This window comes from Zootoca vivipara, chromosome 7 (genome assembly GCF_963506605.1).
Source record: "Zootoca vivipara chromosome 7, rZooViv1.1, whole genome shotgun sequence".
Lineage (NCBI taxonomy): Eukaryota > Metazoa > Chordata > Lepidosauria > Squamata > Lacertidae > Zootoca > Zootoca vivipara.
The window spans coordinates 57,138,228-57,250,867 of NC_083282.1; the positions used below are offsets into that span (position 1 = coordinate 57,138,228).

Here is a 112,640-nt window from a genome sequence, read left to right on the forward strand (position 1 = left end):
TCTGCCTGTTTTCTCCGAAAGCTACTACAGCACCACCTCACTAATTTTGGGAGTGTGCCACCATTCACCTGCCCACCAGAAATGCCCTAAAATCCTCTAATAAACTGAAACACCCAATTAACTTCTTTGTATTTCTATCTGACTTAGCTGTTTAAATTATCTTCCACACTGTTTATTTTGTTTATTATACTGTTCGGTTGCAACCTGGAAGTACAGCCCATTGAATTTAATGGGCCCTACTTCTGAGTATGTGGATATAGGATTCCACTGGTGGTCCCCCCCCCCCAACTATTGTGAACTGCCTTGCATGGAAAGACCAGGATATGTAAATTATAGTGATAAGGTCTTCTGCTTGCACAACAGGGCTTTCCCCCATGCCCCTGAAATTGGCTCAAGGGAGAGAGGGTCACCAGAATTCCCAGAACAGCTTGTGGGGAGAGGGGAGGGGTCTTGTTTCATCTGCAATATGAATGGACTTGGACCCTGCAGTCACCATCTGAGACCCTTCTTCACGTGCCCTCTCCACGAGAGGTCCAGAGGGTGGCAGCATGAGATTATTTTATTATTATGCTATGTATTAATATGATGTTTTTATTATTATGCTGTATGTTCTTAATGTTGTACACCACCCTGGGATATTTGGATAAAGGGTGGTATGTAAACTGGAAGAAGAAGAAGAAGAAGAAGAAGAAGAAGAAGAAGAAGAAGAAGAAGAAGAAGAAGAAGAAGAAGAAGAAGAAGCAGCCGCCATGCAGACACTCCGAGTTCTCAATCCCCCAGAAGTCCCCCCTTTCTTTGAGAGGTGAGTACTGTACTCATATGTATATACAGATATATGCAGATACCTGCTTTATTACACACCTTTTTAATCTATCTACTGTATAGGACACATGAATGGACCTGCTATCCTCAGAGGCAGATTTAGGTGAACGCAACTGGTTCATTCTTACTGGGCACGGAGCCTCAGGCACAACTATGATGTAGTAGAATGGAAGGTGAGAGGTGGAGGGCACCAAATTTTGGCATCACACAAAACACCATTGAAATTTAGGAGTCCAAGGTTTGCCACTGCCTCAAACAACGTGTGCAGAATTATTAAAACTAGTCATTGTGTGAATGTGCAAATACCGTACGCCTTATTCTGGGGAGCAGCTTTCTCATTCATCATTGTTTAAAACAAAAACAAAAAACCTTCCGCTTCTACCAGGTTTCCAATTGGTTATGTAATTTTATTTGAATTATGACATTAACATGACTATGGATCGGTTGTTCCCTTTTGCCTAACCAATACTTTGTGGCAGCCTGACGTTTGAATGAACAAATCTGAATCTAATCTGAATCGGGCCCTAACAGATGCCAGGTTTCAGAGTAATAAATTGGCTCTGAGTGATTGTCCCTTATCTTTGAAGTCCAGTTCTGGGGATCGTTGGTTTCTTTATTGGATTCAGAGCGAGTTAATTTGCCACTGCTGGGATGTGCTTTGTTCTTTGCAAAACTCATTCTCACCTCTTGGCCTTTCTTTGACACTCATCCTCCCTGCTCTGTTATTCATGTCCCTTCTCTTCATGGGAATTGATTATAGATAAACACTCCTCAGGAAAGAGGAGGCTTTGGCCAACGCAATGATTAACTCACTTATGTTTTTATTTGCGGAATTAGAGATGTCTAATAAATACAAAGTGACTAAAATGGAGTGAGGTTTGTTAACTGAAATCACCCTTGGGAGAAGATTTCTTCTTTGCATAGAGGTTTTGCTTGCATGTTTTGTTTTGGACAGCACAATAGCAAAACCTATGCCACTGTTAGCCTGAATAATAATAATAATAATAATAATAATAATAATAATGATAATAATTTATTTTTTGTATGCCACGCATCCGACTGGGTTACCCCCACCACTTCCAACAATAGATATCTCTTCCTTACCTACAAATAAGAATCGCTGCCACTGTGTTTTAGAATGGAAGCAGACTTGGACCATGGCATGGGGGGTAGCAAATTAAAATTGCCTCCAGAAGCAACTATTTGACCTGGAAGGGAAGATGCTATTTTTACCTGATGTGGCTTTCCTGATACTGGTGTGATTTGGTGTTTGTGCATGATTGATTTTAAATTTAAAAATTGTGCACGGTATCACATTTCTCAAAGCAAACCAAACGGTTCCTCTGTTCCATTTCCAGTTGAGAATATGAAGTTATCAACTAAATTGCCAATGATCTAAGCATAAGTAACAAGGGTTAAACCTCCATGCCACGCTCTTGCTTTGGATCAGTGGCTCTCACGGATTATATATTTCCATTGTTAAATATATATGAAGGTGATCACGTATTTAAATGTACACATAGTGAAAGGCTGAATCTGTGCTCAGAGAATAAAAGTCAAGCCTTCCATCCTCAGCCGCATTCCTGACATCCCGGACTCTACGTTCTTCCGGGCTTCCACAGTTGTTGTCTCTTAAATGATGACATATGGGAAAGCCCTCAAAGCTTTCCTAACCTATCACAGTTTGGGAATTACTGCTATAAAGGCTTCTGCCAAGCCTGGAGCAAAAGCATGGGTTTTGGAAAGCAACAGTAACATGATAAACCAGCCTCTTGTGTTGAAAATTCCCTTAGTTTCAGAAGTATTCTCATGGCTTGGTAAAATGCAGCAGGTTCTAAAAGCAGATTTTTCCAACTGCACACATTCCCCATCAGACTTAAAAAATAAATAGAAGCTGAACGAACACAAAGTGTGCTTTGATCCTTGCTCATACCCTGTATCAGTGGTGGTGTTTTTCCATAGGAGTCAGTAATTCTTATCTACTATACAGTGAGAATCCGTGTATGAACCTGCCTTAGTTCAGTAACGAACGGATGCGAAACCAGGAGTTATTTAAGGGTGTTTACAAGGATGCAATGACCTGCTGAAAGAGGAAGGCAAAAAAGAGGAGGCTCTGAGGAGAAAGAGGAATATGGTTTGGGAAGTTTAAGTATGGGGAAATGACCGTGTACATGCTGTCATTTAACTGCTTAATATGCTTAACTGCTTAATATGCTTAATAAACGTCTCTAATACCTCCCCCCAAATATTTCCAACAGCTTCTTATTAGCTTTCCAACTACCCCACTTTTTGTGCCCAACTGCACACTAACAAAAGCCTTAGTTTCTGAGCACAATTCAAAGTGTTGGTGCTGACCTTTAAAGCCCTAAATGCCCTCGGTCCAGTATACCTGAAGGAGGGTCTCCACCCCCATCGTTCTGCTCGGACACTGAGGTCCAGTACCGAGGGCCTTCTGGCAGTTCCCTCATTGCGAGAAGCCAAGTTGCAGGGAACAAGGCAGAGGGCCTTCTCGGTAGTGGCACCCGCCCTGTGGATCAGATGTCAAAGAGAAAAACAGCAAGCAGATTTTTAGAAGACATCTGAAGGCAGCCCTGTTTAGGGAGGCTTTTAATGTTTAATCGATTATTTTATTTTATTTTTCTGTTGGAAGCTGCCCAGAGTGGCTGGCGAAACCCAGCCAGATGGGCGGGGTATAAATAATAAATTATTATTATTATTATTATTATTATTATTATTATTATCATCATCATCATTTATTATTATTAACAACATGAGCTTTGCTAGATTAGACCTTCGGCCCATCTCATCCAGAAACAGCGGCCAACTAGATGCTCATGGGAAGCCCACAAGCAGGACAGGAGGGAGATAGTTCTCCCCTGCTTTCCAATGCTGCCTCCGATTCTGGAGAGAGTAGCCATTATGACTGGTAGCCACCCTGTATGAATCTGTCTAATCCCATCTTTTTAGAGATTGCAAAAAGCCAAAGATCCACGTAACTGTTGATGTGTAGGATGCATACTATATTCTGTACAACAGTGATTTCCATGTAGAAATTTTGCCTTCAAAATCTTTGAAATGCCCCTTAGTATCACAGAATCATGGGATTATAGAGTTGGAAGGGACCCGATCATATTATTATTATTGACCTCATTGGCTTGTCAATAAATAAATAAAAGCTTCAAAATATTACTAGGCCATCTCTCAAGCAGACACTCTTTCACATTTGAATTTGGTCAACTTGATTTGTGCAGCCACACAGCCCAGTGCAGGGCCAGCCCAGTTTGACCTAGTCCATGTTTATGGTACTTAAACTTTAGGTCTTTTTGGACTGGACACAGAATCCTGAAGGAACCAACACTAAATTTCTGTAGGCACAATGCAGACTCTTATATAGTGATGAGGCCAGATGTTTGCATGATATGGCTTAGGGGGTCACATTTTGCCCACTCAGCTCTCATGATACATACTAGCCATACTCCAAAGGACATTTGGAGACCTGTGGGTGTAGGGTGGTATATAAATAATAATAATTATTATTATTATTTTCCTGCTTCTAGCTCCCCATGCAGAATAAGAGAGCATCTTCCACCCTGGTGGTGTGCTCTTTTGCATGCCTGTCGGCAGCAAACTGAAAAGTATCCTTCATGATGGCTGGGGTCATCCCAACCTCCCTATGAAGAACAAGAGAAATGTGTGCTGTTTTATTTCACCCTTCATTCTAACTTACGTCAGAAGCGAAATTGGCCTTTCAGAAATGCCAAAGGCTGGCCTGACATAGCCTTTAATATTTGCCTTCTGTTTGCTTTGTGGGAACAGAAGGGAAGCATCTACTCATTGTTGGCATTTTCTGCACCAAATATCTGTGTTTTCTTAATCAACGCACTTCAAGTTTGGAACATTTCCATAATTTGTATTGACTCAGCCGTCTCTGTCCATTCTGCTTCCTTTATGCTTGCAAACTGAGCACATTCACGTACCCTGGGTGAACAGAAGGCAAATCTCAAAGGGATCTTTTAAAAGCTTTGACATATTATAGACCAACATTATAAAGTATTGCACAACCCACAGCTGCTTATAGGATTGGGTGACTATATTATGGTACAGTAGCAAGCTATGGCACAGTTGCATTGGTATCCTATGCAATGGTGATTACATGAGTGTTTTTAACAGAAAAAGTATTTACCGTATGTTGCTAGTGGGTGCAGTAAAGGGTAAAGGGACTCCTGACTATTAGGTCCAGTTGTGACTGACTCTGGGGTTGCGCGCTCATCTCACATTATTGGCCGAGGGAGCCGGCGTACAGCTTCCAGGTCATGTGGCCAGCATGACAAAGCCGCTTCTGGCAAACCAGAGCAGCACATGGAAACGCCGTTTTACCTTCCCGCTGTAGCGGTTCCTATTTATCTACTTGCATTTTGACGTGCTTTCGAACTGCTAGGTTGGCAGGAGCTGGGACCAAGCAACGGGAGCTCACCCCGTCACAGGGATTCGAACCGCCGACCTTCTGATCAGCAAGCCCTAGGCTCAGTGGTTTAACCACAAGATATTGGCTCGTTTCAACCCAGTGATTTTTTACACAACTGTATACTGAATATTTTGTTCTTTCCTGACTTTTCTCATGCAAATCCCCATACATTCATTTCCGTTCTCAAGAGGATGATTTTCCTTACTTCAAAAACCTTTAAAGAATCTCTACATCTCTCAACTATTGTTTCTGGCCCAGAAGATCCCAGCCATAAGACCACTTCCTTTCTGATATGTGAATCCTGGTAAGCCTATCTGTTAGGGAAGGGCCATAGCTCAGTGGTAGAGGGTCAGCATTACATGCAGGAGGTCTCGGGTTTATTCCCTGGAATCTCTGCATACAGCTGGGAGAGATCCTTGCCTGAGACCCTCTGCCAGTCAGAGATGGATGGATCAATGCTCTGAGTCAGTGTATAAGGCAGTTTCTCAAGTTCCTTTGTTCCTGTCTGCACTGGGGCAAATGTGTATCTATTTTTAATTTGTTGTTGTAAGCCACCCAGAGAACACTGTTGTGGCGAGTCTTACATTGTATTGTAAATAAATAAAGTCACTGTAAGTACCTTTAAAAAAAATTATTTAGCCCAAAGCTATAAGTCTTCTGAGACGTCACAGCTTCTTCACACACTTTCATTTCCATTAATAAGAAAGGGAAAGTAAAGGTAAAGGTAAAGGGACCCCTGACCATTAGGTCCAGTCGTGACCGACTCTGGGGTTGCGCGCTCATCTCGCATTATTGGCCGAGGGAGCCGGTGTATAGCTTCCAGGTCATGTGGCCAGCATGACAAAGCCGCTTCTGGCAAACCAGAGCAGCACATGGAAACACCGTTTACCTTCCCGCTGTAGCAGTTCCTATTTATCTACTTGCATTTTGACGTGCTTTCGAACTGCTAGGTTGGCAGGAGCTGGGACCAAGCAACGGGAGCTCACCCCGTCACAGGGATTCGAACCGCTGACCTTCTGATCAGCAAGCCCTAGGCTCAGTGGTTTAACCACAGCGCAGTAAGTCTTTGCTATGATACCAGAGAGTTGAGCCATCAAACACCTGCTTGGAATTGATGTTGTTTGATGGCCAGGAAGAGATCAGCTGCAATAACTACATACAGTACTTGAATTTGTACTCTTTCTGGGGGACCCTACTGAAAAATCTGTTCGTAAATTCTTGGGTCTCCCAAGCTTTTTAACCATGTAAGAGTACCATACAAATACAACAAGGCTGTTAGTGGAGATTCAACGGAGCTTTCAGCAGCCACAGAACGGATATATTGCACAGCATGATATGCACCTTTTAAAGTGGCAACGTGTATACTTTCTAATGCCTTTGCATTTAGTAGAGTGGAGGTGCATAAGGGTTGTTGTTGTTTTAAGTGAACTGAAACCGACACCAGCAGTCCTTTAAAATTTTCCTGAAAATAAAGGAATTATTTACTGAAACTATATAAATGCCAGGTGCTGCTTACTGTTGGGCGCCTTCAATACAGGAGACTGACTGCTTCTGCCCAGCGTGAATCCACACACCTTGGTCACCATGCGAGGCCCTCATTTAACTGGGGACCCGCCAAGTGTTTAAAACGCTTTCCCGGCCGCACAGAGCTCTTCTTCAGGCCTGGTGTCCACAGGAAAGGAACAGCTGCTCTGCCAGGCTCACTTTCCCCCCAGCAAAGCCTGCAAACCAGGAACGACTCTGGGGGAGAGAGAGAGGAGTCGCCTAAGCCTTCCAGCCATAGCTGCCAAGTTATCCCCTTTTTTAAGGGATTTTCCCTTATGCTGAATAGGCTTCCTCGCGAGAAAAGGGAAAACTTGGCAGCTATGCTTCCAGCAGTTCATCCAAAAGTGTGGCAACTTTCCCTCAGCCGCGCCGCCTCTCCTTCTCTGTCTCACACACAAACCCCAGGCCCCGCCTCCCTGGACAGTCCCCGCCTCCGGCTCCTCCCACCCCTCGTGGCGCAGCCAGTCAACGCGAGGCTGTGACATCAGCGCAGGGAAGCCGACCGGGGAAAGGAGCGAGGTGGATACATTGTAGCGATTCCTTTTCCTGTCTCGGCGCTCGAGAGCCGTTCCGCGAGCAGCCGGGCGCTGGGGCCAAGCTGGGGCGGGAGGGGAGCCGCGAGAGAAGGGGGGGCGGCCGCTTCTTCCGCCCGGGAGCTCCGGCGGGCGCGGGTCGCAACAAAGGAGGGATCGCGCCTTTCGCCGGCGCCGAGGAGGATCGGGAAGTCCTCTGAATTTCCGACCCGGCTGCCGCGCGCAAAACTTCATACTGTTGGGGGAGAGGGAGGAGGACGAGAAGGAGGGGCGAGGCGAGGCGGCCCGGGAGGGAAGCGCTGCTGGTGGCCTCGGCTCCCCCGACGGCACGATGCTGTCCAACTCCCAGAACCAGAACCCCCAAATACTTTTCCCCAACCCGCCGCCGCCGCCCCCGCCGCCGATCCAGCCGCCCCAACAGCAGCAGCAGCAACTGGCCCAGCAACAATTCCCCCAGTTCCACATCAAGTCCGCCCTCCCGATCAAGAAAAACGCCATCACGGATGATTACAAGGTCACCACGCAAGTCCTAGGGCTGGGGATTAATGGGAAAGTTTTGGAAATCTTCAACAAGAAAACTGGAGACAAATTCGCTCTGAAGGTAAGGCGGGTGCGGGCGGTGGGAGCGGAGCGAATCGAGTCGAGGTCCCGGGAGGCCAATTCTGATCTTTTTCTTGATTTAAAAGTTTTCCCTGCCTCTGTTAGAAGTTTTCAATTCCTGTGGGGCTGTCATCCCCATGAAAGCAACCGCCGAAATGAATAGTGGATTTGCTTCCGAGTAAATACCATTAGGATCGGGATCTTGCAGCCCCTGCCTGTGGCAGAAGATCGATCCGTAGCGGCTTAGAACAATAAAACTTGCTCCATTTTGATGCGTGACGTGTGTCTATCGGGGGCGGCTGATCGGGGGTGGGGGTGGCGGGTATTGTGTCTAGTTTAAACCCGCAGGCTGGCGAAGTTGCAATGGAGGCGCCGCGCTTTACGGCCTAGGCAGGAGTTCCGCACTTACTCACCAGTGGAAAGTTCTGCCCCCTTTTTTTATTAAGGGATGGGGGCAGCTGATGATGTCATCACGTGGCGGGGTTTGTTTGGTTTACTCTTACTTCTACTCCTCCTTACCAACGCCGCATTTTTCAATCGGATCCCGGTTTGAATGAACTGCGAGGAGTTCCCCGAGGGGAGAATGCCGGGGTGGGGGATCCCCAGCGGCTCAAGAGCGCGGGGTGGCTGTAATCCTAGCCCCACTTACCCGGGTGCGTGTAAACCCCACTGAACTCATGGGGGGGGCGCTTGCTTCTGAGTAGGCACGGGAAAGCTCACGCTGTCCAGCCTTGGAGCCAACTCCTAGGGTCCGAGGGGTCTTCGGCCCCTACCAATAAAATATTTGAAGGGGCTGCCCCCCCCAATTGATGGGTATTGCCATTCAAATACTGTGCGTGCACCGTGTCATGTGGTCGATTATTCGGGGCGGGGCTTTCCTGGGACCCCGGTTATTTTATTCAAGTTGGCACTCCTGTGCCCAGTGTTGTCAGTATAGGCTTGGCACTTGACCCTTCTCTCTCTCTGCCCCACCCTCTGCAGGGGGTTGTAATGTGTTTTGTGACCGGTCGTGTCCTAGGACTGGGAGAAGGGCTTAGCTCGTGTCTCCGCCTAGCGGGGGGTGGGTGGAGTGGGGTGGCACAAACGAGAATCGAAAGCGTGGCGTGGACAGCTGCTGCATCTCACGTGGGGCCGCCGCAGCCCACGGGGTAGAAGTGTAAACGAGGCGGGGGGGGGGGACTCCGTAACGACTCTGAGGTGGACACGCCACCCGCACTCACGGTCCTGTGGGGGGGTTCCCTTCTTTCCCACCTCCTTCCCCCGCTTTTATTTAAAGTCCCGCTTCTGTAAAAGCCTCCCCAAGTGGTTCAGGAGGAGGCAGTTCCTGGTCTTTAGGGAAACGGTTAGTTTCGCCATCGCCGGTCCCTCCCCCCTTTCCCCGCAGGTCTGAGTAAGAGGAGGAGGAGGAGGGACGAGGCGAAATGGACCCTCCGCCGATCTCTGCTCGGCAGTGAAAGGAAGGCGATCACGTCGGGGAGGAGGGGCTTCCGTGGGGAGTCTTCTCCTCAGGCTGGTCATCTAGTCACGACAAGGCTTTTAAAAAAGAAAAAAAAATATGCGCCGCCCGCCATGAGCAGCGGACCTCTTGGTGAGGAAAATGGAGATTCGCCAGTGGTCATCTTTACATGTATGTTGACAGCTCACGTGTTCCCTCAGCTTTGACAATGTAAAGAGAGCACAGGGCGGTTGGATTTCCTTGGCTGCCCCCTGAGTGTTTTTTTGGGGGGGCTTTTCTGGTAAATGCTCTGGAAGTCATTTTCAGGCACTAAGGCCACAGTCCTAACCCCCACTTTAGTTCAGTGGGGTTTACTTAAACGCGGTTGGGCTTCTGCACCCCAGATACACACCACTTTGAGCCTCTCCTGAGTTATTTCTAAGGACATGTCAATTTGTGTAGGGGTAAAACACAGAAGATCAAGAAAACCCAGTGTACATGTGTGAGACCATATGCACTACAATTGAAGTGCCCTTTGTATTTCCTATAAAGTCAGGGCCGGCTCTAGGGGTAGGCTGGGTAGCGCCAGGGCGCTGGGCCGGCAGGGGGGCGCCATGCTGCGCCTACCCGGCAGGGCGGGAGCGCCGGAGCGATCTCCGCGCCAAGGCGCCCGACATGCTTGTGACGGCCCTGTATAAAGTGAATGTAAAAAATCTAGCTTTGTTAGAATGTGTGCCCTGTGTAAAAAAGGGGTGAAGCCCCCTTGTTCTTTCTGTCCTGCATTCTCAACATTCAGATTTCCACTTATATAGCAGGTGAGAGGCTAACAGATATTTACAGTGTTATGTGTAAAAATCCTTTTGTATTATATTAGTTACAGAGAACAGCGTCATTTGTGAAAGCATGCTACGGTTGTGGGCATTCCTAATACAGTTTATGTCCGAACTTTTTATTGGGAATATCTCATTTTGAGTTTAAACGTGAGTTCCTTTTACAGGTGGGAACTGAGGCTGTGTGTGTGTGAGTGACTTAACTACCTAGATGGGAGAAGCATGACTACCTAGATCCTGGACCTGGGACTCCCTGTTCCACATCCACCCATTCATCTATGACATCAGGCTGGCAGTGGCTGTTCTGGGAGGTCCACATGGTATAGAGTGTCAGACTTAGACTTGGGAGACCTACATTTAAATCTCTACTAAGCCATGAAGTTGACTGGTTGGCCTTGAGGCTGTCTGTCTCAGCCTAACCTTAATACCAATTAATAATAAAGAATACTGGATGGTAACAGCCAAAATAGCTTTGCAACTAAGACTACAGAAGTTATTAGCCCACAATTATTAGGACCCAGGTGGCGCTGTGGTTAAACCACTGAGCCTAGGGCTTGCTGACCAGAAGGTCAGTGGTTCGAATCCCTGTGATGGGGTGAGCTCCCGTTGCTTGGTCCCAGCTCCTGCCAACCTAGCAGTTCGAAAGCACGTCAAAATGCAAGTAGATAAATAGGAACCGCTACAGCGGGAAGGTAAACGGCGTTTCCATGTGCTGCTCTGGTTTGCCAGAAGCGGCTTTGTCATGCTGGCCACATGACCTGGAAGCTGTATGCCGGCTCCCTCGGCCAATAATGCGAGATGAGCGCGCAACCGCAGAGTCGGTCACGACTGGACCTAATGGTCAGGGGTCCCTTTACCTTTATCCAGGAGAGTGTTTTTTGTTTTTTTTAACCAGCTTGAGCTAAGAGACAAAAATTTCAGATAGTGGCTGAATTCTGATTTATTGTGAGTGTGTGGTCATTGTGTCTCTGGTTTTTGTGAACTGAAGCCTGGGAGAATAAGGTGAGAATCATAGAATCATAGAGTTGGAAGAGACCAAAAGGGCCATCCAGTCCAACCCCCTGCCAAGCAGGAAACATCATCAAAGCATTCTTGACATATGCCTGTCAAGCCTCTGCTTAAAGACCTCCAAAGAAGGGGACTCCACCACACTCCTTGGTAGCAAATTCCACTGTCGAACAGCTCTTATTGTCAGGAAAGTCTTCCTAATGTTTAGGTGGAATCTTCTTTCTTGTAGTTTGAATCCATTGCTCTGTGTCTGCTTCTCTGGAGCAGCAGAAAACAACCTTTCTCCCTCCTCTATATGACATCCTTTTATATATTTGAAATGACTATCATATCACCCCTTAACCTTCTCTTCTCCAGGCTAAACATACCCAGAAAGAGCAATAGAATCCTGAAGTGGTAGAATCTACTACCCCGAAGTGGTCAAATGACCTTGGGCAGCAACATCTGTTCTGAATCTTCCCTTAAGTGAAAAAAGAAAGATGCAGAAGTGAGCTGGAATATATATTGTTTTTCTCATAGTCTCCCCCCCCCGAAACTTACAAAGGTTGTATTTTGCCTGCAATGAGTTTCAGCAGGTGGATCCATCAAAACCTCCATTTCCCCCCTGCACATAAAATCGTACAACCTCAGGGTTCTTCTGCTTCATTCTGTTGCATATAAAGACCAGCCCTCACTGGAATGCCAAGGGAGACTGCTGTTTTTCCATGCATGGAATGGAAATAATACAAACCTACCTTGCAGGTGTGTTGTAAGGGCACAAGAAAGGAATGTAAAGCAGTGTATTAAGTGTGGTGACTAGTATTCATCTTCTTGACCTCCCTCCTGACATTAGTTTGAATAATTTACATTCTGTGTGACTGGCTGACCTCCTCCAATGGAAACTTTTTAGAAGTAAAACTCTTCAATGGGTCTGAATGATCTCATAATACTTTGCATACAGTCAATGTTTGTTTTGTTCTTTGTTTCAAAATGTACCTTCTCATCACTAGTATTTGTGTAATATTCATGCGTCAGCTGTCACTGCCTTCTCACTTCAGAAATATTTGGGTGCATGGCTATGCCATTTACAGCACAACTGCTGAAGGTGCTGGCTTGTGTGGCTGTTGCACATAACCAGGGTGAGCCTTTATAAATCTCCTTTATGATGAACACAAATCTAATCTGAACCAACCATGAACAAAAGGCTTAACAAGACTCAAACCCACAGCCTTGTGAGATAAAGTTTAAAGAATGGAGTGGGTGATTCCATAGAAAATGGGACCAACATTCATTGATATTCCTTCAGGTGGTTCATCATATAATAACAGTTATCTGAAAGTTAACCTGTAGAATGCTAATTACCTTGACCATTCTCATTTCTAGAGACCCCTTGGGCTTAATTCAATAAGGCTGATTCAATAATTATGTTAGACAGCATTGTGGTGTATTGTTCATTGTGACATAAATTTGCTCCCACACATTAGCTGTTCAGAAATGCTATACATTATCTTGTTAGTTGTAAAGATGGAAAAACAAGAAGTCTCCTTCTGTTGCAATTAAATCTTATTTCCCCTTTTTTTTGAAACATCCGTTTTACAAGCAACTTGGGGGGGAGGGAACCTGGGCAATTCTCATGCAAAGCAAATGTCTCTGTGTAGCCATAAATGCTGAGCTTAAAAAGAGCCTGTGGAAAATGCTCTTTTACCTAATCAGCTGAATGGCAGATTCCTGCATTTTGCCAGAGAACATGCACATTTATCACTATTATTATGTCTGAGACACGCTAATTCTCCCCCCCCCCCCGCCATCTAAGCTGTAAATGAATAGGCTCAGCTTCTATTTTGACAGAACACTCTTAATCAATTCAGCAGTTGCCACAACCACTCTAAATTGTAAGTTTCTAACACTCCCCTGTGCGAAGCAGGAGGAACGAGGGTTGGGGCGGAAGAGAAGGCGTACACGCCAGTATCTCCATGACCACTCTGCGTTGAAAACATGGGTTGAGATAAGGCATGCAGGTCTCTAAGCGCCATTTATCTTGCTGACAGCAAAGCACAATGCCACAGTCATGCGCTGTATCTCACTTTGACTTTTTTAATAAACTGGAACCAATTAAAGTGAAGTTTATAGGCTGGGAGTAATACGACAGTGGTGAATAATACGTCACACAATATTAAACTTTGTTCTTCGAACCTAGGTCTTTTGTTATTTATCAGTATGAGACCTGTACAGATGGAATGTATGTGGGCAAATGTGATATTGCCAGCGTCGACCAGTGTGTTAGACAACCAGACCAGAGATTTGGGGTATGTGTGTGTGTCTGCCTGTGTGAATCTATCTCTAGTATTGGCCTTCTGCAGATCAGTTCACCTCATGTCTGTTTCCTTCTTTTCTTTCCATTGGACAAAAATAAATAATGGCATCTATCTTTGAGGGTTCCAAGAGATTCACTTGTGTTATTTTGGTAATCCAGTTTACATAGGAAGCTGCCATATACTCAGACCAGTGGTACATCAATATTGACTACATCAACTAGCAGTGACTTTTCAGGCTTTCAGGCAGGGGTCTCTCCCAGTCCAACCTGGAGATGCCAGGGATTGAACCTGGGACCTTATTCAGGCTTATGTTGTGCCACTGAGTTAGATGGTCTTTTCCTAACTGGTGAGGTCATGGCAGGGATGAGATTAAATTGGGGGGCTTGGGTAGACACATGTCACTCATACTAGCCAGAGTGATCTGCTGTTGCTAGGACTAATTAGGGTTAAAACAAACACACTTGTACCCTAGCACAATGAAGCCCTGATCTACGGAAGCTGGGGCAAATGTTTTCTAAAATCCTGGCTTTCCCTGTTTGTAGACATTACATTCTGTTTGCCCTTCTCTCTAGGGGGGAACTCTTACTCCCCCCCCCTTGTGAATGAGCTTAAACCATTTATCAAATGCGTCAATTTCAGTGCAAAGTACAGGGTCTGTAACCCTTTCCAGTTTCATTTGAACTGTTGAATTAATTGTTTGAGAGTTTGAGCAGGTAGAGCTACCTGATTGTTTACTGATGCCTGGAGTTTTCTTCCAAACTCATCATTTGCCTAACAGGGGCTGAAGTGGGGCATATATACAGTACATTAGAAATATATTGCTTTTGTTTGGTTGTTATCCATATCTGTATATAAACTGAAGGCGACTAGCAACATCAACACACACAAAAAACAGTAACTGAACAAACCAGATATCTGGAAAGAATTGCAACAGAGCTTGTCTTGCTTCCGGTAAGGTTACACAGGATTGGACTGAGTTGTTGCCAGGAGCTAAAGCTGAAACTTTCCCTGCAATTCTGCCCATTTGACTCTTCCCATTGGTGCTTCTTGTTTCCAGCGGTCATGGGGCATTAATGCAAACTTGGCTGAAAGGGGAAGACAATTGTAAACCTCATGAATATTAGAGTACTGCTTCTAGTTATGCTTGGTCCTGTTGGGAATTCCCTTGAAAGGGCCTGTTGCTAAATCTGCCCTCATTTTAGGCGCTCTTACATTATGATTTGATGATTACTTATCTCCATGATATGAACCGGGGGAAATAGCTTCATTTATTTAAGAGCATGGGTTACAACAGATATATCATATAACATTAAAACCCAATTAAGCAATTCAAAGCAAATTGAAGGGTGTACATCAAACAATAGAGGTGGTTTCACAAAATCCACACAAATCTTAACTGTCAAAGTTAAGCACATGATAAAGGTAAAGGGACCCCTGACCATTAGGTCCAGTCGTGACAAACTCTGGGGTTGCGGCGCTCATCTCGCATTATTGGCTGAGGGAGCCAGCGTACAGCTTCCGGGTCATGTGGCCAGCATGACAAAGCTGCTTCTGGTGAACCAGAGCAGCACACGGAAACACAGTTTACCTTCCCGCTGTAGCGGCACCTATTTATCTACTTGCAATTTGACATGCTTTTGAACTGCTAGGTTGGCAGGAGCTGGGACCCAGCAACAGGAGCTCACCCCATCGCGGGGATTTGAACCGCAGACCTTCTGATCGGCAAGCCCTAGGCTCTGTGATTTAGACCACAGCACGACCCAAGTCCACACGAATCTTAACTGTCAAAGGTGAAAGGTACATCTTTAGCACATGATAGAAACTACATAATGAGGCTGCTTGACCCCCCCCCCAAAAAGCCAGGAACTCCATGTTTTGGAAATTGTATTAAGTCCATGTATGTTTAAGCTTAATAAATCTAAGTTTCCCAGGAAAGTGTTTCAAGTAGCCATGGTATATAGGACAATCTTTTTTTTTTTTAATAATATTTTTTATTGAACATTTTTTCAACAAACATACAACAAACATACAAAATACAAAATACAAAAACATATCAAAAACATCAAAATACAAAATACAAAAATATAACAGAAAAATATATCATTTCTCATCCATTATAATACTCATTGTCTTCAGGCTTCCCCAATTCCCTACTATCTGTTTTCCATTTTTTTAAACTTCTATAGCAGTTTCTAAATCATCTTCTTTCCCATCATGCAATCCCTTTAAAACTTCTAAGTTAATTCATCTTCATATCATTTACCCTAATTTCAAACTTTAAATCTTCTATTGTTTCCCTAATGCCTTAACCTCTTTACTTTCCTGGATTTTCAAACTCTAATTATTGAATACATTCCCTATATACATTTTAAATTTCTTCCAGTCCTTTGAAACTTTGTCATTTGTCTGGTCCCGGAGTCTTCCTGTCAATTCTGCCAATTCCATATAGTCCATCATTTTCATTTGCCATTCCTGCTTCGAAGGCAATTCTTCTTTTTTCCAATATTTTGCTAATAAAATCCTAGCGGCTGTGGTGGCATACATAAACAGATTAACATCATCCTTGGGGATTTCTTCCCCAATTATTCCCAGCAAAAAGGCTTCCGGTTTTTTCGAAAATGTGTTCTTAAACATCTTTTTCAATTCATTGTAAATCATTTCCCAGAAGCCTTTTATCTTAGGGCATGTCCACCACATATGGTAGAATGAGCCAACATCCTGTTTACATTTCCAACATTTATTGTCGCTTTTGTGGTACATTTTAGCTAGCTTGACCGGCGTCAGATACCATCTATACATCATTTTCATCAAATTTTCCTTCAACACCGTACAAGCCGTAAATTTCATACCTTTCTTCCACAATTTTTCCCACAATCTTGTCTATGAAATATATTTACAGCACAAAACAATGCAGGTCTACTTAGAAGTAAGGTCTATGAAGTTAAATTGGGCTCACTCCCAAGTAAGTGTGAAGAGGATTGCACCAGCCATTCATTAAAGAACTACGTAAAACTAAGCAGTATGATAAAATCTTGCAGGTGAGTTCCTTTAAAAGATGTTGGCTGGTCACTGATTTCTGCTATACAAAATGAAATTGGAAAAGCACTCAGTAGTAATTGAACTCTGGCAGGTTGAAAATAGTAAGTTGTCTCTGGATCTGTTCAGACCCGGACACTTTTCCCTCTAGAAAGCAATTTTGTAAAGTGGAAGGAAACTTTCCATTGACAGTGGCAAGTAGCTCAGGAGAAGCACTTTGGCAAAATTTGTACCATACTGTCCTCATCAAATGGCAGCTTGAAGGTCAATGTTTGTGGCCAGCTATTTGCAGAAATGATTGCTTCCCCCTCAAGCTGCTGAAACATCTTGACAGACAGGAATAAAGTGTACGAACATGGGAAATCTGGAGTATGTAAATCACTGCTGACGTTACCTAGATCTGTTTATTGTTAATGAGGTCCAGGCATTATGTGACACAGATTGCAGAACTGGGAAAAACAACACCTCAGACTGAAAATTCAAACCTGATGGTGTTTACAGCTTTATATGAGATCCAGGGACATGGTGTGACTGTCTTCCTGAATTCAACTTTTTATTTTTTTTAAAAAAGGCCAGGTGGCCTTCATCTTGGTATTGGTTGTTAGCATCACATTCTCCCATACCCCTTTGGAGAGGTGAGCCATTGCTGTAGCTGCCAATACGCATGTCCAGCTCAGTGTGGATGGAGAGGTTGCTAGTTCTGATGGAGCCCAGGTAGACAGAATTGTCTACCACCTCAAGTGTGTGGTCACCAGTATTGATGGATTGAGTTTGGGCAATGTTCTGACCCTTTATCTGCCTCAGCTGCAACAAAACATGTCTCTCCCATATTGGCTTCTGCATCCACAGCATGCTCTGTAACTCTCCAAAGGTTTGACTTTATTCGTGGCAGCACCTACACTTTGGAACTCCCTGCCTATTGACATCAAGCAGGTGCTCTCACTGTACTTTTTCAGCACCTGCTTACAAACATTCTGGTCTAGACAAGTCTACCCAGATGCTTAGAAATTGAGGTACTTTTAATCTGTTTAGTACTGTATTTTAACTTTTGTATGTTTCAAAGTGTGGTTGTAATTTTTTCTTGTTATATGTTTTTGTAAACTGCTTTGAGGTTTTTGGTTTTTGTTGTTTTTACAATCGAGTAGTGTATACGTTTTATTAAATAAATAAATATCTTTTTATAATTTTTTTTTGGAAACAACTGATGAAGTGTTGTCATCAAAAAGCCTTCAAGAGATGTCTAAAAGTTGGCAGTGAGGATGCCTGCCGAATCTCTGCTGGCAAAATATTCCACAGAATGGGACCAGTGACCAGTGACACTAAATGTCTGACTACTTCTTGAAGCCAGTCAGGTTTCTGAAACACGAGGAACAACTAACAGCCCTGTTCTGAATGATCTCAGTAAATGAGTTGGAATATAAAGGCTCAGAGGGTCCTTACGGCATCCTCTAGCCAAGTTCATGGCCTTGATTCTTAACACAATCTGGTGGCATAGGGGCAGCCAGTGCAGATGTTTTAGCAGAGGTTTTTCATGCTGTCAGCCATCTCTCTTGATCAGCAATGTACCTGCTCCATTCTGTACTAGCTGGAGTGTACTAGCCAACGACCACCCCACCTAGAGCATATGCAGCAATCCAATCATGAGGTTACTAAATGCATGGATCACAGTTGTCATCCAGATATGGCTTGTAAAAAGCACTCATTGCCATAGGAGTCACTTAGAATCGTAGAGTTAGAAGGGAACCCAAGGGTCATCTAGTCCAACCCCCCGCATTGTAGGAATCTCCACTAAACGTGGGTCTCTAATGACAATGTATATCCATTCGTACCCCAAAGCTATGTACCTGCTTTTTCAGCGGGAGTGCAGCCCTATCCAGAACAGGCATCGTATGTGTTCCTTTGAATGTGGAAAAACAAAACCTGACCATTATAAGTGTGCAGATTTTTACCCTCCACCCCCATTTTGACAGCCTCAGAATAATTGCATTGTTCACAGTGATGGGCGTATGCATGTTTATAACTCCTTAACTTAAGAGAATCTCATTTAGTCCAGCTGAAAAGATTTTTTGCTGGTGTGGTTAACTCAGTTGCTATTGATCAGCCTATTTAATGCACATCATAATGGCAGCCAGCCCATCTATTTCAAAGCTAAGATACTCTGATTTATGCTGGTTTGCTCCAAAGGGGATTCAATCCGTTTAAATCTGAGGGCATCTTCACAAAAGAAGCAAGGACTGTGTTTTTGGTCTGGAATAGGTCACAAATGCTGTCTAATGTGAGGAAAGCCATTTTGAATTCAAATGGACATAACAATCAGTGCAGGTTTCTTATTTGATTTTGTCATTGGGGAAATGCAAAAACCTGTGCTTTAGATGTCATCTGCAAAAATGATGTCACTATTTTGGCTATGCTGGGATTTGGATTGAACTGCTTCTGGTTTATTTTATTGGGAAGTTTACATTTGAACTGGACCAAAGTTCAAAGCATTGTTTAAATATCACAAATTTATTTAAGGGTCATACACTCCCACCTCTCCTCACTCATGCAAATACCCCTCTCTCCACATTTTTTTGTAACCATGGTTTAGTGTTCAGAGATTTGGAACTTCACATCTGAACTCAGTTTAGGCAGTGCAATGGGATGGGCTGCTCCTGTCTTCTCTAAGTAAAAAGTACCGGTACTTCTTTAAGTAAAAAAACCAACAACTAGAGTTCATTATTCAGATTTCCCTCCCTTCCCCCACTCCCCACTGCCCAATATTCCTGAGTTACTACTTTGGAGCCTGTAATTTAGGAAATTATCTGGATGTCTGCTTTGTATCCAGCTTGAGAACATGGAATAGGTTCAACTTCTCATCCCTTCATCATCTATATTTATTCTCTGTATGCCCCTCTCCCAATCATGTGCTTGGATAAAAGAAGCATTGTGAAATATGATCTGGTCGTTCCCTTGCAACCACAATTAGTTTTCAGGACTTGAGTCCTTTTCTTAGCTGTTATATGTGGAATGCTAACATGAGGGGCCACCTCTGGTTGTTGTTTATATCTTCTCTGGGGATGAGCTTTCTACCGTAGTATTAGTGCTTTCAGGCAGGAAGAACCTCCAGATTTAGGGCTCAGGTTAATCATTAATTAGGGTGTGTGATTAGATCACATGAAGACTTCTCCCAAATATATTGAAGCTTTTGCTCTTGGCTCTGATCACAGATTGCAAATGGGACGGGCTATGGGCTTTGACTTGTGTTGTTTTGATCTTCAGTCAGAATTATTTGGGTCAAAAATAATCTTGGTCGGGGCAGGAAATGTTGCTGCTACTTTCTTTTCTCTTGTTCCCCTCAAATGCTGGCTGTTGTGCTTGATCCCATGCCAAACGGAAAAATGGATATCTGACTGTATAAGGCAGCTTCCTATGACTTTAGCTAAAAACCAAATGTAGACCTTAGGGTGTACACCTATGTTCAAACTACCGTCAAGGAAAAAAGTATGTTATTCTCTCTCAGTAACTCCAACTGAAGTGTTAAACTCTACCCACCTAAGTGTTCGACTGGATTTATGCTTATTTCACTGCAGTGACACTGTCAGTTCTTCAGATAACTCTCTTTCTGTTGCCTGTTGGTTGTGTATACATCCTTTGTGTTAAATGCTTTCTGTAGCTACATGAACTCTTCATGTTATCTTCAGTCACAATTTTTCCTGAGAAGCCTAAAGTGGGTCCCTATTCAGCAGTTAAAACATTGAAGCAAAATGTTACCAAGGAGACCTTTTTTGCTGGCTTTATTTCCCCCCACCCCATCCAAAGGACACATCTTTTAATTGGCACAGTGTTTGTTTCTGTCTGTACTGGTTTAGAATAAAAATTCCCTGTATTTTAAGCATCTAAGGCAGGGTCAGCAACCTTGTTCAGCAGGGGGTTGGTTCACCATCCCTCAGACCATGTGGGAGGCTGGACTATATTTTGAAAAATATATATGAATGAATTCCTGTGCCCCACAAATAACCCAGAGATGCATTTTAAATAAAAGCACACATTCTACTCATGGGAAAACACCAGACAGCCCCCCCCCCAAATAACCCAGAGATGCATTTTAAATAAAAGGACACATTCTGCTCATGGAAAAACATGTGGATTCCTGGACCGTCCGTAGGCCAGATTGAGAAGGTGATTGGGCCGCATCCGGCCCCCGGGCCTTAGTTTGGGGACCCCTGGCATAACCTCTCAGATTCTGTGATGCAGCTATTAAGGCCTACCCCTGATCTAAGGTCTTCATTACTGGAAAAAATGATATGAATGCAGATCCCATGAGTTCTAAAAGAGGCTTCTAGGCTGAGTCAAGTCCTAAATTGAGTGTCCCTGTTGTTCCGTCAGTGTTCATGCATAATTTCCCTGTTTATTGTGTAATAATACAGGGTTTCTGTATAGTATTTTCCACCTGTGAACCTCAAAGTGCTTCACAGAGAGCAGCAAGCTTTCTAGAACATGTGCTGTTGACATCCATTATTGTAGCACTTCGCTTTAATGTAATGAGCCTTCTTCACGCAAGTGCATAGTGAGGCCTTGCCAGTGCCGCAGACTGGCTGTTCCACCCTATGCATCTTTAGTCAGAAGCAAGTCCCATCGATTCAATGGAATTACTCCCTGGTGAATGCGCATAGAATTCTTAGCTATACACTCAGCCCTTCATAACGCTGTGGCTTCCTAGAGTTCTTCTACTATGGCGCAGCTATATAAATCAAGTAGGCAAATAAATATGGGGAAGAAAGCACTGTAGTTGAGGACACAGATATGGTGCATAGGCTAAAATCATTCACGAATGATGTGGGAAATGCATCAGAATTATAGTGTGTGTGTGTGTGTGTGTGTGTGTGTGTGTGTGTGCGTTTGCCAGGGAGATTGAGTTGACTGTGGTCCTAGTTACACAAGGTAACAGTGCAGGGAGTCTGACAGTGATACAGTGGATAGCAGGTAGGGAAGGGTTTAGTAAAGGCTGCAGCACAGGTGAATTGTAGTGGGTCAGGAAAGACTCTGTGGGAAAAGTCGATATTGAGGGGAGACTTCAAAGGCAGAGAGAGGAACAGGTTTATTTATAAAAATTATTTATCTACTGCCATTTATATACTACAGTCCCAGAGTGTTGTACAACAATGAAATGTAACATAAAACAGTACAAAACCATCATGAAATGACTGACCAGTCAAAAAAGAAGAAGAAGAAAAAGCTTCAAACAGCTGCCTAGGCCTGTTGGCATAAAAAAGGGATTAAAGAGGCACCTGAAAGTCAAAAGTGAGGGTGCCTGCTGATCCTCAGCTGAAAGAGTGTTTCACAGCATGGGACCTGCAACACTAAATGTTTGGTTTCTACTTTAGGCCCATTGAGCTTCTGTAATGTTTTTCATTTTTGGGGGGACGGGGAACGGGACATTTTTGCTGCTGCTGGTGGTAGATAATCAGTCTGTTGTTTGAATTAGACACTGATTATAGCTCTAGCCGCTAGCGGAAAAATAGCCAATGCGGAAGAGAGAAAGAGAGCTGTAGAGTTGGTTGACTTTTTACTTCTATATTTGAGTTTGGACTCCAGCAGTATTTCCTGCTAAATGTCTTCAGCTGTGGTTCCAAAAATAGCCCAAAGCAAGGTCTCCTTTCCTTGGCATCACAGAGACCCTCTTTATTTATCTCTTTGTTTACAGGCTGCAGTGACGACTTGCTATGATTCCAGCCACTTAGTATTCTAGCCAAGGAATCTTGGAATTTGTGTCTACTTTTTTTAATTAAAAAAATGTTCTGTTTGGAAAGCCTTAGTAAACACTGCCTTTAAGAATGTGGCAAATCTGTGAGTAGGAGATTACCCTAGGGTAGCATTAGCATACGAACAGAAATGTCACATTGTGGTTTGAGATTGCTGGCAAGCAGCTATGAACCTGTTTCAGAGCAATGTATAAGGTTGACCAGGATTTTAGATTTCATTCATTTTATTTGGCATGTGTAAAATGGCTACTTTGGACTAGTGTATCAAAGAAGAGACTGGGGTTTGTATCCTAAGTAGTGGAAGTTAACCATCCTGTTAGCGCAAGTTTTTGCACTTGTGCAATAGGGCTTACTGCCTCCATCCCCCCCCCATGACCCCATTAAATCTGTCCTGGGTTTTCCCCAAACCCTTCAGAGTAGATTTGGGAAAGTGCAGGAAGAAGAAAGGTGGGAAGTCCTGTTGCATGAGGTCACCTTCAGACTTCCAAGAATAACTGTCCTGCCTGACGTGTATCTTGTTCTAGTGAAGGACGGTCTGAAAGGGTAATTTGAACAAGGTAATTTGAATCTGTTTTAGTTTAACTTTTGTATGTTTTAAAGTAGGATTGTGAATTTTTCTTGGTTTTACTGTGTTATCTTTTGTAAACGACTTTGATTCTTTTTTTTTAAAGCAACAACAACCAAGCAATGATCTTAGATAGGAGTTTTTCATAAGACCTATTCGGACATTGTCAAAATGTGTAAGCCATCATGGAAGGGTGAAGCAATGGGGACCATGATCCTAGCTCTTCCTCCGCCTCATCTTTTTTTTTTTCTTATATGAGTTGGAATGTGACTGTTGTACTGGGGAGCCCTTTGTCCCCATTGAGATTCCCCCTATAGATCTTGATTTTCCAAGGGATGTACTGTAGTTACTTAACTGTATCAGAATTTGGTTACGGATTCCAGTACAGTGGTGCCTCGCTGAACGAATGTCCTGTTTAACGAAATTTCCGCTTAATGAAAGGATTTTTCGAGCGGAGGTTGCCTTGCTAGACGAATTCGTTTTATGAAACATTCATCTAGCGAATCGCGGTTTCCCATAGGAATGCATTGAAATTCAATTAATGCGTTCCTATGGGCAAAAAAAAATTCCAAAAAAAATTCAATGCATTCCTATGGGATTCGCTAGATGAATTTTTTGTTATAAGAAAAGACCCGTGGAACGAATTAAATTTGTCTAGCGAGGCTCCACTGTATACTTATTTCCCTGTAAACAAATGCATAGACATGCCCACTAATGCCCTGGAGCAGTTGAACTCAAATGTTCTTATGTCGACTCTCCTGACTTAACAGCTAGGTGTGTTATGTAATGTAATTCATTTTCTTTTGTATGCCAGAGATTTGAAACAATTACCTCACAGGCGAATAGTTTTAAAATCTGGAAGGTGCAACAGGCAGCTGCTGGTCTTAATTTGTAATTCGTTTATGGTAGAGTGAAGCGTGAATATTGCCTTACATAGCATTCACACATAGTAGTAACCCTGAGGCCTGTGTTTTAGGCCCCATCTGTACTATACAATTAAAGCAGTTATCAAAACACTTTAAACAGTCATGAATCCCCCCCCAAAAAAAGAATCATGGGAACTGTGGTTTGTAAAGGGTGCTGAAAGTTGTTAGAAAACCCCTATTCCCCCTCAGAACTACAATCCCAGATGGTTTCGGAATCATTTCTTCTTCCCAAGGAACTCTGGGAATTGCAGCCATGTGAGGGGAATAGCAGCCTACAGTGCAGATGGGGCCATAATTGCCCACGCTGATTCCCAGACCATCTGTGGGCTGGATTGAGAAGGCTATTGGGCCACATCCAGACCTTAGGTTGCCTACCCCGTCTTAGACCATGTTCCAGAAAGACATCAGCAGGCAGGGACCCTTAACATGCCTTGTAGTGTTGTCCTTTGCCCCCATTAAACCATGTTTACATCCACACCAGTTAAACCACAGAGCCTAGGGCTTGCTGATCAGAAGGTCGGCAGTTCGAATCCCTGCGATGGGGTGAGCTCCCGTTGCTCGGTCCCAGCTCCTGCCAACCTAGCAGTTTGAAAGCACATCAAAGTGCAAGTAGATAAATAGGTACCGCTCCAAGCAGGAAGGTAAATGGCATTTCCGTGCACTGATCTGGTTCGCCAGAAGCAGCTTTGTCATGCTGGCCACATGACCTGGAAGCCATATGCCGGCTCCCTTGGCCAATAACGCGAGATGAGCGCCGCAACCCCAGAGTCGGTCACGATTGGACCTAATGGTCAAGGGTCCCTTTGCCATTTACACCGCTTTAATTGTCATGGCTTCCCACAAAGTATCCTGGGGACTGGTAGTTGTTAAGGTTGCTGGCAGTTGTATATTTTTGTGGTGTTTCCTAACAGTTCCCAGCACCCTCAACGATCTACAGTTCCCAGGATTCTTTGGGGGAAGCCATTAGTGTTGCCGTGGTTTAAGAATGCTTTAAATGTGTCCCGAGATAATATTGCATCTAGTTCTCTAGCAATAAATCATGTGAAACAGTCATACTTGCTGGGAAGATGGAATTATTGCACCAACACTTGCTGATCTGATTGCTGAGAAACCACTATTCACAGACAACAGGAAAACTTCCTGCGTGGCATCATTTGGGCAATGTCATGATGTCATGGCAAAAGGTGGGTGTTTGGAAAGCCCTAATATAACTACACTTATCACTGCACCTCTGAGAGACCCCACCATTAGGACCACCAAAATATGTGAAACTGAATGCCTGAGAGCTGCTATAATTGAGTTTTGCTAAGAGTGCACAAAACATAACAATGTTGTTGATAATGACTGTCAGGCATTGAAAATAGACAGAACTGAAGGAAAGGGTGGAGCACCACTTTGTATGTTTTCTGTATGCATAAGTAGAAAGCAATGAGTTGGTGGCAATTGCACAACGTGTGGTTGATCTGTAAATAGAACGAACCAAGCTGGGTGCTTCAATAAACAATTATTTTCTCTTCTATGTTTATTACTCTAAAGACTAAAAGCATGCTCAGGCTGTGAGTCTCTTTCCAGCTACCTTCTAAAAGAGTTTTGTCCTAAGACTTGGAGAACCTCAAAGCTATGCATCTGTCAATGACAGAGAAAAGGCAGAGGCACATGCACCCATGGGAGTCTTTCCTGGCACCCAAAGGGTTCCGTCTCCCTGCTGCAATTTTGCTTAACGAAGCTGTTGTGTGGGGTGCTTACATTTGTTTCTCCTGTTTGCAAATTTGCTCATGGGCCCAAAAAGGCTGCTGACCCATGCCTAAATTCTCAACAGACTGTGCCTGTTCACAGAGTGACAATTTCTTTAAGCAGGCTACAGTTGAAATGAGTTTAATAATAATAGGGACATTTTGAAAGATCCTTCTGTGTATTCAGAATCATCCACAATAGTCATAGAACTAATTCTAAATGTGATTTCGGGGAAATGCAGTGATAAAACTCCGCTATGGAAGTCTAACAGTATCTCTATTCAGCTTCCTTTTAAAAATAGGGTCTATCAATAGATTGACTGCCTGGATTCAAGATTCTGACACAGCCCTCGACTCAAACTGGGGTATAGCGATATTGCTTTACAAACCCAGCAAGTAGCCTTTGCATAGTCTAGCACAGGCATCCCCAAACTGCGGCCCTCCAGATGTTTTGGCCTACAACTCCCATGATCCCTAGCTAACGGTACCAGTGGTTGGGGAAGATGGGAATTGTAGTCCAAAACATCTGGAGGGCCGAAGTTTGGGGCTGCCTGGTCTAGCATAATCAATCGCTCTTCCTCTCTGTTAAGTTTTCTTTCTTTTCTTTTTAAAATGTGGATCATTAAACAAGTAGTTCAGCAGTCCTGTTAATCTTAACAAAATGAAATACTTGGGAGCAACACTGAAAATTAAGGTTTTCGTTATTGGGATGGTCTTAAAGTGAGCTGCAGAGGCACCCGCCAGCACAGACATTCCGGTTCTCAGTGTCTCTTCTGTATTGCCTTACCTGTTAGAGGTTTTCATTGGTGCTTGTGCATGCCAGTGATGTCAGTGGGTGGCTGATACTTAAAGGCAATCTGGCTGGGCCAAGCATGATTTCCTCCACTGATTTGAGGTAAGAATCAGTAGCTGAATGGGACCAGTAACTGACTGGTAATGTCACATTACCGCAATGCCACAGAATTGCTCCAGCAAGTTTCACGCATGTCTACTTTTTGGTACAAGATAGATATATAATCCTGGTTGTTGTTGTTTCTGCCCTTCACCCTAAGCTCCCAGGGACCTTAAAATACAGTGTTTAAAACAGCTTAGGATAGGATAGGAGACACATTTCATTATGGCTTGCCAAAAGACACATACATTCAAATAGCTGGAGACCTGTTCTTCACTTAACACCTGCTTATGTTTTAGTTGCTTGCATTACAACAATCAGTGGCAGGACCCTGCTTGTTCAAACAATGTGCTGAACTTGTCCTTATCCTTTGTTCCTCCTCCACTGCATTTCCACCTTCAGATTTTGCTTCACGTACTTGGTCTTTGCCGCAGTTGCTGGCATCCATCAGATTTTCATTTTCCTTGGAAAGAAGATTTGCTGGAAATAAATCAGATTGGGATGCCTCTTTTAAATCCTCAGTACAATGCAGCCAGCTTTTTTTTTCAGATGAGTAAGGCAAATGCCAAAGTCTGTCTGTCTGTGCGTGAGCCATGTGGGTTTCCAGCAAAGCTTGCCAGCCTCAGCAGCTGTGTAATTATCCAAATGACATCATCATCATAGTGAAATTGTGACTCAGCAGCTTTTAGCTGATGGGCTTGCCTGCCTTCATTGTGCTCAAGGAATCCAGAACATTGGACTGGCTCTGCATTGTGGATGAGAGCCATTAGGGAGTAGCCTATACACAGTGCCTATGTTGCAGCAGCAGTAGCACACAGTTGGATTTCCTTCAGAAGGGCTTGCTTTGTGGTTGAGAGTGGCGTTTCCATTACTGACAGCAGTACTTTGATCTTCCAGAGCCATGGAATCTGAGACTGGGGCAGCCTAGATTCTATTCTTGGGTCTGCCAATATGCTATCAGATGACCTATATGCCCCCCTCCTCACACGAAGTGAGTAAAATGAGAGTGACTGCTGGATGATCTGAGCCGGCTGTCTTATTGCTAATTGGTTTAGTAAGGGTTCGTTTTGAAGGTCAGGGTGTTTCTGTACAGGACCCTGGGTTGTATTCTTTGTGGCTTTCTTAGGCAGAACTGAGCAGTATAGTACATGCTACCTGCTGCTTGCATATTCACCAAAGTTCTTCCACTCTAGCAATCAGAAAGTTCCTCTGCTTCTCTTGCCAATTTCAGCACTGAAATATGGTGACCAGCCTCTGAATATGAGCAGAGTGTCCACTGTTGACGTTCCATACAGATCAGATGATTCTCGGTAGCATTAGTGGAATGAATGCAGAAACTTTCTCTTTCATTTTTTGTGTGTTTCATCAGACTATTCAGACAAATCCGTTCCCTAAAAGCCCTTGCTTGTTGTATCAGTTCTAGGCTACTGTTGCCTGGTGTTGGTTTGTGCGTCTGTTCTACTTCCCTTACTCCTCAGCAGGTAAGTGTAGCAAAAACAAACAGAGAACAAACAAACAATTCACATGTAAATAACAACGCATACCAAAATATAATAAATCTTCCAAAAGAGCAAGATGTCCAAACCCTCCTATAACATGAAGATAAGTCATTCGTTTTATCATTAACAAAGGTGGCGAAATGAAATGGTAGTTCTGGTCTTGGAGTGCTTTCTGTGAGAGGTGGTAGATTTTCATGCACACTTATCAGTTCTATGTACTTTTATCTTGAGAGAGCCCTCCTAGTATTATCTGGCAGGAGGAAGGCATGTGTTCTATTTCTATTTTGTGCCACACAGCTGTGAAATCCTGCTGTATCCCATGCTTGACAAAGGATGCCCTTGAGAGAGTCTGTCAGATGACAACAGGTTGCAAGTCTGTCAGGTCATATTAGGATCTCATTTCGATCAGCAAGATGAACACCTGTAGCTTGCTCTTAAAAAATACCATCTTCTATTACCTGGATTTGCAAGGAAGGAGACAAAGACCCAGATAAAGCTGCAGGAAATTTTACATTTTTGGTGTTACAGAATGTTACCAGATAATATCTCTCAATAAATCAAATGTGGGTTGAATTGGTGGTTCATACAGTATTAGAACTGAAACATAACCAGCCTTTAAATTTGTATGCTTTTGCAAGCACAACACTTCAAAACGATAGAGATCCACATACCCAACTAATTAAAAATGTATAGCCCCCTAATATTGCCTTATGTTTATTTATGAATGTCTTCCCATGAAACATATTGAAGTGAGTCAATACGAGCAGAGGAGCATTATGACACAGTATGTACTAAGTATACAGATTTTGCAACTGTCTTAATCCATTCATTATTGGAATTACCCATAGCAAAGTATATTTGTTTCAGTAATCCTAATGCTTCTTAGAGTCTATCACTTGTTTTGGTGTAAACTTAACAAATCCTACAAATGGAAATAAGGAATCAGGAGTTGGAGCTGGCGATCACTTGTCTGTCTTATTTGGGGAGATTGACTGTGGTTCTTTCTGAGACACAGGTAGCTCAAATATATTAGTTCTTCCCATAAATTGTAAGGCACTGCTTAGCTTCATGTGACTACTGTCCAGGATTCAGGAGTCTCAATTTTCTGGCTGCCCTCTCCATATACAGAAGTACAAGTGTCTTATAGTCTCCAATATATTAATCTTCATGGCTCTTTTCATATAGCTTGCTAGGCATAGCTGCCAAGTTATCCCTTTTTAAAAGGGATTTTCCCTTATGCTGAATAGGCTTCCTCGCGAGAAAAGGGAAAACTTGGCAGCTATGTTGCTAGGTCATCATCATCATCATCATAATTTTATTTGTTTGCCACCTTTCCACAGTTAAAAACAATGCTCAAGATTTACATAATTACAAAAGGCATAAACAATAAATAAACCACATCAAAAAATACACAACCAAATGGAAAACAATTCCCATATAAATCAAAATCTAAAACTAACAATACAGCATTAATATCACAGTTTAAAATGACATAGGTAAAAAAAATTAACAGCAATTTAAAAAGATAAAAACACGGAGCCCTCTTTGTCCAGCAGCGGCGGCAGCAGTTCTTTATGGAGCCTGTTAGGCCCCGCCCTAGGCCAGGTGGTGAGTGGCAGGACTGGGGTTCTCAGGCGCTCAGCAGCATTATTGATGTAGTCAGCAGCAACAGTTGTGCAGCTGGAGTAAGAATGCATTCATGTCCGGTTTTTCACACACCTGCTGAGTATGAAGGCCTTATGAAGCATGCAGTACCTGCACAGCAGATTACCACCACCACTCTGGGGTGAGCTTTAAAAAGGTAATTTGTACTGTATCTTGCTTTCTCCCCCACCTTGCCAGATCTAATATTTCGAATACTGTGCAGAAAATGCTGGGCTTTGAAGTCACTTGTTGCAGATCTAAGTCAGCACTGAGTAATGCTTTTAAGGTTCGCATACCCTTTTGAAAAGGTCTTTGCTTCTTCTAAATCCCCGAAGCGTTTGACTGGGAATAAAGCTTTGCATCAAAACACACAAGAGCTGCAGCAAGGAGGGTGAGAAGGCCCTTTTGATATCTCTGCTTAGCACGTCGCCAGCATGCAGACAAACTTTGGCAAGCCCAGGTGACATTCCACTACAATCTGTTAGGTGAGGGTTAGTCCTCACAACTGTTGCAGCTGCCATATTTCGCTCTTTGATTGTAGAAAAGTCCTTGGGCAGAGCAGTGCTATGCCTCAGGTCCACTAGGGTGGGAGAAGAAATACCACTGAGTGACCTATACATGCTCAGCCAGGGAGGCGAGGGGATTCAGAAACTGGAGAAATGGCTGGCATATCCATTGACACCCTGGAAACCTCAACAATCAGGGACAAGTGCTGACAGTGATGCCCACAAGCTGCTCATATTGGTGGTGGTGGTGGTGGTGGGTGGGTGGGTGGGAAGCCAATTAAATCATAACAATCCAGACTTTTTTTTTGCAGTGATAATGTTCTTAAGTATTTTCGGCATCCAATGGAATTAATACCCAATAAGTGGTAATCAGTGTTCTTCCACCAAAGCTTGAGTAACAATGAGGGAGGAAGATGAGAAATCCAGGCCCAGAGTGCCACATGACCAGACCCCTCCCCAGGTCCTTTGGCCAATTAATGTTGGAAGAAGCCAATTAGGGAGCTTTCTGCAAATAGGATTTCCCAGCAGGAGGAAAATGAATTATCACTTCCAGGTCAGCGTTGCCTCAAACTCCCATAGCAACAAGGTTGATTGGCATTTGTATGAGGGAATTCCAGGAGAACAGGTTTCTAGTCTCCTAGGGGATGCACATACACAAACATCTTCCTGGAAAGGTCTGGTCAGGGAAAGACAGGCAACAGCCCTGGACGTTTTTTTGGCAATGAGCAGCACATGAAGGAAGTGCAGCACGCGCGCACACACACACACTGCTTTGCAAACTTTAAATTGGAATTTGAGCTGTAATAAAAATGGAAGCTGGCCAGACTTTAGAAATCAGGGCTAATAAGGAGGCAGCATGTGACGAATGCGTTCCTCTCACTACGGTGGCAATTGAATTAACCTAGAGGGCATAAATTGGAATCCAGCATGAACAGAATAAGAGCAATGCATTGCATTTACAATGTGGCATTTGCAGGAGTGGTTGATGCTCCCAGCATCTACCCAAGACATGTTGTTTTACTAGATCTACAGTGCATTGCCAGAGACTCTTGCTGGGTGGTATAAGATACTAGGCCACAATTCCTGATTTACACACAGCAAACATTAGTGAAGCAGTGTCAGGTTTTGTTTTTCCATGGAACTGTCTGTGATATCTCAGGGGATCCTGAGATACCCTTGCTAGATGCCATTTTGTGTGTGCTTCCTTCGCCCATTGTGTACTGAGGGTTAGCTAGTGCATAGGTAGCTGTCAACCCTCCCTTTTTTGCAGGAAACTTCCTTATTCTAAGCCACAGCTGTCAACATTTTTTGCTGGAAATTCCCTTATTCCAGCGCCATTTCCTGCTGCTATCCTGGATTGTTAGATATACCATAGACTGTCCCCGGGACAGGTGAGGCTGCTGATCCCTTATTTTCAATCTGAAAGTTGACAGCTATGAGCTAGTGACTAGTGACTAGTGACTAGTAGGGAGGACTAGCCCCTACTTGTCACACTGGCCTTGTGTGTATTGTGATAAATGTCACCTAGCCTCCTGAAAAGTGTAGACTAAGCCCAGAAGCTCATAGAAGCTGGATTGTTTGAAAGTTGGCTGGGTCCAACATTCCTCAGGCCCTAAGCTCTTTTCATAACACTTCTTGTATAACGGATTGGAGAAGCTTAAATCCTTACAGTGCAAGACCTGGGATTTCTCTCTGTCAGCTGGGGAGGCATTTAGGTTGTGCCCTGAGGCTGTGAGAATCTGTGTTGCTGTTTGTAACCTCCTGGGACAACTTTGTCTAGTTAAATGCTAGTGCAAATGCAAATAATTAATTGGGTGTCATAAGGCCATCTGTCAGGGTTTTTTTTTTAAAAAAATATTATTTTTAAAGGTTACTTATTGGTATTTCTGAGACTTGGACTCTAGTGGCTAGAAGATGTTGTTGTTAGCAATCTGGTCTGCTGGGTGGCAGAGGCAGATGTGGACTTTTGGGACATATCATTAAAAATAAAAGGTTTCATGTGTACCCAGAAAGACATGTAGTTAACCTTAGCCAGCAGCAAAGAAGATAGGCTTATGCTGGCATAAACCAATTCGTAGCATGCATTTGAACACATTCCTTTTAAATTGACACATGAAGTACTGCCTTAAGAAGTTCAGTTGACTACATACCTGTCATAGTAGCTCACTGACCAGGTGCAGTAACACATTAGAGTGCTGCTGGAAAGGTTTGGGAAGGGAACACTGCTCATGCATTAGGAACCCAGGTTCAATCCCTGGCCTGTCAAATTAAACACACACACACACACACATACCAGGCAACAGCTAATGAGAAACACCTTTGCCCAAGACCCTGAAGAGCCAAGACCAGTCAGTGTAGAGCAGAATCAGCTGAATGGACCAATAGCTTCAACTGTCATAATATTGCTTCCTGGCTTCTAGTGTTTCTACGAAGAATGAAGAATGTAATGCTGCTGTGAGCCCAGAGTACCTGGTCACACTTAGGATAAGGCTGCCCACTGCATCTCTGAATGAGTTGCTGCTTTGGCACTGCCATCTTTACAACTGGCCTCCATATTCTACCAAATCTTTGCATTGGGTGTGCCTCTCAGGGAAATGCCCATCTGTGCTCATTTTGTGCCAGGGATGTGGAACCTGTTACCCTCTGGATGTCGCTGATCATTGGTCATGGTGACTGGGAACTGAGAGCAGGTGAAGTCCAACAACACCTGGAGGACCATAGCGCCCCCCCCCAGCTCTGATCTAGTGGTACTAACTCATGCTTCCTTAACCTTGGCCCTCCAGATGTTTTGAGACTACAATTCCCATCATCCCTGACCACTGGTCCTGCTAGCTAGGGATCATGGGAGTTGTAGGCCAGAAACATCTGGAGGGCCGAGGTTGAGGAAGCCTGTACTAACTGAACTGGTTTTCCCATATTCTTCTCCCTCCACTTACTCATATTAAGTAAAACACACACACTGATTTCAGCTAAAGAACCATATTTGGTTCAGAAACCCGCCCATTAAAATATTCACCTTGACTTGTACTTGGAAGGCAGCATATTATTTTTGGTCTCAGAAGCATAAAACAAACTATTCGGGAGTAGATGTTACAATTGGGAGGGGAAAATAATATTCCAGGAATATTTGGCAATGTATAAAAAATACATTGTGTTTAGATTCCTGCAGACTTCCACACACAATTCAAGGTGCTCTGCGGTTTCTTAAACCCTGAATATCCATATGGAATCTCAAGGGATTTTATATAACTGATGATAATAAAGTCCTGTGGGTTGCATAAAATTAAACACTGCTATTGAAAGTGAGGAGGAATTAAAGAACCTTTTAATGAGGGTGAAAGAGGAGAGCGCAAAATATGGTCTGAAGCTCAACATCAAAAAAACTAAGATCATGGCCACTGGTCCCATCACCTCCTGACAAATAGAAGGGGAAGAAATGGAGGCAGTGAGAGATTATACTTTCTTGGGTTCCATTCACTGCAGATGGTGACAGCAGTCACGAAATTAAAAGACGCCTGCTTCTTGGGAGAAAAGCAATGACAAACCTAGACAGCACCTTAAAAAGCAGAGACATCACCTTACCGACAAAGGGCCGTATAGTTAAAGCTATGTTTTTCCCAGTAGTGATGTATGGAAATGAGAGCTGGACCTTAAAGAAGGCTGATCGCCAAAGAATTTATGCTTTTGAATTATAGTGCTGGAGGAGACTCTTGAGAGTCCCATGGACTGCAAGAAGATCAAACCTATCCATTCTAAAGGAAATCAGCCCTGAGTGCTCACTGGAAGGACAGATCCTGAAGCTGAGGCTCCAATACTTTGGCCACCTCATGAGAAGAGAAGACTCCCTGGAAAAGACCCTGATGCTGGGAAAGATTGAGGGCACAAGGAGAAGGAGACGACAGAGGACAAGATGGTTGGACAGTGTTCTCGAAGCTACCAACATGAGTTGGACCAAACTGCGGGAGGCAGTGGAAGACGGGAGTGCCTGGCGTGCTCTGGTCCATGGGGTCACGAAGAGTTGGACACGACGAAATGACGAAACAACAAATTGAATACAAGCTATCAGGGTCAGGGAAATGTATAACTAATACATAAATCATAGCTTGTATAGCTAATAACACTCCAAGGCTGGGTCACATAAACTTGTCCATGTAGTACAGCTGAATGGTGTGCCATCAGTAAGAACTGCTATAAACATGGTCCCCATATGATCTTAGCTGTTTGAGTGGAATTTAGGAGTCATGCTGATACAGTGGTGCCTCTAGTTACGAACACCTCTGGATACGAATGCTTCGGGCTACGCACATGGCAAACCTGGAAGTAATGGAAAGGTTTCCACCGCCCATGCATGCGCAGAAGTGGACTACCGCCGCGCACGCATGCACAGAACAGGTGCCTCTGAATGGGAATGTTTCAGGGTAAGAACAGACCCCCCGGAACAAATTAAATTCATATCCAGAGGTACCACTGTAATGCCTTTCAATTTAAAGAATATTCAAAGTTCCAGAATTACGAATGTCAACCTGCCACACACCTTGGATGATCTGGTGATTTCTTAAAGTCCTTTATGTTTCTTTTGCTTGGGTTCACAGGGGGATAAATAGTGCATTGACTCAAAATTTAAAAGGAACCTGATGGCCAATGTCCAAGGGCAACACTAGTTTCAAAGTCCACTACCTTTGCTTCTCTTCACCTTCTTTGGATCTTCTCTCTGCTTCCCTGCCTTTTGTTACTTCCATTCCAAGTTCCTGAAACTTCCTACTGAGTTTGGTAATGGTGACTATCAGAGCTGCTTTCCCTGACAGAGAGAGACAGTAGTGAAAGTGGAGTGATTTATTATTATTATTTACTCCTGGTGGTGCTGGAAGGTTGGGAGGGGAGGTGCCTGGAGCCATAATAGCGCTGTACTGCACTTCCCAGCCCAGTGGAAGGGTAAAGGTGCCATAACTGCCCTCTCCACCCTGACCCAAACCAAAATGCTGGGAGAACTCGCAGAAGAATACCTCACCTCCTCCATTTAGGTTCAACTTCAGGGACAGGGCAGGGCTGTATGCTCCATTCTCTGCTGACCAGGAGGACACTGCATGGTAAGGCCAACTTTCGATTTCAGCATGATGGCAGCAGTCCATGCTATAAGTAGTTGACAGCCAGGATCTCCCAGGGATCATCACATGGTGGAGGTATTGGGCAGTTTCTCCCCTGGCAAATGTATGGCACATGTTCATGGCACATGTGGCAAATGTATGACACATCTTGCATGTGCAGAGGACATTTCCTGTGATGCTGCTGAAGATTTATTATATTTATATTCTGCTTTGTTAGATCAGTACACAAAATGTAGAGCCAACCACCGGAAAATATCACCATGGGAACGGAGGGAACAACTTATTACAAGTGATTACTGTATAAATATTATGCAGCTGAGTTACAGAGCCTTATGGCTGCCTGAAAACAAAAAAAAAAACTGTCCGGATTTTAGCCTTGCCAGTTGTTTCTATTTTTACTTTTTAAATTTATATCCCTCTAGACTAGCCAAGCATAGACTCTCAAAGCCGCTAAGAAATATAAAAACTCAGACCTGGATCCATTAGTTAAAGTTAAGTCCCACTGAAATAAATGAAATTCAACCAGCTTACTTTGGATCAAATTCACAGAGTATAAAAATCTGTCTTAAGAACAATACAGAAACAAAAGTAGTTTGTGTCATCCATAGAACCAAAAAGCTGACTGAGTCAAATCTTGCAGAGCTCATTGCAGCTTTTCATAGCAATAGGCATTGCAAGGTGTCCTAGCTGTAAGGCTTCATTTCCATAGGACAGGGGTCTCCAGACTACGGCTCGGGGGCCACATACGGCCCCCGAGGCTCTTTTATGTGGCCCCCGGGGACCCCTGCTGCCGCCGCCCGCTCTTAGCGGCGCGGTGTGACACGGCTGCCGACTTCCGACCCGGAAAAGCAACGGAAATAGCTTGTGTGCACGCGCAAGCATCATTTCCGGTGTACTTCTGGGTCGGAGGAGGCTTCTGCACATGCACACAAGCTATTTCCAGTGCTTTCCAGGTCGGGAGTGTGCCAGAAATAGCGTTTGCGCGTGTGCATGGGCGCGCACAGCCGCGCGCCCCCGTGCCCCTGTGCACGCTCCCCCACCCTCCGGCCCACCACGCAGTCGGCACGGCGTGCATCCAGCCCAAAGCGGGTAAGTTTGGGGACCCCTGCCATAGGAGATAGGAGTGAACCAGAAACTTTCTTCAAATTTAGGAAATCTGGCTATGAGGAATTAATAGCTTTCTTACTGGTATTCCCCAGTTAATCTTTGTACTGTAGTTTACAGTGATCAACCCTTCACTTACAACATGAACAATATGTATGTATGTATGTATGTATGTATGTATGTATGTATGTATGTATTCGTGATGTAATAAAGCACTGCAGTACACAATTTTTATGGGGCTAGTCCCAAATGGATGACGAGTACAACACAACTTTTGCTAATTTCTGAATGGGAGAATGGTTTTTACTAGGGCTTGGCATCAGCTTTGTGTACTTCCAGAGTCACAAAGCAGCTTGTGTTGATTCAGATGAGGCTTTCTTGAGTCAGATTGCACAGCTAACAAGGCTTCTCAAGTTGGATCAAAGTTCTGAGTTTCTGCATTTTACAAGTGATCATTTTCAAACCAAGCTAACTAGAGAACTGCTAAGTTTGAGTGGGGAGGCAATGGAAGCTTGGGTAAATCTTTCATTTTGACAGGCAGGTCTGGGCTTTTAATCACAGGGAATTATTCTCCCAGATCACAATTATTCTCCCAATCACAGTGATTTGGCAGAGAGATTAAAAGCTGTGGGCTGGATTCAACTAGCAGAAAAGTAAGTGCACCAAGTCCCATTAGTGCAACAGGATGTCCCCCACTGAATTTATCGGTCTATAATTTGGTAGGCTTAATCTATTTGGGAAGGAGGGGGCTGTTATGCCTGCAAATCTATCTTATCTGCTTCTGTGGAGAGAAACAACGGGAGAGGTTCCATAGCTGATTTTGGATTCCCCATCATAAAACTTCATTTTTTTTTTTTAAAAAAAATCTAATTCAGTCCCAAAATACTGAGTCAAACTGGAAAGTCACGCAGCGACTCTGAAACAGATCAGGCTGCTTTCCAAAGCTACAGAAACAAATTGAATCCTGTGGCTGGTACACACCCCTAGTGTTTACAACCAGTGCCTATCTCCACTGATATATCATGGTGGTAATCTTATTACGCTGTATAATATAGAGTTAGAACTTCCTGATTTATATCCTGCAACCTTTTATGCATGCTGTGAACAAAAATATGACTCCCTTATCAGAGGTGTTTGGACTTTTATATCTCCCAAACGTGAGACCAAGGTTAACAACTTGCATTCATATCAGAGCTGCTACTCTTCAAGCAAGAAATCTTCAACAGAAATACAAATGAAAGGGGATTCATTTGCTGCAGACCTGTGGCTCAGCATTTACAATTTTAGAAGAAAAGCTCAATGTGCTTAAAGATGGTTGTGTTAAATCTTCAGCCAAACTGGAGCAATATGATTTGCTCCAAGGTATACCCACACATTACACATTTGTGGGATAAGTGACAGCTACCTCTGTCTCCCAAAGTGTTGTAGATGTATAGCTTTGTTATTCAGTTTAGAAAGGCAAAACTGATACAGCTAACTTCCTGACTCATGTATCCTTTCACTGTATACCTGACTGGTTGCAGATATGACTAACATAGCAGCACTGGGGGGAAGGTGTGGTGATGATGAGCATCTCATTAGTCATGCAAGTATTGCATGTAATGTTGAGCCTGTCCTTCTTTGGGGATTGTATGCCTGGGTTACAAATAATATTTGGATCGGAGCCAGGTGAATTATTGCAAGGCACCCAGTTAGATTCTTTTGCTTTTTCTTGCTTTCCTATTGAAAAGTTACCTTTCAAAAGCTGGCCCTGAGGCAGGGAAAGTTTGCATCAAAGCAAAATGTTCTTATAAGAAGAGACATGGATTGCCCCTGCTTTGAACATCTTTTTGTGTACATGACTTTTCATGTGTACATTTTTGGCTTAGTTTGTCTGAAAGGCAATGGTGACGAAAGGCTGCTTTGGAATCTTTAAATGACTTTTCATCCCCTTCATGCAGAAAGAGGGAGAAAAAAAGCCACATTTGTATTTCACTATGAAACCCATGATGCCTGCGCTTGTCACTTTAAAATAGTTTCTTATAAGGCTGAATTCTGTTCCCAGAGATGTTGATCCTTCTTCTTAGTCTAAGTGCCGGTCTTCCTCTCCTATCCCCATTATGGTAACACTGCCATAGTGCTGATCATGCCCTGTGAGGCTAGAGTAAGATGTGAACAAGTGTCAGCCAGTGTCCAACATTCCCCCCAAAGCAAAGTGCTTGGGTGTGTGGTTGATGACCAACTGAAAGCTCTCTTAGATTAAACTGTTTTCCCTGACCCATTTCAGTTGTGTTTCAGGACTTGTTTTGGCATAGAAATTGCCTTAGAGTTGCTCTGTGGCAGGACCTCTACTAAGAAAGAGTGACAGTGGCTTTTGATACAATTAGCCATGGTTATTTTCTGGAGAGACCCTCCAAACTGATGGGGGGGGCTACTCTCCAGTATTACCTGCATTACCATTTCCAGAAGGTGGTACTTTGGGTTTTGGCTTGGCTCCTTGGCATTAATGCTCTTGGGTCTCACAGGGTTTTTATTTTACTCCCCATGCCCTTTAATTTTTACATGAAACCACTGAATGAAGTCACCTAGGGATTTTGAGTGAGGTGTCGTCAATTTGAGGATGACACCCCACTCTGTTTCATCTTTATATCTTTGTAGATGAGGTAGTGGGAGAACTCAGTCAGTGCCAGCAATGGACTGGATGAAGTTCAGTTCAGACAAGATAAGTGGGTGGCTTGTCTGTTTGGGTAAGTGATGTTCAACCTCTTGCAGAAGGGGCTGCCTTCCTGCTAAAGGATCAGGTTTATAGTCTGGGAGTGCTCACTGAACCATCTTTGTCACTTTGTCAGATACAAGTAGCATCTATATCCCTTTTACCAGCTTAGACTGATATGTCAGCTCTGACCCAACCTGGACAGATATAGCCTTGCTTTCGTTGTCCATTCCCACTGCTGTGTTTTACATGAGGCTACCTTTGAAAATAGTCTGAAAAATAGTCCAGCATATTGCTGCGAGACTGTTAACTGGGCTGGTAGACATAGCTGCCAAGTTTTCCCTTTTCTCGCGAGGAAGCCTATTCCGCATAAGGGAAAATCCCTTAAAAAAGGGATAACTAGGCAGCTATGCTGGTAGATTTGGTATTATTTTGGTTCCAGGTAAACTACCCTTTCATTTCCCCAAGCATTAAAATTTTTGCCTTTGCTTTAAGCAGGTTTTACTCTCTGGGACTGTTTTTTATTCTGTATTTTCACTAATCCCCATGCAGTCCAAGTATCCCATTCCATTGTGGTATTCTCCCACAAATAAAATGGCAAAGTGACTGCTTATGTAGTTGGATTGCACTTGAGCTTGTGTATAGGTTAACGAGAGAGTGAATAGAGATGCTCATGGCCAAGCATAGGTTGTGTGAATCTATATCCATCAAGCAAAAACATGGGTTGCAAATGTGTTGTCCACACAACCCATGTGCTGGTGGTTGAACCAAACAGGTGTTGGAGAGATCAGCTGCCAGTTGTACCATATGGCTCATTTAAATTAGGCTGTACTCAACTTGGCTGAGGCCACATGGAGAGGATTGGCATTCACTATCACAAAATTTAGGTAGTTTAAAATGCTATAGCAGTCTCTGGTTTTGAGAACATTCTTTCTTGGATTCTTAGGTGTTCACTATGTGTTGGGTGCAGGGGGTAGAGCATAAATTGTCCAACATGGTTACAAATCACCAGGAGACTGCTGTCCTTTTTGTGCTATTTAGAAGGAACTAGTCTGTGATTCATAAAACATGTACAAAATCATGAGATCTGAGTTGCGTCAGCTGCTCCAGTCAGCAGTGGCCATGGGTGAGTGATTCCCACTTCTCTGTGCTTCTCTGTCCCCAGCTGTAAAAGTAGCAGGTAGGGTCGGGGCGGGCAGAAGAAAAACACAGTGCCTTGCTGTAATGTACGTAAAAGAGATTGTTCAGTTGAGAAAGTTGCCATGGGAGCAACAAGTGTGGCATGCTGGTTTGAGGAAAGATGTAGCCTTTGCTCCAGTTAGTTTGCAATCTGCATGAATAGAAGTTGAAAAATTGTGTTAAGTTATCTTCAAATACTGTACCCCTTTTGCTTGAACATTAAATGCTCTTTGGCATTAAATGCCTTGCCACTTTGGGAAAGAAACTTGCATTGCAGGTGTGAGTTTAGGCCCACTTGCATATGGGCAGGTATCTCCAAGCCTAAAAAGCATGGAACTCTTAAGGCCAGTGATGTAGCAAACCGTATGTACTAAACTGACTTGAAACTGGAAGTTTATCAGAAATCACATACTGGTATGTATTTACTTGAAAGCAAGTGTGATTTATAGGAACAGAACTTCCGCCCAAGGATGCATAGGATCATAGCATGGAATGATTGACTTAATTTGGCTTGGTATTCAAGCAGGACCTTTCAGATTAACATGCACAAGTCTTTGACTTTAAATGCCCGATAGATGATACTTATAAATTGTGGGATAAGACACTCTGCAATTTGGGTATCATCCAGTCATTCTCATGCCTTGTCACATATAATCCCAAAACACCCCATAGTGAATGTAACCCTGAAATAAGTATACAAATGCTTTACAGTTGGTGTCTTCTTCCTCTGCCTAATACAGCTGTTAAGGCATGTCAGCGAAATACTAGTTGCAGGTGAGGGTCTTAGTGTAAAATGGAAGACAAATTTTCTTCAAAGCAGTATGTGAGGAAGAATCCCCAAACACTTCTATCTCCCTAGCAGCCTGGGTGTTACTAATAACACGGCTGGAATTTCCCGTAATTAACAGGTTTGGACATCATGTTGCTGAGGTTTGCTGCAGCTAGTAATGGCTGTTACCTGATAGCTTTGCACAGTCTTCTTGTTAATGCTAAAGGGATAAAAAAAATTGAATAAAGCACTTTAAAGCAACAACAATAATATAATCTTGTAACACCAAGTGCCTTTTATCTCACAGGTGAAGTTGCAATATATACATTATCCATACAAAGCTATCATTTCATGTATACATTATTAAAGTGTTCAGCGTATTAAAATACAATACAAGCTCAGTACATAAACCATTCGCATACCTGTTCGCACGCCTAGCCTGTTATAATATTGTATTATATTCCTGCTGAGAAGACTGATTTTTATAACTTGAAGTATCATGACAGTGAAAGAGAATGTGCCCCAGTTAGGTATGGCCTTGCTCTGTGAATCTGCATCATTCTGTGTCGCTGAAGAATATCCCATGTGTGTGTGTGTGTGTGTGTGTGTGTGTGTGTGTGTGTGTGAGAGAGAGAGAGAGAGAGAGAGAGAGAGAGAGAGATCTTTACCTTTACATAAGCTGTCTCACTGTAAGAATAGGAGTTGTGCTGCTTCTTTGGCGCCCACCTCATTATGTTTCAATACCCCTGCCCCTGGCCATACCTTCTGTGTCCGTCCCCTGTCCCCCCAACCCCATTGCTGCTCTCTATGCATTAGTGTGGATGTCTGAGTCTGGGAAGCTTACTTGTGCAGACTTCCCTAGATCCCAGTACCCCAATTGTGCAAGGTTCCAGGACCCAGGAAAGCCTTCTAACATAGACATGTATATGTATAGGGCCCCCTGTCTCAGCCATTCATTCCAAATCTATGCAGAGCTGCGCATTACGTCTGTGCTTATGTGCATGTGGCTGGTGTGGAGGGAAGCAGAGGCATAGGTCTGCAGTTGCTTTCTCTCTCTATTGCCCTTGCACATGAATAATGCATGAGCTGTTGTGCATGTTTTGAACCTATTTCCTTAATGGAAGAAGATAGGCCTGTAGTGTTTGCTATTATTGCTACTACCTTCCTCATCATCATCACTGCCACTGTTGCCATTGAAGACCAAATTCTTTTGCCAAGCCAGTGCTGTATTTTCCACTTCCCCTTAGCGTCATCCCACAACATTCCAGATCATGAAGAAACCACTCGTGTATTTGTGAGAAGGTGGAGGTGGTATTGGTGATACTCGCGGCAGTGTTATTTCCAAATCATGCCATTCCCATATTGTTTCTACATCATGACATTAACCAAGACTGATCCGGGATGGAGCTGTGCAAACACAGCACCTGCTACCAAAGCACAGGCCTTTGTCTAGGCTGTAAGAAATAAGAACCCATATGTTGCATATACAGTATTTAAAGCCAAGAAATGTTATGCTTTTGCATCTCATTTTGCACTCTCCAAACATGGTGTGTATTTCTGACTTGTGCAGGTGCCAAAGTGACTTCTTTTTAAGCAGCTTAAGGCTATTGTGACAAGGCAGACAATCTCATAAAATTCTTTATTGTGCCAGGCTAAAAACTGGTTCTGCACATTATCTGAAGTGACAAGGGAAATTGCAACAAGATAATTCCAAAAACAGCAGGAAACAACGCCTACTTGTAGACGCATGGGGAGGGCTACTTTTAATCCAGTCTGTGGAGTTACTTAATGTTTTCAAATGATTTAAAAGTGCATATGTATTAGCCATATGCCTGGATTCATTTTGGCATGGTTTAATAACCACAATCCGCCCCCTTCCCTTCTCCACTCCCATATATGGTGAAATTGGTCTCTCCGTTTGCACCAGGCACTAGGAAGAATGAGAAACTGTAAGAGGGAACTTGTACTGCTTCTTGTTTCCAAGGACCAGTACAAAGAGTGAGAAGACCCCAGTCCTGTGCACAAGCCAGATGACTCTGAGAGTGATGGAGTTGGTCTCTTACAGCAGTTAACTTTAGAGCTTGCGGCCTTCCAGATGTTCTTGGACTCCAGCTCCCCAATGGTCAGGGGTTGTGGGAGTTATAGTCCATCAACATCTGGAAGGCCAGAGGTTTCCCACTCCTCAGTTTACAGCACTAGGCAGAGGGAGTATCAGGGCAGCTAGAGCTGTGCTGTTTGCCACTGCTTGTTCCCTCTTGTCTTGTGATGAGAGATCCACCAGGGTGCCTTCCCCAGGGCTGTGTTATGATGCTGTCCTTGTTCTTGTGTCCAGTGCAAAGATCCTATTTATGCTCTCTATCCTGTGTGGGAAAGTGGGAGTAGGAGAGGGATCTTTGTACATCCATGGCACCAGAGGTTGCCAGAATGGAGTTAGGGACAGTGCCAATGTAACAAGGTGTGCTTTAGACCCCTGCAAAGTGATGCTCATTGTGCTCCTTACTTAAATTTAGGCTAGTCAGTGACATGTAACTCCATATGCTCCAAAGAAAGCACATGCAACTCTCAGACACGAACTTTTTCAATTAGTTGGGCTGCTTCAGGCAAATAAGGAGAAGAATAAACAGAGATGAGCCTCAAAGGATTGTAGACTTGGCATGGGATAAATTAGAGGAAATTTTGCTTGAGAGAAGTTTCTAGTATAGGGGAAACCCATGGTTTCTACTGATTCTTTTTTCCTCTCCCTCCCTCTGATAGTTTAAGGAGCCTCTTGATAGTTGTGCAGATTAAAAGGGGACTAGCACCAAAATTGGAAATAGAAGACTCTCATTCTTAATCCTATTGTAGAATTCTATTGTAAAATTCAACAAAGTTCTAGCATCAGAATCTAGACTAGATTGTAGGTTATTTCTGTAATGTGAACAATCTTTTATTTGGATGCAGCACAGACCGCTTTGACCCCACGTGTTGCGACTTTCTCTTTGCTTTTCACCTCACTTTCCCCAGCTCTGTATAACTAGGCAGAATGGTCTTCTGACAGTTCCTCTGGTTGCCTTGCCTCAAAAAAGGATATTATAGAACCTGTTGAGAAGGGCAACCAAAATTATCAAGGTGCTGGAGCAACAACTGTATAAGGAAAGGTTACAACGTTTGGGGCTTTTTAGGGAGAAAAGTGACCGAGGTATGGAGAAAGTTTTTCTCTTTCATAATACAGTACTAGAATCCAATGAAGCAGAATGCTGGACGTTTCAGGAAGTGCTTCTTCACACAGTGCATACTTAAACTATGGAATTTGCTCCCAGGAGATGTAGTGAGGAGGACCACCAACTTGGATGGCATTAAAGGAGGATTAGACAAATTCATGGAGGATAAGACTATCAATGGCTGCTAGCTATGATGACCATGTCCTGCCTCCAGTGACAGCAGCCGAATACCAGCTGTTTGGAATACCAGCTGTTCCACTTGGGTCCTGCTTGTGGAATCCCCATAGGCATCTGGTTGGCCACTGTGAGAACAGGATGCTGCACTAGATGAGCCTTTGACCTGGTACCCAAAAGGGCTCTTCTTTTGTTCAGATTTTATTCTTCTTTGTGATCTCTCATGTCTTTGTGCTTTGTCTGACTTCCCTATCCCTGTGCTCTTCCTTTGCTGACAAACTTTCCTTTAACTGCCAGATCCTGCCATGCACTGGATGGTCAGCTGTGTCCACTTCTACAAAGTTAAGTGGCTTCTTCCTCCCCCCCCCCAAAAAAAACAATAATTCTGTGCCAAAGTAGCATAAGGTTCCTTGGTTATCCTGACCTTTTTAAAAGTTGCCACATTTGATCCTTTGTCCCTTTATTCCTAAGGATGACATGTAGTGCTCGGAACGTCGTAATTGCCACACAATTCACAAGATCTGCTTTGCAGTGCAATTGTAGTGTCTTTGTCTGCTTCTTGAAGCTATTATGATAGCTAAGGAAGTCATTTGGAGAAGGAACTGGCAAGCCACTCCAGTATCCCTGCCAAGAAAACTCCATGGACAAAGACAACAGGCATATAAAAGTTATGACGCTGGAAGATGAGCCCCTCAGGTCGGAAGGCGTCCAACATGCTACTGAGGAAGAGCGGAGGACAAGTACAAGTAGATTCAGAGCTGATGAAGCGGCTGGGCCAAAGCCGAAAGGTCGCTCAGTTGCGGATATGCCTGGAAGCGAAAGGAAAGTCTGATGCTGTAAAGAAAAATATTGCATAGGAACCTGGAATGTAAGAACCATGGATAATGGTAAGCTGGATGTGGTCAAAAATGAGATGGCAAGAATAAATATTGACATCCTGGGCATCAGTGAACTAAAATGGAAGGGAATGGGCGAATTCAGTTCGGATGACTATCATATCTACTACTGTGGGCAAGAATCCCGTAGAAGAAATGGAGTGGCCCTCATAGTCAACAAAACAGTGGCAAAAGCTGTAATGGGATGCAATCTCAAAAATGACAGAATGATCTCGATACGAATCCAAGGCAGACCTTTTAACATCACAGTAATCCAAGTTTATGCACCAACTACCGGAGCTGAAGAAAGTGAAATTGACCAATTCTATGAAGACTTACAACACCTTCTAGAAATGACACCAAAGAAGGATGTTCTTCTCATTACAGGGGATTGGAATGCTAAAGTAGGGAATCAAGAGATAAAAGGAACAACTGGCAAGTTTGGCTTTGGAGTTCAAAACGAAGCAGGGCAAAGGCTAATAGAGTTCTGTCAAGAGAACCAGCTGGTCATCACAAACACTCTTCCAACAACACAAGAGACGACTCTACACATGGATATCACCAGATGGGCAGCATCGAAATCAGATTGATTATATTCTCTGCAGCCAAAGATGGAGAAGCTCTATACAGTTAGCAAAAACAAGACCTGGAGCTGACTGTAACTCAGATCATCAGCTTCTTATAGCAAAATTCCAGCTTAAACTGAAGAAGGTAGGAAAAACCACTGGGCCAGTAAGATACAATCTAAATCAAATCCCTTATGAATACACAGTGGAAGTGAGGAACAGGTTTAAGGATTTAGATTTGGTGGACAGAGTGCCTGAAGAACTATGGATGGAGGCTTGTAACATTATACAGGAGGCAGCAATGAAAACCATCCCAAGGAAAAGGAAATGCAAGAAAGCAAAATGGCTGTCCAATGAGGCCTTACAAATAGCGGAGGAGAGGAGGCAAGCAAAATGCAAGGGAGATAGGGAAAGATACAGGAAACTGAATGCAGATTTCCAAAAAATAGCAAGGAGAGACAAGAGGGCCTTCTTAAACGAGCAATGCAAAGAAATAGAGGAAAACAATAGAATGGGGAAAACCAGAGATCTGTTCAAGAAAATTGGAGATATGAAAGGAACATTTCGTACAAAGATTACCATAATAAAGGACAAAAGTGGTAAGGACCTAACAGAAGCAGAAGACATCAAGAAGAGGTGGCAAGAATACACAGAGGAATTATACCAGAAAGATATGGAGGTCTCGTACACCCCAGGTAGTGTGGTTGCTGACCTTGAGCCAGACATCTTGGAGAGGGAAGTGAAATGGTCCTTAGAAAGCACTGCTAATAACAAGGCCAGTGGAAGTGATGATATTCCAGCTGAACTATTTAAAATTTTAAAAGATGATGCTGTTAAGGTGCTACACCTAATATGCCAGCAAGTTTGGAAAACTCAGCAATGGCCAGAGGATTGGAGAAGATCAGTCTACATCCCAATTCCAAAGAAGGGCAGTGCCAAAGAATGCTCCAACTACCGCACAATTGCACTCATTTCACACGCTAGCAAGGTTATGCTTAAAATTCTACAAGGCAGGCTTAGGCAGTATGTGGACCGAGAACTCCCAGAAGTGCAAGCTGGATTTCGAAGGGGCAGAGGAACCAGAGACCAAATAGCAAACATGTGCTGGATTATGGAGAAAGCTAGAGAGTTCCAGAAAAACGTCTACTTCTGCTTCATTGACTATGCAAAAGCCTTTGACTGTGTTGACCACAGCAAACTATGGCAAGTTCTTAAAGAAATGGGAGTGCCTGATCACCTCATCTGTCTCCTGAGAAATCTCTATGTGGGACAAGAAGCTACAGTTAGAACTGGATATGGAACAACTGATTGGTTCAAAATTGGGAAAGGAGTACAACAAGGTTGTATATTGTCTCCCTGCTTATTTAACTTATATGCAGAATTCATCATGCGAAAGGCTGGACTAGATGAATCCCAAGCCGGAATTAAGATTGCCGGAAGAAATATCAACAACCTCAGATATTCAGATGACACAACCTTGCTGGCAGAAAGTGAGGAGGAATTAAAGAACCTTTTAATGAGGGTGAAAGAGGAGAGCGCAAAATATGGTCTGAAGCTCAACATCAAAAAAACCAAGATCATGGCCACTGGTCCCATCACCTCCTGGCAAATAGAAGGGGAATAATGGAGGCAGTGAGAGATTTTACTTTCTTGGGCTCCTTGATCATTGCAGATGGTGACAGCAGTCACGAAATTAAAAGACGCCTGCTTCTTGGGAGAAAAGCAATGACAAACCTAGACAGCATCTTAAAAAACAGAGACATCACCTTGCCAACAAAGGTCCGTATAGTTAAAGCTATGGTTTTCCCGGTAGTGATGTATGGAAGTGAGAGCTGGACCATAAAGAAGGTTGATCGCCGAAGAATTGATGCTTTTGAATTATGGTGCTGGAGGAGACTCTTGAGAGCCCCATGGACTGCAAGAAGATCAAACCTATCCATTCTTAAGGAATTCAGCCCTGAGTGCTCACTGGAAGGACAGATCCTGAAGCTGAGGCTCCAATACTTTGGCCACCTCATGAGAAGAGAAGACTCCCTGGAAAAGACCCTGATGTTGGGAAAGATTGAGGGCACTAGGAGAAGGGGACGACAGAGGATGAGATGGCTGGACAGTGTTCTTGAAGCTACGAACATGAGTTTGACCAAACTGCGGGAGGCAGTGCAAGACAGGAGTGCCTGACGTGCTATGGTCCATGGGGTCACGAAGAGTCGGACACGACTAAACGACTAAACAACAACAACAAAGGAAGTCATTGGGTTCCCAAAGAATTGTGATATTGGGATTGGAAAGAACACCTCACTGCTGTGCCTGCGGCTATGTGTGCTCTTACCATATCACCTTAGTAACTTGCGTTTATTATTTCCTCATTTCGTCCTCCCAAAACAGACAGACTGGCAAACAGATCCTGTAAGCTAGGCTGCTGCTCTTCTTTTCTACAGATAGAAGAGAGGAGTTGGGTGAGCTGTAATTCGAAGTTAGCTGATGCTTCTTGCCTTCCTCAAGCCTCTTGAAGATCTGGATTTAAAAACCAGTGCGGAGCAACGGTGCCCAAAGCTGTCAGCCAGGAATGACGAACTGAGGCCCCTCCAGGTGTTGTTGGACTCCTACTTCCACCAGCCACAGCCAGCATAGCCAATGATGAGTGACAACATCTAGAGGACCACAGGCTGTCCCCCCTGCTGTTAGCTATGGTAGCTAAATTGAGCTTCTCATCATTCAAGGGCACGTGCCTCTGAATACCATATGCTTGGGGGCAAATGACAAGAGATGGCTGTTTGTGACTGGTTTACAACTGCTGGAAACAGTGCTGAAATTACTGGGCTTTTGGTTTGATATGGCTTGGCTTTTGTTTATAGTTAAGATATTTTATCTGTCTGATAATGCACACTAGCACAGCTAGAGGCTATCTGGAGTGCACACCTTTAATACTTTGAATGATTGTCATGTACATAATTGGCAGACAGAGAATCGGAAGATCTTCTTTTTCTTCTTATCTTCCTTGTCTATTATCTTTAATCTTTGTTTTCTCCCTGTTACTTTTATCTATATTTATGCTTTGCTTTTTGAAGATTCCTATTAATGCAGATACACGCAGGAGGCTGATGGACGGAAGGTGAAGGGTCCTGAGTGAGAGGCAGGGTAGAGAGGGTCTTTCAGGGTGGGAGGCTGAGGGAAGAGAGAGAAGCTCCCCTGCAGGTGAGGGTTCACTTTTCTCTGTGTGGAATAAAGATAAAATTGTGATAGAGGGCCTGGTGTTTATTCTCTCTTCCTTCTTTTCTTCTATTTTTCTTTCTTCTCTCCTTTTTCCTGTTCTTGCTTCTTACCTATTTATCTTCTTTAGATTAGTTTGGCTTTTATTTTATGTTGACAATTCTTAATAAAACTTGATTTTAAAATAAAAGAGCACTTTATGAAGGAGGAAACTGGCAAAAGAGGCTCAGATGCCTTCCCCAGTGTTCATATTTGGCTCTGGCATTGCTTCTTCGGTGTGTGTTGTGTACAAGTGTTCCATTTTTCAGGTGAATATGCCTTTCTAAAATCTATGCTCTTGCCCCTCTCCATTTTTGATTGCTACTGACTAAGTTACCAGCTGCCACAACCGCAATTCAATTATTCTGCCTTTGATTGAGACAGTTCTTCTTCCTTTTCTTTGATGGCCCCAATTTGCTCTGATCTATTTGTTTTCCCTGCCCACTGCGTCCTGTACTGTTTCTCTGAAATTTTGTTGACTCATAGCCACCTTGTTTTTGTGTGCTTAAAGCCTTCCTACGTAAAATCCACTTATATTGTGGCTGCCTGCTTCTTCCAGGGAAGAGTGATGAACCCTTTGTCCTCTGCCACATTTTACCTTTTTATATCAATCTGTGGCTTAGTTACAACTTACAATACTTTGAGTTTATCTGTTTGTACATCTCAAAGATCCTTCAAACTGCCCCACTACTGCTTCCCAAAGCAATGTTATACTGTTGCCTACAGTGAATATCTTCCATTACCAGCAAGATATGTTCCCACTGACTGGTCCGAGTCAACTTCCTGGCAGCTGTATTTTGAAGGAATGGAAATGCATAAACAGTTTTCAAAGGAAGCCCCATGTAGAACACATTACAGTAGCCAATCTTAGGTCAGAGCATGGATGGCTGTGGGCAAATAATATCTGTCCATGAAAGAGCACAGCTGGTGCACCAGCCAAAGCTGATGAAAGGTACTCCTTGCTATACAAGCTAGCTAAGATTCCAGCGAAAAACTGGATAGAGGGTTTCTCCCAGATTATGAACTTGATCCTTTTGTCCAGTACAGGTTTAACACCATCCCCCCCACTAGGCAAATCACTTGCTCATAGAACCTCAGTCTTTCCAGGACTGAGTTCCAGTTTTGTTTGTTTGTTTGTTTGTGAAAGTTTTTCTATACCACCATATCCTAAAATACTGGGGCAGTTTACAATGTGAAAACACAAAATACCATTTAAAATACAAACAAAAAGATAGATGATCACTTAGGTGACTGGCCAACAAAAGTAAAAATTAAGCAAATTAAGTAAAAATGTCAGCATAAAAAGGTCTTCAAGAGATGCCCGAAAGTCCAAAAACAAGGATGGTTTCATGGTTCATCAAACATCTACTTGCTGAATTCAGAAACAGGTTCAGCATTTCCACTGTCTCACCTGAATACAATTAAAATGAGGAACAGAAATGGCATCAGCACCTGAGTGGCATCTCCCTCCAAATCCCTAAGTGACCTCACATAACTGTTAAAAAGCACAGAGGACAAGGTAAGCACCCCACAGTATAAAATGCCTTGGGGCCCGTCAGTAGTCCTTCAGCCCCACCTTCTGGAATTAGCCCTCGCTGTGCCTCCACCTTCCAATTCAGAGAAGCTATCCAGAAAGGAGTAATAGACAAGAGTATTGAAAGTCACTGAGAGGTCCCAGGGAATCCAGAAAGACTCACTCTCTATCCTACAGGGCAGCCAAGGCAGTCTCTGTACCAAAACCAGGCCTGAAACTGCATGGAAATAGATCTAGATATTGTCCATTTCATCGAAGAGCAGCTGGAATTGTGCAAGCACCACCTGCTTAAGTAACTTGCCCAAGAAGGCAGGGTGCATCTCTGTTGTATTCATGTGACTAGGGAGGGGCAGGAGCGGAGCTGGAGGAAAGTTACTGAATGGAGTCTTGAGTGCAAGTTGTCTCTTTAAGCCAAAGAATCAAGGCAGCAGAAGCTTTCCTTCCAATGCATAAATCAGGGACACCAATCTGAATTAGGACTATAGGTGGAAAGGTTAAAGCCCCCTTCTCTAACCACCAGGGTTAGAGAACCCAGATCATCCTTCCCATTGCTGATAATTGAACTTATTAAAGAACCATTCGTGCAGCTGCTAATTGCATCACTGATGTCATGTTTAGTTAGGGATGGAGGAGAATTACATTTGGTCTTTATTTTTCACTGAACAGACCAGAATATAGTTACAGGTAGGTAGCCGTGTTGGTCCGAGTCGAAGCAAAATAAAAAAAATTCCTTCAGTAGCACCTTAAAGACCAACTAAGTTTTATTTTGGTATGAGCTTTTGTGTGCATGCACACTTCTTCAGATACACTTGAAACAGAAGAGTCAGACCCTTATGTACATACAGAGGGTGGTGGGGGTGGGTGGGAATGGGTGATGGGCTGATGGGAGTGGTAAACCTGTAGATGGCTGTTAACGACTGCTGATGACTGCAATTGGTCCTGTGGGGGAAAAGGAGATTGAACTGTTCTCCTACTGGTTTCTCTGTCTTGTGGTTCCTGATGTCAGATTTATGTCTATTTATCCTTTGGCGTAGGGTTTGGCCTGTTTGTCCAATATAGAGAGCTGAAGGGCACTGTTGGCATTGATGGCATACACAATGTTAGAAGATGAGCAATTAAATAGTCCTGAGATGGTATGTTGGATGTTGTTGGGGCCAGTAATGATGTTGTCCGGGTGTATGTGGCAGCAAAGTTGGCATCTGGGTTTATTGCAGGCTCTGGTACCTGCAATAAACAGCCTCTCCTGGACAATGACAGCTCCCTTTCTCAAGCTCTGGGAGGAAGACCTTTCATTGCCTACAGACAGCCACCCAATCTTAAACAACTCCTCACCCACAATAATACAACCACCAGACTTAACATGGACACTGGTACCAGAGCCTGCAATAAACCCACAGCTGCAGTGTTTTCACTGAGCTATCCACTATGACCCCCAAGATCTCATTTGTGGTCAGTCACTGCCAGCTTAGACCCCATGTTGATGTTAGGATTTTATTTTATTTTTGCCCTTAGCCTCCATCGCTTTACAATTACCTACACTGAATGACATTCTTAATACCCCTTCATCCAGTTCGGAGAGATAATTTTGGAGCTCTGTTTTTGCCACCCTTTTGAGTCAAACATTTTGACCATGTCATTTTAACACTACAGTTTTCAGCCCTACCCACCTACTTCCTTTTCCTTTGGTTGAAAGTAGATGTCATAATGTTCCTTCAATGATTGTGTCCTCTTTTCTCGCCTCCCACAAAACGTTCTCACTAACCTTTTTGGAATTATGACGTGCAGCTTCTTTGCTTTTACTTTTAAGTTTTTGGTTGGAGGGGGGAGAAACCAATACAGGAAGAACTTTGTATGTTTTAAAAATATGACTAATGAGTTTTGTACTAAAGCACAGCTTGGACGGAAGCAGCACCTTGTTTACACAAGCTGTTTTCAATGCAGGGATGCTGGGTTCCCCCCACCCACCCAAATGAAGAGGGGGAGCAAGGGGCCCCTGGCAGGTGGCTCCTATTTAAGCACAACTCACTTTCTGCCTTTGTGCTTCTGGAGGGGGCTTTTGTTCCCAGCTGAAAAGCCTGAATAGCTGCCACAGCTGTCATTCTGGAAGAGTGACCATTTGCACTTGTTTGAATAAATACACAGCAGATGCCCTACTTGGCTGAGAGCCTCCAAATTCCCTGCGTTCCATGTGCACCTTGGGGAGTGTATGCTTCACAGTGTGGATGCAGAAGTGCCAGAGCTTAATATTGTGCCCTTATCGATACTGTATATGCATCTCTACCCCTTTACGAAGCCTATGATATACTTCAGCTACCATGTACCTCTCTCACAGAGTGTGCTGATTCTGGGCACATCTACACGAAGTTGAAAACAGCTGCACATTAAAGAATTTGTATCAGGCTGACTTACCATATGCTACACCATGGATATTGCTGTGGTCCTAAACCAGGGGTAGGCAACCTTCTCAATCGGCCCATGGATGGGCTGGGAATCGGCATGTTTTTACATGAGTAGAATGTGTCCTTTTATTTAAAATGCATCTCTGGGTTATTTGTGGGGCCTGCCTGGTGTTTTTACATGAGTAGAATGTGTGCTTTTATTTAAAATGCATATCTGGGTTATTTGTGGGGCATAGGAATTTGTTCATATTTCCCCCCCAAAAAAATATTGTCTGGCCCACCACATGGTCTGATGGACGGCGGACCGGCCCATGGCTGAAAAAGGTTGCTGACCCCTGTCGTAAACCAAGGGTAGCCAACATGATGCCCTCCAGATGTTGCTGGATTACAATTCCCATCCCCCCTGAGCATTGGCCATGCTGACTGGGGCCGATTGGATTTGGAGTCCAACAACATATGGAGGGCAATACAATGGCCACCCAGCTCTACACAGTTCAGATGTACATGGTTAAGGCTTCTCCCCAAACTGTGATTAATTACGTACTGTACTTCATAATTCCAAGGAAAACATAGGTTGCCATTCCATACAAACTGGCAATGACCCTCCAAACCCAGATCTCAAGTGATGTTTTAAAGCTGGTTTGCAATCCTGATTTGAAGAGCAAGTGTAAAACCATATAACGCAGATTTCAATGTAACTGCAAATTATTCATTGCTGCAAGCCAAAATTGAACTGTTTGGAGGGAGAGGGGAATAAGCATGTTCATTGCCCTCTGCTTGTTCATGTAACTTCAACTAATTTGGGGGAGTTTGCAAATTGACCTATTGAAAAAAAAAGGCAGAACTGACCTAGGATGCAGTGTTGGACCTCGGTTCTTATCTCATGCAGCATTCCAGCTTGCTAGGTGGTCCTGGTAAATGCATCTCTCTACCTAACCTGGACACAGAGTTGCAGATGGTTGCAAATATAAGAGAGAAACCCTTACAAAACTACCCTGAACACACTGAAGGAAAGGGGGAACACAAATGCAAAACTTAAATAGACCTTTGGAGGCCTGTACAGTATAAGGAAAGGAAATCGGAAATTATCACTGATGAGACAGATAGACATATTTTAAGGAAAAACTGTATCGAAAATCTATTTCGTTGGCAATTATGTAATCACAGATACCTAAAGTAAAACAAAAAACAAAAACCCGTGGAACTGTTACTGTGCCCGTCAAATAACCAGTGAATAATATGTTCCAAGACATGGGTATGAATATCTAGGTTGCACTCCTTGACATTGTTAGCTGACCTTGAAAGAAAACTGCGGGTGGGGTGGGTGTGAGTGCTTCTATGCACTGCACAAAATAGACAAGAAACCCAAAGCCATGGAAGAAAGATAAATGAGAAATGACTTATACAAGACAGATAAGCAGCAGAGCTGATAATGGAACCATGACTCCCTGACTATGAATCTATCAGCCTAGAAATTTCCCAACAGCATTTACTTTCAGTAAACATTGGCCGGTGGGTGGTGGGCTGTTCTGAAATCTTGCTCTGTATGCATTTGACCATATTTACCACAATAGCTACACTGGTCTGGCAAACCGCCTCTTGCTGCTAATAATAATAATACGGTACTTTATAAAAAAAATAAGCTTCTCCTAAATGCTCCATAGATATCCAAAAGTACTAGTAGTGGGATCCCACATAACACACAATGGTGCTACTGAACCTGGCATACCGTGGGTTGTTAGTGGTTTGAGATAAGGTTTCAACCAGAGAGCCTACACCCCAAATCACTATGATACACACTTTCCCACTGTCCAGTACTACATCAGGTCAGCAGATAACAGTGTGGAAATAAGATAGCATATGTGGGAGAGGGGTCCAACTTAAAATTCAACCAAAAAGCAACAAGAGTCAGACTTCACTTTTCTGAGCATTATGGGAGAGGTGTTCATGCTTTGACCCAAGTTGGAAGGCTGAGTTCTGCTTCCAACTGACAATCTTGTAGTCAAGCATTAGGTCTCTTTCCCTGAACGTGATCTGCAAGCTACTACTGGTTTATGGGCTAGTGATTTAAAATCTATCTCTTGTGTGACATAAATAGGAGGATTAGCTGGAGCAGGCAAAAACATTTACGTGTGGTAGAACCCACTTGCCTTCACCAAAGGTGTGTGAGAGAGAGATTGGGGTGTGTGTGTGTGCTGTGAGTTGATACATGGTAGGATCAGGCTTGTACAAACTGCTGTGAGCTCTGAAAATATTAATTGGGTGTTGGCAAAGCTACTTTTACAGTACAGTGGTACCTCTGGTTATGAACTTGATTCGTTCTGGAGGTCCATTCTTTTATTGGAATTCTATTTACAACACAACACAACTACCCCTCCTCAATACACAGATCCACCCTCATTAAACCTGAACATAACATACAGTGAACATAACATACAACAATACAAACAACGAAATAAAATACTTCCTTTATCCTGTATCTGGCCCCGGAGGTCCGTTCTTAACCTGAAACCGTTCTTAACCTGAGGTACCACTTTAGCTAATGGGGCCTCCCAGTGCTGCCCTGCCACTGGCGCATGATTTCTGTTCTCATCCTGAGGTAAAATTCTTAACCCAAGGTAGGGGAAACTGGGGCACGTTGAGCCATGGGGCACATTGATCCTTTCCATTTTAAAACCGTACTTTAGCTTTTATACAAAGTTTGTGGCAACACTACAACAACAACAGTGATACTACATACTGTCATTGTGTTTGGGTTTGGGTTTTCAAAGAAGTTTAAACAAAAATCCAGATTTGTTACATTAGGTTAGCTATAGAAAAAAAAATTATATGTATTGTCAACCATGTAGCTCTAAAAGTTGTAAAGGTAGCTGAAATATCTTTTCATTTATGTGATCATAGTTAATATAGCTGTAGTATGTTCTAAAATATCTGTCATGGCTGCCAGCCTGTTTTGCTTAAAATAGATTTATGTCTTAAATGGTGATGTGGGGCACATTGATCCAATTGGAAATGGGGTACATTGAGCATGGATCAATGTACCCCATGGGAAATATGGAAAGGCTGTGTCAAAAATTATGAAAGAAAAGTTGAATGCGAACCAGCTGTTTGAAAGTGACTTGACTTATTTTGAAACATTTTCTAAAGATGAACTAGAGCAGGCATCCCCAAACTTCGGCCCTCCAGATGTTTTGAACTACAATTCCCATCACCCCTGACCACTGGTCCTGTTAGCTAGGGATCATGGGATTGTAGGCCAAAACATCTGGAGGGCCGCAGTTTGGGGATGCCTGAACTGGAGGAAGAGGAAGATATAGAATTCAACAAAACTGATGTGAAAGAGGGAAACTTTGTTATTGTGAAGATTTTAGGAAAAACCACAATTTCCCATTATGTTGCTGAAGTTACCGGAACTGATGAATATGGGGACTTCATTGCAAAATTTCTAAAACGTGTTCTGTCCAAAGTGAATGAGCGGCCGAAGTTCACTCCCTCTTCGGAACCAGAAGCTTTGATTCCTTTTGAGGATATTGTAAAATTATTGCCTAAACCACTCTGCTTCGGAGGAACTGCTCGTGCTTCTAAGATGGTAAAATTCCCATGTTTACTTAATGAGTACAAGTTGAAGTGATGCTGACTCTTAAGAACTTTGAGATATTTTTGAAACTCTTTTGGAAGTTTATTCTGTGTAGTAAAAATGCCTTCTTTGCTCTTAAATTGGAATGGCTCAATGTGCCCCAAATGAAGGATCAATGTGCCCCACTACTGGGGCACATTGATCCATTATTTTGGAAAAATTAAATGTGATTTTTTGTCATTTTATTCCATCAAATGTGAAACATTAACCCTTTGATTTTGTTTAGAATAGTACCTAATAAATGTTAAGTCAAAAGTTTTCTTTTATGTGCATTATTTTGAGGTGTGTAGAGCTTAAAGTAAAAAATGGCTCAATGTGCCCCACTTTCCCCTACTACTTCCGGGTTAGTGGAGTCTGTAACCTGAAGTGTTTGTAACCCAAGGTGTTTGTAACCTGAGGTACCACTGTACTTATTGCCTGCCCATCTGTGCTGCTGAATATTTCTGGTGCTTTTTACCTATGCCCACATCAGCCTGCCACCTTCTGAACATATAATCTTTTAAAAGGAAATTCCCAGGGATGCTTTTTATGCTGCTAAGCCCTTCCTGATAGATCTCTCCCCTCTCCCCCACCCCCACCAATCTTATCAAGCCTGATGGTGACATCAGCTAAATTCATCATATACTTGTGTTGAAGTTGATTTTGTGGTGTTGAAAAAGATGTTGAAGTCTGATTTTTGTTTGTGTTGCTCAAGATGATATCTATCTATCTTGCAGATGTGAGCACAGCTACCCCCCCCTGAAAGCCCTTTGTCTGCCTGTTATTGGATGCACCAAGAAGTCCAGTCTTAATGTTACCAACCCATTGCACAAGTGTGGCCATATGAGGCTGCTTCCTCTTAAAGCCCTGTACTTCCAGGCAACCCCATTATCTCAGCTACCCTTCACCTCTTTGTGAAATGTCACCACCATTTATGGTAACATGCTAGTAGAGGGTGGAATTAAACTTGGTGAAGTGTTGCAAACTCTCAGTTTGGTTGTGGTGAGACCAAGGTTAGGTCAGCAACTGTTTCTGCATAGGATTTTATGCAAAAACGAACCCCAGTGTCTCACCCCCCAATCCAATCTTACACAGAGATTCTGGAGAGTCCTTTAACTGCAGACTTTTGCAAGCTGGTTCACACTTACCCAGCAATTGTTTTTATTTAATGCAGCTCAGTCTTTATGATGGTGACCATTGCAGAGTGTCCATGGTGGACACACCTACCTACCTTTCTCGCTCTCTTTCTCGCTCTCGCTCTCCTAGGAAGCCACAATGGGCTGCACAACTCCTTGTTGCATTTCTGTCCACTGCATGTTTACAAAACCTGTATCCTCCAATCAGAGGTTTGCTGTAGTGAACACCCAAACATCTGTGAACACATGAGGAAAATCTGGTGCAGGTTGGATTCTTCTAATTTCTTGGAGAGCTTCCTTTGGATGCTCTTCCAGAGGCTAGCACCGTATATGTCCCTGGAGCCATCCACTACTCACATGACATTACAGATGGGGATATATCAAGGCAACCTCCCATACAGCTAGTCTACGTGCTACCTTAAGAGCGTATATTGCATTTACTAATAAAAATACCTAGCACTTATACAGGGCACTCAAGTATTCTCAGCCATTTCTAGAATCAAAGTGAAGCTGTCAGACTGTGACAGTGTTTCCAGTAATCTGAGGGCCACTTACCACATGAAAGTCAAATTGTACATAGTGATTCCCCGATTCTATAATATGAGCAAATAAAAACATGCACCATCCTTCAGAAGTGAACAGTGTACATGATTCCTCCCTCAAATACCTATTTCTGTCTAGGAGCACATTTTGAATGAGAAATGGTCTGAGTGCTGAGTTCTTCTTCCTGAGCTGTGAGGTGTTCTTTCCATCAGCAATGGTTAAATCATAACCTTTTTTTAACGGGAGAAAAGCAAACAATAGCACAAAGCCCTGTAAACAGCTGTTGCACCGACGTACGGCACCTGATGAAGTCACAGCAACCAGAGAAACAGGAAGCCAGAATGTGCTCAAGCTGCCTGTGCAGATGTTCCACTTGGACAAGGGCAAAGTGGTGGCCTTGGCCATCACATGTTGGAAGACAGGAAGAAGGCCTGCTGCTCCAGCTTGCTCAGTATTGTCTACACTGACCGGCAGCTGTTCTCCAAGGTTTTAGGCAGGGAGGGGTCTTTCCCAACTGTTCTTGGAGATACCAGGAACTGAACCTGTGACCTTCTGCATGCAAAGCAGTTGCTTTACCACTGAGCTATGACCCTTCCCCAATGGAAAATGCTGAACCTTGAACAGCTGCTTCCTTGTATTTTAGTATAAACCATCTATCTTCATATTTTCCATTTTTCTTCCCTGTCCTGCCTCTCTACCCTTAGCTCAGGAGGTTATTTATGACATTCAGTGCTTTTCTTTACATTCCACTTTGATGCTGGATCATTTGTGTATGCACACACCTAGAGTGCCTCATTTCTAGTACCAAATGTGAGATGTTATGAGAGCTGATATAGTGTAGCCAGAAAGAGTGGCCCAGTTTCCATATCACAGTAAACTGTAGTTTAAAATAAATTACTGGACCCCCTCCTCCCAATCTACAACATAGGGATTAAAATGCTGACTGACATGACTGGTTTGTTGTATGGTTTTGCTGAAAGAATGTGTGTGAAGCACTCTGGAAATTCCAAACATATATACATAGGTTTCACTCACCAAACACAATGCATTCCCTGGAAATCGTTGGTTAGGCGAGTGTTCACACAACGAGCCCACGATTTCCAGGGAATATTATGGGAAAATTTCTAATTGCATCCCTGAGCATGGAATTTTGACACACACCAGAAACCAAACAAAAAACCCTTTGGGAAACCCACGAAAACTGCTTTCTGATTTGTCCCAATTGCCCCCCTCCCCCATTCCCCCCATTCTTCAACCAACCAGCAAAAGGCAAACATGGAAGTAAAAAATGCTCTCTGTTCAGATATCTGAATCTGCTGTGTGTATAGTATGGTTTGCATACTAATTCCTCATGTTTGGATTAATGAATTTAGTGAATGTTGATAGAGAAGGACCTGTATGTATAAGATACAACGTATCTTATGGAAGATGTTGATCATTAGTGGGCTAGGCTGTTAGCATGTTACCATCATCTAAACTGCCTTGGGAGAGTTCACTCTTAAAGATGGCCTATAAACCTCAAGCAGGCAAACCAACATTCTTATGTTATTAGATCATGTATGAAACTATATGGATCCCCATAGTATACATAGAAAGATGCAACGAGCCTTGAGAGCTCAGAAGGAACCAGAAGTAATACAACCACGTTGCATGGCCCAGGTACTTTATTTGTTCAGCGTCTTATTTTCAGCTTCATTAATTGCTAGGTAAAGGTAAAGGGGCCCCTGACCATCAGGCCCAGTCGTGTCCGACTCTGGCGTTGCGGCGCTCATCTCGCTCTATAGCCCGAGGGAGCTGGCGATTGTCTGCAGACAGCTTCCGGGTCATGTGGCCAGCATGACAAAGCTGCTTCTGGCGAATCAGAGCAGCGCACGGAAACGCCGTTTACCTTCCCGCCCTATTTATCTACTTGCACTTTAGGTGTGCGTTCGAACTGCTAGTTGGGCAGGAGCTGGGACCGAGCAACGGGAGCTCACCCCTTTGCAGGGATTAAAACCGCCGACCTTCTGTTCAGCAAGCCCTAGACTCTGTGGTTTAACCCACAGCGCCACCTGGGTCCCTCATTATTGCTATTGGAGCTTATTGTGTTAGCATCCAAAACAAGAAGGGTGTCCATGCTTTAGAGACACAAGACTGAGGGTGAGAAAAGATTGGTCCAAAGTGACAAAGAGCAACTGTCACTGGACTACACTTTTCTGTACAGTGGTACCTCAGGTTACAAACACGTCGGGTTACAAACTCTGCTAACCTGGAAGAAGTACCTTGGGTTGAGAAATTTGCCCCAGGATGAAAACGAAAATCAAGTGGCGGCGACAGTGGGAGGCCCCATTAGTGAAAGCATGCCTCAGGTTAAGAACAGTTTTGGGTTAAGAACAGACCTCTGGAACAAATTAAGTTCGTAACCCAAGGTACCACTGTACTTCAGAAAGGGCCTGTGAAGCCAGTAAGCCTCATAGCTTTTGGCATAGGCAGAAATGTTTTTTATCTTTTATGTCTCCCATGAAACTTAAGAGGAATTAGCAGAGTGACTAGCCCTGTTCAGGAGTGCTGCCCTAACAGGGACTGTAGACATAAGTTGGTCAAAAGGGCCACATACACTGTGCATGACCCCAGCGCACAGTGGCCTCTGTGCTCTCCACCCCTGACCTCCGGTCGAGTGGGAAGTTTTGTGAAGGCTTGGGAAGGAGTTGTTTGGAGCAGGAAACATGGTGAATCAGTTGAAGGCTGCCTGCCTCTGCGCATTTGTTGTCAAGGATGTGGTCTGAGGTTTTTTCTGTAGGAAGCCTCCTGAAAAATCCCCATTTGACTTTTGCTAATTTGTAACCTGATATGTTCAAAGTTCAATGAGGTTGAGGATAGGAGTAGCAGAGAATGGCTGACCTGTGGCAGAGGCATTAGGATTGCATCTAAGAATAGGAACAAGAATGGCAGGAAACTTGCTAGCATCCGGAGGCCTTTGAGATAATGAGTGTGCTAGTGCTGTGATAGAATCCACAAGTGTTGACGAAAACAGATTGTGTGACAGAGAGACTGGACACAAAATGCCTCAGTTTCTGTAATACCTAAGTAATGAAGAGCCAGTTCTGCATGCCATTTCCTTAATGCAACGCTTTTACGAATAGGCAGCTAAAACATGAGAGGGGAGAGGGACATAAGTCTGGTGCATATTTAAGCTAGTTTAATAGTTATGGTGCTGGAGGAGACTCTTGAGAGTCCCATGGACTGCAAGAAGATCAAACCTATCCATTCTGAAGGAAATCAGCCCTGAGTGCTCCCTGGAAGGACAGATCGTGAAGCTGAGGCTCCAATACTTTGGCCACCTCATGAGAAGAGAAGAATCCTTGGAAAAGACCCTGATGTTGGGAAAGATTGAGGGCACTAGGAGAAGGGGACGGCAGAGGACGAGATGGTTGGACAGTGTTCTCGAAGCTACGAACATGAGTTTGACCAAACTGCGGGAGGCAGCGCAAGACAGGAGTGCCTGGCGTGCTATGGTCCATGGGGTCACAAAGAGTCGGACACGACTAAACGACAACAATAGTTATTTTCCTAAAGAAACTCTGAGAGATGTAGCTCTGTTAGTGGGAGTTTGGCTCTATCAGCACTTTCACAAACTACTATTTCCATGATATTTTTTTAAGGGAAACCATAGCAGTTATCTCAATATAAAACCAATATACATTTGTAGTGTAGTAATTTTCCAAAGTGACTTTCCAAATGTCCATCTAGCAAATCTTGGCCACATTGTGGTTACAAAATTGCCTTATAATTAGACCACACACTCTTCTGGTTCTGGCTTGTTCGTAACAGTTCACCTTTTACTTTTCTTACAAAATGCTCTTGTGTTTGTCATTAGGGAGAAAGCTAATTTTCTGTGCTTCAAAGCCAATTAGTATCAAAATGGGAGCTGTTTCTTTCACTTCCAAGGGTTTCCAGCTGGGCCACCATCCACTACCACAATAAAAGCATTGACTGAAGGATAATGGCATTAATGTGCCTCAGAATTTAAGATCCTGCTGTTTTTATTGTTTAGTATATAATTTTTATTGAGTTTCAATATAAGCAAAACACACACACAGGTCTACAATCCAAACTTGTTTGTTTGTTTGTTTTTTTGTTTTAAATACACATTTCAATTTCCCAGATCCTGATGTTTACTCCTCAAGAACAGCAAACATTGTCACAAGGTTACTATTGATGATTTATATCTGGTCCCCTCCTTTTTGGGCTGGATTGTTCCTCATTCCCCTGGCGAGGCAGGAAATTGGAGGAGAGTATTTGTTTTATCTCAATTGCAGACTTTTAAGAACTAGTTGTGGGAACTTGTTTTCTGCAAAGGGGGGGGGGCTGAGGCTGAAGCTCTGCTGCATGTACAGCCTCTAAAACTCTCTTTTATTGAATAACATATTATAACAATTTGTCCTGCCCTCTGATGATGATATTGCTGCTACAGCTCTTAGTTAAATCTCTTATTCTTTTATGGTGTTTTATTCCGCTGGACCTGTATTTTAAGTATTGTATATTTAATTAGTATATTGACTGTTAAAACCCCATATCAGTCATTTTTATTGTTTATGTAGAGAATTATGCAGAATTTCTGGTTTGATATGCTGGCTGTTTGCCATAATAAACATTAAAAAAAAAAAACATGCTCTCCGGACAGGTTTGGAAGAGGTGTTGATGTTTGAGCATCCTTCCATAAAGACGTCTTGCTCCACCTGTGGAGGCAGTGTCATTAGTTACTCACTGTGCTAATTCAAAAGAACCCCTGTGCTAATTCTGAGAAACCTCTTGAAAACAGATATATGTTCTTATTTTATCCTCTTTATGGAGGAAGGTAATTAGATTATTTCCTGCCTTTTGATTTTTCTAGCTGGGAAATGTTGATTTGTTTGCCTGCCCTGGGTAGTTCCTTTGTTCTCTCTCCACCCCCTTTTGAAAAGAACTAGTGGTATTAATTAAGCTCTTGACATGTAGGCCCACACAAATGCCGTACTGATGAAAGGAAACGTAGTGCTTTAGATCACCAGGGAAAATAAATATGGCTATGAAGAGACATTTCACACTACATATATTTATTGTACATAAGTAGATGTATGTATGATGTATGTGAGAGCTGGACCATAAAGAAGGTTGATCGCTGAAGAATTGGTGCTTTTGAATTATGGTGCTGGAGGAGACTCTTGAGAGTCCCATGGACTGCAAGAAGATCAAACCTATCCATTCTTAAGGAAATCAGCCCTGAGTGCTCACTGGAAGGACAGATCGTGAAGCTGAGGCTCCAATACTTTGGCCACCTCATGAGAAGAGAAGACTCCCTGGAAAAGACCCTGATGTTGGGAAATATGGAGGGCACAAGGAGAAGGGGACGACAGAGGACGAGATGGTTGGACATTGTTCTTGAAGCTGCCAACATGAGTTGGACCAAACTGCGGGAGGCAGTGGAAGACAGGAGTGCCTGGCGTGCTCTGGTCCATGGGGTCACGAAGGGTCGGACATGACTAAACAACTAAACAACAACAACAACAGATGTACTGACAATGCCTCTTTCTTGGAAGAAGGAATGGTTGTGTGGGGCATGTATGTACAGAAAGAAACCTCTAAAATTGTGTGGCTGGAATATAGTCTACTGAACAACGGTCAAGAACCATGGATGTTGCTGTGCCTAACTGTTACCTCTGGCCCTGTCAACCATTGCTATGTGGCCCCTGGAAAGTTAGCCAGGAGAGAATGTGGCCCTTGAGTTGATAAAGGTTCCTCAGCTCTTACTCATTCTAACCTGCATATGTAACATTCAGGGAGGCTTAAAGCAATTATAACCACAATATCATAATATAACATACAACGGATAAGTACAAACTTTAGATAAAATGATCATGTGCCCAGCAGGGCAAAAGCTTCCCAGAATACATAAAGGCTTTACTAGAGTAGCTGGCAAAAGATGATTTGAGAGGTGACACCTGAACTTCATGAGCCAATAATATTTAAACCAAATTGTTGCACACCTGCCTGACAGCACTATGTTTGACAGCACTGTGACAATGTGAATGGTTGTTGGCCATGTCCTTGACCCAAAGATACAGAGATCACTTTAAAGGTGGCCAAATTCTGTGCGATTGCCATAAAACTTAGGGAACAAGCTGTGATATCATCATGATAAAGGTTTTAAATGACATTTTAGTGAGTAAGATATAATTTATATATTTTAACTGCTGCTATATCTGTACTGTCCCAGTTATACCGAACTGCCAATTTAAATGTATCCCTATTGTGTTTCATGACTTCCCTGATTTTGTATGTGAGTTGGAACTGGTCTGTGACCGAAATAATAGATTCATTCATTCATATCCTCGACCACCTAGTCCACTTGTGTACATGACTTGCCTATGTGACTATATGCCCAATCAGAAAGATTGGGGGAGAGAACAAAACCTGTGAAAATAAACTGGTCCTTGGGTGACTTGTGTAAGGTTGCCCAACTGTTGGCTGGGGTTGATGGGAATTTTGACCAAAATGTATGGCAGGCATCAAGCTGGCATAGTCTTGAGTAAGAGTATTAAGTTGGGGCCTTGAACCCTTTAGTTCGGATGGGAAAGAAATCTAAATAAAGAGGGTAGGAATAATTTCTTTAGGCTTTCAGATTCTTTTGTGACCACCAAACCACATTTTTGTCCTGTAGTTTAAGCTCTTAAGTGATTTCATAGAGTGGCTTTTAGGCATAGTGACCTGTAGCATATTTAATTAATGGCCTGCAGTACTGAATTAAAGGCCCTAATGCTGGCAGCTCCCGAGGGAGAGATTAGCAGCGGTTAGTCTACCTGATGCAGCATTTTGAAAACAGGTTCCCTGAAGTCTTTTTCTTTGAGCCTAACTGCTTATTAATTGTCTATGACAGCATTGTCAAAACCATCTCTCTGCTGAATCTGACTGTAGTGGAACTGTTTGCAGTGCAAGTCCACTCTGTTTCCTTAGCATTATTTTTTCTCCTACCGGTAATACCCGAGTAAAGGTATCTCTGCAGACTAAGAAAAACCAGCATCTCTTCTCCCCCAACAAGTGAGCTATCTGTTGTTTCTGGATTTGACTGGGCAAATGCCTGTTTTCTGTCTTTCCCTTCAGAAGGGAAGTATGAAACACACCATACCAGTCACCTGAGAGTTAAGGACCAAAATTTGGGCTGCCCTGCTCGCCACTGCCGTGCTTTGCAAATTTTTAATGGAGAAAAATAGACCAGTGACCAATGTATAAATTTTACCCTTAGGTCTGCATTGCCTCCCGCACTACACTCCCCTGCTGCTGCTGAGAGTCATGGCAGCAGGGGGTAAACAAAGGTTCAGCATGAACATAAAGGAGGAGTCAGCACCCACCCCCTGACAATGGCACAGTAAGGGAGAAAGAAAAGAAAGATGCACTGCAGGCTTGCAAGCACACACTTGGTGACTCCTTACATTCCTGGTCTCTGGAATGTAAGGAGGCACCAAGGACTCAGCTACACAGCTGCAACAAAAAACAAACAAACCCCAAACACGTTTTAAATGTGTGTAAAGTGCAATATACAAATGTGACACTAGAAGTGAGCTATGCAAAATTCTATGTACTTTCCAAAACATTTTCATTTTTTTAAAAAAGTATTTTCAAAGCGTTTTTTTAAAATGTGTGTGTAGATCATAGCTGCCAAGTATCCCGTATCCACCGGGAAAACCCCTTTTTTCTTACCGTTTCCCGGCGGTCTCCCGTTTGGTTAAAAATCCCGGTATTGTCCCTTAAATTGGCTTCTGCCTGGCGGCCATTTTTCTGGTGCCGCTTTGCCCTTCTATGGGCACCAGAAAATGGCGGCGCCGGCGCCGGAAGTCGCTTCCGCACATGACTGGAAGTTGCGTGACGCGACTTCCGGTGGCGCTTTGCCCTTCTATGGGCATTAGAAAATGGCGGCGCTGGCGCCGGAAGTCGCTTTTACGCGTTTCCGGTCATGCGCGGAAGTGACTTCCGGCGCTGGCGCCGCCATTTTCTGGTGCCCATAGAAGGGCGAAGCGCCACCGGAAGTTGCGTCACGCAACTTCCGGTCATGCGCGCGCTGCCGATCCCGGATCGCAGCTATGGTGTAGATTCCACCCAAATGTGTGCTGTGGCCCCAGCACATCTCTCCCCTCTCTCTCATGCAGGTTGCTGCTTTGCCATCCCCCTACCTGCCACTGGGGGCATGTACTCCCTCTTACCCTCCTTGATCTAGGCCTGGAATGATCTAGGCCTTGATCTAGGCCTGGTAGAAAATGTCACAGAGCTTTTTTGCTCTTAAGAAGCAACATTTTTCTTTATGGAACTGTCTTACCCTTGAAATAGAACAATGGAAAGCATGTGTGAGCATTTGAATAAATGACATCTAGCAAGTTCCCTTTCTGAAAGGGACACTTTGGGAGAACTTGTTCAGTTCCCATCTTGTTCCATTTTAGAATTTAAGCCTGACAAAGCTTCAGAAGAGCTGGCAATCCTGTTTGGTTGGTTGCAGCAAGTTGGTTCAAGTGTTATACTATTTAAGTCAGGGGTCAGCAACTATTTTCAGCAGGGGGCCGGTTCACCATCCCTCAGACCATGTGGTGGGCCAGACAATATTTTGAAGGGAAAAAATGAACGATTTCCTATGCCCCACAAATAACCCAGAGATGCATTTTAAATAAAAGCACACATTCTACTCATGTAAAAACACGCTGATTCCCAGACCGTCTGCGGGCCGGATTGAGAAGGCGATTGGGCCGCATCCGGCCCCCGGGCCTTAGGTTGCCTACCCCTGGTTTAAGTGTTAATAGCCTCCAACCTGTCACTGTATTATTCTGTTCAGCCCCTGACAATATAAAGTATTCCCCCCATGTTTTAGCAGTACAAGGAACCTAGGATTAATAGAGTTATCCAGTGATAGCATGCTGGAAAGAGCTTCACCGGGTTTGGCAGACTGGAGTGCCTGGCTGCTCTACTATTTGGTTTGGGGGAAATGCTATGAATATGGTTGAAAAACTTCCCCTTTGAGTAAACTTTTTCCTTTATAACAAGGGCTAGGGCTCCCACTCGCTCTTTACCCCCTCAAATGACTGTTATGACTCTGGCTTGTACACTATTAATAGCCAGGGAACTATTTTGACAGCCTGGGCTTCCACTTTGAAGGTCATACTTTTCAGGTGGGGATCTCCCCGTTTCACAGGCTGTTACAGGACTATGAAATGACTTCCTCCAGCCTCTTAGGACTTTTTTGTTTCCTTTTCTGTTTATAGTGTTAACATTTTGAACTGCTTTGAGGGAACACCAAGTTTATCTTATTTACAGGGGTTGCATGAGAGCAAATGTGCTTTATTGAGGTTCTTTCATATAACATATGACGCAAAGGTCCTAGAATTGTAGAGTTAGATAAAATGGGACCACCCATAAAAACACACCCCATGATAACCCCCTTCCCCATAGATGTATTTCCTTGAGCAAAATCATTTTTGGTTCTGCTCATCCAGGTTCCCTCTCCACAGACGCTGTGCAATGACAGCTTATAGAAGCCTTTGACTCCCAATTAAACAGGTAACTGTCGTGCTGCTGTATTTTCCCAATGAGTGAAGTCAGTGTTGCTGAAGAGGCCTGAAGGTTTGAACAAGAGTCTTTGGTGCAGCTGTCATAGTGCTTTCCTGTGATTTTCTGTCTTAAGAAATTAAGTCCACGAGAAGCTACAATCTGCTTCACTGTTGCACTCATGTCGGACAGTTGTTGTCACCACTGGTGGGAAAACAAATATAATGTCAGGTTTATAAAGATTAACCACCAGTCCTATATGCATGTTCCCATCTCTCACACAATGGACCAATTCTCTCCCTCAGACAAACCACAAGCAACAAGCCACAGCATGGGTAGGCAAACTATGCCCGGGGTCCAGATCCAGCCCAATCGCCTTCTCAATCTGGCCCGTGGATGGTCCAGGAATCAGTGTTGTTTTTATATGAGTAGAATGTGTGCTTTTAGTTAAAATGCATCTCTGGGTTATTTGTGGGGCAGAGGAATTCGTTCATTTTTCTCTCTCCAAAATATACTCCGGCCTACCACATGGTCTGAGGGACAGTGGACCGGCCCCCTGCTGAAAAAGTTTGCTGACCCCTGAGCTACAGCTTAGGGCAGGGGTAGGCAACCTAAGGACTTCCGGGAATCAGTGTGTTTTTACATGAGTAGAATGTGTGCTTTTAGTTAAAATGCATCTCTGGGTTATTTGTGGGGCAGAAGAATTCATTCATTTTTCTCTCTCCAAAATATACTCCGGCCCACCACATGGTCTGAGGGACAGTGGACCGGCCCATGGCTGGAAAAGGTTGCTGACCCCTGGCTTATGGTACGTCTTGGACCAAGATAAACTGCAAGCCTGGGTGTGGCCGTAGCACTAAGATTAACAAAACTGGCTTCAGCTCACAGCAGCAGGATAGGAGGAGAACCAGAGCTACTGCTATCTTCTTTCCGGGAGCCTGCACATTAAGAGTAAGCCACGGTTTGGCTTAGTGTTACATGTGAACCAGGTCAGCGAAGGAGGATGGGTATGAGCCCACTAGCTCTGCCCTCCCCCCCTTTTCGAGTTGGAGGGATAGCTCCTGGAATGTAGCATCACACTACTGTATCTGAATGAGGGATTATTAAAGGCTATTTGAGCATGCATTCACTGATTGTCTTGATAACCTTTTGATCCAGAGGAACTCTTTCATTCATTCTCCCTTTTTAATTTGTAGCAGAGACCTCTCTGCCTTGTTTGCCCATGAAGTACTGTATCTTGAAGTCTCAGTGTGGTGCCAATGCTTTGCCTCAACCGACACCCTCCTTTCTTCCTCTCTTGACCCTCTGCAGATTGTACGCCTGGTGGCTGGGTCTCATGCATACTCGGCTGGCCATGTGCTGCATTCTTTCCACAAGCTGTCATAGACTTGTTGGTCTGGCATTGCTGGTTGCAGTTTGGATTCCAGGGAAGCCTCTTTATCTGCCTTCAGGCAGGGATTTTAAACAAAACCTTTGGGGTTTTAACAGTAGCGCCAAAAAAAAGCGGCAGTGTCCTTTGGTCCACAAGAGAATGCAATTGCCCTGTTTTCATTCTCCCTGCCCCCGCCCCTCAGCCATCTTTCCTTATGAACTTAACACTGTGAATGTTTATACAGTAACTTGTACAAGCCTCATGTGCCAGGACGGGGGAGGGGGATGAAAAATCTATTTTCATGTGCACAAACAATTTTTTTAAAAAAAGCCTTTTCTTTTTGGGAAAATGCTGGCTGAAGTGTGGTGACACAAGCATTAAAATGGTTTTTAGGGTTTGCTTCCGGTCGTTCTTTGGGCAGGTAGGCATATGCAGAGGGGAATGTTGGGGGACCTACATTTTTGAGGGGGGAATTACTCGGGAGTCTTTGATGGGAAATAATGGTATAGAAAGTGTGGTAGTAGTGGCTTTTAGGAACTAATGAACATAGAACTCACAAAATCTGCCAAAAATTATGGTTAGAGGAAATCCAGAAATGGTGAAGAGACTATCCCGGTATATATATCTGTATTGGATTTGAAATTGTTTTTACATTTGATCCCCCCCCCCCATTTTAGAAAACATTGTTATAATTGTTTTAAATATGGAATTCTGTAGTTGTTTTTATTGATGTTTTTATTGTGAAATCGCTTTGAGGTGGTTTGCAGGATGTTATGCATAAATAACTAAAAGTGTGAAATAGACCGATCCATGGCACAGTTGCAAGCTTGGAAGTGACAGCTGAACTAGGCCCAAATCTCCCTAAGCCAAGGAAAAGCTTGCTATAACAGTTGCTTGCTGTCTGTTGGGGAGCAAACTTTTTTCATATCCATTCCCTTTCTCCTGGTGGTCCCTTGGCTAAATCCACTTTCCCCTCAAGAGCATAGTCTCACCTGGAACCAGTGGCGGACTTTGGGCTTTAATATTTCAGTAATGCCCTGTGCAACGCCAAATTTCAGCTTGCCCCCTGCCTCTTGCCTTCCGTTGTCCATCATTGTTGCAGCGCCCCCTGCAGTGCTCTCTCGGCTCAGCACCCCATGCAGGTGAACCAGTCGCGCTCCCCGAAATCCGCCTCTATCTGGAACCCAGCTGTCCTAAAGGGTAAGAGGACTATATGGAGGGAATGATCCATATAGTGGCCTGTCTGGGGAATGGGAGTGGAGACCTGGCTTATTCTCGTCAGAATAGCCCTTGAGTAAAACCAATGTAAAGTCTTTACATTTAATTGTGTGGTGGCTATTGCCATGTGATGAGTTGCTTTTTATGTTGGCATGGACTATTTTGGGCATCACCTGGCAACCTTCTATATACAGTGGAACCTCGGGTTGCGGATGTAATCCGTGACAGAGGCGTGTCCGCAACCCGCAGCATTCGCACCCTGAAGCGCTGCGTCTGCGCTGGCGTGATTTGGCGCTTCTGTGCATCCGCGATGCATGATTGGCGAAACCCGGAAGGAACCCGTTCTGGTACTTCCGGGTTTCCAGTGGTCCGCAACCAGAAAACATATAACCTGAAGCGTCTATAACATGAGGTATGACTGTAGTTTGAACAACTTGATATGTGGTAACAGGAGCATTTCAAAGTTACCTTGGCTTTGTCAGCTGTCACACATGAAATGATGCTATTGGCAGGCATATTGGACCATGAGACTACTTGTGTCATAAACTATGACTGCTGTTATGAACTGATTCCTATAAGATGTGAGCGACTTGATTGCCATGATTGACAGATGTGATTTATGTGCTATTTACATACTGCTACCCTATGCATGTTTGTATGTGCAGTAGAGCATGGTGAATTTCCCCCTTCAAAGCCATAAACGAATGCTTAGAGAACTGAAGATAAGGCGACATTTCCTTATATGTGCATCTCCCTCTGTCTCTTTCAAGTGCTCCAGAAACAATGTAGGGTGAGTAATCTTCTATTTCTGTTGCTGCAACTTTGGCCTAATTCTCATCCAGGTAGTAAACCTGTGTCTGGACTCTACCACTTCGGACTTTAGTTGAAAAAAACCACATAATGTAATGCTTCTCCATACTCCCCCTCCCCACAAAAAGAGAGTCAAAGATCCCTATTGAAAAGTAGCTTAAGCCACAACTTTTCTTCCTTGACATGTCAGTTTTCTACATGGAGGGGTATAGAGAAGCATTCAGCCTTGTGAGTCCCCGCATACAGTCTGAAGTGGTACAGCCCAGCAACAGGTTTGCTACCTCAATGATAGGTCGGCATTTGTTGCCAGGTGAACAACATCCCTTTTCTGGCTAAAACCAAGGCATGAACAGAAAATCTCTTTCGGCAGTATGCAAGTCCTAGTGTCAGAGATGATGCAGTTCCTTAAGAATGGCTCACACCAGGGAAATAAGCAAATATTTTATACTATTCTGTGTCACTCTCTTAGAAATCTTTTAAAATTATGTGGCATGTAATTCTTGCTAAATAAAATAAAAAATAAAAATTGTCCACATGTGTTCGTGGAATTGGGGGTGGGAGAGCAATATTTTCATTGCATCTAATAACATTTACCAGATGCAACAAGCTTTTTTTTTAAATTTACCCTTTCATCTGTATTGGTTTCTGCTCCATGCTGCTATAGCATTGTGCTGACGTATCTAATATTTTAGCTAATATTCTAGCTGTTTTTGCTTTTGAAGTACAGCCTTTATTATTTTGCATCTTGAGAATCTAAGGCCAGCACTACCCCATTGCATTTCTGACTAGGGTATCAAAACACATGATTAATGAAATCCTGGAATTTAATTAAATCCACCTTTACAGATTTGTAAAATCATAAGCAAAGAGATGCTGGCGGGTAGCACTCCTGTTTTGGGCTCACAAAGTAACAGTAGGGGAATTCATTATGCATCAGTATTTCGAACTAACAAGCAAACAAACCCTACAATCTGAGAATACTGGATAATTTATATATGAAATCTCATATATAGCCACTGGTTCATCTAGCCTTGTTTAGCCTCTTCCGACTGGCAACAGCTTTTCAGAGTCTTTTCAATTTAACCGGAGAGATTTATGTATTGAAAGTGTGTTGTATACCCCTGTTCTATTACTGTAGCTCTCTCCATTTTAACACTGTTTTCCATGCAGAAGTGAAAACTCTGGTTGCTAGCTGGTAATTTCTGACAATATCACATGTGAAATGTTGATATTAGGTCAAGGATTTTAATTAAAAAATGTATGCATGAAAGGGACCTTTCCTCTTTAAGTGGGGAGGGGTTTCCTGTCTTATGACAGGCTGTGTAAAACTGTCCCTCTGAAGTTTTCGATTAAAAAAACTAAAAGGCAAAATATACTTGAGAGTCTGGGTGCAATTGCAAAGCATTTGACATCCAGTCTGGGCTCCATTGGACAAACGTCAACAGCTTCAGATATAGACACCTTGATGCTCTGTATTTGCAAACATGCAAGGTATAATTAACACTGCCTTGTTTATGCTCCCCAAGGGTAATAAACTGTTACACACAAATGATGTAAGGAGGAGGGGTTGCTGGGCTGAGAAATAATTCGTTTGAAAAAGAAACAAAGTGGTGGTGTTTAAAGCAATGGGCTCCTCCTGCTGGAGAAGTTGGGAAATGTATTTTGCTGCAGCCTACCTGTAGTAAAATGACAAATACTCTGTGGCAGAGTATGAAATGGTTCTAGGGCTGGGGTGAGCAATGGGGTGGCCAAGTTTTCTGTCAACACCAGATTGTTTCAAGTGGTGAAAAAAGGAGCTCCAAAATGGTCTTTTCAAATTGAATCTTTTCAAATAAAATAGATTAGATTATGAATAGATTATAAAAAATTTATAAAACAGACTGGGTGAATACGCTACATAATGGCAGTTTCAGTTCAGTGCAAAATGGCTCAGGACCACAGTGCCTCAGGGACTGCCTCTTCCCATATGAACCAACCCAGACTCTGCAATCATCCTCAGAGGCCCTTCTTCATCTGCCTCCTCCACAAGAGGTCCAGAAGGTGGCAACACAAGAACGGGCCTTTTCTGCAGTGGCTCCCCATTTGTGGAATGCACTCCCCAGGGAGACTCACCTGGCGCCTTCATTGCATATATTTAGTTGCTAGGTGAACATGTTTCTCTTTAACAAGGTGTTGGGCTAATTCAGGCTTCCTCAAACTCGACCCTCCAGATGTTTTTGGCCTACAACTCCCATGATCCCTAGCTAGCAGGACCAGTGGTCAAGGATGATGGGAATTGTAGTCTCAAAACATCTGGAGGGCTGAGTTTGAGGAAGCCTGGGCTAATAAAACATTCTATGCCCTTTTAAATGTGTTTGTAGGAATGGGGTTATTGGTTAGTTTTTGTTTTTATTCCTCTTTTTATTGTGCATTTTTATGTTGTTTACTGCTGTGTGTTCTTCAGGTGAATTTACAAATTTAATTATTAAGGTCCCATCTGAATTATACATTTAAAGAAGCATCATAGGGATCGCCAAACAACTCTCAATACCAGGCATCCCCAAACTTCGGCCCTCCAGATGTTTTGGACTACAATTCCCATCTTCCCCGACCACTGGTTCTGTTAGCTAGGGATCATGGGAGTTGTAGGCCAAAACATCTGGAGGGCCGCAGTTTGGGGATGCCTGCTCAATACCCTTTACAAACTACAGTTTGTAACTACAGGATACTTTGGGGGGGGGGAAGCCATAAATGTTTAAAGTGATATGATGATGCTTTAAATGTATACAGAGCAAATGGGTTCTTAGAGTAAAGTGATGCATGCTGGGGCAAAAAGAAAACCTTAGCTTCACATATATACTTAGAGTGGTGCTAAGAAAAGGAAAGAAAAACCCTTCAGAACAGTTCAGATAGTGGGGTCCCTTCAGTTCAGACCTTTTGACAAACATGTCATTTTGGTTGAGATCTGAAACATTTCCCAAAGCGTTAGAAGTCTTCTCAATGAATATAATGGGGCAGTTGCCAAAGGACTATCATTTTTTAAAAAATGTTCTTGACAGAACCAGATGAAATTTGTTAAATAAACAAATATATAAATAGCTTGCAGTCTCCAGTGAGGCTCCTTCTTATTGATGTTTAGATAGAACTTTTCAGCAACCTTGAAATATTATTAACACTTGTAAGGATATTTCATCTGCTTTACATATTTTTTCAATGTTTGTTGTAAAAAAGTTGTTGTTTTGCTTTGTTGGTTTCTGCACAGGGCTTCTTTGGGAGGAAAGGTGGAAATTATTATTAATAATAGTAACAGGGTGGATTTGATTTAAATCAAATCGATTTAAATCACTAGGCAGTAAGACTTTATTTAAATCATTTTTTTACAGAAAGACTCATTCTTGCTGGTGTAATCTTAATATGTACAACCAGATTAAGGTTTCATTTTTGGAATAATAAATTTCCAGAGTAGTTTTTACAGTTATATCAAAAATTACTGATTTGATTATACTATTAGAAATACATTGTCAGATAATTATGAAATTATTGTGAGGTTTAATAAGTTAACTGTTTATATTTGGAAAACTTTTCTGCTGTACTTTATTGGAAGGGGAAAAAATAATCATTTCCTTAATAACTATTTAAACAATTTATTTAACTAAAACAATAACATTATAGCATATGTATCCATGTTTGTTAACTGATGTAGTTAAATGATTTTTTAAAAAACAAACAAACCCTAGACTGAGTTTTAGCACACATGAAAAAACTTTAAACAAATCCTTATTTCCTGATGAATAGCCTTTGGACTATAATGTAACTTAAATAGAAAACTATCTTTAAAAAGATTTTTCCTCCAAAAGCATTTTACAGGTGAAAATCAGAATATCGTCAAAAAATGCATTTATTTCAGTAATGCAACTTTTTATTTTTATTTTAATTTTTACAAATACTTTCTTTTGGAAATTCCACAGTAATAAAACATATAGTTACAATAATACAAAATAAACAAAAATACATTTCATTAATTACATTCCATTTATATTTGACCCACCTAACGGCAAATAATTACAATTAAAACAAATAAAGGCTTGACATATCTTGCTTTGCATGTCATGCACCTATCTCATATATTGGTTTCAACTTTTAAGTTGCATTACTGAGATAAATGCACTTTTTGACGATATTCTAATTTTCCGAATTTCACCTGTATTTTAAAAATCTGATTTAAATTTTAAAAATCCAAATTTGTTTTATTTAAACCATTGATTTTTATCCACCCTGAATCATCATCATCATTAATATCGTCAGAGCTGGCAGCGGCTGAGCAAGAAAGGAGGTGCTGCTGTACTGCTACCCTTGCAATAGGGATACTGCTTCCACTTACTAGGGCCGGGCAGTGGTGCAGTCAGGGATGTGTGAGAGCGCTGGATTGGCTCTGCCAGTGTATAACCTCCGTCTCCACTGCTACCTCACAGTAAGCACAGTAAGCAGCAACAATGACTGTTGGGAAGGCAGCAGCAGCACAGCACCAAACTGTTGGCTTGAGAGAGAGTGACTGGTCCAAGGTCACTGTAACCTCATGGCCATGTGGCGGATTTTACCTGGTCCTCCCTGGACTTACTGGCCTGAGGGGAGGTCTGGTTATGTTGCAATTCTAGGAGTGAAACATTTTGAATAATCTCAACCACTGGGTGGCACCACAGGCCACATAATCATGTTTTTTCAGTGCATTCCTCTTTTTGTTGCTGCTGTTGATAGATATAGATCAGGGGTCAGCAACCTAAGGCCCATGGGCCGGAAGCGGCCCGCGGAGGTAGTTTGACCGGCCTGCTTGCGCGTGGCGCTAAACTGGTGCAACGCGGAGTGGGGACTCATTTCTGCGACGCTGGAAATTGCGTTTACGCATGCTCAGACGCAAAAAAACACGTCTGTGCAGACACCGAAAATCCGACCCATGGAGGGATCTTCACAGGACCGATCTGACCCAGGCAAGATAAACCTTGCTGACCCCTGATATAGATGATAGCTAGCTAGCTAGATATACCATAGATTTCAATGGGCTGTTATTTTATCATGGTGTGTTGTGAATTGTTGATCTGCAGTAGAGAGCACTGCTATGACAAAATACTTTCTTGCTTGTTTTAACTTTGCAGGATTGAATCCTCTTCTTGGAAGGGCCTAAGCTCTTTTTTCTGGCTTTAGTGCAGTCCTTGGGTGGGTGGGTGGGGTGCTTGAATTAGGAGAGAAATGTTGGGGGAGATCTTAAAAGTGTCTCTCTCAACCCCCCCAACCCCCAAGTAGCCAAATCATGCTCAGCTTGCTAGATTTCTAAACTAGAAGCCAAAAGGACTGTGGCCACTCCAATCCTTGTAATTCAGGCATCCCCAAACTGCAGCCCTCCAGATGTTTTTGGCCTACAACTCCCATGATCCCTAGCTAGCAGGACCAGTGGTCAGGGGTGATGGGAATTGTAGTCTCAAAACATTTGGAAGGCCGAGGTTGAGGAAGCCTGTTGTCATTTGAGGTCTAGATTTAAAGGAACAGTGCAGACTGAAGAATGAACATAACTGCTCCCAGTAGCGGCTAGTGTGGTGGAGCAGGGCTGCAGAGTTGGCCTCCTACCACTGTCATCGCTGGAACCTGCCTGGGTGCGACGAGATGTGTGTGTGTTTGAGTCCGGGACTACATGTATGCATTGGCAGAAGTACCAAACTGTCTCGGAAGCACCAGATTGTCTCCGCTGATGCATCTGTACTGGCCCAACCACAACACTGCTGCCTTCTCCTTGCCCAGCCCAGGGGAACTGTCCTGATGCCAGTTTCATAGCTTCTCCCCACCACAGCAGCCTCTCCTGCTTGCTTGCTTCCACCTATCTAATATATGCAGTACAGCATAGTCCGTTCACAAAGGCATCTTTAAGATTCTTGCAGCATCAATTGTAGCTTAGGTTAAATGAATTCGAGAGACCTGGCTTGGGGGATTCAGCATCATGGACAGTGTGCCTAGCACTACACATGGGTATCAATAGTGCTCAGTACCAAAAAACGGACTGAGTAGCACCTGGCACTACCTAATTCTCTATTTTGACTGGCAAATAAAGGCTTTGGGAACTTAATGCGGATAGAACTTAAAGTACCCAGTGGGAGTAGCAGGTCATGCTATTTTCTGCCATTGCGGTATGGTTTTGCCCTGATCTGTTTGGTTGTTAATGGGTTTAATTCCCCCCCCCAATTATTTTAATTAAATACTTAAAGAGTTTCTGATTGCTAAATGTTTCTCTAAATGCATATTTAATTGCTATTTGCTGGACTAAATTAAGCATATTAATTTCTAGTATTGTATCCCAGATGGAATTTGCATACTGTATCTGACCCAGCTGCTGCTGCTTCTTCAGTGATCACTTGTAGCTGAGTAAGATTGTCTTCCATGAACAGGGTCTTAACAGTGAGTCCGTAAGTGACTGTGGAAGCTAATTCTGGATCCTTCCACAGTGGGGACATAGGTTTCCGGGTGGGAGTTGATCACAATCAGGGTTTGCCAAATGTACCTCCTTTTCGCCCTGGCTTCGTGCTTCTTCAAAATCCATGACACCTTTGGTAAAGGCTCTTCTCCAATTGGTGCACTCGCAGGCCAGTGTTTCCCAATTTTCTGTGCTTATACAGCATTTTTAAATATTTGCCTTGAGAGCATCTTTAAATCTTTTTTGTTGTCCACTAGCATTACACTTTCCATTTTTAAGTTCTGAATAGAGTAGTGCTTTGGAAGATGACAATCAAGCATATAAACAACATGAACAGTCCAACGAAGTTGATGGTTAAGAATCACTGCTTTGACACTGGTGATCTTTGCTTCTTCCAGTACACTGGCATTAGTTTGCCTGTCTTCCCGAGTGATGCGTAAAAATTTACAGAGACACTGTTGGTGGAATCTTTTGAGGAGTTTGAGATGGCATTCATAAGTGGTCCATGTTTCACAAGCATGCAGTAAGGTTGGTAGTAGAATAGCTTCATAAACAAGCATTTTGGTTTCCATGTGAATGTCCCAGTCCTTAAACACTCTGCGCTTCACTTGCGAGAAAGCTGCTCTCACAGAGCTCAGGCGATGCTCAATTTCAGCATCAATGTTGGCCCCTGTGGAAAGATAACTGCCCAGGTAGGAGAGGTGATCGACATTTTCCAACGTTATACCATTGAGTTGGATTTGTGGCACGGAGGGGTTGTTTTGTGCTTGTTGGTGCAGCACTTAGTTTTTGGGATATTGAGTGATAGGCCACCCTTTCTGTAAGCTTCTGCGAAGATATTTAGGATGGTTTGGAGGTCATCCTCTGAGTGTGCACATGCTACATTGTCATCAGCATATTGAAGCTCTATGACGGAAGTTACGGTAACCTTACTTTTTGCTTTCAGCCTACTGAGGTTAAAGAGCTTTCCATCTGCTCGATATATGATTTCTACCCCAATGGGGAGTTTCCCTTCAACAATGTGTAGGATCATGGTGATAAAAAACAGTGGTACCTTGGTTCTTGAACATAATCTGTTCCAGGAGTCTGTATGACTCCCGAAACTGTTTGGAAACCAAGGCGCGGCTTCCAGTAGGCTGCAGGGTCTTCTTGCACTCAAGCGGAAACAGCATCAGATGTTTGGCTTCCGAAAAACGTTTGCAAACTGGAACACTTATTTCCAGGTTTGTGGCATTCAGGAGCCAATTTGTTTGGGAGCCAAGCCGCTCGAGTACCAAGGTACCACTGGAATAGAGTTGGGGTGTAACATATCCCTGTTTAACTCATGAACTCACTGTGAATCGTTATCCGTGATTGTTGCTATCATATTATTGTGGAGGAGCCAAAGGATGTTCACAAATTTACTTGGGCAGCCAATTTTCAGAAGGACAGTCCACAAGGCATTTACAGCGTTGAAGGTCTTAGTCAGGACAATAAACAACCATATATAGGGGTTGATTTTGTTCCCTGCCTTTTTCTTGACGCTGTCGCACAGTAAAAATCATATCCACCTTCCCCTTAGGAGGTCAAAAACCATTTTGCGATTCAGGAAGGGTAGCCTCGGATTTAGTTAGGAGACGGTTTGCTAACATCCACAAATGGTTGCTCCAGCCAAGTGGCCTGAGTTGCAGTTACAGTATTTACCACAAGATGGTAGTGCATACCTTGATATTTTATTTGTTTTGCTGGCTCAGAAGATTTGTAAGGCATTCAAATGCAACTTCTTCTGAATGTTACATCAGACTTCGTGGTTTTATGTCTGGTTCAAGCCCCTGCTTGTGAGGTTCTCAAGATGGCCGTGTCCATCTTTCATCCCAGTCTACATTTTGTTGTGAGTTTCTTGGGCAAAAATAAGAGAGAAAGTATACAGTAACATCCTAAAGTTCTTGGAAGAAACTGGGGAAAAGAAATCTTAATATGATAAAATGTTCAGCAAATTATTGAATTGGGTCCTGTTAATGCACTTCATGTTTGTCACTTAAGCTAGGAGTGGCTTGGCATAGTGGAATGGTGCTATGCCCTTCTACAGAAAACAGTGTCTCTGCCACTTACCAGGATGGTATAGGGACAAGGTAACAGTCCAGTCAGGACTTTGTGGGTGCACCAAGAAAACCCCAAGCTCCCACCTTGAACTTACCACCTCAGCCACTCCTGAGTTGACTATGGAAGGTCACTTAGTTCCCAGTCTGTAAAATGGGAATTATGATTTGCCTAGCTGTTACGCAAACTAGTTGAAAAAAGGAGAGAGAGAGAGAGAGAGAGAGAGAGAGAGAGAGAGAGAGAGAGAGAGAGAGAGAGAGAGAGAGAGAGAGAGAGATTGTGAGATTGTGTTCTTTGGGGGGGATTGTGTGAAATCTGAATCCCACATGGGGTTCATGATGCAAACTTTATCCTACTGTACACTGGGGTAATGATTGCTTGGAAGATGTTAATTGTTAGGCAAAGATGATATTGACAAGTATGCTAATCAAAGCAAGGGAGAAAAGAATGCTCACACTTCCCTTTTCTCTTTCCCTTTCCAGATGCTGCAAGACTGTCCGAAAGCTCGCAGGGAGGTGGAGCTGCACTGGAGGGCATCTCAGTGTGCTCATATCGTGAAGATTATAGACGTCTATGAAAATCTTTACCAGGGTCGAAAATGTCTCCTGATAGTCATGGAATGGTGAGTGTTGTGGTTTGATGGGACAAAGCGAGCTGTGCAGTTTGCCATGCTTAACCACTGCTCACAGCTACACACCACACAGAGCTTTGTAGTCAGAAATGCTGTTTTTTCACTACATTCCCTAAATGTGGATATGACCCACCTTTATGGGTAGTCCCATAAAGTTAGCGGATCTTCCTTGCAAAGAGTTAGCTGATACCTATGGGACCGCCTGCAAATAATAACACCCTGAAGATCCCAGGCCCCAGGGAGATTAGACTGGCTTCGACCAGAGCCAGGGCCTTTTCAGCCATGGCCCCGGCCTGTTGAAACGCTCTCCCACAAGAGACCAGGGCCCTGCAGGATTTGACATCTTTCTGCAGGGCCTGCAAGACGGAGCTGTTCCGCCAGGCCTTTGGCCGGGGTTCAGTCTGATTCTTTTCTTTCTGTATAAGAACAAGCATTAAAGAGGCCTCCTAGCCCGCTCACAGGTCTTTTATAAGACCAGTGGTAACAGTTGGCCCTGGAGAATATTAACCACTCTCAATTTTACCCGTGAACTGCCATCTGTCCAGATTTTAATTTGCTCTGAACTAATTTTAACACACATTTTAATTAATTGATTGCCTGCTTTTATGTTCTTATGTTCTTTGTATACTGCACGGTGTTAGTTTTATGATGTTAGCCGCCCTGAGCCTGGCTCCTGCCGGGGCGGGCTGCGTACAAATAAAAATTTATTATTTGTTATACAAAAGTTAAGTGTTTCTACTTGGGTAAATTGGTACTGAAACTGGCAGAGTTGTGGGTGGGTGGGCAGGGTGTGAACCAGGGAGAGATTATAGAAGTTGTGGGGTGTTTTGTTTTGTTTTTAACTCATTTCCTGCTTTCTAAACTTTTCTCTTGGGTAAAGCGCTCCAGATTATTTATTTCTTTGGGTTGTAATTTACTTTTTAAAAAGAAATCCACAATTGCTACTCTTGCTTAAATCCAGGGATGGGGTGGGTGCTTTTATTTTATTTATTTGCTTAACATCTGTACACCCTGCTTTTTGCAGAGAGATGCCCAGAGTGGCTTACAAATTCAAGGGGGGGTGGGAACCGCATTCAAAACAACAAAAAACATAGTAAGGAAGTGCAACACAGTAAGAAAGAATACAGCTCCAAGTGGGGAAATAGCCAGATAGAAACTAGGGCAAATCATCACGTCTTTATTGAGTGTCTAAATACTAGCCGTGGATTTCTTTTGTGAAACACTTTTAGTTGTATGGTAACACAGAAGAACGTCCCTGGATGTTTTGTGGGATACAGCTTTAGAGGATATGGCGGCACAGTGGAAAAGACACCTAATCTAATGTAGATTTAAGTAAGCAGGCAGACTCCAATGGAAGGAAGCAGTTTTTCCAGATTCTTTGGACCTAAGCCAGGCACCTCCAAACTTCGGCCCTCCAGATGTTTTGGACTACAATTCCCATCATCCCTGACCACTGGTCCTGTTAGCTAGGGATCATGGGAGTTGTAGACCAAAACATCTGGAGGGCCGCAGTTTGGGGATGCCTGACCTAGGCCATTGAAGGATTTATAGATCAAAACAAGGCATTTTAAATTGGAAACACAATAGGTGCCAATAAATATATTGAAAGATGAATGCAATGTATTGATTTCTGGCTGTGCACATTAGCAGACTTGCTGCTGCATTCTGAACCAGCTTGAAAGTTCTGAGTGGTCTTCAAAGGAGCTGCAGCATGCAATGCACTGCAGTAATCCAATCCTGACATGGCAAGGTCATTCCTATCCAAGAAGGGAAGAGATTGAACATTAGGAATCCTGTCCTGCTGCTGGACTTTTAAAAGCAGGGACAGAGGAAGCGCCTGAATGTGAGCCGAGGGAGCTTCCACCAGGGGGAGCTCTGCTAGCAAAAAGTGCTCCACCTGGTGGCCATCCCCATCCACTGACTCCTACCTTACATTGTGTGACAAAGCCCTACTGATTGTTTGGAGAAGATTATTGAGTTTCGAGGGGCTGCAGGGTGGAGTGATACAGGTTGTGTGAACTGCTTGGTGCTTCTGTAACCATTGGCTGCAATAGGCAATTGTACAGGGCAGGTCAAGGTCCTAGGTAGCTTCAGAAGCAGACCGACAGAAGAAAACTCTTCATTGTTTTATGTAACAAAGCATCTTGAACAGTAGAAAACTTCTAAGCAAAGCTTGAATCTACATTAGATGCCAATTAGGATTTTGCTCTTTTGTGCAGCCCATTCTGCCCCACCCCTTCCAAAGAGATTCTCATCAAGATAGTTGCAAGTCAAATTGTAGGCCAGTTTAATAGGTTTCTTTCTTTTAATCTCCATGCCTTACATCAGGCATCCCCAAACTGAGGCCCTCCAGATGTTTTAGCCTACAACTCCCATGATCCCTAGCTAAGAAGACCAGTGGTCAGGGATGATGGGAATTGTAGTCCAAAATATCTGGAGGGCCGAAGTTTGGGGATGCCTGCCTTACATCTTTAAAGCATCTTCAGTCTTTTAGAGCTTGCCTTGTTCTTCTTTTTGTTCAGAGACATCTTAGCAGATAGTGTGTATCGCTCCATGCTTATTAACTGTACTGTGGCCGTTGCAAGCTTCTTGGAATGGGTGCTGACTACCTGGGTTCACTGCCACATTTCTGTTGAAACAATCTATGCCCTAAATAACTTTACTGCTGTCTTTCCCTGGTGCCCACAAACCCTCTGAGCCCCAGGTACCTTGGTCACGATTGTGGTGATGCTAGTTACCTTTTTCTCCTCGCAAAACCACATAGAGCTGAAGGAGGAAAAGTGACACTCTTTCCTACTCTCTTTTTCAACTCTATACAGTGGTTCCTCGGGTTAAGAACTTAATTCTTTCCGGAGTTCTGTTCTTAATCTGAAACTGTTCTTAATCTGAGGTACCACTTTAGCTAATGGGGCCTCCTGCTGCCACCGTGCCGCCAGAGCACGATTTTTGTTCTCATCCTGAAGCAAAGTTCTTAATGCGAGGTACTATTTCTGGGTTAGTGGAGTCTGTAACCTGAAGCGCCTGTAACCTGAAGCGTCTGTAACATGAGGTACCACTGTATGTGCTTTTCAAGGCTCAGATTAATTCCAAATGGATCTGAGTTTCACCCAGAGGCCTTGGGAAAGTGAAGTGTATGTGCATGGAAATGTACCCAGTACTCATCGCCTGGTGGTGGTTTTGCTTAGGCAGTAATTCTTGTTGCTTCCATTTTTGTAACTGCACTTGTTTATGACTTTCAGCTTGGATGGTGGGGAACTCTTCAGTCGAATTCAAGACAGAGGAGACCAGGCTTTCACAGAAAGAGGTATGAAGGGTTACAATAGATTTCTTAAAGCTTAACAAGCATTGACAATTTTAAGTCTTAAGGCTTGAGGCACAACTGTTTAGCTTCTATGGCAGAGAAGAGGGACCACTGGCACCCTGTATGTCGAAGGACAAACAAACTGGAAACCTGCAAGTAAAGGATTGAAGTAGCTTTCCGATTCTGGACTAGTGCTCAGTTTGCCAGTTTGGATGTCGTGACAAAGTATGACTAGAAATGACATGGAAAGGAAACCATGAGCTCATACTTTTGTTTCTGATCACCTGAATTAAGTCTGTGGTAAGGAACGTGGTGTCACGTTCTCTTGTCAACAGCACCCAGTGATGTGGAAGAAAGATGCAGTAACATCAAGGCGGGTGGGTAAGTTATGTAGAGGTTATGGTAGAGAAAAGGAGGACCACACTATGGGACAGCATCAGCTTCATGTTCTTTGTCACATTTGTTTCTGCTCTGAAACCTGACCAGTAATGTTGTTTGTTCCCCTCTAACTCCTTGTAATCTGGGTATTAGGTGGCGGTTGCCTCTTGGGCTGCAGAGTAAAATGACCCGCTTTGTTTTATATTCCCCAGAGGCTTCTGAAATAATGAAGAGCATCGGAGAAGCCATTCAGTATTTACACTCAATCAACATTGCACACCGGGATGTTAAGGTACTCTTCTTCTTTTTAATATAATTTTTATTGGTTTTTACACATGTTTTCCAAACATAACATCCCATTTTAAACAACATAACAAACCTTTGGCTATCACGGCCTAGGACTTCCATCAACCCCCAACTGATGGTTTTCTAACTTCCTGGATGTTAAGGTACTCTTCGTCCACACAATACTACTATTTTCAAAGACTCTGACCAAATGAAGGTGTCCCTAAGGTCCCTAAGTTCATATCACTTGGCCTTGTGTGGTGGTGGTTTTCAGTGCATAACCAGCATGGCAAAAGGAGTCCTGATTAGACCATGGTAAGGAGGAGGATTTTATATGCCTGTTGTCTTTGTCCATGGAGTTTTCTTGGCAGGGATACTGGAGTGGCTTGCCAGTTCCTTCTCCAGGTGGATCACGTTTAGTCAAAACTCTCCACTATGACCTGTCCATCTTGGGTGGCCCTGCATGGCATAGCTCATAGCTTCTCTGAGTTATTCAAGCCCCTTCGCCACGACAAGGCATTGATCCATGAAGGGGGACCATAAAGAGAGCTGGACCATAAAGAAGGCTGATCGCCGAAGAATTGATGCTTTTGAATTATGGTGCTGGAGGAGACTCTTGAGAGTCCCATGGACTGCAAGAAGATCAAACCTATCCATTCTGAAGGAAATCAGCCCTGAGTGCTCCCTGGAAGGACAGATCGTGAAGCTGAGGCTCCAATACTTTGGCCACCTCATGAGAAGAGAAGAATCCTTGGAAAAGACCCTGATGTTGGGAAAGATTGAGGGCACTAGGAGAAGCGGACGACAGAGGACAAGATGGTTGGACAGTGTTCTCGAAGCTACGAACATGAGTTTGACCAAACTGCGGGAGGCAGTGCAAGACAGGAGTGCCTGGCGTGCTATGGTCCATGGGGTCACGAAGAGTCAGACATGACTAAACGACTAAACAACAAACAAAGGAGGAGGATTTAACTATTTGCCCCTGCCATGGTTCTTATTCAAATTGCTCTAGCCTCCCAGCTCCTGAAATTCATTGTTATGCCAATGTGAGCTTTCTTCTGGTTGCAAATAGAAGGCACTGGAGGACTGGGAGATTGGGACTAGCGCCATGGCAGGAGCAAAGAGTTTATCCCCCCTTTCCTCACACGCCTTGAGCCCAGTCTGGCTCCACCCAATACACTGGCTATTTATTAGGGGGAGACTCTGGAAAGCCAAATGTCATGTCTAATATGTTATGTCAAATAATTTCATGTCCAGTTTGACCCTAAAAATCTGGGGTCATGCGTGTGTAGTGGTTTGGTGGGAGTAAGATTGAATTATTTCATTGCAACCAATCCTTACACTTCACGTGATGAGTGCAATTCATGTAGTACCAGCAGTAAAAGGCCAGCAGCAGATGGCTTCTGGAATAGTACTAAATTTGATTTGGGAGGTCTAAAATTTAATTGAACTGAACAGCGGCACAAAACAAATACTACCTACCTCTGATATCAGCAGTGTCCCCCAACAAAGGAGGAAATATTCCTTTATTTTTATGATTTGAAAGCATCCTGAGAAGATGTAGACTCAAACCCACCCACCCTTCCACCTGTGTTGGTCTCTGAAAGAGGACCCCCTTCATCCTCTCACTGACCAGTACTGGCAGTCATTGGTAGAGTGCTGCAGAACTCTCTTATCCCCTTGCCCTACTCATTGAGTAGTACTCAACTGTTTTGGTCAAGAGAGACCTGCCCTGCTGCACCTCAACCCAGCATGAACTGTGAAAGTTAGTGGAATTTATTTGAATGCCTACACAATCCCCTTTCATGCTAACTCATGGAGGACAGAATGGGATGCCTCCTGGCCCTGCCTCCAGTGTCTGTACATTGAGTGTGGGCATCTGTGAACAGGTGCCCTATGCATTATAAGCTGCACCTAGATGTTCTATCAAAAGAGACTCCTTGTGACTATGCACAAGCAGTCGTTCACATATACAGAAATTAATGCTTAAGGTAAAGGACCCCTGGACGGTTAAGTCCAGTCAAAGGCGACTATGGGGTTGTGGCGCTCACCTTGCTTTCAGGCCGAGGGCACTGGCGTTTGTTTGCAGACAGCTTTCTGGGTCATGTGGCCAGCATGACTAAACCACTTCTGGTGCAACGGGACACTGTGACGGAAACCAGAGTGCATGGAAACACTGTTTACCTTCCCACCATAGCGGTATCTATTTATCTACTTGCACTGGTGTGCTTTCGAACTGCTAGGTTGGCAGGAGCTGGGACAGAGCAATGGAAGCTCAACCTGTCACACGGATTCGAACCGCCGACCTTCCAATTGGCAAGCCCGAGAGGCTCAGTGGTTTAGACCAGAGTGCCCCCCATGCTTTATGAGTGGATGTTGAGGGCATATGTTTGTCTGTGCTGGTTTAAATAGGCAGCCCTTGCTCGCTTGTCATGTTAACAGAGAGGGCAAAGCAAGGGTAGCATATTTAAATCAGAGCAATCCCAATTTAATTCCTGAAGAGATTGTGGGTAAAATTAATAACTCCAGCGTAACTGCACTAGGTTCATGTAGGCAGTGCTCCGGAAGAATCTTCTCTGGCTGTGGTTTTCAGCTAAGCAGGGACATGTGAACAAAGTCTAGAATGCAGCCACACTGAGGAATAGCAATTGTGCAGCTCAGCATGGTAAGGAAAAGCTAATGAATGCCTGGAAGAATGCTAATTTGGTTAGGTGGTTCCTTTTGTCTAGAACCTACCCCCCAGGATATTCGGACTAAGAATCCTTGTTCACAGAAGGGGCTCCCAAGCATGTTTTTTTTAAAAAAATAAAAGGTAGATTCTTTGTTAGATTTAGGATGAGGCTGGGAAAATCCAATTGCTGTAATTATAACCCACTGCCCCTGAGGCAATAGGATGGGCTTGAAAATGTTTCCCTTTCCCTGCCGGTTACATAATTCCACATCACCTGCCAGCAAATTCTTTCTCTCCTAAGTGTGTTTCCTGGTGACGAAATTTCAAGTCCTCAAAGGCTATGGAACCGGATTTCCAGTCTTGTTCGTTTTTGGCTCTTCTGTTTTATGGAGACGCAGGAACAGGCACATGTTATTTAGATAAAGACTATCAAGAATGGGAGATTCATGTATGGAGGAGAACCCTGTGGACAACTTGAGCCTTGCTTTCACTGCACCACTGCTGAAAAGTCTAAAAACTATCTCCCCCCCACGCCCCCCACTGAACAGGGATCTGGTTGTTTGGCAGCATAATCTGCAGCTGTGAATAGTGAAAACAGAGCTCTAGATCAGGGGTCAGCAAACTTTTTCAGCAGGGGGCCGGTCCACTGTCCCTCAGACCTTGTAGGGGGCAGGACTATATTTTTGGGGGGAAAATATGAACAAATTCCTACGGTATGCCCCACAAATAACCCAGAGATGCATTTTTAAATAAAAGGACACATTCTACTCATGTAAAAACATGCTGATTCCCGGACCGTCCGCGGGCCGGATTTAGAAGGTGATTGGGCCGCTTCTGGATGATCTGGCCCCCGGGCCTTAGTTTGGGGACCTCTGCTCTAGATACATATTGGCTCTCTCCAATGCACACACATGCCTCTTGTGGATCTTGGTCTATATTATTAATATTCAAGGTGCAAAGTATATGTTGATCATTTTATGCTTTCTGAAACAAAATATATACTTGCATACACTGCTAGAAGTTGAGGTGTGGGTGGGTGTACACTCTCAAGTGTGAAGAGTAGTTTCAGGTTCCCTCCCCCATATATCTTCTCAATCTAAGCCGTTCACATTCTGGTTTACTCTTGCTGCTGCTGCTACTACTACTACTACTACTACTACTACTCACACACACACACACAGAGAGAGAGAGAGAGAGAGAGAGAGAGAGAGAGAGATTTGCAATACTCAAACACACACATAACACACACACACCATTAACATGCCACTTGCATAGACCCAAAGATTTTCACATACAGACCATGTTCCCACCTAAGGCAAAACCATAGTTTAGCAGTCTGTGGCTGAGCCTGAATGAGCCACAGGGAAGCAGCTGGAGGACTTCAACAGGTATGTGTGGCGGTTTTTCATTGAGGCTCATCCATTTAACACTAAAACGTGGTTAGGTATTAATATCGACCACTCTATATAATGCTGCCTACTCCCTTCGTGACTGAACTCCTGCCCACCAAAAGTTCACAACCTTAAGCCTTGTGCTAATAAACAGTACATAACATTACATAATAAAGAACAGTGCATTTCAATAAACTGGTCAAGAGCCTCGTGGACAACACTTATAAAGAGTTCAGAGACTATGTTTGCTTCAGGAGGGTAAATTGGCAATACCACTATTTCCCCTGTAAATATGTGTTTAATTCCTCTGTTCCTCTATAAATTCCTTTAATGTCCTAGTGTCTGCCGTAAGAGACTCTCTGAAGCTTTGACCTTGCAAATATAAAATACATCATGTCTTGAGGACTGCAAATAAACTCAGTAGCATAATCATTCTGGGGAATTGTCAATATAATCTGGATCATATACCTAATGTACATGGATGTGTAATGGCATCTGCATAATTGCAGCTACTGAGAGGGCCTTTTCAGTTGGGGATGCTTGTCTGTCGCTCTCATGCCTTTCTAGCACTAGGCAAAGACTGTTTTCATTCCCCCACATCTCTCAAAACTTTCGTTTGGATTGTTTTCACTTGCCCGTTAGTGCTGTTGTATTTTAGTCTGTTCCTGTTTTTTATTCATTGGTTATTCATAGTGCTTCACTTTTCTACTGTTTCAAATGTCTTTGAAATGACTGTCAGGCTTCCTTGGGAGTAATTTTTACTGCAGATGCATGGGGAAATCGTATAAATCAATAAGCAAGGGTTAATGGACTCCTGGTGCATTAGTTCTTACCATGTGCCCAGCATGGGATCTGCAAGGTGGTGCAAAATATAGTTTTCTCTTAAGCTGGTTTTGCTTATTATGTCTTGCAGCCAGAAAACCTCTTATACACCTCAAAAAGGCCCAACGCTGTATTAAAACTCACCGACTTTGGATTTGCTAAAGAAACCACCACACATAACTCCCTAGCTACACCATGCTACACACCATACTATGTGGGTAAGTAAACCGTTGGAGAGCATCACCCGCTTCTGAGACATAAGAATTGCAACTTCCAACACCTCTCTTTTTCATCAAAATAGTGATGGTGAGGTTCAGGGCACATGTACACTGCTGTTGCGTTTTGTAATAAGAGCAGGGGTGGGTTTTCAAGATTTTCAAGCAAGCAGCCTCATCATTTTATTGCATTTGCTACATCATTTAAACTAAATGGCACATCTCTCAAGTTTAAAACGTCAGCACTGGGCTGCAGCTGATTGGGCAAACAGGTGAGCATGCTTCAAAAGCTGGTCTCTGTGCTGCCAATAGATTGCTTGTGTTGCCTACTTAGAATTCTGGAAAGAAAAGGGATTGGCACAGGGTGAAACCTTTAACAAAAGGTGTCACTATCATGTGGCGACCAGATTGAGGTTGTGCAGGTGCTCCCCCTCATCCTATAACAGTTTCTGGCCTGGGAAAAAGGTGGAAAATTATTATTATTAGTTTCGGGATTTAGTTCTGGTCCATTTTTAAATGGAAGAGAGAAAAGCAATGCATCATTCAGTTTCAAAGGTTAAGACCTCTGCTCACTTTTAAATACCGTATTGGCCTGAATATAAGCCCCACTTTCCCCCCAAATGCCGACCTTACTGTATGCGGCTTATATTCGCAACCTTACTGTATGCAGCCAGGAGCGTGGGGCAAACAGCAACAGGAGCGTGGCAAAGCTGTGCTCGCCCCACATGTAGTCTCCAGCCTTCTCCCCCAAGGCCGGGAAGGGAGAGAGCGAGGAAGGGGAAAGTCCACCAGCAATGCAGTGTGGCTCCCCTCCCTGCCCATTGTGCAGCCATAAGCAGCGAGGAGCAGCTTATATTCGGGTATTTTTTTTCCTTCCTCCCCTCCAATTTTAAATGTGTGGCTTATATTTGGGCCAATACGGTACTTTTCTGGGACCCTTTAATGTCCTTTGCTGGCAGTGTTATAAATGTTCTATGGCAAACAGCCTTGGTGTCAGAGGTTTTCCCATGAACTGAGAACTAATAGCAAGTGCCAGGTAAACTCTTTCCAAAGAGCAAATGATTTTGCAAGTGTACTCCAGGCACATTTCCAAGGGTAATAAGCTCCCCAGAGAGGGGGACAGCCTGTCCTCTTGAAGTGTAAATGTCTGAAAATTGTACTGATAGCATGTGACAAAGTTGACTTTGTGTTTTGTTTTCATCTCCTTTAGCTCCAGAAGTACTAGGCCCAGAGAAATATGACAAGTCCTGTGATATGTGGTCCCTTGGTGTCATCATGTATATTTTGTAAGTCTGTTCTTCTGCACTGTACTGCATGGCACAGTTAGTTGCTTTGTACATTCTCCTCTCTGTGTTCTTGCTCCAGCCAGGATTCTGGAAAGTTCCAAAGTTAGGGGTGTTCAGTCTTCTTCTGGGATATTCTTGAGCAGTTAACTGGGAAGGGCTGTGCTTCCAGCATGTTCTGTTTATTGAGTCATTGAGGAAGATCCTTTGTCGATATCGAGGGGAAATGCACAGATTATGCTGGCTGATTCAACGCACCTTAGGAACAAGCCCTGGGCGGTAGAAATAAAATTGGATGCATTGATTGTGGGGAAGATGAAATTGGGAATCTTTTCCAAGGCCACTGCCAGAGGAAGACTATACCCTGGCTCCCTTGGCTGCAAGACAAGCAGAGGAAGAAGAAATTCAGTTTTCTCTTGCCTGAAGAAAGGAGGAGAAAGGCAGGCAGAAGCTGCAATTCCATTCCAGCCATTTTCTTCTGCCTGCATCTCTCTCTGTCTGCCTCCCTCCTCCCTTAGTCTTTCCTGCAACTGTGCTAGGAAGGCTGCTGCTGCTGCTGCTGCTGCTGGAGCCAAGCATTTGTAATTGAATTCGCGCAAGAAACATGCACATGTGATATGATTACGCTGTACTTGGAGCACTGCTTGTTTTATATGCTGAGTCACTGCTAAAATGTTTGTCCCAGTTGATGAGCTACTAAGGCACTGACACAATGGCTCATAGGATTTATTCAGAAGGTTTGCAGCATGGCACACCCCAAAGTGGTTTTAACATTTAAAGCACCTTGGAACCTCTTTTTCCTAATGTCCTTTTAGTTTGTTTGCTGCTACAAGGCAAGGCAACATGTTTCCTTATGCCATTGCTAGGGCAGTGCCCTAGTATTGACACAATAGTGACCACTGATGCTGGTGCTTTCTTGCTGCTCCCTGTATAGCACAGCTGTGCCCATAACCTGTCTCCCCTGGGCCCTTCATCACCCAGGTTCGCGAAAGTTCACAATTCAGCTTTACATGTTTGCCATGGGGAGTGTTCCATCGCTTTCTGTCAAGTGTAACAAGTGGGACCTCAGTCTTTCTCTCCAATATGAGCTTTGGGTCAGGGATAGTTTCCCAGTGTTGCACTGTGCCTGGAGGAAGTACAGTAGAACTACGGAGATGATTCCCCAGGTCCAATAAGCATAAAGATCAGAGATAAGTCTGTGTTTGCTCTTTGATAGTAAACAGCAGGGGCAGGGTGTTCTCTCTGACATTAGGACTGTAGTCTCACAGCGCTAAGGTGTAAGATCAGGAAAATGCTGCCAGCCCTTTGACAACTTCCTGTTCAGAGAGTGAGCACAGAGTTATCTCTCATCTTAGCACTGTATTGTTTAGATTGGAGATAACAGGTGCCAAGTGACTGACAGATAGGCGTGGTTTGCCAAAAATGGCCTCACAGGCCCAAGGCAGAGAGAGGCCTAGCAAATCTAACTAGAGCCTTAGGCTAGAGGTTCCCAACTGCTATAGTGGACTCTCTTACTTGACAGCCTTTTATAGTACAAACAATAAAAATGATACCTTTTTTGGGGGGGAGCACATTAAATCAGTTTGGCATTCAAAATGGACTTCTCTTCTACATGTCATTTCTCTATTTTTCTTTTTTGCCCAGGTTGTGCGGGTACCCCCCTTTCTATTCCAACCATGGCCTGGCCATTTCTCCGGGCATGAAGAAACGGATCCGGATGGGTCAGTACGAATTTCCCAACCCAGAGTGGTCAGAAGTATCTGAGGAAGGTAAATGTTTGAACAGAAGCTGCTATTCTCCCCTGAAAGGGAAAAAGGGGATTTCAAAACCTGAAAAAAATGTGATTATCTGGTCTAGGGATGGCTAACCTGTGGCCCTCCAGATGTTGTTGGAATATAATCCCCAACATTACCCACCCCTGCACTAACCTTATTCATTCCTTGGCTCTCTTGCCTTTCATGAGTGGCCTTTTACTCATGACTACACTATGGCTCAAGAGGAGGCCTTGCTCTGGTTCAGAGAAATTGTTCTGGGCCACCATAGCTGGAGTGTCTTGCTGCCCCCATAGCATGGCTTCTGCTTTTCCTTTGCCCTGCCTTTCTCTTCTTCCTTTTCCTTCCTTCCCCTCCTGTGTTTGGAGGCTGTGGCAAGGTGAGGGTTCCCCTTGGACCTCCACACCTTAACAGCCCGTGGCCAGATTGACTCTCCCCGCTGCCTTTGTTATCTTGTGCATGCATGATATAAAAAGGTTGCAACATGGAGAGTGGGAAAATGAATAAAACTAAACACTGCACCCCCCCCCCCCCAAAAAAAGGCCAGGCCCCACAATGTCACACATGACAATTCTTTCAAGTACATTACTCATCATATGTACTAAAATTAATTAGTATTAAGAGTCCTCAGAGTGCTTTTCATGTGTTCTCTCCACAAGCAACATATTTGCTCAGGAGAAGACCCTTCAGGTTTTTATATAAACCAAAGCATGTTCTCCTTAAAATAGACCCATCCCTTTGAGTACATTGTCTCCCCTTTCGCCATGCAAGCTTCAGAATTTCTGCAACAAATTCTGAGAGAGCTTTGGAATGAGGTGGCGAGACACAGTGTGTGTTGTTGTTAATGCTGTTGCTTTTCCTCCACCTTCAGTTAAGCAGCTGATCCGGAATTTGCTGAAGACGGATCCAACCCAGCGAATGACTATAATGGAGTTCATGAATCACCCTTGGATCATGGTAATAATCCACCTGTCATTTCTCAGGAAGAAAAACTGGCGCAGAAGCCTGGGCTGAGAAACATGAGAGCAGGGATCCTGAGGTAGCTTTATAGACAGAAGGGAAACATTTTTCAGCTCAATCGCCAGTTCCATTGTGAGAAAACTCCTGCAGCTGCATGCCAGTAAGGGGGCAGGGGAGAGAGGAGAGAGGCAAAAGTGGATGGGGCCAGAGGGGAAAGTGGGCAGAGCACTGGGTGTAGGCTGTATTCCAGCCATGCAGAAGTCAGAGGCTTCTACAGTACACACACCACTATATCCAATCAAGCAAGGGGCACGATCACCACCCAGCCAGTCAAAAAAAGGACAGAAGAAGTCGTGGCAAGTCCCACGGGCTGGAAAGAGAGGCATGGAGTTTCCCAGGCCGGGCCTAGACTAAAGCTCCATTTGTCTTCCCTCTGCAGCAATCAATGCAAGTGCCACAGACCCCACTGCACACTAGCAGAGTTTTGAAAGAAGAGAAAGATCTTTGGGAGGACGTTAAGGTAAGTTGTCTGCAAGTTTCATCTCACACACTGCTAAGCAGCATGGATGAAGGTTATGCAACTCCAGGTGTAAGTGATTGTGAGCCTGTTCATCAGTGCTGCAAGCCACTACTAGCCTATACAGTGGAACCTCGGTTTTTGAGCATCTCGGAAGCCAAACAATTCAGAACCCGAATGCCAAAAGCCCGGAAGTTGAATGGCTTCTGCTGCATGTTTTTCCTTTTTCCCCCCCAATGGATTTTGCCAACCGCCCGTCGATCCTCGGTTTTCAAACGTTTCGGAAGTTGAACGGTCTTCCAGAATGGATTACATTTGAAAACCGAGGTTCCACTGTAGTAGGTAATGCCAGATTTGCAGACTTAAAGGCCCTCCTCACTCTACCACAATCTGAACTTGGAAGTTGACTTTTGTGTCCATTGTCAAGTTACAAATAGGATCTTTCTTCTGGATGACAGTAATACCTGAAGCTAGAATAATTTGGCTAGCCAGATGCTAACTTGTTTCCTCTACCTCACATTTGTAGGAGGAGATGACAAGTGCCTTGGCCACCATGAGAGTGGATTATGAACAAATCAAGATTAAGAAAATTGAAGACTCATCCAACCCGTTGCTTATGAAGAGGCGGAAGAAAGCAAACCCCGCTGAACCTACAGCACTCCCTCACTGAGGATTCAGTAGAGCCAAACCTGGTGGTTGTGAAAGCAATAACTATATCTATATATTTTTTAAAACAAATTGGAGATAAAGACTGTCATATCAAACACATGGAATTCAGATCTTTATACCAGACTAGTTTGTTTGTTTTTTAGCTGCCTCTCATGGTTCCGACCTTTCTGAGGTCCAACAAGAGACAGCTGCTCTATGTACAAAACATACCTTTATGTTATTTCCCAGCCCCCGGTCCTGTAGGGAAATATTTCTGGTAATCGGATTATTTTGTTTTGTTTAGTAACATCCCCCACTTGGCTTTTTTGTTTTTTTTCTCCTTCAGAGACACTGAAATTCCTGTGATCACCATTTAAAGGTTAATAATATAAATAAAATATATATAATCTATATTTTTAAAACTACTGTAGAGCTGAAATCAAGATAGGAGTCCTGTGCTGAGTACAGCAGTTGTTGTTTTAGTGTTAAAGGCTTTCAGTTTGTGTCGACAACAACAACAAAAGGTCAGGGCTGTTGAAGAATTCCACCTGAAAACAAAGGCACTGACAATACTGTGGTCTTCATTTAACATCAAGAACTGTTCCTTGGCTGATGGACCTTAAATTCAGTTTGGGAAGTTATTGTCCCAAGTACAATAGGGCTCCTTAAACTGAAAGCCTTCTGCCTCTAACTGTGCAATCACAGGATTGACTTCTTCTCACTTGTGCGTTTGTGGATTGTATGTAATAATGTGATAGGATGGATATTGTAAGTGTAGGCAGGAAGGCCCACCCCCTTCTGTATTCTACCTTGAATTTTTGAGGGGATAGTGTGTGGGGAGGGTCCATGAAGCATCCAGAATTCAGTTATGATCTCAGGGTTATTTGGGTGGGTGGGGGGAGGGAGGGAGGGATGGATGGATGGATGGAAAGTAGGTGTTTGTTGAGTGGAGACATTCATGATTGATGTGTTTTAATAACCAATGCAGCCTTCCTGGAGCACTACATCAGAATATATCCTGTTGCCCAGTTTCCATCACCATCTTGTGCAGTGTTAAAACTTAGGACCTTGATGCAGTTCTAAAGATCTCATGCTGTAACGTTGCAGGCTCATATCCTCCACCCCGGCTGTTTTTGTTGTGGCTCTTGCATCGTTGTTCTGTGTTGCTGTTCACAGCCATCCTGATCTTTTACTTTACCAGGAAACTGCAACTATTTGGAGCACATAGCAAAAGGCTCAAATCTGAGATTTGCATCTCATTGGAAAATAACTTGGAGCTCATGTGGGACAGAACCTGCCACATTCACACTCTGATGTGAAGAAAAAACAACAGTACCATAAAAATGAGGCTTTATTAGATGGATTCCTTAGCATCTTTGGGTGTTGAATAGCCAGATGGCACAAATATGGGAATATGATGATGGGAATTCTGCCTAGAAAACCAAAAAGTCTCAGCTGACGTTTGAAGGAGGGAATTGACTTGTGCTGCAGACTTGGGCACATTTGTCTAAAGTCAAGCTCTCTTGAGTCTTACTCTACCTGTACCTTAGGGAAGAAAAGCAGGAAAGTATCCCTTCACATAAACTTTTGCCTCGTTATGCTGGTGGTCAATCCCTTTTTCTGCCTCTTTCTGTATATCTTTAGTCCATGAATGAATATCTTTTGCCACATTTGTTTCACTGGCATACAAGTGTTTTAAAAACACACTCTTTTCCTTTTTTTAAAGAAAAGTTTAGCTTTTAGGTGACATTTTAGACACTGTTTGAAATTTTAATTTGTAAAAAAAAATGTTTTAATTTTTGTTGTTGGTGGTGTCTCATTGCTGGAAAAAAATATTTGCTCTGCTTTTTCCCATTTTGGATTAAAGACACCTAAAACATCAGAGTTTGTGTTTGTGTGATCCATTGCGGGGGTGGTAGCAGCCAGAACAGGCTTTGGCTCAGGAAGGACTGGCTATATCTATAGCACAGATGTGTGATCAAAGAGTTTTCTAGCAGTTTTGATTTTAATACAGATCAGCTTTTCACATACAATGAGTTGTGGATTGTACTAAAGAAGGCATGCAAGCAGGGAGTTTCAGACATACCCTGTTTCTCCTATTTTAAGACGTAGCCAGAAAATAAACCATAGCAGGATTTTTAAGCATTCAAGAAATATAAGCCATACCCTGAAAATAAGACACAGTGATAGACGCAGCAGCAATGCCGGCCGCGGCAGGAGGAGGAGGAGGGTAAAAATAAGACATCCCCTGAAAATAAGCCATAGTGTTTTTTTTTGAGGAAAAATAAATATAAGATGGTGTCTTATTTTCGGAGAAACACGGTATACCAGCAGTGGCTACTTAGAGAATATTGGCATGGAAGAGCCACATGAAAAGGATCGGGCATCATATACATTACACTTCAGCCAATAATATCTAGTTCAGATATCTACTACAATATTCAGTTGGGGAGAGTATATGATGCTGCCAATGAGAATATCCTGAGATGGCACTGAGAGAGCAAGGCCTCTGACATTGATCTTAATTACCAGGAAGACCTAGTGGTGGAACAATGTGCCACTAACTTCAGTCTGCCCCTCCATTGTAGGCTCAGGCTGTATATATGTGTAAATAAACCATATATTGTGAAGTCTGCTGTGCCTCATTTATAAAAGGAAACACGTACGCAGGGTAAGCACCATGAACCTCGGTATCTCACACCACAGATTGGAGTGGTGTGCTACACTGGTGTCAGAAGTGGGACACACACACACCCTGCAAAGATAGAAATTATTTTGTTAAGGGTGCTGGGATTTGTAGCTTTGTGAGGGGGAATGACGGTTCCCAGGATTCTTTGGGGGAAGTTCTGTATTTTAAATGTATGGTGTGGATCTGCTCTATATTGACCGGAAGCCTCCACTAGACAGAGCCAGTTGTCTAGGTTCGGTGCATCTATTGCCCTTAAACTGGCTTTAAGTTAGCATTCTGGGTTTCAAAGAGAGTGCTTCCTGGATTTTGTGACACTGCTTCAGTAATGCCGATGTCACACGCAGCTTTTAAAATCTGGCCAAGAGCTTTTAACTTGCGAGCACACAAATAGAAGGGCAAAGGTACCAGACATATTTAGGCTTTCTCCAGCACACGCATTGTAATTTGGCCTTTGCAACACTTATCGGTATACACACAAAATGTTGTGAAAGCTCGTGTATGGCTGCATTGGAAAAGACCGTGGCTTGCCAGTATCTTTTTCTGAGCAAACAGCACTGAAATCAGCATTTGTCATTGGGGGTGAATTGTAGAGTTGGAAGCCATGAGTTGAACAGAGGGATGAAACAGCTCAACTACCTCAGTGTGACGCAGAAGGAAACCAGAGAAACCTCTTTCTTGCTGTTGAAAACTCAGCGTTATAGTTAATTGTATAGGCAAATTTGTACCTTCCAGCAGCTCTGTTGCTTTGTTAAAAAAAAAAAAGCTACCCACAGAGCTATAGGGACACATGGCAATTTCTGCAAGGATGTGTGAATGTTCCCTCATCAGTTGTGTACACCACACAGGTTTGTGGTGGCTGAATGTGCATGACAGTGACAGACATAATTTAAGAAACATGCTAAAATGTCATGGATTTTTTTTGAGATGCTAAAGTATATTGCTTCAATATAAATTTAATGGCAGTTGATGCACCCTACATCAGCCTATTTTTTGTTGCTTGGACCTTCATTCCCTTAGAGGCCAATTTATACATTATTTTTGAGCTGGTAAACTCCACTTATTATTTTTTCCCACACTTTCATTGCCTTTTCTCAGTGTGTATATATATTATTACAGAGGTATTTTATAACAAGAACATAAGAATGAAGCAAACAAAAACAAAAATTCACACTTGCTCATTTCTGCCAGAGTAGCCACAACTGTTATGGCCTTACTGCATTTCAACTCATGCAAAGAAGGTTGCGTGCAGTTCTTCCAAGAATTGGAGTTACAGTCATTTATTTTGCTAGATATACCATGCAGGATTTGTGGCTAATCTTGTAGAAATCTCTTTCTAGGTGAATTCTATTGAAGAGTGCCAAGTTGGCATAAAAAGAGTCTGGTGTTTCTTGGCCTCCTTGACATAAGTTTCCGTCAGTGGCTGTACCCGCTCCCCACATAATAGCTTTCAGGTCGAAAGTGGCTTGTAAGAAAACAGGTACCAATGCAGAAAATAGTCAAATGTTTCTCTGGGCACATTCTTGTCCATAGCAAGCATTCCAGGGGGAGGAGAGGGGGAAGCCCCATTATGCTACTGGAAGTCATGGTGCTAGATCCCACTAGTGCAACTATTTAGTTGAATTTGGTCTCATGGGTTAGAATGGTGGCATCCTTGGGGTTGCAACACTGTTGATGGAAGTAGCAACACACCCTTTTTCTCACACTTTGCTCCTAGATGATAGTAAAACAAAGATGTATGAAGAGGTAGCAAGCACATGAAATGGCACTCATTTCTGTGAAGGCATCACTGTTCAAAGGAACTGTTTTGTCAGTGAGTGGGAGGTGGTGAGAATTTGAATGTAGAAGTGAACTTGTTCAGGAGGTTCAGAGTCCAGTTGAATGAGATTCAAAGTTCTCAAGCAAATGTTCCTAGCCGTCCTGCTTTGCCAGGCCAACTTTGGCCAAACCACAGGCCAATTTTGGCAAGCGGTTGAAACCACCCACCTATCCAATCGCCTAATATCATCATGACATCAGATGAGGGAGAGGTGGGTGGCCCTAGCCACCTGTCAAACTGTTCCTGTCTGGAGGGGGTAGATAAAGAGTTAGCCCACCAGGCCAAAAAGGTTCTGCACCCCAGGTTTAAGGTAAGCTATCTAATTGGTTGCTTGTCAGAACTAAGAATTTTGAATTACAAGCAGGGATCTTTTTAAAGCATGGCAAAACATCGACACCAGCTTTAACACTGCTTCAGTATGAAAAGGGCTGGAGCTGCAAAAGTGTATGCAGGCTGGGATATAAAATAAGCAGCCTCACTGTCTTGCAATACATGGATGGATTTGCCTTCTGCTGGCAAGTGGGGCTTTTTGCATCCAAGCCCCTGTCCGCATGCGATTTGCACAGAACTGACCTCAGAACAGGAAATGGTATAAAACTGTGTTTATAAACAGTGTTTACAAATGCTTGATAGATGTTACAGTGTGTTAATTACCTTCGTTAAGTTATTGGGTTCATGTTGACCTTTAATTCACTTTATAAGAAGGTACTGGTTTAAAATTTCTAGTGAAAACCGGAGGTGATTTCAAAACAATATGTTCCAAGATAAAATGAAGGTGTGATGCCGTTTTGCTGCATCATAAGTATAACTGGAAATCATGGCTAGCTGTGCGATAAATACATCATTTTATGACTGTGTTTGGAACAAGTTGAGCAAAGACAATGCTTTATTTTCACCTAATGACAACAATTACGGACACAACAACCTTCTGTAGGTGGGGAGGAAGGAATATTTATTAGAAAACTGATAGAGTTTTATCAGATGGTACATATGTCTATAAATGACTATGTTCAGGGTTTATTTGTTTTTACATCATCACCCTTTCCCCCGCTATCTGAAGAAGTGTGCATGCACACCAAAGCTCATACCAAGAACAAACTTAGTTGGTCTCTAAGGTGCTACAGGACAATTATATATTTCTACTGTGTCAGACCAACACGGCTACCCACCTGAATCTTTTCCTCCCTAGAAAGACTGATAAGTATGGAGACAACTTAAGATAGTGTTATGATTATTAGGATTGCCAACTGAGGTCTTTCTCTGAATGCCGCCACTTGCTGAAGTGAGTTATACTTGCACAAAGGTGCCTTTTCTGTGGTAGCACCCTGGTTTTGAAATTCCCACCCTAGAGGGGCTGAATTGGCATTCCAACATTTTCAGTGCCAGTTTAAGACATGTTTGCCCAGCCATTTCAAAGTGTTTTTAGCTGCTGCCTTTTAGTCTTTACTGTTTTGTGATGGTTTATTGTATTATCAGATTACTTGGATTGGTGGGTAGTTTAGAATTTTTTTAACAAAGCGATAATAAGTAAAGTTTAGATCAGGCACCCCCAAACTGCGGCCCTCCAGATGTTTTGGCCTACAACTCCCATGATCCCTAGCTAACAGGACCATTTTTCAGGGAAGATGGGAATTGTAGTCCAAAACATCTGGATGGCCGAAGTTTGGGGATGCCTGGTTTAGATAGTACAGCACTATCTAAATATTAAATCACTCTGGAACTAAAACGCATAGGACCAAATGACACAAAAGTATGTTTGCTAAACACACACTCACTGGCTGGCTGTAAAAATAGACTGGGTCTTTTTTAAAAAAAAAATCACTCACAACGTAATCCTAACCATGCCTACTCTGAAGCAGACATGAATTCAATGGGCCTTACTCTTGTGTAAGTGGGGGTTAGGATCACAGCCTAAATGGGTGGGAGACAGGAGTAAAATACTCCCCCTCTACTGCTTGCTTCGCTGTGCTGCAAGTTTTAATTCCCGACCCCCAGTCTATTTCCAGTGGCAGAAGTGAGTCTACTGGGAATAAAGTCCTCAAAGTGGGGTGGAGAGAGCGGCTGGCAGGTTTACTCCCATTCCCTGTGTTCTATTTAGTAATGAAAGTATACCCAAACCAGCAAGCACATGTTTAGCAGACATCAACACTTCTTTTTTTTCTACAATGCCATTTGGATACATACAAATGTATGCCAAAATAAAGTAAATGGAGGCTAGTCCTCTACTAGAGAATTAGTGCAACCCAACACCTCTTTTCTCTACCCTTTTGCCTTCCTTCCTACATTCATGGAGCCATCATTACACATCTTTAGGTGACAGGCAAAAACTCTTCAACCAGGCATTGGGCTGATTAACATTCTATGGGCTTCAAAATGTGTCTGTGGGAGGGGAGGTTATTGGTTTGTTTGGCTTTTGTTTTATTAAGTATTTTGTATTTTTCATTTTGTTTTGTGAACTTCCCCTGTGATCTTCAGATGAAGGGCAGTATACAAATTTAGTACTGTAATTAATACTAATTCCATCACTGGATTTCCAGTTCTTAACAAACCTACTTATTTGATAATGCGCAATGAGTTCTTCGTTCGCACCATAACTATCATTTTAAAAATTCTAAGCTGTCTTTCCAGCGCTCAGGGTAGCATACAAAGACCACTGCTTCGCACTGAGCAGGAAAAAAATTCTCACTGATGCCACTTTAGAATAATTGATTGAAACCATGGGGAAGAGCCATAGCTCAGTAGCACAGCATCTGCTTTGCATACTGAAGGTCAATTCCTGGGATCTTCAGGTAAGATCCAGAGACCCCTACTTGAAAACCTAGAGAACTATTGCCAGTCAGTTCTGACACTGCTGAGTTAGCTGGACCAATAGCTGGGCTCAGAATAATGTAGTTTCCTACGTTCCTATGCTTCCTATTCATAACCTGCTTTTCCCCATCCAAGTACTAACCAGGCCTGATCCTGCTTAGCTTCCAAGATCAGACGTGTTCAGGGTAGTATGGCCGTAGACTCATAACCTGCTTTTTAGCCAAAAAAAGACCTCAAAGTGGTCAAAAACAAACACAGTAGTAAGATGGCCATTGCGCTCAGGCTTACCATCAAAAAGATATGACACATAACAGGAAAAAAAGCTGTCCTCCATAATCAGCATATTTTTATTTGGCCTAAATTCTCTCCCAGTTAAAAATATTCCCCATGAAAGGCAGAAGTGGTAGCCAGCTAGTTTGATGAGAGAAGTCTGTGGTCTTCTCTGATGCTGTTTGTTTATGGTGTTATATAACTAACACCGTCATATAGACTCACTCAGGCCAACTCATATTTTAAATTCCAAACCACAATAGCATGTGATATTGAGAAAAAAAATCAAATGCTTTCCCATCATACATGTATAGTGGCAGCAGTTTCCCCCACCCTAAACTCCTAACCAGAGGGCTTATGGAAGTATTTACACCAATAAATGTTTATTAGATTAACTTTTTTAGTTTTCAGCAGAATCCTCTATATTCTCAGTACTTGCACCAGTTTGTTTGCATATGGCTGATGCAATTCCAGGTAAAAATAAGCAGTACAATTGCTTGTTGCTGTGATGGCAGGTGGTTGTCAGATTTTGTCTGATTCTATCTAATGTACCGTAAATCACGTGCATAGTTTTTGAGAAAGATGACTAAGTGATTTAATACGTAGCACCAGTGCTATTTTTCCAGAAAAAGAGGTGCCAGAACTCATCAATGAACTCATCAATGAACTCATCAATGAACTCATCAATGAACGCCTCCCTTGTTCTCTTATATAATGGCAATGGGGCTCACTAATTACTACAAATTTTCTAATCTTGAAATGTTTGCCAAAACTATTTGGATGTTGATCTAGATTAGTTACGGGTAGTGAGCATTTTAGGCGTGACCAACTGACACATGATTGCCAATGCGCAGGCCCTTTTGGACCCAGAAGAGGGTGTAACAGGGGCATACGGGTGAGGGGCACAATGGGGAGGGGCATAATGGGATGGGACATGCTTATACATGTTCTGCTGATGTGCGTGGGGGCCAGGAATGGAACCCCTACATGAAATGGTCACCACCTGTGTATGGAAAGATGCCGTTTAACACAATGGGCCTAGCCTAAGAATTGCTCTGCTAGCCAATGTGACCACGATGGCACTTGCTTACTGCTTTATCTAACAACATCAGTACAACACTGTTCCAGGAACATTCACCAGCACCAATATGCCAAGACAAATAATGAGTTGCTAACCGGAAGTTGGCAGAAAGAGAGTTAAAAGCTTGCAGACTAAAAGCTTGCATACATTACAATACTGCACCTTAGCTCTCGCTCCTTGGCCTGCTTTAAATTCTGAATGCATGGCAAAATGATTGTTGTAACAGCTTCACCCTGTGCTCTTATTTCCATCTAGCACATGATGAATTATACGGGGAAAGTCCCCAGGGCCCAGATTGAACTACTGTAATCTGGTGCACTAAAAGGTAAAGGTAAAGGGACCCCTTTAGGTCCAGTCGTGACCGACTCTGGGGTTGCACGCTCATCTCGCATTATTGGCCGAGGGAGCCGGCGTATAGCTTCCAGGTCATGTGGCCAGCATGACAAAGCTGCTTCTGGTGAACCAGAGCAGCACACAGAAACACCGTTTACCTTCCTGCCGGAGCGGTCCCTATTTATCTACTTGCACTTTGATGTGCTTTCAAACTGCTAGGTTGGCAGGAGCTGGGACCAAGCAACGGGAGCTCACCCCGTCACAGGGATTCGAACCGCCGACCTTCTGATCAGCAAGCCCTAGGCTCAGTGGTTTAACCACAGCGCCACCTGGGTCCCTCAATCTGGTGCACTAGCAGAAGCCAATGCAAGATCACCCACTAGCACAATGGAGCTTCTTTCTTCTCTCCCTGATGCTCCCTCCACCCCCATTCACTCTGGATGGTTGGGAAAATGCAGGACAGGAGAGGGGCAATTGTTCCACCAGGTAAACAGAAATGGCCACAGAAGGAAAATTGTATTCTAGTGACGCTTAATTCTACCTCAGGAATATAGGTGTGGGGTGAAACAGTCAGGTGGGCAAGTGAATTGCAGAGCTGTATTTATTTATTTATAAGATTATTTACAAGCTTCCAACTCATAGAAAAGTATAATGGTGAAGTACAATGACATCATTAAAACTTCATAATATTATAAACTAATAAAATACAGAGGAAATGGTCAACACAATATTTTAACATATTCAAAATCTGATAAATCTTCCAATTTTGCCACTAAAAGTTTGGATAGAATATTTTGTATTCAAGATTTTTTTTAAAAAAAATTCTGAATGTGAATCCCACCCCCTCCCAAAAGGGAGTCAATGTAACTTTATTGGAAGCTGTTGATTGTTTAAGTGGACAACAAATATGAAATATTCAAAACTAACAAGTGTGGCCAGCTGCTAAATATAATTTAATGTCAACGAACAATGCATGCTGCTTGTCCATGTTAGCTGTCCATGTCAGCTTGTACAAGTATGAAACACTGTCAAATATCAAATGTTGAAATGAAATATCAATGGGATATGAATATGCAAGTTAAGGATACCATAAGCAAATGTTTGGTGAATATCTAGCAAACCTCTGAGCAGTCGAAGACACTGTGGAGAATAATTTGGAAACGCATGTTTTACCACTGATTCAGAGCAAACAGCAATCCTCTGAAAGCCCAATTGCCGTTTGTTCCAATTCAGTGGTGAAAGGCAGGTTTTCCTGGGGGAAACCTGGACCTGTGCCTAGAGACATGGCCATATATCCTAAAGACACCACAGCCTCTGCTGACCCTCATTCCAAGGAAACCCAAACCTGAGTCTCTCACCGCTTATCTCTTTTGACATGCCACAGCCTTCTGGGAATTTGTGACAGTGGCTCCATTGACCTTGTTTTTGGCCACACCCACACCATGCATTTAAAGCTTCACTCTACCACTTTAATAGTCATGGCTTTCCCCAAAGAATCTTGACAACTGTAGTTTGTGCAAGGGTGCTGAGAGTTGTTAGGGGACTCTTATTCCTGTCACGGTGCTACAAATACCAGAGTGGTTTAACCATATATTCATCTTCCTGCGGAGCTCTGGGAATTGCAGCTCTTTGAGGGAAGCAGAGGTCTCCTAACAACACTCTTAACAAACTACGGTCCCCAGGATCTGGGGCAGGGGAGCCATGCCTGTTAAAATTGTATCGTAGTGTTTTACATGTGCGGGTGTGTACCTCGTTTGAGAGTTGCTGCTGTAAAATGGTTTCTCAGCCATTGGCTTCCTACTTACTGTACACTGGTAACATGGGGAAGTGCTTATCACCTGACTGGAAGAGGTAACTGTGGGAGGCCCACTGCATCCTTTTGTTGACCAAGGCTTAGAGACAATTTCCCAATTGTGAGAAAGCCGATACCTATCAGTAAAGTTTCTTTTTATCTCTGACTGAAAAAGTTACTATATCTGTTAACAAAAAAAACCTCAGAGATCCCTCACTGGTTACTATATTGCTGGCATTCCCACTCAGACTTCCTTTGGTCAGGGGACACTCACCCAAATTGTGTTCCAACTTTAATTCACACGTGAATAGCTGAGTAAGTCACATGACCCGTTGGTAAACCAGTTTTTGTCGAGACATTTCTTTTTAAATTATTTAACTGAAGCCAGCTTTGTTTCTGAGAAGGTGCCTATTGACTATACATGGGTGTAGCCCTGACCTCATGTACCACACAGTAGCCAGCACAAATTATCTGACTCATGGAACCAAACAGAAGCCCTCAAAATGCTCCACTACCCTACTTTACAATACTGACAACTCAACAACTACTTCTTTAGTTCACTAAATAACTAATAAGGAGATAATGGTCGAGGACTTATAGGAAAGCAAGGGTTTGTGGGGATTATCCTGGTTATGAGAAAATTACTATTAAGGCATGAGGGGAAAACCACAACATAATTTGTGCAGAAACCAAAAATACTTTTCTGATCATTGCACCTCAGTGTCATAGCTGCCAAGTTTTCCCTTTTCTCGCGAGGAAGCCTATTCAGCATAAGGGAAAATCCCTTTAAAAAAGGGATAACTTGGCAGCTATGCTCAGTGTGCTGGTCATACTAGTCTGGACAGATCCCTAATCAGACCCTCACAGGTGGACGAGAAAGAACTCACTCCTCACCTTAAGGGAGACTTAGGAAATTTCTCTCCAGGATTTCCCCTGTGTACACCACCCAGCAATGCATATTCCTACTTTGCTCTGATACAACATCACAAGAGTCGTTCATTAAGAGAGGCATTTTTCAAAGGTGTGTGAATTCCCATCTGCTTGTACCTCTGCCTTTTCACCAGCCTCTCTGGTGACAAATGCAGAATGCTTTTCACACTGACAGAAGCGTGACATGTACGATGAAATGTGCAGGTAAGAACTGAAGAGATGATAAAGTAGCCAGAGTTGCAACTCAGACTAATTTTGCAGTGTTTGCATTATGTGGGAAAGGAAGAAAATGAGTGAACCCTAGCATTTTAAAAGCAGTATTTCTGCAGGTGAAATATGGACCGTAATGGCTACAGATAGGGTTGCCAGACTCAATAGTGGACAGGACTTCTGTGCCTTTAATTGCCCTGCTCTCTTTTGAGTCTGGAAACCTTAAGGAGAGACCAGCAGACCCTTTGCTTGGAAATTAAACAAAGGGTCTGCTGGTTTCTCTTTAAGATTTCCAGACTCAAAAGAGAGCAGGACAATTAAAGGCACAGAAGTCCTGTCCACTATTGAGTCTGGCAACCCTAGCTACCGACAGTAAGGATTACTGTCAGGTAATAGCGGCTGACGCTAAGAAACGGGGACCGCAGAGCTGAATGATACAGATCAAGAGCTCTGGAGCCTGCTGGTGACCAACTTGCTGCTGTTGTGTCTGCATTAATGCATCGCCTCTTGCCCCCAGATTCCTGAAGTTTAAGACTGCCCACATCCCAATACAACCAGCAGACACTGTGCACAAAGATGCCTAAGGACAGTAATATACTCCTGAGCATTAAGGGTAGAGTTGCAATATTTCATGGAGGAAAAAAGCATCTGTCTCAAAGGTCCAGAGGTGTGGTTTTCTTTATCATTACAAAACTGAGAAAGTGCACTAAAGACAGCAGCCCAGTTTTGGCCAAGCAACTCTCCATTGGCTTTTACTCTTCTTTTACTTGTTTTCTCTTTAAATGAGATAAAACAAGAGCAAAAGTTTTCTGCACAGAATATATTAACTGTCACTCTGTTGCTATGATGACAAAGAAAATGTTCATGATAGTTGACCAAGTTGTAGAAAAAGAATTGTAGCATGTCATCCATGGTAGCAATGCAATCTTCTTTTTCCTAAGAGAGGCTTTCTGCAGGATATGAGCAATTATTGCTTTTCCTGCTTTCACTGCGATTTCATGTTTTGAGAAGCTGCACCTGCAGGCTTTCATTCTGTCACCCCACTAATAAAGTGTGCAAAGGTGGTGAATTTCACCATCATCTGTTGCATTCTTTGGATGGTATTACTGTTACTGGATACTTCAATCATTCTGAGAATTTAAAGTTTGTAACCCGAATAATTTGAACTTTTAATAAGCAGTTGATTTTAGTTGGGCCGGTGACTTGGAGGCTGGGCAGGGGTAAGAAAGAGTATATTAATGTGCAGAGGGAAGTCATGGACTGAGGCCTCTTCCTCTATCAACCTTTGTTACAACAGTAGATGTGTCAAGCCCATATGAAAGGCAATGGCATAATTTGACCTATTTTATGCAAACCTCAGACTTTCTGCAAAGGTCTGTGATGTCTGGAACACAGATCAAAGATAGTCTGCGGTCACCTGCTTGCACAGATTCTTTTGAACATCATAAAAAGACATAACAAATTACGATAATTAAATTCAAAACCGTGGGGTTGCTACATTAATCCACTCCCTTCACATTCTGCACAGTTTATTTGCTACGGAAAGCAAAATGTTGCCACCTGTGTATATTCACACCTCGGTTTACGTCCACTGCGGTTTGAGTATTCCGTGGACCCAGAAGTGTTTACTTCTGGGTTCCACGGCGCACGCATGCACATAAGCACTCTATCGGCACTTCGCGCATGCGCGCTATCGGCGCTCGGTTTAAGTACGGTAGTTTTCGGGGAGCAAATGGCTCCCTGGAACAAATTAGGTACTTAAACCGAGGTACCACTGTATAAATCAGGTGTCTCAATTTATTACGTACAGGCACACAGCTATGGCCTCATTGCTCTGTGTGTTTGTGTATGCAAGAAAGAGAGACAGAGAGTAAGAAACACAGAGAGAAGCATGCACAGGTATCTCCTTGGACGCTTCCAGGCTTGTGTTTTATCACATGTGATTCTGCATCATCTGCTTGACACAACAGTGTGTTAGAGGTAGATTTATTCTGCTTCAGATTATTTTGCAGTGCTTTCCCCTCGTTACCACACTATCACTGCTGAGAGGGGCTATCGTGCAACAAAAGCCAAACAAAACTCAGAACATTTGTGGTAGAAAAGGTTATATGATTTCAGAAGTTACTTACTGGATATGCACTGATTAGAAATGAAGCAGCATAGAATAATAGAATTGTAGAGTTGGACGGGACCCCAAGGGTCATCTAGTCCAACTCCTTTCAGTGAAGGAATCACAACTAAAGCACCCATGACAATTGACCATCCAGCTTCTGCTTGAAAACCTCCGATGAAGGAGAGTCTACAACATTTAAAAAATATTGAAAATGTAATTGTGTATGGCTGTCCTGATAGCAACAAGAATGAATATAATCATGAATGCACAATAAAAAAGAATGTCTGGAGGTGTCCTCTCCTGTATGGCAACATCTGTGACCTTCAGATGTTGCTAGACTACCAGTCCCATCAACCCTGATTAATGGCCATGCTGGCTAGAGCTCTTGGGTATTAGAATCCAAAAATATCTAGAGGGCCACAGGTTAGTCACATCTGCTGTAGAGGGCTTGGAAGCACCATTCACACTAGGGAAAGTGTGCACACAAGAGCACATTATCTGCTGTGGTTTCAGAGATGGAGCATGATCACCCAGAGGAGGAGTAGGCCAACTAATCCTAGCTCCCATTCATGACTCATGGATTGATTAGAAGGCTGAGGAGAAGGTCTGAGAGAGCAGCCTACCTTGCAATGTTTTTCAATGGTGTTGTATTAGTGGCAGCTCTCCAACTTCCCCCATTCCCCCTCTTGTGGCCTGAAAGCAGAGTGGGGCAGGGCAGGATCATCTCTCCTCTTTTTAGAACATTGCACAAATGGAAGAGCTACTGAAATCAGGACAGCGCCTTCCCCCTTTTCTCTCCAAACAAGTGAACATGACTTTCCTTTAATCTTTCAAATTAATTTGAAGAAGTTGCTGCCTACCCAATGATGTTCTTATGCTCCATCCCCCTCTTTTGGTCCCCAGATCTTTCCAGGATTTGTCAACAAGGATGTGACAAAGAGATGATGAACATGTGTGTTCCTTGATGTGCCAGGAAGAAAATATCCAGTACAGGGGATGATACTGTCCCTAATTGCACTTCTGTGGTTAAGTGAGTAAGACAAAGGGCACCTCCAGATGAACTGTTTATTGAACATTTATCCTGCTTGCACAGAGATTAGAGTATGTCTGAGCATTCATTCTGGTTTGTTTGTGGGGTGGTTATACCACAATGAACTTTCATCCTGAATTCATCTTGATTTGCATGTGTGGTGGTTATATCAGAAGCTCTACAGTAACTTGGAGCAGGGCTTTTCAGTGTGGCTTTCCCTGTTCCTTGGAACACCATTCCTGTTCACAATTCCCACTATCTGATCAGAAGGTCGGCGGTTCAAATCCCTGCAATGGGGTGAGCTCCCATTGCTTGGTCCCAGCTCCTGCCTACCTAGCAGTTCGAAAGCACATCAAAGTGCAAGTAGATAAATAGGAACCGCTCCGGCAGGAAGGTAAACGGCGTTTCCGTGCGCTGCTCTGGTTCGCCAGAAGCAGCTTTGTCATGCTGGCCACATGACCTGGAAGCTGTCTGCGGACAAACGCCGACTCCCTCGGCCTATAGAGCGAGATGAGCACCGCAACCCCAGAGTCGGACACGACTGGACCTGATGGTCAGGGGCCTAAATTTCCGGTATGCTCTTGAACACTACCAACACCCAACAAAATACTGTTAACAAAAGTTGGGCTCCACCACCACTCTTTGCCAAGTGGTGAAAAAATCCCAGGAGGTTCTAGGCGCTCACCCAGGGTCTGCACTCCTTTGGAGAACTGAAGATGTAACAGAGACTGTTGTAGCTTTAAGAAATATTATTTATTCACATATTTACCCCTTCAAGTCTGCATGGAGGGAGCAGAGATCTTACAGCATTGTCATCTCAAGAAGGGCTTGTCCCATACCTGCCAAGTCTCCCGCTGAAAATTGCGGGATCAGCAGCTGCGCAGCACCGGAAGTTGCATAGAAGCAACTTCCGGGGCCGCTCTTCCCATGTGTGGGCACCGGAAATCAGGCAGAGCGGCGCCGGAAGTCGCTTCTATGCATGCCCGGTGGCCATCTTGGTGGTGGCTGCATGATGACGGCCATCTTGGTGGTGGCTGCATGGCAGTGGCCATCTTGGTGACGGCCGCCGCCATGTGGCCACCACAAAAATGGCTGCTGGGCATGCGTGGAAGCGACTTCCTGTGCCACTCTGCCCGATTTCCAGTGCCCACACATGAGAAGAGCAGCACCCCAAATGGAAGCTACCTGGCAGGTAGGAAATCTAGGGGATTTCCGGGATTTTTCTCCATTCGGGAGAATAGCGGGAAACGGATTAAAATCCGGGGGTTTCCCACGAAAAACGGGATACTTGGCAGCTAAGGCTTGTCCCCCCAGCAGTGCAAGGCATCTCTCCCAGCCAGCCTTCAACCAGCCTGCCCAAGATGGATCTCCATCTTTGTTCTCCCTTCTTCTTCCATGTACACCTTGCTAAACACACTGTTTTCCTCTCACCTCAAGCATTATACACCATCAGCATAGCAACCTCTGTCTGCCCAGGCCCAATATTCCTCTTTGATGGGTCATCAACATCTTTTGTCATCAACAACCCACTGATTCTTGTGCTGGTCACCCACCCACATGATTCCTGTTAGTCACCAGTTGTCTTTATTCACAGTTTGTGTTGTCTATTAATTTTTTTTCTGTTTAGAGTAACACTGACACTACTATACTTTTATCCTTCTTGCCAGGATGCCCTTCCAGAAAGAGCTAGCCTAAACTCTGACAAAGTGATAGTGATTCACATTGGATGTCACCCTAGCTCACGGGTTAATCACGAAAAGTACAGCCTCCAGAATTATGCAAGTTTGGATTTTGTCTATGGTTAGTTTTTGTCATAGATAGATCCCCTCTTCTGGGCCCCATATTGCGGTCTCTGCCTGTGACTCTTTTCTGTATTAAAGGCACAGGAAGTATATGACATTACCATCAGCTATGCCATCTGTCTCAAGGACTTGGAGATTGTCTGTAGGGTTTTTATTCTTCTCCTTATCCTGTTGTTGTGGTTTCCCCCCCCCCCCCCCAATGTGTGTGTCTATGGGATATTTTCCGAACCTGTTTCCAGTTTTTGATCACATAGTCACCTCTGGAAAATAAATGCAATATTCTTGTTATGCTCCCCTCCATCTTCTCATCTAGTGAGGAGCTCCAGGGTCAGCCTTACTCAAATTTGAGTTTTTTTTGGAGGAGAGATCACCGGAGACTGTCCATTCTGAGTAATTAGCCAGCAATTTCCCTAGCAAAAGGAAACTGCAGCCAGGATTGGTGGGCCATAATCCCATGAAGTCCCTTTCCATAAACCAGGCAGGAACTCCTCCATAAAGTGCCGGAACAATGGATACATTTTGTCCAGTAAAAGAAGGACTCATTCTGCAGACAGATAATTATAAGCAAAGTAGAATTTCATTCCCCATTTCATACATAGTAATGTAGGGTTGCCATATTCCAAGAAGTAAAAATCCAGACACAAAAAGTTGTCATTTTGCTGATTCTCCCTGGACGCTGCTAATGCATTTTTAAAAATCAGGAAATTCCACTCACCTTAACACTAACTGAAAGGGTGATTAGAGTACAGTGGAACCTCGGTTTATGAACACCTCGGTTTATGAATTTTGGGTTTACGAACGCCACGGACCCATCTGGAATGGATTAATTCACTTCCCATTACTTTCAATGGGAAAGTTTGCTTCAGTTTATGAACGCTTCAGTTTATGAACAGACTTCCGGAACCAATTGTGTTCATAAACCGAGGTACCACTGTACTGATAATGAAATATGCTCATGCTGTCAGTGTTATAACTAAATCTGAAGGACAGTTTAGGCAGCAGAGAAACCAAATAATGAATGGGAATCCAGCTATGTTGCTGGTGTTGTAAACAAAATCTGCACTTATTCCCTTATGGGTATACAAGAGCCCTTATAGAGTCCTTTGTAGGTTCTCCATCAATAGGAGAGAATAACAGAGGCTAACCAGAGAATATTGAGAAGCAAATCAGCTAGTAAGCCTGATCTTTATTAAGGCTGTTGCAACAGGGTGCTCCC

The 112,640-nt window shown here is 43.3% G+C and overlaps 1 protein-coding gene across 1 annotated transcript; it reads left to right on the plus strand.

The window, feature by feature from the left end:
* Window positions 1–7,366: 7,366 nt before the first annotated feature.
* Window positions 7,367–96,432, plus strand: MAPKAPK2 (MAPK activated protein kinase 2). Its single transcript, XM_035121459.2, has 10 exons — window positions 7,367–7,966; window positions 80,159–80,298; window positions 83,547–83,611; window positions 84,199–84,278; window positions 89,247–89,373; window positions 90,581–90,656; window positions 92,298–92,422; window positions 93,297–93,382; window positions 93,825–93,905; window positions 94,429–96,432. The coding sequence occupies exons 1-10, from the start codon at window positions 7,697–7,699 to the stop codon at window positions 94,570–94,572; spliced, it is 1,194 nt and encodes a 397-aa protein (XP_034977350.1). The 5' UTR covers window positions 7,367–7,696; the 3' UTR covers window positions 94,573–96,432.
* Window positions 96,433–112,640: the final 16,208 nt, after the last annotated feature.

Excerpts from the sequence above, each read along its gene's own strand:
- MAPKAPK2 (XM_035121459.2), top strand. The coding sequence starts at position 7,697 with ATGCTGTCCAACTCCCAGAACCAGAACCCCCAAATACTTTTCCCCAAC. Across the intron at positions 80,299-83,546 it reads CTCCTGATAGTCATGGAATG|CTTGGATGGTGGGGAACTCT; the intron begins GTGAGTGTTGTG and ends TATGACTTTCAG. Across the intron at positions 92,423-93,296 it reads GTCAGAAGTATCTGAGGAAG|TTAAGCAGCTGATCCGGAAT; the intron begins GTAAATGTTTGA and ends CTCCACCTTCAG.